Raw genomic sequence first — 144,179 nt, forward strand, 5'->3', positions numbered from 1 at the left:
CGTGTGAGCCTTGGGGGATACCATGAAGTAGCCAACAAGTTTAAAGTACTTTCAAAACAGAAATTAAATAAATTAAATCATTACAGTATCAGGGTTTGCTTGGGGTTTTGGTTTTGGTTTTTTTTTTGTTTGTTTGTCTGTTGGGTTTTTTTTTGTTTTCTTTTTTTGCTTCTGACCTGCAGCACTGCAGGTCAATAGTAGCAAAACAGAATACTGACATGTGGAAAACTGGCTGTAGTGCTAAATAGGGTTAATAAAGCTGTATGTTGTACTGGGGTGAATGCTGTGCCACAGAAGTCAGCCATCTGCTGCTGCAGTTTCACGTGAGAGGGTCAAACCCTATCACTTCTAGTCTGGAGAGAACCCTTCTCTTTTAAGCATCTTGGAAATTACTGCATGGCACACTGGTACAGGTACGTGTTTTTTTTGTTTTTTTTCCTTTTTTTAGTTGAATGCAGACATTACTCTTGCTACACAAAGCACAGCTTTGCCCATTAAAATAAATCCTCTATGTGAGAGAAGTCATGAATACAGCGTGCTGTATTATATTTTGCACTGGTTTTCATGAAATCAAAGGGCTTTTGGAAAGGTTCTGCTTGCCCTGGGGAGGGGAAGGAGACAGGCAGCAAGCCACATGCTGAGACACCCTTCTGATGTTTAACATCCTGAGTGGATTAATCTCTTATGGACATCCAGATCTTGCCATCTATTGAATTGCCCATCCGTCACCAAATTTGGATGCTCCAGGCATCCAAAAGAAAGAGCCTCTTGGCTTTTCTCTGCAAATCAGAGAACTGAAAAAGAAGAAACAGAACCAATGGCATCCTATGGATGTACTGATCAGATGAAGTTAACTTTCTTTCTCTTCTAAACTGAAACTGTTTCATACCCACTCTGCACCTTCTCTGCCTACTGGGCTGGGACTTAACAGTGGTGACACCTTGCAGAGTCATCTTTCAGGTGATGGCAGGAAAGACAACGACCACAGTGAGGCAAAAACACAAAATTAAGTGGGGGCTCTCTAGGGTTGTGCAGTAAGCTTTATTTAGGAAAATTAGTCAAACAATGTTTGCTACACCTGAAAGCTCTCATTCTCATTAAAAAACCCCACAACAAAATGCAACCTTCAGAGCTCTAGCTTTTTAATAATTTCAATGATTGTGCAGAGTTCATAATGCATATTTTTAAAAATGAGATAACTTTTTTTAATCACAACTCCCTCAATGGAGCATTTTACATAGGGGTAGGCATTTGCATATGACTGATTATGGAAAATAAAGCAGAACTGAGCTCTCGAAATCAGTGTTAAACATCTGTCCTGACATTACATTTTTAGGGAATTTTACAAAGTTTTTCAATAATGCTGGAGAACAAGAGTAGGAAAATACTTGTGAAAAATGAAACCTACAATGAGAAGTCTCTCAGGTACTGGCAGGCTTTGGTGAGACGATTAACTCGTTCACTGAGGTAGCTCCTATGTTTAGCAGCTTCACTGTCCTCCTGAAGGAGATGGCTTAACTTGTCTTTTTCTTGCAAAAGATGCAACATTGTGGTCTGTAAGTTTTCCCCAAAGTCGTGAAGGGCAAAAGACAGTATGATCAGAGGTATCTGATTGGAGAGGCGTTTACTTGCTCCCTGCAAGAATGGGGGAAAAAAAAGGCAGAAGACTTACTTCCCAAAAAGAACTAAAAAAGGAAGAGGCTCTAGGTAATTTGGTAAGACTTTAAAATGTATTGAGTTACTGTTCAAGAAGTGAGTGCTCCTATGAACCAAAAAAATGTTTACCATTCATCTCTTGTGTCTAAAGATCTAAAAATTAAGAGTTACAGGAGAGTCAGCTGTTGCTTTTTTCCCCCAGCAAACTAAACCCGAGGCAGGCTGTTCCCTGCTTAGCTGTGCCAGCTGTCATTGGCAAGAGTTACATAAGGACATAACTGATGAATAGTATTTGCGAACCATTTCTGACGTCAAACCTGTCTTCTCTGAACACTACCAATCCGTTCTGGTAGAGGCAATGAAACAGTGATTTTTCCCAAAGGTGGTAAAATCCTGTATTCAGGTAGTGTTTCTGACATGGTTGTCCTTTTAAGACAGCTTTGAAGTAAGCTTTAGCCTTAAGGGAAAATTCAGCAATAGTGAGGCTAGACTGTGTCTACTTTACATCTATTGATAGCTCAATGAGATAATTTACTGTTTAACATGACAGACTGTCTGGTCTAGTTATTTATGCAAATCTAAACATTGACCTAGAAGACCTTTTGGGCCCCTTTCCCCAGAGACATCCACAGGGCTTGGGGGCTTAGCTGGTGCTTTTGGTGATGGGAGGTTCAAAACTTCTCCAGTGCCAGAGGGGAGCTGCCTCCAGCCCTCTTGGTGCCAGGTAAGCACTTAATTTCAGTGGCTGGCTGCAACTGAGTGGTGCCATCTTCTTTTCTTCTTGTGGCACCTGGCTTGAAAATGGGAAAATCAGGTAAAGTACATCCAATTTGTAGGCAGCCAGTTTCCAGAGAAGTCTAAGGTGTTTCTGGCTTTAGATACCTTTGGAGCTCAGTGGCTGCAAATCTGTTGTGTACAAGGATGGGGTTGAACTCGAGCTGAAAAACACCTGAGACTAGGTGTTTAGTTTTGCTTTCTAGCTTGCAGAGATCTAGTCAATAGCAAGCAATATGGCTGAGTCAGCTAATGCACTTACTGAGCTTATGTATTCTCTAGGCACTACTGACTGTGGTGGGAGGGAGCCCAGGTGCTTTAAACGCAGGTGTTTTTCTAGAGCCAAACAAACTCTACCCAGAATCTTGACAGTCTTGCCATAGGTGACACAGATTCATGCATGCCATTTTCAAAGGCCATGTACACCTAAGGTCTTCCATCTCAGTCAAAGTGTATTTGGCCTCGCATAAGTTATGTGGAGATATGATGCCCTGGCATTTGCTTTTGTTGACAGTGGTGCTTAGGGCATTTACAAAAATTTATAACTAGTATCAAAGACATTTGTGTTATAGCAGAGTATAGTGAAGTAGGAAGGAAGAGGTTACACAATTCTGCCTTTGTCTTTTGTTCTCTGAAAGCCTGTGTTTTTCTCTCAATCAGCCTGAGCAGCTCGAACATTTAATTGCAGGAATTTGTCAAAACCTTGCTATTGAAATTCAAGGTGAGCTGCTACTTACCTTACTGCATTATTAATATTGAACTTGTTGCTTTCTGAGGAGGTTTTACGAAACAAAGATCAAAAGCAAATCCTGATACTGTGTGTTCTCTTTTCTGTCTGTCTTTAATGTGATCCTTTGTTAAAACATCCCGTTTGTCTTCAGAGACTTAACTTCTATGGAGCTGTCTGCAATACAGCACACACGCTCTGATCTCTACAGGTAGCTGAATCTATTTTAATGTAGCATTTTATTATCACTCCTCCTGCTGCATTAGTTTGAGGTCTGACTGCAAGCCACTGACACCACTTTCTGCTGGCAGCAGGAACATGCAGGGAGGCTTGAGGCTGACCTGAGCTCTCAGGTGCTGTGCGAGATACCAAAGTGCTGTACATAATGTTGTTAAGCTTCTGGAAATTAGTGTTATTTGAAAACCATACGACAAACTTGCAGTGGGGAAAGCAATCTGAGGACTGTTGCTTCCTTTGGTGGAGAGGGGGGCTTGCCATCAACTGAATATGAATAATTTCTAATTACAGGGCAAAGGGCTCCTCCCCATCCTGCCCGCTCTTCCATGCTGGGAAGTGACTGTCCTTTCCTCCCTCTGACACCTGTCCCATAGGAAAGCCAGCAAGAGAGCACTGTACTGGCATGGGGCTGTACAGGTGGCAGGGAGTCATCCTCTCCTCCATGAAAGGCTGGAGGGGGGTGAGACGAGGACCCTCTGATGGCATATTCCCCGAGCGAGGGGCAGCCATGGCAGGGAGCCATGCCAGGCTGGGGGGTAGCTAATAAGTGGTTTAGGAGCCAGCTGTCATTTCAACAACCTGCAGGCTTCTCTAATCACCATATCCCACAGTGTCTAACTACTTCTCCCCAGCAACTGTGCTGACACTGCCCGTCAGACCAGCTTTGCCCTGGCATTTTCATCACTGGTTGGAAGCTCCGATTAATTCCTGCAGAAGCTGTGCATGTACCTGGATGAGATGCTTATACCCTCTGGGTACTGTTCCCTGCATAGTAGTAGTATTGTGTGAAAGACTCGTACTGACTACAGCAAGATCTGGGTGAGGGGTGTGCTGTAGCATTCAGGGTGCAGAAGAACTGCTGTATTCATAGTCTGTAAACTCACACTGAAATAGGCCTTCGTGCGAGAAACCATTTCCTGCACCAAGGAGGGCTGTTGATTCAGAACAGATCCAATCTGCAGCTCTTTCCTGTTGCCAGCTTTGGGAATGTCTTCTGCCTCAACAGATTTTAAATCACTAATGTAAAGGTCATCCTGGCTGTATACAATTCTCTCCATTTTAAACTGGGTGCAGATATGTCTTTCAGCCTCCGCTGCTTGTTTCTCTCTAATGTCTTCAATTCTGGTCTAGGAAAGAAAAGAACAAGTTCTCAGACATTTGCTTCTTTTGCAAAGGTGCCGGTGCCTAGCAGTTTCCCCAGGGAATGGCAAAGTGGGCACAGTGTCCAACAGTCCTTGCTGCAGCACTGTCTAATCCCAGACTGGCTCTTGGGAACATGGCATAATGCTTTAGATTCTGGTTCTGCTGTTGTGAAAGGGCAGGAAAATGTGGCAGTTTTGTCCCCTCCTTAAATATGAGTGAAGTCAGTCAAAACCTGGTGCTTGGACCCCAAAAGAAAATACAAGGTCAATGTGAACAAGCAGCAATGGCCAGCCATGAGTTCAGCCTGCGGCCTGTCGTTGGTTTTTGCATGCATTTTGTTTGTGTCTCCCTCTTGCAGCGGGCAGTGACGGCAGGCACTGATGTGAACTCTGTTGCCCCTGTGCCCTTCTCAAAAACTGCAGTCTCCTATCTGTTGTCAGCAAACCAACCCCATCTAACCCCCTCTGTCTGGTGCTTTTTGCTTTTATTGGAGTACTGTGATGCTTTCTGGCCTTTTTGATACTTCCACCTAAAAGTCTGCGGGGGCAGCAAAGTTCTTTCAATCATCCTCAAATACCCTAAAAATGCTTTCCTAGCATCCCTAAGAAAGCGTCCCATCTTGTTTCTCATCTTCAGGGTCTACCAGAACTTCCTCCCTTTCGTTGTGTTATACCTGAAGACCCTCCATAAACACCTCTGCGTTTGGCTGAAATAGCTTAGTTGCTTGTTGCCTGGTTGGCCTGGGAGCTCAGTAGGGTTTGGCCATGCAAGTCAAATAGGAAACCATCTATTCACTCACATTTGCCTTTGAGTTCCCTTGATAAGCAGTACCCTGTGAGTAGGCTCTGCTTCCTGGCTGTCCAGCATTGCTTCTCATCTCTTCTTCAAAGCTCTTTCTGAGAAAAAGCCTTCAGTGACATCCGTATAATTTAACTCCACCCCAAAACACGCAATCCCCCAAACTGTGAACAATCATCTTCTAACTCTCTCATAGTTCTATTATTTTTGGCTTGTCTGCTGCTGCTCCTTTTTATCAAAGATGAGATTCCTGCACTGGCTAACACCCTGGCTCGCCTTTCAGAGAAGGAAAAACACTGTTTAGCATTCTGAGGCTACCCACACACTTGCAAATCATTGCAGAACTTAAATTTAAAATTAATTATAAACTCCTCAAGGTAGCCATACCAGATTTTCTTTGCATTGAGTTGTGCATACATCAAGAATGTGACCAGAATGAATGAGGAACGTTATGTTTTAGATCTTACCAAAGTTGTACCAAAAGGAAAAATGCACTTTCATTAGTGCCTTTATAAACATACTATTATTTTCATACTCTTGTTTATTTTACGAAAAACATAGGCCTGCAGGTAATTTCGTGCTTGCATAAGGGTAATGCAATAGGATAGATACTATAAGCATGACAGTATTTACAAATGTCATTCTGTCTTGCTCTTGTCTTATCTCAGGTTATATATAGTGTCTTACCTTAATAGCTCTGTTTAGGTTTTGAAAATTTTCAAAATGCCTTTTAGTGAGTTCCATAAATTTCTCTTCAACCAGTCCTAAGGGAAGAACAGACAGACAAAATAGAGTCAGGTAAACAAGTGACTTTTTTAAGCTATTTTCAATGTGGGACTTGGGAAAAGTATTCATTTTCTGTATTCATTCAAAAGTAGCTAGGCAGCTGTAGTGATGCACTATGCTATTATGACCAATACAAACAAATAAAAGTTGAGATTTCTAGGTCCGAGAGTGTGAGCCATCAAAGACCTCCTGTAACCACTTAACACCAGAGAGACTGAATATCGCTGAGATTTCTTCGATAAAGCAATTTCTGTGCTTACAGTTGTGTCTGACCACATGTGTCATCACTCAGCCATGTAAGTACATCTGCATCTCACCTGGAGCACCCTTTCCAGGTGGAGGGGCTTGTGTATATAGTAGAGAGTACCGAGTCTGGCACAGATGCCATAGCTGCCTTGTAAGGCAAAAATAGGAGGGATAGGATCACAGCATACTTTTTCCTTGGGTGATTTTTCCTGGGTGAACTGTGTACCCTTTTCCCTAGCCCCAGAAGTCACTGTGTAATACATACAACCTCATGCAAAGAATTGGCAAAGAAGCTGCGTTCCCAGTTCAGATTTGTGAATGCCACTCTCCCAGGGTTGGGAATACCAAGCTGCTTGGCTGGCACCAGGTACTTCTACTATGCTTTCTTTACGGTGTTATTTTTTATAGCTACTTTCTACCACCACCTACCTTCCACCAGCCACTGGGAAAAGTATTAACAAATACTGGAGACCACATGCAGAAACTGGAGGCTCTACAGAAGAAGCAAGCCTCTAGGCTGAATCAGATTTAACTTCCCCACACTGAGGTACCCTGGCTAGAGCTCTTCCTTCAGCAGTGAGAATGTTGGCCTATCCTGGAAAAAAAGTTATGAGGCACACCAGTGTCTCCCATGCAACAGCCTCATGTGGCCTGCAGGACGTACCGATCACGCTGTTCAGTATCCCAACAGCCAGCTCCTCCAGGCCTATGATTTGCTCTTTTATAATATCCTCAAACGTCCCATAATTGGTAAAGCCTGGGAACTCGCGTCCACGATACTGGTCTTCATATTTCCACACTTTCATGGGTACACTTTCTTTAACTGTAATATTAAAGTAACATTGGTTTACTACCAAATCACTCAATTTATAAATTTAAGGTTTAAGAAGGAAATCTATTTCTCCTTTTTGAAATAGGAGAACTCCTGAGAAAACTACTGAGATGATGTTTCAAGCAATACAGTTACTACAGAACTGAGCTAACACACATCATTTATTGCTCATCTTACATACTAGATCAAGCATCTAACTGGCAGAAAGCAATCCAGAAACTATGATGGAGCTCAAAAATACTGGTTCTGCTTGGATTGCTTTGCTCACAGAAGTAGCCATTAGCAGTCACTTCCGAGTTTTAAAAAAACCCAGAATAAAACAAAACCCCAAAGTCATTAAACAGTCTTATTCCGGGGAGTCTGCTGTTAACTAGCTATTTTTATTTAAGTTACCACAGTCAATATTTCTTTGTTGACATTACACAAATTTGCCATCTTAAATGAGATATATTCCTTTGAATTGGTTTACATATTCAGGCAAAGATGTCTATATAAGTGTTTTGAAAGGTTTTGATATTGCCCTGTTTTGTGGTCAAATTTGTGGATCATGGATCAAATACATGTGTGGAAGTAGAAGGCTACAAATGCATTCAATTCTATCATTCAGGTATGTGAGTCCATGGTTGGATAGTAACAAAAACAATAAAAAGACTAAAAAAAAGAAGACCAAAGTAGAGTTGGAGTATCTGGTTCAGAGTCTAAAAACACATCTGTACAGTTAAGGTAGTACAAAGCTGTAAAATGGCTGCAAGAATATCTATTGGCTTTGCAACAGAAAATTCAAGGCTTCACGTATCCAAAATATCTGCTTTTTTAATACTTTCATTCATCATAAGAAAGCTGAGGTTAAACAGAGTCATCTGATATGCAATGATGTACCTAGTGGTGGCTGATAACAACACTTTTTGTTGAGGAAACTAGGTAAAGGTGGCTAAAGCCACCTCTGGCTTTCAATCTATATAAGTGAACTTGCTCTCTACACATGTAAACACTTCACCTGAGCATATGTACACATGATTTTGGGGTAGCATGTTGTCAGCAAGAGCTGTGCTGTAAGAGCTGCTGTGCGCTGCTACCATGATCCTATTGTGAAGCTGGATGTATTAGTTTAAATCAATGGTGATAACCTGAAAGTGCCCAGAGGATTCCCCACTGTGATTCAGCTGCCATGTGATGCCTTGTGTATCTTCTGCAACTCCATTGCGCTTTGTCCTCTGAAGAAGCTGCATCCTTCTGCTAGTGCTTTCTGCCATTTTTACATCTATTTCTTCATGCCTTCATTGTCTTATCCTTCTATTCCTTTCCATAAAATCATGTTGATTGGCTTGGTACTTCATGGATGGGACACGAGACATTGACATACACCGATGTCTGTCTCTTCACGTGCATGCACGTATATTTGTCTCTGACTGACTGTACCTTTGCAGCCTATTTGTACCTATCACTTTAGAGTCACTAGTGATGTTGACATAGATGTACATCAAAGACTAAAAGAACTTCTTTCAAGCACTACTGCTCGACTGGCAGTTGATACTATTTCATCTCTAACAGTGGGGTCTCTGAAAGATGTGAAAAAAGATGCTGCAAGAGACGTGGAGTGTACAGCGAGTTCAGTCTGCGTGTATCACCCTATGCTGCAGTTTAGAAGTGAGTTCAGTTAAGCAATTAGCCAGGTGGGTGATGCACAGAAAGGGGCAGCCTTTACAAGGCTGTGGTTATTTCAGACTCAGAATTGCTTTCTCCACACATTAAAGCAGAGCTGAAGTAGAACAGAGAAGGCCAAAATCCCAAAGCATTCCTAATAATAATAATAGTAACAGAATTATAACTACTATTATTATGTTATTATCATTATTGTTGTTGTTGTGATGATGATGAGTTGGTTTTGTTGCTGTTATTTAGAAGAATGGTTCAGAGAATCACCAACTAATTCTGTGCCAGGGTGCAGATTTTATTGCTTTGCTGGGAGAACAGAGACATTCACTGATCTCTCTGTTATGACAGCATTTAACACAAGCTGGGTCTTTGTCCCCAAGGACCAAAGCATCACTTGCCTAATATCTACAGCAGATGAATGCTCCTAGCTTCTTATTTTTCATTTTCTTGAAAACAACCTGTTGGTGATGCTGTGTCTTGATCTAAAAGTGAGGGAATGGAATCTCAGGTCAGCTGAAAGTGATGGTTTTCTATGCTTACCCTTTGCAGCATGCTCTAGGAGAATAATTTCCCATGTTCGAAACTCTTTGCGGATTTTTGTAAACAGTCTGATTTCATTTCCAAACAACTGTTCCTCTCCACGCATTGTCTGAGAGATGTCTTGATTAAAGAGTTTGATCAACTGTAATGAATCAAAGAACAATCAAGCAATGTAGTAAAGTTTCATTTCTTCAGACTAACTTGCATATGTTAAGTAAATTTGCAGTAATTTGATATTAAAGCAGAGACATGGTTCGTTGAAAACACCCCTTTCTTACATCTTTTATGCTCTTAGCTCCTAGTTTTAGTGGTTTTTTTTTTTCAAAACCAGCATAGCTAGAGGAGAACAACTGCGATACTCTTTTTTTTTTTTTTTTTTTTTTTTTTTTTGGGGTGTGTGTGTGGGGGGGTTGGTTTTTTTTGTTTGTTTTCCTGTGGACTCTTAGAACCATTTACTAAATTCTAATTGACCAGATTTGTATGAAGACTTTGAAGGCTGATGAATCTTCATAAGCACCTCTGCTGGCCTGCCAAAAGCTTACTTAGAGGGATTAGCTCCCCAAGATGAGACATTTAGATGGACTTGCAAAACATATTTTTAGTATCAGGAATACATTTGATCTTATGATCTTACGCTGTAAACAATGGAAACCCTTCAAAATTTTGGGTAGGCAGGAGTCTAAGTTTTCCCTCTCTGAGATGCTTGTTCTTAACCAATCAACTGAGTTGTTGTTCAGTTCTCTTGTCACATAATCACAAGAAAAAAATTGCTGGAAGTGGCCATGAGCTCTTGTGAACTGTTGTATGATGTATTCCTGCCAGAGGTTTGTCTATATTAGTCTCAAAACACTTCAGTGACAGATACCACAAGCTTCCTGGTGGTCCATGCTGATGGTTTTCTAACTTTTGGTAGGTTTTTTCTTCCATGCTTACCACCTCACTCTACTTCTTGACCAAACCAAAATGGATACTTACATCTGTAAGGAAAATCAGCTTCTCAGACTCTGTTTTTGGTGTGCCTCTTCTGTACTTTTGTAGATCCTGCAGCGTCTTTTGGAGCACCTCACGTATTTGGTTCTCTAGTGTTGGCAAAGTTTTCTGGGGGGTAAACAGTAAAGGAGGACGTTTAGGTGGGTTGAACATCTTTGGTTTTGGAAGGAAAACAAAGTCCCTCTAAGAGTGACCCACACCTGCATATGATCTTTGCTGCTTTTAGGAGTCCAAGAGCTTGCTGCTTGTGCATCCCACGTGTGACAGTGGGATAGCATGGAAATGCAAATGTGGCCCTCATTGAGAGAAGGCAGGGGGGTAGGATCTCCCTGAGAAATCAGTCTGGACCTCTCTGCAAGGTGGGCAGAGTAGCTGAAGTTTGGGGCAACATTTCACCTACAGTGATCCAAAACCTGCGTCTTCACAGGCCATTCCAGGGAGGTGGTGATGCAGGGATGTACTGACCTCTCCATTCCCAATAAATACCTGATTGAACACGGCTGCTGAGTTGCTTATTTTATGTAATGTTACATAAATATGTATTTTTTTTCTTCAGGACTGAATTTAGAGGTTCCTTGTATTTTAGAATTTTCCCTTAATGGAATAAGATATATTACTTACAAGTATACGTACATAAAATTAAAACCCCAATATTTACTATTTACTGTGCTATTTACATTAGCATAGTAATATAAAAAAATCTTACTTGGTATTTTTAAGACATTTTCATTGAATAGAAATTACTGTGTTTTAGCAAGCTCATAGCAGTAACTTGTCACCCAGCTGATCAACACTCTCCACAAACAAAAAGAAGTATCATGGCTGCCATTGAAAAGGCAGGAGTTATGAGTCACAAGTAGATGAAATGGTTTTCCTGTTGTCAATCTTTATCTTAAAGACAAATCTGAGGACAGAGCATGGGTGCCTTTACCTCTAACTCTCAGGCCAATTTGTTCTCAGATTGCCAGACTGAGGGATAATTAAGTGCCATCAATTGCAATCCAAGCTTGAAGGGCTGAACTTAGTTTTACATAGTAACTGATACAAACAGCTTAGTATGGCACCTCTGTTACTTACAATAATATGTCGCACAAGTTCATTTGTGAGCTTCTCTGCCAGATGAGGGATAGTAGCCCTTCCTTCATCCAAAAGGATGCTGAAAAAAAAACCAAACCAAAAAAAAAAAAAAAAAAAAGAAAAAAAGAAAGAGGAAAAGGTGGTTTTGGATAGACTGCATGTGCAGGGCAAGGAAGCAGCACTGATGCTCTGCTCTGTTTTTACTACTTCTACTGCACAAATTGAGTAAAGAAAGGGGCCTCCTGGGAGCGCTAGTACAGATGTGGCAGCAGCCCAGCACTTTGGGCACCATGGCTTTTGTGCAAGAGTTGTTTGACAGCTGCTGCTACTGGCTAAGCTAAGGGAAACAGAGAAGTATTGGAAAATAGCAAATTCTAACAGCAAATTAATGTGCTACTGTATTATTTCAGCATGTGTGAAGTATACTGATTTAAAACCCTTTTCACCTGCCATTCTCTGTGTTATCATTTATTTGCTGCCGAGTCATTTTCTGGGGAAATCTGTGCCCTCAGCACAGGCAGTATCCTTTATCATGCTGAGTTTTCCAGCAAATAGAAATACTTCAATGCTTGTCTTGAAGTTCTCAGATGCTTCACTTGAATTCTTTGGGACTATTCTGAACTTCTGAAGTTCACTGCACTTCTCCCAAGATTAGGGAGAGATATGTATTGAACATCCAAAATACATTTTAGAAGTTAATTTGGCAGGTAAAATTCTTCTGGCTTACTGGAATGCAACACTGTATGGGCAATGAGAAATAGTGAGTATAATTAATACCTGTTTGTAACCCTAATTTAAAATCTCAGCAGGTCAACAGGAAGCTTTCAAGTTATTTTAATATGTTTTTGATTAGGTCCTTTCTGTGAGAAATACCTGAAATATTTGTGAGTCTTGAAGAATATTCTCTCCTGCTGGATTGCAGTGGCCAAGGCCAGTTTGTTATGGATATCCTGCTGCCCACGACACTTCACAATCATGTAACCTTTTTTGAGGGGGATGACCTTGTTTTGTATTATGTTGATGATAGACTCTTCAGTCCCTTTGTCAACCAGGTCCGGTTTTGTAAGGATGCCTGTGAAGTTACCCAAAGAGAAACTTAGTTGAGCACAGAAGTTAATGGTGGGAGAGGAGCAGTGGGACACCCCACCACCAGAGCGGGAACACTCTGTATCATGTTTTATAAAGCAACTTCTCTCTGGATTTTTTTTTTTTTTTTTGTCTTCTCTCCTAGAAAGCTCTCAGCTCCTGGGCTTTGCACTGTAAATCTTGCCCTAGAGTTGGCCTCCCACCACGCTTTTTGCCTTGCAAACCTTTTTTGACAGGCAGCAGCAAAGCTTTCCTGCCATTAACTGAGATTTTCAATTTCCAATTATTCATAGCATGAATGCAAGCAAGACTCAAAATTGAGGGATTCTTAGAGCTGATGGATCATCTCACGCTTTGTAAATGGTTTATTTAGGCTAATTTCTTCCCCTTCCCCCTTCTTCTAGTAGCTAATTTCACAGATCTGGCATGGAGTACAGAATATCAGACCTTCGTGGAAAAAAAGATTTGCACTTCTCAACTTGTAGCTGAAAAATTGCCTCACCTAGTGTCCTTTCTCCACTGGGGTCCACCTCTTGGGCCATTTTCAGTGCTTCTGTTGTTGCGATATCCACATTACATGGCACCACTACCAAATTGAGTGTCTCTTTGCAGCCAATAATTCTTTTCAGTAGCATTTTGATCTGCAATGCAATAGAGCAGTAACGTAGTTCAGTGAAATCAGATGCTTGCATGTAGGATGTGACCATTTATAGCAATATGAGCCACTTTCTGATAACATTAAATGTCACATGTACCCAGGATAGTATTACATGCTAAAGGACGGCATAGAAATGAGTCAGCAGAAGAATGAAGCCTCTTTTCTTATGTCAAGATTAATCCAAACATCTAGCATGGATGAGACCAGTTTGTTGTTACACCTGTCCTGAAAGCTATGTAAAATTTAACCTCTCATTTGTATAAGCTTTCATTATGGAAATATTAAAGATACTTCATAAATAATCACACGTAAGAAAACCAAGTTCTGTTATCTAGGTACACACTTCTAGAAAGCAAGCAAGCTAGGTTAGGCTGATAAATCTCAAATTTGCATCTCTGAAAGGAGAGCAGATGTTTTTGGCTTATATTTCAGCGGAGCGTTTGTAGGGAAGAAAAGCCCCAAACCAAATAAAAAACAACTAACAAAACCTAAGTTGTACGTGACATCTAGCTGGCATTGTTTCTATGTTTCAGCACCAAATAAAAAGGTTTCTCATAGTTTGTGTTGTATTGCAAAAAGCTCTATTTTTACAGAGCTTTATTGTGCTTATACTGAAGATAACTTTTTTCCCCTGAGTTTTGGTAAAGGTGCCTCTCTTTTCTACTTCCCATCCATCCCAATTTCTGATGTGCTACAATACTATAGCCGCCATCTCTGAAGCATGCAGATGGCTGGGTGTCACAGCACAAGCAAGCTGCAACAACAAGGCTTTTACCTTCAGTCAGGTTCTACTGTCTGTGCTGTTTCTTCTTCCTCCAGAGGCCAGACCACACTGCTCCTGCTTCTCCATCCAACCTCCTCTCCCACACTCCTCAGAGATATTTAACCACTTAGAGGGAACGAGCTACAGCTGCACATCATCCATGTCAATCAACCCACTGCCTTCGAGGCAAGGCCACAGCTGCATATTATCAATGTTCATCAGCCCACTGCCTTCATTCCTCTACAGTTGGGGACAATGGAAATGTGTGGATCATGTCACACCTACTGCTTTCTTTTGAATACAATAGAAAGATTACTATCTAACTGTGGAATGAAATTGGTTTTCTCCCAGAGTGTAAAGCCCGGACAACTCAATCTTGTCTCATTTTTGCTGAAATGTCTGGTTTAGTTTGGGCTACTCCTGATTCCAAGTTCCTATTTAAAGGTATTTTAGGAGAAACAATACACCCAGATCCTGCACATCACCCTCACAGCTGGCCTTGTCCAAGAGTTTTATTTGCATTCCCCAGCATTTCTTCTAAAAACAGCCAAAGGAAGAGTAGAGATCCCCTCTACTTTAATGCTTATTCTGTTTACTTCAAAAAGGGTCTGCTGGGATCCCTTAAGGGATGAAAAAATAACAGGATGGGTTTGGTTCTGACGCACTCTGTAAGTAAGGGATGACAGGGCAATGAACCTGTAAGAGGGCCAGTTTGCCACCTTGCTCCAGAAGAGCTTACAAGAGCTCAGACCTATTTATCTTTGCCAAATACATACACAGAGCGGTAAGAGACAACTCATTTTGGAATGTGTCTTATCTTCCAGACCGCAGTCTAGCCAAGGGGCATGGGGGAAGCCCTGTATTCAGGGTCCACACGGCTGGGTTATTCCGTGCTGCCGCGGGTAGGCTGTGTCGCGGCACTGGAGGTGTGCAGGCAGGAGATCCTGGACTTCACTGTTCCTATTGGCAATTCCTTGCCTGAAAAATAGGCCTGTTTGTTGCAGCAGCTCTATTGCAGGCTCAGAAGCCCAACATAATAACTCCAGCATCCTACAGCAAAGGCTCGCATATGGGGTAGGTTACAGCCGTGACCCTGTGCACAGTCTGGCATGAGGCTGAGTTTTACCTGTTCCCCAATATCTTTTGGCTGATCCCCCACAGCCACTCTGGCAATTCCAGGAAGATCAATTAGCGTCAGATCTGGAACACCCGGAGACTGAATTTCTAGGGAAATTAATTCTCCACTGATGGCACCTCTAGTACCCGCCACAACATCCTGGGCTGCAAGAAGAAAACAGCAAGGCAATGAATACAAGCTTTAAAAAAATGCATCTAAGTGAAGCTGAACGCAATGACTTCGAAAGTACCTACTACCACTGCAGGTTCTTTTGGGCTTGGCTTTTTTCAGATCCAGTCATGTGTGTAAATCCATTTATGCAAAAATCTAAGGAAATTACTATGCAATACAAGGATACATGGAGTCCTTTTGGAATGTGAACTGTAATATTTTACAGAGCATATACTTATGAACTTTCACATATGCAGACAAAATACATGCAAATAAACCACAATTAAAGTGATTGGATAAAATACTCGTCAGTTGTAGAAAATCTTCCTCAACATCAAGACACTTTGTAGGCATTAATTAATCCTTAGCTGCCTTGAAAGATAAATAGGTGTTATTCTATATTCTTCACATTTTGATAGGGAGGTTGATAGATCAAGTAATTTGTCCCAGATCTTATAAGGCAATAATATTTGAACTGCGAGCAGCACAGAGAAGCAAGGAAACCCTGTCGTCTCATGAGAGATTTTCAGCTCTGTAATTAGCTTAATCAATTCATACCACTTGTGTTGCCAGTTTTGGAAGGATGTATTAAATATATCCAAATAATATACTGAAAAGCTAAAGAAAAATTGTTAGGACAGGTAACAATGTTGCAGAATGGTCCTAGTTGAGGAAAGAAGGATAATCCAGCCTTCACATTTAGGGCAAGTGCTTGCTGCCCCTTGGGTAAGGAAAGTGTTTCCTGACACAGCACGAAATACCATAAAAGTGAAACTGTGACATGGGAAAGGCAATGACTGAGGCTGTGGTCCCACTAGCTGGCAGAAGCTCTATATGCCCTCCACTCTGCCTTGCAATTGTCTCCAAAATCATAAGACTTCCAGCCACAACACCTCAAGCATTCTCTGAGTTTTTGAACTGATGACAGGAACCATTTAGGGCTTTGCATGTTTACAGTTTGACAGACAACCTCCCCAAACCAGGCAGGCAGCATCCAGCTGAGGATGCAGTCTGAGCCTTTATCGGACATCGGGGATCATCTTCACTACTGAAGTAGCAAGTAGTACAACTCTCTTGAAAGAGTTGCATTATGCTGCCCCACTTTCTTCTGCTCTGAATTCAGCTCTTGTGTTACTCATGGCTACAATCATTCTGTTAGTCTGGGGACTTCTGCTCAGATTCTTCTCAGGGGAGAAAGGATTCAGAGGAGACTAAGCAAGTCAAATCAGATGGGAATATGTTACAACTCACCTTCTCTTATTGCTTTCTCCACCTCAGAGGCATTCTGGAGCTCGCTGATGATGTTGCGATAACAAATTTTCCCTTTCCACGCCTGGGTGGCAGGTATTCTTTTCAGTTTAAGTTCCAGAGGACATCGAGTAACAATACCTGCAGCAGTTCCGAAAACAGAGGTAACTCTCTCAGCAGTTGTTATGCATGATGCACAGCCACAGACTGCGTGGCGAACACAGGGTTGCCTGGTACTTCACACAGAGATACAGAAGTGTTCCCAGAGACATTGCCAAAGGGCTCTTGCCTGACATCCTACTCAGAGTAGGACTATTAATCAGCACTATATATGGTTCTGCCCAGCCAAGTCTTGTCTTTGCAAACTTCCAAGGAAGCAGATTTACACTCTTTGGATAACATGTTTCAGTGCTGCACTTACATCCTAAGGAAACCTCTTCCTCAAGTCCAGCCTGACAGACTAGATGGTATTGTCAACTCATACAGAACTTGTAGAACTTATGTGTGTATATACACAGATACACAGAGCTGGAAGGTGAATCTTCTTGAGCTGCTAAGTCTCTCAACCGTCTTCTATGACTTACATAATATCCAAGGCAAACATTTATAAGTAAAAATCTTTGTCCTTTTTTTTTTTTTTTTTTGCCAAAAAATGGTATCTATAAGAAAATCTTGTTAAAAAAAACCTCAAACCAACCTCAACAGCAAATTTCAAATCTAGTCTTCCATGTGAAACTGATACTTTACTGCCCTACTCTTTGCTGGAAAACGCACAGAGTCAGCTGATGCTACCTTTCATTCTGCCCACGGTTTGGGGCAAGTACGCTTCACTGCACTCTTCTTACTCCCGGTCTCTTGACCACCCAGAATGTGCCTTTTTGGAGTGCCCCACCTGCACATCCATTTTTTTCTACTGGAAACCAGAGCTAAGCAGCCCTCTGGAGTCTATTTGGATATAGTCTTAGTCATGCAGTTATCCTATTCAAGACCAAATAAATAAATAAATAAAATAATTCCTTCCACCTCATCGAAGTGAAGTTCAAGTGAAAACCTGAGAAGGTGAATTCTTACCATTGCCCCTAGGAAGAGCAATACCAGACAGGGCTTCTAGGACAGAGCTTTTCCCAGAGCTCTGGTCTCCGATCACTGCGATCGCGGGCAAAGCCAGCTCTTTTTCTACTCCGAGAGCTCTTAGGCTGTCAATGAGATCAATGCAGGGTCGGATCCTTTTCTCATATTGGTTGTGCAAGGTATGTTCCGTTGCCTGCTGGAGTTAAACATATAATGAATTTCCCATAATTTCAAAATAAGCTATTTTCACAAAAAAACACCCCTTTTAGGCATCTTTTCCAGCTCATCATTTTCTAATAAACCTTATGTACTGGCACCAAGCTGTACTTCATATCACTGCACCTTCTTGCACTTCCACGTTATGAACAGGTGCCTGTAAAAATGACAAAATCAGTTGAGGCTGGCTCAGTGATCATCCTTAGTAAAAATACTAAACTTTGTAAGCTCTCCTGAGAAGGTAAAGAGCAAAAGGAGACCTCATTACTAAGTGTGCTTTGTTAATTTTTTTTATAATAACTGCCATTTTCTTCCAGTCATCTACAGATGTACTGAATTATGTGTATGCATATGAACACTAGTCCCAGTAATAAGAGAATTTATTACAGAATACCTTATTAAATATTTGCTTTGAAGTTTGAACATTTAGTCTGTGTAGACACCAAAAGTGTTCTGCTGTAGCATCCTTAGGTGGCTAAGATCTTTTAGATTGTCATGGCTCTTCTTTCTTTCCCTCATTTTAGGCTAGGGTAAGGGATGAATACGAGCAATTTGTTTTAAATGATGGATTATTATTATTTTATGGTTTTCGATACATTTTCATGAAAAGAAACTGAGTGATTTCCAGCCCTTTACAAAACTGGGCCACCTGCTGTTAAATATGCTCAGCTAAAGTCTATAAAGATCAGCTTGTTCTCTTCAACCTGTTCCTCTCTCCACGTTCCAGTCTGACTGCTACATTTAGAAATTTATTTTGAAAACATGAATATTTTGCAGACACTAACGGGCCAGGGACATTCATACCTGATTTTTTGAAAAGAAAAAATTGAAGTTTCCCACATCACCTTTGTCTAAGAAAGCCACCTCTGAAAATACATCTATCAATCAGATATAGTCAAACAGAGCAGATACTTCTTTCAAGATGAAAAAGACAATACAGATTACTGGAGGCAGGTATTTAAAACCTTATTGGTAACCCCTCCCCACGATCTTCATTACATTGTTTACTAGCTAGTAAATCCTAACCATTCTCAAGGAACTTTATTAGCTATGACACAGACTTCAAAACAATCTGTTTTCAGTGTCAAATATCCAACACAGGTTATTATTAAACTTTCTTTGAATTTCTGTTGAAGGTAGCACAGCCTCAAGTGAAAAATAACTCAGATTTTAGGATTTCTGTTCAGCATTTGCTAGTTGTTACCAATGAAACAGATACACGTTGCACCTTAAATTGGCTGCTAGACTGCTGCCATCCTATTTTTTATACCTACATTTTTTATGCCTGCAGATTAATTGCAGGTATCTATCTATCTTCCTAGTAACACAAATGACTGCTTGGCCCTGATCCCAGTACTCCTCTGCTTAGACCTACTAAGTACAGACTGCCCAAAGAGACAGGGGAATTTGTTTTGGGGCACAAAGTGAAGCACAGGAGTAAGAGTGGGGTGGATCTATGCCCTCTTCTGGTATCTGCCTTACCTTGTCCTGTTCTCCATAATCCTGTTCCTTCCACTCCTCCTCCTCATAGTTAGGCTTTCTCTCAATCATGTTCTCCGAAAGATCTTCATCTTCAAAGTCTGGTGGGAGAGGTACTGCAAAAGCTTCTGAAGATGGTTGTGAGAAAGGTGATGCATGATCTTTCTTCAGGATGGATTTGTTTTTTTGAGAAGGTTGTTTGACTGCTACACCCTTATTACCCATGGCCTTCTGATTTTTTGGGCTACTGTGTAGGTTGTCCATAATTGCTTCACTAAGTAGTGATTACTGTCTGGCCTCACCACTCTTCTGTACAGCTTCTGAAATCAAACATGGGGCACTGAGTGATGCCAGCTTGCAACAGTGATCATAGCAGAGAAAACTAAACACCACTTTTATTTGCTGATTCAAACCCTCCATAGATATCAAATGCCACTGCTTTTTTCAGATCACTAAAATTGCTCTCCAGAGGATAAACTTGAAACAGTTCTTCCTACCTCTTACATTTTCTTTGTTTTCAGAAAACAGTTGTTGTCACAGAGTAAAGAATAATATTTTTTTGGAGGAAAAAAGTTACACCAATTTTTGCAAAAAGACAGTTTTCCTCAATGAAATGTTTTGCTGAAAGGTGTTTCAAGAAGCTCAGTCAGTATGGCAGGTCTGGGCACGGTTGGAGAGAGTGTGCAAATGCTTAATCGGAGTCACCTGGGGTCAGGAGTGTAGGGCTGCATGGCTGTGCAATGCCACTGGCATCAGAATAAGGCAAACCAAGCCAGTCTGCTGTGCAACTGGCTCACCTCTTTTGTGGTGGAAATTCTTGTCAGAGTCAAGTCTTACACCTATTTTAGTAGCTCAGCATCTCAGTCCCTGCCTCTATAGCTTAAAACTCTCCCCCAAAAGCAAATTTTCCTTGTCGTGATTTTAGAGAAGGGAGAACAAGGAGACATTTTTTTTTCTTGTTCAGGTTTTCTTTATGTAAAAGTTTTATTAAGATATTTTCTATGGGTGACTGAAAAAACTGGAGGTGTTTGATGTGACGTTTTCCAGGGAAGGTGATTAACAGAGAGAATGATTTAAAGAAACTAAACCCAACAGTATTTTTTCAAAGCTAGATATTTTTTAACCTCCCCCTGCCAAAACCAAGATATATTTAACCAAACACTTGGGTAAATGAACTGGGAGAAACACATTTTTGCTTGAAATAATTTCCTGTTATTTTAATTTTCTGGTTGAATTAAGTTTACAGGTCTTCTAATTTGAGCAGATGTCAAAATAGGATGATCAGACACAACAAGTTGTATTTTCAATGTGTAAAACAAGTTTAGAAAAAACCAGATTATTTCCACATTAGTATTCATTCTTTCTTTTTAATAAAGCAATACAATTTTTTATAACAGATATTCCTATCTCCTTTTATCAAAATAAAGAATAAATTACTCTGGGGAAATTCCTCAGTTTTGACCAGCAATAAAAGATGACTGAACTACTTTAACTTCTTTATAAGTATTCATTTTTCAGTTCCCTCATCTTTTCCCATGTCTTCTTTCTTCAATATTTCAGTATGAACTTTTTTCTCTTGCTGTTAATGAATTATAAGATTTCACTTCCTTGAATGAGGGCTCAGTGCTTTGTCTGCAACAAACATACATTCCCCATTCACTGGCCACCAGTTTCTTTTGTGATTTTTCTATTGCTACAAAAAACCAATGTTCTGATAATAATGTTTCTAAACATGAATTCCTTTCATTGCTTCTCCCATTCTCTACCTGCCTTTCGTTTAGTGGAACAAACACTTCCTATAAATTTTTAATTTGATGTGAATATTACACAGGAACAATTTTGTCCCTTTTACATTATTATTTATATTAATTGGGCTACGTTCCGATTATTAATGTACTGGTTTTAGCATATGGCCTCCTAAACATGGATGTGTTTCCTTCAGAAAGAGGTTATACACCAAGCTTTAGCCACCCTTATAATGAATAGGATGAAATGCAAAAATAGTGTAGTAGGGCCACCAGGAACAAGAAAAAGAAAAAGAAGGATCTTGCAGAGACTTGCGGAGTCTGACAAAAAAGTGACAACTTAGAAATATTTTAGTGCATGGGCTATATCTCACCAAATACACAGAAGCATTTTTTAGCTAGGTCCAGAGTGTAAACTGCAGCATGCACACACAGATACACAGGCTAACAAATATACTTGCAGTAAGCAGTGGAGTAAATCGGCACACGTGGATGTCTAGGGCTACCCTGCTGCTCTCCACCTAGACCTGAAAAAGTTAGATAGGTCAGTGCAACCCTCCACTGTGCCATGCAGGCATAATGATTTCTTTGTGTTCCGAGCCTTGACAACATCAGATGCAAGAAAGAAAGGAGAGGGGAAAGAAAAAAAAAGAGCTGCAATTTTTAAGTGCCTTTCTGAAACTGGCCAGAATCCACATGTGAGACGTGACATCTGGATGGCATGCTGATACTGGAATCTGGTAACACACCCTCTCACCAGACCTGCCCCTGCCTCTGTCATCGTCATCAGGACAATATTGGGTTCCTTGAACTTTACCTTTTGAGGTTTGCCTGCCTGCATGCTGGAAACCTCCCCCGGCACAACACAAAGCGCTGTGACACACAGCCACATCTGCATGAAGCACTGACCTGCTGACTGTCCCGAAGAGGAGTTGCCTTGCTTTTCTCTAGCAATCCTGGCTTTGCATCCCCAGGGGTAATAACAAAATCTGCTATCAAACCCAAAGTGCAAAGCTGCGGTGCTGAACCCACACAGTTCTTGCATTTATTCACTCCTTGTCCAGCCAGAGGAGCCCACAGACTTCTGCCTGATGCATCTTGTGAATTCAGGATATTTGGGTAAACTACACAGTCTCTGGGCTGTATGTTTATTAATTCTAGCTGTCTTCTCAGAAAAAAAAAATGAAGCAATGCAAAGTTTATGATGCAAGATATTAATATTGCCAGCTAGACTATGTTGCTGAACACTGCCCCTCCCACACACACCCACACCCCCCACTGCCCTTCAAAGAATGTATTCCAATTTAAATACCATCTCCCAGCCATTTCCCTTTAAAGTGGAAACAACAGTAGTATCTTTTCTTTTCCCCCACCCTAGAAAACAAAAAATTCTACTCCTGGCAACCTTGTTTAACTGCAGTTTCTTTAGACTCCTATGCAGCTTTCTCACATGCAGCTATTAAAAGGAATGAAGATAACAGTCAAAAAATGAGTGATTATATTTATACGAAGGAAAAGAGAAACTCCTACCTGTGTAGTGTCCTGTAGCAAGGAGAAGCAGGAACTTCTTTTCAACTTCTGGTTCCTTTTTATTCACAGGCTCCACCTACACACTCTGACAAGATTCAGGAGAAATGAAACCAATCTCAACATGAAAAGAGTATTGCTTCATGATGGCTCTGGAAATAATAATGCAATGCGTTGGTGGTTTTACTTTCATTTCCTTACACACAGCCAACTGTCCTATTGTCTAGTGGATGGCAGAAATGAATCTCCTTACGAGCACAGCTAGGTGCCTCCTCACTTGGCTGTGCTGTGCAGCAGGGTGACAGGGGCAAATGGCAGAGGTGCCTGGAGATATTGCTCATGAGCACCAACCCCTCTTTCCTCCCCCCGCAAAAGTCAGCTCGCTTGTACATGGGGCAAAACCAGCTGGGTGAAGTGGAAACCGGGCAAGCTGCTGTGCCCTGCTCCCACTGGAGCTGCCCACTGGGGATGCTGGCCCCATGCTATCCAAGGGACCCTTTCAGCCTCCTCAGCCCTTCATGCATAAGGCAAGTGGGTGAGGGTCCCCTCCACCTCACAGTGAGGCTTCCCAGTCCAGCCATGGTGGCAAGCTGTGCCACTGCTCACCCAGGCTGTGCCTTCGCCGTCAGAGGCTGCAGGGTGTGATTGAGGTTGCTGAACATGGGCAACAAGAAAACAGAGTGACACACGGTGTGATTTATCAGTGTTATGCACTGCTTTTAGGGCAGTCGAAGCCTAGAGCTGTTTCTCAGGTCCTTGTGCTGTTTTCTCAACATTACTGAGTCTGGATGGTCCCTCTCCTGCCCTCATTTTTTTGACGTTTTTATAAGGCTCTAAAGCTGTTAGGTAAAACCAGCTTGCTTTGTCCAGTCAGAGGCTTTGCAAGTCTGGTGCAGGATCACCCTTAATTTCTCACTCTCTGTTTTTGAATGCCGCCTCGCTCAGCTGCTTTCTGTTCCTGACCATTTGGGGGGGGTTCAAACTGCCTTAGAGCAGTCAGTGTTCAGAGCCAGCCCTTCTTGCTGCTGCCTCATCCACCAGTAACTCAGAGGGCTTGTTCCTGAGCTCTGGCCACAGGCACATGGTGAGGAGTAACACGGAGCTAGCGCTGCATGGGCAGCACCACAGCTTGGTATGGCCTGTGGCAGGTGACTCACAGCACTATCCAAACTAGCCAGCTGCAACAAGGCTTTTACCATCCCATACCAGGTTAACTTCAATAAGTAGCTCCCACACCTTGCCCCAGCACAGCCACCAGTCCCCCACAAGGTTTCAACAGTTCATCTACTGTCTGCCCTGTTTCTTCATCCTCTCCAGGCCAGTCCACCCTGCTTCTTGCCTCTGCTGCATCCAGAGTCTTTCTTCTCTGGGCTCCTCTTCCAGACAGCCTCTCCTCATCCAGGTCCCCTTCCTCTCTCTGGTTCTTCTTGTCTCTCCTACATCTAGGGTACATTCCACTCTCTGTTTCTTCTAGGCCTCTCTCCATCCAAGCCTCCTCTTCCATCCCCCTTAAGAGCTATTTAACTACTTGGCAGGAACCAGCCACAGCTGCACCTTACCCACATCAGCCAACCCACTGCCCCTGAAGCCAGCCCACAGCTGTATATTATCAATGTTAATTAACCTGCCTTCATTCCTCTACAGGTGACTACAGCTACAAGTTCTCCTGGCCTTCTTTACCATCCCTTTTCTTGTTCTCAAGCGTATAGGAAACCTATCTGAGTGGGAATGGGCTTCTAAGCCATACTACCAATTAACTTATTCATTTTCAGCCATGTCTTTGTTACATGATTGATTCAGTTACAGGGTTTTGTTTAATCACAGGACTGTGTTTCAAAGACAAAGGGAAGCTCTGGGCTCACCTTGTTATGAAGGCAGAAATCAGGGTTCTCCTACTTCCTCCTGAATCAGCAAAAGAAAATCTTTCTCCATTACTGGGCAATGTTTTAGTGTAATACTTCCAAAAAAAAATCTTGTTTGTTGTGGTTTAACCCCAGTCAGCAACTAAGGACTACATAGCTGCTTGCTCACTCCCCATGCTTGGGTTGGGGAAGAGAATCAGAAGAGTAAAAGTGAGAAAACTTATGTTTTGAGATAGACACTTCAGTAGATAGAGCAACATCTGCATGCACAAGCAAAGCAAAACAAAGAATTTTTTCACCACTTCCCATCAGCAGGCACGTGTTCAGCCATCCTCAGGACAGCAGGGCCTAGCTCCATCACATGTAATGGTTCCTTCAGAAGACAAACACCATCACTCCAAACCTCCCCCCCTTCCTTCTTCTTCCACCAGCTTTATATGCTGAGCATGATGTCACATGATATGGAATGTCCCTTTGGTCAGTTGGGGTCAGCTGTCCCACCTGTGTCCCCTCCCCTGTCCCTTCTCGTACCCCCCAGCCTGCTCGCTGGTGGGGTGAGGAGCAGAAAAGCCCTTGGCTCTGTGTAAGCGCTGCTCAGCAGGAACTAAAACATCCCTGTATTATCAACGCCGTTTCCAGCACAAATCCAAAACACAGCCCCATGCCAGCTACTATCAAGAAAATTAACTCTCTCCCAGCCAAAGCCAGCATGTTCTTTATGTAATGATTTATAACAGCATGCTTCCCTAGTAGTACAGTTCTATAGATTAGGACAACACAATAAGGATGTTTAAAAATAGATTTCATTCAAATCTCAGAAGTGTTTTGAAATAATTTTAATGAACAGAAAAAGCAGACACAGTGCAAAAGATGAAAGACCAAGCGTTTGTCCAAGCAAATTCAGATTATACTTTAAAAAAGGAATATCAAAATGTAATGTAAATGCAGTAGTTGGCAGGATCATTAAGTGACATAAACCATTAGGCAAAACCCTTATCAGGTGGGAAAGGACTGCCAGATATCATCTAGTCAAATCTTATAACTCAAAGTTGCTCAGACCGTGTTGTCTAAGGCTTTATCCCATTGAGCCTTGAAAGCCCCCAGGGATGGAGATTCCACAGCCTCACTGCGAAATTAATTCAAATGATTGAATAGCCTTAGAATGTTTTTTTTATTCTTCATATCCAGCTGTATATATCCCCCCTGTTTCGGATCATGCCCCCATCGTGCATCTCTGCAAAGAGCCCAGTGCCATCCTCTCAGACGTAGGTGCTGGGGGGCTGCTACAAGCCCAGCCCCACAGCCACCCCTTCCCCAGGCTCAGCAAGCCCCAGGGCCACTGCTTGTGCCCTGACTTCACTCAGACTTACCATTCTGTCCACGTCTTTCCCAAACTGGAGCCTCTAAACAGGAGGCTGTATCCAGGTGAGGTCTAAGAAGTGCTGAGCGGAGGGGGACAGTCACACCCCTCCATCTCCCACCTGCCCCTGCTCACACGGTGCAGCATGCTGCCAGCATCCATTGCTGCCGGAGCGTGCCGCTGGCTCACGTTTAGCCTAATGTCCGTTCCAGCGGAGGTGCTCCCCAGCTGGCCAGTCCTCAGTTCATGGCACTGCAGGGATTTATTCTGTCCCAGGAGCAGGACCTTGAAAAAACAAACAAACCCAAATAAATTAACATCCTTAGACAACTGTTAAGAAAAACACTGCTAAAAAACAGAGCCAAAAATCCCTGCAAAAGCAACCCCTGCCTAAATAAATAAATAAAGGTCACGCAAACAAGCCAGAACAAACCCAAAGCCAGCAGTAAAGAAACAAATCCTACATACTACTACTAGGTAAAAGAACACACCACCCCAACCCCCCCCCCCCCAACAAAACATCCTACCAAAATAAATGAAATAAGCCCAAACATATGGAAGCTACCCAAAAATAAGGGGAAAGAGGAAAAAGTGAAGAAAAAATGTCCAAAGTGGTGTAAACCAAAAAGGAAACCCAAACCCTTAAACTGCTTAAAAATTGCTTGACTCAGGGAGTTAATCAAACCGGCAAGGGGAGGGTGCTTATATCAAGTGTCTTCTGCTGTCTTGAGCTCCAGCCATGCCGAAGCAGGGCAGCACAAGTAGTAACAGCATTTTTATATGAAAAAAAGAAGTTGACTGGGATGGTATCGTCTCAGTGTTACACAAGAGCGAGTAGGAAAGTGAGCACTTTCATCCCACAAGCCCGCCCAGTAGCTCCTGTAAAGCTGTGTAGCTGCCTGTAGTTCTGCTGCTGCAAGAGCAAAGTTCTGGTAGTTGCAGGTGAGTTGGCTGTACATCCACAGCAAGGGCGACAGCATGGGTATGTGCTGTCGAGAGAGAAGGGTATGGTTTTGGGGTTCACTCTTCCATGCATCCCTGTTCTGAGCAGTGTCAGCCTAGAGTAGGACACTGTCACTCCCCACGGATTGACATGAGCAGTGACAGAATGATGTACATTCAAATTTTTTGGAATTACGTATCAAGCATAGGGAAACATATTTTAGGTTATGTAAATGCCTTCAAAGACGGGGACCATTTCCTCAATTAATATAAGGCAGTGTGTCTAAGAATTGAAACTGTGTTAACTAGAGTATTAAAGCTATTTGTTCAAAGGATGTTGGAACCTGTTAATGATCATTACAATGATGTACAACTGTCACCAGGAGAGAATGCATCCTGACATCTGGATATTTACAAGTGGTAGCATTTTTCCCTAACCTTCTTTCTACTTTCTTAGCTTCTGACAATAAGAAAGGAATAGAAAAGCATCATCTGTTACAGAGGAGGCAAATAAAGTCAGTTCCTCATAGCTGTTTAGCACTTTAGTGTTACAGTTTGGGGGGTGTGTGTGTGTGTGAATCTGAAGCCTAAAATACTGCATGTAGTATATATGATTGCCCATGAACTGTTTAGGTGCATGTGCTTACTCTGCTTCTGTTCCTTTGATCTTGTTACATTAAAAATTACTGAGATGAGCTCCTCAATTCATGTAAATTAGCACTGTCAACAGGAAACTAAATGGGGATCTGGCAGAATAGTACTGGGGAATTTTAATTGTACCCCTGGAGGCAATTCAAAGACATGTTTGTGCTTAAATACAAAAAGATTTAATGAACAATGTATTGAGAAAAGTCCTACTGCCATAAATAGACTATGCAAAGATGTGGCACGGGCCGATTGCTTACACTTGCACCTGTACTCATCACATGGGCATCGGCTTGGGACACCTCAGCCCCATGGTCCATTCCCCAGCACCAGCTCTGCTGCCCAGCGGTGGCCCCTGAGCGCTCCTGCTGCACCACTGCTACAAGGCAGTGCTTCGACATTTCTTATCACCCAGTGAAACTTCACTCCCTTACAGGGAGCAGTCCTGTTTTTGGCATCCCTCCTTCCAGCCGGGGTAACCCCTTCTTGCCTTACATGCCAGATCATTCCTTGGTCACAAATGACCATTGCTGAGCAGTTACAGTTTGAATTTCCCTTTCTATGGCATACTAGCAAACCAGGCTATGAACTAAATCAGTGCTGTCTCTTTGCTATGAAATATGTCTGTAGCTCAAGCGGTTGAGTTTCACTCCAGCAAAACAAACAGAGGTGCAGACACCAAGCAGTGGGCTAGGAAAGGAGAATGCCTTCACCAGATCTTGGGGGGAATAAATACAGGGACAATTGCTTAAGGAAATCCACTGGGCCAGTTTCATATCTGAATTGCATCCCTTATGCCTTACAAATGCTCAAGTACTTTAGAAACAGGTTTTTTTGTAAGGAATGATGTGATCCCTGATGTATGTATGTTTCACGGATGTTTTGTGGCTAAATTATACATATGTGAAAAAATACCTTACCTTATATATTTCTAAATGCAGATTCCTCTGTGAGAAATCCCTGGGACATTACACACTGGTTTCAGCAGCATTAGAAAATGACTATTGTAGTGATATACGGATAAACAACGAGTCTCTTATGCTCTGCTGAGCTGGGTGAGGAAGCCTCCCTTTCCTTAGTTTTACTGCATCCCTAATGGAGCTACAGCCAGTCCTGACAGCTAAGGGATGTGTTGCATCCCTGCCAAGGTGCCCTGCAAGAAAAAAATGTGGGAAATGGTATCACAGAAAACCCTTGAGCCCTCATTTTTAGTACAGTGCTAAAAAAGTGTTAAGAGAATGACAAAATATAACCTCCCTTTTTAGTCCATGAGGTTGTTAGCCAAGGGAGGAGAGGAGCACGGTGCACAGTGTGGTGCTGGGCTGGGCTCCCATGGGGGGAATGTTACACATTGATCCTAGAACTGCTGTGAGCAGCAGCAGGGAAGTTTTCTTTCACTTCTTTGTTGAAGTACCCCTGGTGTTTGGGGAAGTACAGTCTCCCGGAACAGGGTTATTCTGCATCAAAGTCTCACCAGCCCTCAGCCCCTCCTCTCAAGGGGGTTCTCCACAGCATCAGCTGGAGCTGTACATGGACATGGGTTTTGTGATAGGCAAGGCCATCGGGACCTGCACTTTCTGCGCTCCTGGCCCATTTCTCTGAAACGAAAGAAACAGGGCCTCAGGACCATAGAGAAAAGGGATGAAAAAGCCCGTACAGTTTGTTCATATGAGCCATCAGAGGTGGGACTGTCAGTAAAGAAGAAAGGATCACTCTAATGCAGTTGCTGGGTACATGCAGAGGCACCCTCAGGCAAGCACTGTAGTCATGACCCGGGATTTGTGGAGTCCTGGTAAATTTTGAGGTCCAGACACTTTTATGTGTCTCTCTAAATCATCACTTGTTTATTTGTGCAGAAGAAGCTTTGAGTCTAAAGGATTTTTCAGCCAATGAAATCACCATGCATGCCTAGCCGAGCCTTTGCAACTCTCTTGTGATGACTAGAAAACAGTATAGCTTGGGATATAGAAAGTTAAAGAGTAACTAACAACAACCACTCCGGAGGAACGCCTTGTTCAGCATAGGTATGACCCCTGCATGAGGTCCTTTTTTCTCCTGCAACAGGGAGCCTTTCAACATACCCAAAAGGTCAATACATTTGCCCTCATTTTAGATCAAATGTGCGTAGTGCCCGGAGAAGTGGCCCTCAGAAAAAGCCCTGCAGCCTCACCCTTCTCTGCCCCAGCTGGAGGCACCTGCTGCTTCTACACATCTGAGCCATCACTTTTTGCACTGTGCATTGAATATCCTGATCTCCTATATGACATACTGGAGTGTCTCTGAGAGCAAGTGCCACTGCAAGTGATGCTCTACTGGGACAGAATTACAAACGTTGTATTGGGCTGTAATAGCCGTTTGCTAACCAGTGCTGTGTACTCTGGTGGTAGTCCTGTACACAGGGAGACTAGCTACCGAAAGCAGCAGTTAAACTCCTGTTTTTACCAATGGGAGATTATTTTTCTTTTGGACAGCAGAAAGCAGACGTTACCTTGGATAGTGAATGAGAGGAAAAGACCTGGCCCTGCACTGAACTCATCAACAGCTTGAGAGCCCTCAGAGCAGAGGAGAACTTGGCTTTGCCAGCAGCTGCACAGACTGGAGATGGTTGTTGGGTGAAAGCTCAGTCCTAAAAGCCCTGTCTGTATTGCTTTTGCTAAAGGCTGCAGTTAATATCAGCTTTCCACCTCAAGTCTCCTGCAGTACCGAGGCATGCAGACACAGCACTGTTTTGACCAAGGGTGCATTTTGCTTCAGCTCCATGACTTGCTTTTAAAGCAAATCTTGGGATCGTCCCCAGCTGCAGCATTTTGCCTCGTGTCACAGGGGAGACTCAGCACATCCAAGCTGGATTGCCTTTGGATGAGAGCAAGCCAGCAGATGTACTCCAGGAGTGCACTTCAATGCACTTCAGTCACTCTCAGGTGTACAATCCCTGAGAGCAAACAAAAAGTTGTCCAAAGTCCCCTCCTTCTCTCCCAGGAGCTGTGTACAGTGAGGCCATGGGGGCCTGGGCAGGGAGTAATTTGCCCCACAGAGCTGCCCCTGTTTGTCTGTGCTGTGGCAGCCCCGCAGGACCTGGGCGAGCTGGGGGGGAGCTGGGGCAGGACCTGCCCTCCCAGGGGCAGGCAAGCCCCTGAGGGGGGTCTCAGTTGTGCCAGCCTGTGGGTAGCTTTGCCCCCTAGTCCTGATGTCAAACTGAGCTACCAGTTCATGAAACAGGTCTAACTGCAATGTACTTGCACATGCACATATATGATGGCTAAAGAGCACTGTGCATTTTAAGCAAAGGGGATTAAAAGCCTGAACAGAAAATCCTCTGTGTCAGGAGAAAGCACTTACCACAATAGATGTTAGATTCCTTCATCTTTAATACTAGGCAATTCCAGAGAAATTACAGGTGGTGTCTTTGGTTATAAAAGACGGACCCATGAGGAGCCACACAGCAGTGGCCTTCAAAGAGAAGGCGAACATTTGTTTTTCATTCTTTCTGTGGAAGGGGGTTGCTTTTGTTTTGCTTTGAACACATCAGCTACAGCAGCAAAGTGCGTGAGAGGTTATATTCTGTTCTGATTTTTTTTCCCTAGCTCATCTGGATAAATACCCCTGTAGATACACTGAGTATTGGGTCTCCTGTACCTAGACCAGGAATTAATGGCTGCTAGTGGAAAGTGTATTTAGCCAAGCATGAATAGCCATCAAAATCAGGTCTCCCACCTCCCAGATGCCAGGTACCGGGAGATCAGCTGTGGGAGATCAGCTGCAAGATGCTGAACCCAGAGAGAGCCAAAAAGGGCTCTGGCTGAGAAGCTGGTGTATTTATAAAATTTAAAGTGTCTGTTCTTTGAAGAGATTTTCTGTGCATGGAGGTAGTCCCTGCAGAGCTGCAATTTGTTCCCCAGAGAACAGTGGAGAGCCAGCAAAATGAGGACTGTGACGTGAGCATGGAGAAAGACCGCTGTGTGCCGTCATCTCTGAGTGAAGGGAAACAACTTAATTCTGTAGACAGGACTGTTATTCTGGGAACAAGGAGGCTTTGATTAGGACTGTGTGAAAGGATTTTCTTCTGAACACAGGCTTGGGTTTTGTAGTTCCAGGAGGCTCTTATTTTAGGGCTTGCTCTTTGCTTTTTCTTCCTAGGCTCCATTTAACCTCTCAAACTTTTCTCATCCTCTTTCCCTCCTTTACTGTGGAAAGAAAGAGCAGGGGAGATTGCTTTCTTGCCTATAGTACCGCAGGGATGCTGCCATCATCAGGTGAAAGCCTTTGATCACTGAAAGCACCCCAAATTCCCACGCGTGTGTGTGACAGAGTGAGCAGGGAGCCTGGCTGCCCTGACAGTGAGCAACAGTTTACACCAAAGCTGCACTCTGGGCAAACACAGAATCACAGAATCATAGAATCGTTTAGGTTGGAAAAGACCTTCAAGATCATTGAGTCCAACCATTAACAGCACTGCCAAGTCCACCACAAGGCCTGCCCATTCTCTCTCTTCCTCCTACCACTTCTCTGTCTCCTGCTCAGTGGAGTTCCTTTTCCTCAACATTGCTTCCGCATTGCTGCTTCAAAAAACCCTATGGCAATTAGCTCGTTCTTCCATGCAAATATGGATCAGTGAAGTTTAGTTGTCTGTGAAACCCTGTAATGCCATTTGCTGTTCTTAAATGAGTCACACCTTGGAAAATGTTGGAAATCCCCTGCCGTTGCTGGCTATCCTTGCAGAACAAAAGAATTCAGTCAAAGAGGGTTACAGACCATCCCTCCGTATTAAGAGGAGGAGTGAGGAAGAAGCTAGACTGCTATAGATTGGAAACTGTAAAGGATGGTCTCTGGGCTGCCAAAATTACTCTCATGGCCTTGTTGTCAGTATTTTCTCCAAGAAAGGAGAGGGTTGTGAGGGGGGTGAGGAGTGAAGGGATTCCCAAACAGCCTCTCAGCGGAACTTGCCAAGTCGTATCTCTGAACAAATGAGAGGGTCACGTCTCCATCTGAACATGGAGAAGATGCATACTCAGGGCATGCATATATACCCGTAATCCTGACAGTAATAACTTTATACAGACAGAGACACCCTGTATAAGTATTTTATACTTATGTATAAAATAAGAGTGCTTCCAAGTCTGTAAAAAATCAGTTTATCTGGCTCCAGCTTTGAAGGAAGGCAAATATCTCTAGGGCTATTTTGTACATCCTCATGTTCTGCTCCTATAGCTTACCTGGAGAACAGGCACGATTCTGTTGTAGGCAAGAGGCTTGGTTCACTCAAAGAGCAGGGGAAGGGATGCATCAGTCAGGAAGGGGAAAGGGAGATGCAATGACGACGCTGTCTTTTGCATCTCTTGCATCTCTTAGCTGGCAGTAGAAGAGGCACAAATTTCTACTCCTGCTGGGTCACCTGGGAGAAAGTGCACTGCAAACAGGAGCTGGAGCACCCACGTTCACACTCTTGTTTATGGGCAAAAAGGAAGCACACCATATATATGTATGTATGTATGTATGTATAAAGGCATCAATTGATTGTCAGTATAAGAGAAATCTTAGCAGACTGACTCAAGAATCATTACTACATGATCTAACAATTACAGAGAAACAAAGAACAGTAATGCAGGTAGTGTGCTTATATACAGAAAAGTCACATAATAACAATAATACAACAAAAATTGTAACGCACCATTCTTAGTTCACTCCTCCACTGTCTCTCTGGGTTCTAAGGTCAGTGGTTTCATGCTAGTGGTGGTGGTGGTGGAATAATACAGTGAGTTGTTACTGGAGGACCTGGAGTCCTTCACAGGAAGGAATATGATACCCGTGCTGATGTTTTTTTCTTCCTCTTTTCTTTCTTTTCTTTCTTGTTTGTTTTCCTCTCTTCTTCCTTCCACTTAGGGTCATGCATACATGTTTGCTAACATATATTTACATCTTTCTCTTCGTTGGTCTGCAGTTCCAGGTTACATCTGAATTTTCTATATACAGTGCCATTTGATATCATTTCCTTGCACCCTTTGTTTACCCTAAAACCAGTTCTGTCCAGCTCCTGGTCTGCAGGTCCGGATTTTTGGTTTGTGGTCTTTTGTTTTTTGTTTAAACTGACCACTGTTGAGTTGGCTGGGGCTAGCTTAGAGCTGAAACTAAATGGATAGCAGTACTTTATCTTTGTTAACTATGCTTTTATATCCCACCCAATGGTTTGAAAAATTTCTAAGTGGAAATTAATTTGTGACTTTTATCTTATATGTGCCTTTCCTTTTACTTGAAAATTATCTATTGTGTTTCTAGATTTCCTTCTCAAGGAAATTACAGAGGCCCCAGCAGAGCAGGCAATAATTGACTGCAGAAGAGACTTACCCTTAGGGCTGAAGGTTTCTTGTGGAAGGACCAAATCCATTTTAGCTGCTTTGTGTCTGCAGCAGGCAGGAATACCTCACATTGCACAGAAATCTCCCTCATGAACGTGGGGGAGGTGAGGATGGAGGAAGAGTGGTCTTTCTCTTCCATTTTTGTTACAATTGGGATTTTCAACAATCAGCAGTCAAAAGGCTGCTGATTTAGGACTGCTGAGCTCCTGTTCATCTGCCACAAGGAATGCCTGCTTAGCTGGAGTGTCAATGTGGCAAGTAGAGACTTCAGCAATTAAGTAAACATCCAGAGATGTGGATCACTGTGATGGACACAAGTCTCACAGAAAGCAGATATTTGCTACTGGCCTCCAGTTCTATCCTGTAAGTTATCAGAAGAAAAATCAGAAACTGGAGTTTTCTGTTCTGGCTGGAAAATCCAGAGATAATTAAGGTCTAATTCTTCCACCTTCAGTCCTTGCAGGCAGTAAAATTGATCAGGTAGGACAATGCTATTCAGTGAACCAGGATGGGAGCAAACCTGGAATTTACAGTCTGATGTGACCTTTAAGTACTAATAACCCTTTGGAAAGTCTTACTTCAAGACCTCATTCTTCTTTTCCAAGTTCAGGTTGTCACAGACCTCCTGGCCCTGGAGTAGAAGACAGAAGTTCAGTCTCATTCCTTAGAACTCTAGTAGGGAATGCCCAGGAGATAGAAAGCAGCTATATAAAGCATAACCACATAAGATTTATAGAAGCACAAGGTTGAAATGCGTGTTGCTTTTGACTGAAACATAGGTATTAATTAATTAATTGATTTATTTTTAATGAGTCCTGCAGTGGAGACTGGGACAGGCTAAAGCATCTATCTCTATGCTCTCTCAGCTTTGGAAGAGGGAAAAAGTCACGTTAGAGCTACTAGTGTAAAGTTTGCATTTGCAGGGATAATCTGTATTTCCTATGCTCCTGAAAATCTCCCCTGTAAAGAAAAAAGCACGCGCACGCACCCCCCCCCCCCACACACACACCCACACCCACCCACACAAAACGCAGCAGAGAAGTGAAATAAAAATTTCAGGGTCCCAGGAAATGAGGAATTGCTGTTGCTCAAATATTATTAAAACTACCCATCTTAATCCCCTGAATTCTACTAATCATTCAGCATTCCTTTTGCAGCTAAGAAGAGATCAGCGATATGACACTCATATATTACTTCCCACCAGGCATTATGTATAAGTAAAAGCATCAGCTTCTCTTTGCTCTTCCGAGTGGATTGCAGTCAGTGGGAGTTTTGCTTTAAGCACAGCCTGCCTGCGACAGGGCATCTTTCACTGAAGAACTTTTCCTTTCTTGTATTTTTCTTTTAAATACAGTGGAAACTTCCCACTTTGGTGTAAGTCACATTGCCCTAAGAACCTAAAGAAACAGTTACCACCGAGAAACTGAAAATGCTACCTATTATTTGATCAATATTTCCTACTGCTGCCATAAAGTTGGACTTCCAGGGATCCAAGGATTTTTAAGAGACATGTCAAGACCCTGAAATGTTTCTTATTCTCTTAAATGAAGAGATAAAAAAGGGCCCTTGCCCAGGTACTTTGTTCTTTATGGGATTGGCTGTCATGTTCACACTGGAGGGAAAAACGGGAACGATAGCTACTTTTTCCAATTGCTTCTATCTAAAATGTCTACCTAAATGGTCAGGGGATACTGATACAAGGACCTCCTTGTGAGGAATGCCCACCAGCACGCTGGTGCTGGTTGCAGATACTTGAAACGGGAGCCTGCCACTGGCAAAGCGCAGAAAAGGAAGGTCTGGCACACGAGAAGCAAAGCTGCTGGCTTCCCTCCCAGGCGCAAGCGAAAGGCAGCGACCTCCGCTCGCGTCTGGGGCTTGCAGGGTCTGTCCGGGACAGGTAACCGCAGCGATGTTCCCCGCCTCTACAAACAGATGCAGCTCTGGAAAGACACTGCTGCCACCTGCTGCGCCATTTTGCTTTTAAAGGCACAAACCCAAGCCCCGAGTAATGCTGCTGCCTACGGCTCATGTTTTCCCATTGGCTTTGTCTGCTAGGGTTAGGAAAGGATTAATTGCTCTGCAGGTTTTAAACTTACTTCGTGGTGGCGATCGCGTGCTGTGCTAACCCCCCGGTATTTCACAAGGCACGGTGAAGGCCACAGTTCCTACCCTGTCCAGGAGAGCACAGCAAGTCACTCGCTACCCACTGCTGCCGGTTGGCAGTGTCACCTGGCATCAACAGCATTGGCCTCCACCGCTGGAATCTGTCTGTGATCTAGACTGCAGGACAGAGAAGGTAATGAAGATCTGCGTTAGGGATCCTACACCCTATGGCCTTGCCCGCAAATAAAATTAAATGTTCAACTTCACAATCTTTTGACTATTTCAAAATCAGTATCTATTCAACATTTCCCCAGATTAATTTTTCAGAATTACAGTTCCATGAAAAAGCTTTTCACGCCTCCTTAGAAGGCAGTTCATATGTGTTCAAGTTGTGTGTGCAAACTCCCACTTTCAAACCAACTCTCTGTAAGACTGCTTCTAATCTGAAAAGTGATTAAAAAAGTGGCACCTTTTCTGCTCAAGTGACCACTTTTCTGTGATTTTTTGACATCAGAGAGTTATCAAAGTCCTTGAGGCTCCTCTGCCTACCATATTTAAACACTCTGGCATGAGCAAAGAAATGATAGCTATTCAGCACTGCTGATTATTAACACTCCTGCCTAGATGACTCCACTGCATCTCTGAAAAAGTGGTGACACAATGGAGTTAAAGAACATTTTGCAGGGACTTCTGCTGTGAAAAATTCTCGGGTGGTTTGGTCTTTGATCCAGATTATGGGTATGCACCTTCTACTGTTGTGAGTCTGCCAAAGTCAAATTGAGTCAAACCAATTTAACTGCTTTCTTTGGCAGTGTACCTGGGCTACAGGGCAGTTCGCAAACTAGTTGCAGGAAATGTAGCTTTCAGCGACTGGTAGGGGGTGCAGTACCGAAAAGCTGCTGGGAACACAGCAGTGACTTCAAGTAGGTAGTGGCAGCTGCAACAAGTAGGTATTTGAAGCACCATTGAAGACTTCAATGAGGCAACACAGAGAGCAAGAGCAGACTGAATCTGGCTCTTGGCAGACACCCTCTCAGGTCACCACTTCCGATTTTCTCCTGCCCAAAGGCTAGAGCGCGGGACACTTGTAAGTAGCTGCATAGAGTGCTGCGGTCCGTCTGAAGCTCTGCACGCAAAGAAACTTGCTGCTAAATGAATGTTTCACTGTTGAGAAAAATGTAAAGAAAGATTAAAATACACCAGGTAGGTTTAGTCGAGGGATGTCAGCATTGATAAGGACAGCCTTCAGATGCATAACCGACTGGTGCAAAAAGAATGGTGATCAATTATTCTCTGTGTAATTGGCCTGGTCCTTTTATGTTCATTTAGCATGTCTGAGGAATAACTAGAGTAACAGTGAAATGCTACAGGAAACAACTTAAGCTGTGGAATCTGCCATATGAGAGGCTTCTGAACAACAGGGGGACAAACACCAGTTCAAGAAACAGCCAGACACACTTGATGCGCTTCAGAAAAAGGAAAAGTGAATAAATGACTTCTACAGTTTCCTTACAATCATGTGTTTGATTCTATAGTTAGCACGAATAACACTTAAGCTTGCATGAAGTCACTACATTTTTTAAAGCTAAAACTCCAGGAAGAAAAAATAATTGAAACAAACATGTAGATTTGCAGCTTAAATTTGGTACAATAATTCAAGTAACTTGATCTTTACACGTTGACATTGTTATTCCATGTTGTCAACATCACTAAAACCACCTCAACAAATGCAACTGTTATTTCCATACTTTCTCCAAAGAGAACTGACGTTACCAATAAACTAACATCAAAATAATTTGCCTTCTTGCTAGTGATTTTATATTACAATTTAGACTAAGTTGTATTTGCATATTAGTCTTTAAAGGGAACAAAAGAAAACATACTAAAAACAAACCAACCCCAAACCCTATAATTACTAATGACAATGTATACTCACTTTCAAAATTCCTGGTATTTCATGACTAACTTCCTGAACACTGTAATTCCAAACCAGAGTATTTTATCTCCACTTGTCATGAAAATACCTATTTTTTTTCAAACTACAGTAAAACCTCATAGAGGAAAGAAAGGTTAAAAACTGTGCATACAACCTATTGTACAAGAAGTGTTCAGGTTTTTATTGGGTTCTAGAGTCAAAGATCTAAAAATATAGAATCATCTTTATTAATGAGGTATGCGTTTGTTCAGATCAGGCTTCTTGGGATACAGCCTTCTATTTGGATTTCAGCTGGCCAGCCACCGTATCTGTTCCTCTTCTTGTCAGAGTGGTTTATCTGTTAAAAGAAAAAAAAGTAATTTTTAAAATCTGTATTTGGCTCTCCATTTACAAACTAGTTTGTCAAACCTCGTACAACAGAAGTAGGTAAGACTGGGAAGCTAAGTAACACGTTGCACATCTTGCTGGACATAATGGGTAAAGATTCCACCAGTTTCTCTCTTACACGGAGTGCTTTATTTATTTCCCAGATGGCTTTCATAATATACACTAAATTGAATAGCTTTTTCCTGCAGAAGCTCTGTAATGCAAAGAAGATTGCAACAATATTCTGGGGAAAAGACCTATGGAAGTTTCACATGCCTTTGGAGGGAGTCAGTATCATCAAGGGAACTGACCTCCGTATTGGGTTTTCTCATTTCTGCCTCTGTCATACAGAGGAGCACAGCTGGGCTTACAGCAAGTGAATACAACAAGGTCACACAGGCAAACAGAAATCTGATAGGAAAATGGTATCTTTAGTCCTCCTGAAGCCTGAGGGCAAGTTTTTCAGAAAAGGTTTGTGATGCAAGCTTGCTGTATTTGCACGGCCAATCTGAGACAGCCCAATTTTCATATAAAACCAGTGTTTTATTTTCAGGAAGTCCTTGGAATTTGTCCTTCCAGAAGAACATGTAAGTCTCTGTACAGCATGTCAGGTTGGACATTTCAAAACTGAGACTCTCTAGAATGGCTGATCACTTCTGAAACTTGTCTACGGATGATTTAGTGCCGGTGTGGTAGAAGTCACTACTGTACATGGCCCAGATCCAAAGCAAAGAATGATGACACATTAGAGAACTTGGTTTGTGCAACTAAGGCTTACTGAACAGACTACAGTTATTACAGCTAACACACAAAATCTGCACCTGAAGGTTACACCTGATATACAGACAAATATAAAGTGAAAGTAAAATGAAGCTGACCTTTTCTTTTTGGATATTATCTGGCAGCTTGAAGCCTTTGGCAGCTATAAAAGCCCAGCTTGACCTGAACTTCATATTCCATATTTCTTTACTTCCCAGCTCTTCTACTAATTTTTTGGCATCATTTTTCAACCTAGGAAAACGTAGTGAAAAAAAATGTCAAAAATTCAGGACGTGAAAAATGCTGAAAAAGAACACAGCTGATTCATGCTTTACATTAGTAAGTCAGCAGAAGCAAAAATGAGAAGTTTAAAAAATCCTGAGAGCTGTTGTAGTAGCATGCCATTAAACTCCAGAGCAAAATTATTTTTCTTCCTCTTCTCTACTAAGTTCCTGATATAAACAACCTGTTTATAACTGCATAGCAGGAAGAAAAATGTATCTCAAATACTATTTGATGATTCTTAAATAAGGGCAAGTGCATCAAATGTTTATCAACCAAATGATTCTTTCCCTGTATAATTACCGTATCATGAATTCAGCTCAAAAAACCTTAAGATTTGAAAGCACTTGAAGAATCAGGTTAAGATGTAAGAAGGAATAACCACTGGATACATTATAATTGGAGGTGTGGACACCTTCCTAATAGAAGGTTGTAACCCAGAGGTAACACCAGTGCCCTTTAAGAGGACAAGTGGTGCTTTTAAACAAATATAGCACTATCTAGCCATCTTTGGAAGCATCAACATACATGAAATGGGCAAGCACTGAATGGACATGGAATCAAAGCATTTTAGACAGGAAAGGAGAGGACAACCCTGACTACAGAGTGAAATTCACCATTCCTTTACACTGCTACGCAACAGTTATTTTCGAGCTATTCGTTGTTCTGTTCCTCAGCTTCTTGTGAATAACTTGCTTACCGGGTGCTTCCATCATCATGAGTCACCATCAAAAGGAGGGACCCTTCTGGTGCATTTTTAATGAAAGTCATCATCTCTCCTGAGTGGTCTGTTGAATCAATTACACAACTGATTATTCATTACACACATATTACATTCCATATACTTTCAGCTTACTTTAACTTTTTGGCCTTGTCTATTCAAAGGGACACCTAATTAGGCGATTTTTCTGTTTATAGGCAGAGGGCCTAATCCTGAAAGGGGCAGAAAGCTGCTGGCTCTCACTGAAGGCGAAGAAAGCATGGACTGATCTGCATTTCCCAGTAGTAAAAAAGATACTTCTGAACTTCTACAAAAAACATTTACGCCCAGGGTAAGTATATAGATGGTTTATTATGTTTACCTCACATAATATTATACATGTAAGCAAAGCAAAGAATAGGCCAGGAGAAGTCATTGCTATTCTGCAAGCTTCCTACTACCATGATAACTGCAGAGCTGAGTTTCACACCCCATTGTCCACCCACTTACATTAAGTGGCAGCATGTTTGCCGCACTAAGCTATTTATTGGTTTTGCAATTGCTAAACATACACAAGACACTTGTTTTCCATACAAAAAAATGTAACAGGCACCCTGGAGACATTAAAGTCTATATACTGTATATAACATTGTAGCCCCATGATTAGTCTCAGTGTGATTTCTATTCATGCATGTATGGTCAGAAGCATTCTTAAGTGGTCAGAGAATCAGCTTCCAGTGCCTCATAGCATTGTTTCTCCTCACTAATAGGCAAGGAAACTGTTACCATTTGAAGTTTGGAAAATGTCTTAAAAGCTATTCTAAAAGTATATAATCTTTCTGGCTACCTGGAAGGATGTTAAGAGACAGACTAGTGTATTTTCTGTGATGATTTTGCAACCAAGATAGAAAAAAATGTCAGGAAAAGGAATTTTGCTGAGTGAAGTATTTGAATGTGGTACCTAGCTCAATGCTGTTCCTACAAGACTGAAATAATAGGGTGGTGGGTGGGGGGGGGTGGTGTAAGATGATTAAAAAATGACAATTTGACAATTTAAGGAAAGGCAAGAAAATTAAAAAAAAAAGACAATTAACTATCTCAACCAACAGAAGAAATCCAGCTTTTCAGGCAAAATCTGTCATCAGATCTGGCCAGACCACATTTTATGAAGACAACAGCTGTTTGTTTCTAGCTGATCCCCGTCGATAATACAATCATAGGCATTTGAAAGAGCAGGATAGTTATATAAGTCTTTTCTTAACACTGAAACACTTACAAAAGCACTCTTTTCCCTACCTCCTTCCCACATGTCAAAAAATTCTGCTGATGTAACTTTTCCTGTTTTATCTGTAATTAAAAAAAGTTGTGTAAATATCAGCAAAATTTATTAAGTTAAATCTGCATATACAGCATTTTCAGCTAAAGCTAGGCATCTCAAAATTAGTGTATTACTGGCCTTCTGAGTTTTGCTTAAGTTTTAAATTGGAAAGAGTATGGAATAACGTTAAGATTTGGGGAGAATATTTTGTTTCATGTAGTCTCTGAATCATCAGATTGTGACCAAAAAATTTTTATTCCTTTTTATTTCAGAGAAGGAATTCAGTGTGCTGTGTGCTTCTATGTTTTTATATATACTATACCAGGTCACAACCATAAATAGGAAAATTGGTTAAGCCTAAGACTATATGAATGAGCTTAACAACACTATTCTGTTCAGTGTCTCAGATCTGCAAGCTTTCATACCACTTGGATCTCAGTGGACAGAAACACAACACTTATTACTGTATCAAAAATTAGGCATGCAAACAATTAGTAATTCTAAAACATTTTTGTTAATATTCATCATTAATTATACTGCTGTTTAGATGGCTATCTTTGTTTAAACAAGACATGTACACTTGGAAATACTTTCCAAATTTCTAAATCCATGCCAACTGAGTTAACTGAATTTTGTTATCCAAGACCCTGCTTAAATCCCTGCTACGTGAGAGGGTCTTTTCCATTTAGAATGCATCAATTCATTTTTAGTGAGAAGATCCAGCAGTTCCCGATTCCTTTCTGGCTTATCTTTGATCCATATACAGTAAAATCATGAAGGCAGATTGTTCCGAACAGAGGACTCTACATGGTAAGTTGTCCTGGTTTCAGCTAGGATAGAGTTAATTTTCTTCCTAGTAGCTGATGCAGTGTTGTGCTTTGGATTTAGTGTGAGAGCAATGTTGACAACACACTAATATTTTTAGTTGTTGCTGGGTAATGTTTATAGTAAATCAAGGACTTCTGGGTTTCCTGGGCCTTGCCAGCAAGAGGGCTGGAGGGGCAAGGGCAATTGGGAGGGGACACAGCCAGGACAGGTGACCCAAATTAGCCAAAGGGATATTCCATGCCATGTGATGTCATGCTGAGTATATAAACTGGGGGAAGAAGGAGGAAGGGGGGGACATTGGGCATTATGGCATTTATCTTCCTGACTAACCATTACGCATGATAGAGCTCTGCTTTCCTGGGAATGGCTGAACACCTGCCTGCCCATGGGAAGCAGTGAATGAATTCCTTGCTTTGCTTTGCCTGTGTGTGTGGCTTTTGCTCTACCTATTAAATTGTTCTTATCTCAACCCCTGAGTTTTACATTCCTTTTTGATTCTTCTACCCATCCCTCTGGGTGAGGGGGAGTGAGCGAGCAGCTGCGTGGTGCTTGGTGGCTGGCCGGGGTTAAACCATGACACAAGTTTAGCACACTGATGAGGGGAAAAGGTGGCAAGTATCTGTCCGTGGTGAGAGAGCATACTGGAACTGGGCTTCAGAGCAGAGATCACAAAAAAATGGAGAAGGCTGTAGTGAGGACAGCAGAAATCCACAAAATTCTTTCCTCCCTCTGTGTTAGCTTGGGCTTAATAGTTCTGTCTTCCTTCTTAGAAAAGACAATATTCATTCAGAGAAGAAAGAGTTATCATTATGGAATAAAATACAAGCATGATGCCATAGGAAACTTATTGAGCACAGTCATTAGCTTGACTGATATAATTAGAGGACATGTAGAAAATACATCTCTTTACAAATTGCTTCGAGATAACGGATAGATTTACCTGCAGATGGAGATGAAAGTGTAGCTAAAACAACTATATGTGCAATGAAGGAAATGACTGTTTAAAAATGTGAAAATCTGATATATCACTTCTTTTTCCCCTCACTAATGTTAGATGCAAAGACAACGCTAATTCCCTACTCCTATTTGCTATAAACTTGCTTATGCATTCAAGATGTGCATTTTCCCTCTTACTCTACAGCTGTGTGCTGAAAACTAATTTTTAACTGTATGCCTATCATAAACAGTATACTTTTTGTGATTCCTTATTGGAAAAAAGAAATGCAGCAGTTCATTGGAAAAAAAAATTTGGATCAGATTCTTGTCTACGGTCATTTAACTCAGTGAATTCAATAAAGTCATGCAAGTTTAGGCAAGGTCAAGAACTTGTTTAGCAGTATTGAAACAAAAAAACCTGGAAGATAAGTGTTTTGTGATTAAAACCAACATGATTGTGCATCTGAACTCCCTTTTTCTACCCCCTTCGCAACATTTAGGTATTCACTTTTCTCAGGATCCATTATTGAAGACACTGTGCTTCATCACCATTTCCATTCATCTAAAGTAAAATGGTGCTTCCAGATCTGGAATAAACTGCACCTCCTGCCTTCCAACAGCTCCTACTATAAGTAAAGACATATAATGGCAGTTTAATATTAATCAAACTTTGAGTTTGTCTTTCTGTCCACTGACCAAGTCTGGAAAAGGAATTTGTACTTTGGTTGTACCTTGGAGCAGACCTGCAATTCTCAGTTACTGCTCACCCCTTTTCAGTGGAGAAGCAGATCTCTTTTATCAAGGACTGAACCTGAAAGTTGAGTCTTACTGCTGGAGATCACGGGTATTTTTGCTATCTTACATAAGAAGCAGGTTTTTTTATCTAATAAAACACACATATACCACTTCTACATACACATTTTCTATTTTCTTATACTGATTATGAACATTTCTTTTGTTTATCCAGTAGACCACTTCTCTCACACAGATTTGTTTTTCCTACATTTAACATGAATCAAGTTTGCAATTTTTTCCTTTCGCTTTTCTTCCATACTAGCTAGTAAAAAATACCCCCCCCAAACAAACCCCCAAATCTGCCCAAGAAGCTTTGTAAATTATTGCAGCACAAATGTGTGTGTCTAACTTTTTTTCTTTTACTTACAATCGACAATGGCAATGTTTATACCTCTTCCAACATTACCCTTCTCTTTGCTTATAAGCCTGGAATCGAAATAAATACAGTATCAGCAGAATGCATCTGATCCAAAGCTATACTTACCAACGGTAAGTAATTTTCTGATGTTCATGTTTTCTTCAGTTATTTACTTCAAGACTTTGTAGTAAGAAAGAGCTATGGCTTAAAAATCTTGCACATTGTATCAGTCAGTTTCCTTCAACAATACACAATGAGTTTTTCAAATTGAGCCAGATCAAGAAAAGTACTTCATACAAATGCAGCCAGAAATGTAAAGGAAGAAAAAAACAAGATAAAATGTGTTTCTGTGGCAGCATTCTGTGTGGACTATTTCTACATAAAAGATCATTGCAAGGTTTTGAAATCATTCTACCTTCCAGTTTGAAAAGCTTTTTGAAAAGCAGTTTGAAAGAATTTCAGAAGGTATTGATAATTCAACATACTGTAAACAACTGGCCATTCAACACCATGAAAATTAAAAATCGTACTTGAAACTAACATTGGAATACAGCTTACATAGCAGATCAAAGAAAATAACCTCAGATTAGGTATTTATTAAAAAAAAAAAAAGAAAATAAAGAGTTAAATATTGTCAGATATATTCTGAAGTTTAAAGCCCCTGGTAGGAGCTTACTTTCTACTACTGAACCAAAAGGAAGTAACCTTCTCCACAATGCAAAGCACTTGCTTAGATTTAAAGTTAGATTTGGTACTCACAACTCATCATCAAAACAAATCTTAGCTAGCTTTCCCGTGCCGCCACCACTAAGAATCCGATAGGCATAATCCCCAGGTGAGCAGGGAGACCAGTGATCACACTTCTGCCTTTTTGGGACTGGAGCTACAACAGCAAAGATGAGAAAATGTTTTCTTGGATGCTAGATAAACAGTTTTTACATAGAAGGAATTACTTAATGTCAACATGGTAAGCTCAAACATACATACACAGAACCCAATCCTGCCAGTTTTCCAGTATCATGGCAACATTATACAGATTTGCCTGGGCTTTAAGTTACCATTGACTTCCAAACAGCTGTGGGGACCAATAGCAAGCTTATCTAGGGAAAAATGCCCACAGAGTATGATCTTATTTGAACCTAGAGTAATTATTAAGTGCTATTTCACAGAATAGGAATCAAGGGCTAGACAGATGAAGGTTTCCTACCAATAGCTTGAAGTTAATAGTTATCATTTTCATTTTAAGCCTTTTTCACATGATAACATAGTCATAGAATGAGAAAAATGTACACATTAAGCGACCCAGTCAGATTAGAGAGAAAAGATAATGAGAATTTAATCACAAAGCTTGGTTAGTGATTCAACAGTTTAACATAACTGTAAAATACATGTGATATAACCAAAGCTGCAGCTGCGGCTTTGTGCTTATATGCCAGCAAACAAATAAGATGTTCTTACGTTACTATTCAATTAATTATATTTGCATAGTGACAAATATAGGCTGACATTGTGTTTCTTCAAAGATAATGTCTAAGAAATAGTTCAGACTTGCACTAATTACACACCCAACTTCATTTTTACAATTGCACGTACCACATGATTTATTAGCTAGCAAGCCATTTATCATTTAGCATGTTAATATACAACATTAGATATAGTATAAAGAAAAAAAATTAAAAGGAATACAACTACACACCCCTCAATACTGGTTTCTTTCCAATGTCTTGAAGATTAGCAATGGATGCTGTTATGGTGGTTTTGGATACAAAAGCACAGAGTAAGTATCCCAAGTACCAACCAGCCAACGCTGTCAACAGGACTCCTACTAATTTCAACAGATCTGCCAATGGAAAAAAAAAAAAAAAAGAAAGAAAAGAAAAGAAAGAAAACCACAGAGGCATAAAGATTTTTTCATAGCAACACACAAAATCTTGTATTTTCTCTGGCACTGCTACGCAAACTGGCTATTTTACTTCTGGTACACTGCATTAACCACAACCTTCAGAGATGTGGCAATAGAGTATTCATTGCATTCCCATCTCTGACAACCCTTTTCATTTCTAAAACTTGATCTTCAAACAGAAAACTCCCCTCAACACTCCCCTTAATCCAAACCCATAATACTCCAAAGAAACATGAAGTTCAACTTAACCCTAGTAGGATTTTGACTCTGAAAAACAAGTACCAGATACTACACATGGCTATACAGGTAGTATGCAAATAGTATTGATTTTCTGTGATAGGCGGACACTACAGAAATGGTTTAAAGCGCTGACCGTACAGGGAACTCCCTCCATCCACCCTTTTGAGGCGCTAGGTAAAAATAACTAGAGAAGGCCCAAATAATCTTGTTCACACCATGAGCTCTGGCTGCATTCAAACATGACTGGAGTGGCTGTTTCAGTTATGCCAGTTTCCATGGACCATATTAGCAGTGCATCTACACACTACAACAACAGGGCTCACAATTTTCTTGACTATGAAGAAATATAAATAAATTGCATATCGATATACCCTCTTCCTCATCATCACAAATGATAACATGCATTCCTGATCTAGAACCACACCACCTAATTTATGACACTAACTAAACAAGGAAGTATCACACTGCAACTGTGGAACACTGATGTTTTGATGCCATGAGATACTTCCTGGTCTGTAAAGAAACCTGTCCTTGAATGCAATGGTCCATTAAAGTGAAAAGGAAGAATTTTTAGTTTCATAGTCCTGAAAATCAAGTTCAACAGAACCAATGTCCAAAATAATTAGTATGCTCACTTTGCCAACCTGCTAGAAAATAGTGTATTATCTAACCTAAATCTTCCTTACAACAGTTTACTTTCATGAAGATGTTCCTTTCCTTCTTGGAACTGCCTTTTATAAATATTATGATTTCTGCCCTACCTCTTCTCCAGAATAAGGCCAAATTGTTCACTTGTTCTCCTCAAGTCCTGTTTTGCACAGACTAGACACACTAGTTCAACATACACATTATGGACACTCTACTTCTGGTTATTTGTACCAGAAGGAAGTTTGATATTTTTTTTTTTTTCAGAAGAGTAGACTTTATTCACTCAGGTTCTTTTTATAATCCATCATCAAGACTAGAATATTTTTTCCTGCAAAGATTTTACCTCTCTAGCTACTCCGTATCCTGTATTTGCGCAGTGGTTATTCCTGTGTATTACCTAGCTTTAAAAATCAAAACCCTAACAGAACACTGCAGAAAATGCAGACTGGTAAAGCTAACACTGAACAGTACTACCACCTAAACTCCCCGTTCTTTATAATAGCAACAGAAGTAGCAAGTGGCCCTCTCTGACCCAATCATCCCCTAAAAATGAAGCACTGCTGTACTCCAGCTTGAACCTCAGCGAGGAAGAATGCAGATCATTATGAACATTGAAGGTACTTCTGTAAATAATCCCAGTTTCTCATTCCTTGCCTCAGAAAAAAGGAAGGGGGGGGGTGGTGTGTGAAGACAGTAAACCCTTTTAAGATACTGATCTGTGCTCCTAAAATGTTCTGTGTCATTGTATTTAGGAGTTTTAAGTGCGTGCATTTGTGTGACTGTAAGGAAGATAACTGTGAGAAACTTACTATATTTTCATCAAAGGATTAAGATTGAGAAAGTAATACAATGAATCTTCAGAGAAAGGACACATTTCCCAATTATTACCTCAGTCTACGAGAAATCCGTCTCACTCTACCACTAGTAGTGGTGCAAACCTGCACTAAAATAATACTGAAAATTACCCTAACATTTCGTTCATACAGTGAATGTGAACATTGACAAAGTTCATGTGCACAAACAAGGAAGCTACAGGAACCCAGCAAAATAAAACATACTCACTTTTTCTCTTTCTGAATATTAAAAAAAATCAGTTTTATACACAAAATATATTTGTAAAGAAGACCAAATCAGAAGTTTCAAAGACAAAACTCAGGAAGAATTAAGTGAAAACTAAAAGTTTATTTAAATATGTCAGCAATTATTTTTTCGGGGGGTGGGGGGCATTGTAAAGATCTGTGACACCATCAGTCAGGTTTGGTTTTGCTTTTTCTGTTGCTGGCTTAGCAGCTTTATCTTTACAACGATTTTGCACTGGTTTTCATTGAAAATATGGAGCAACTCTGTTGCAAAACAGGCTCAACAGCACAACTCAACACCTTTTTACCTAAGGAGAAGAGGTAGTACATAACATCCAACTTCTTGTTACTGTGTTCCATATTTTACTTGAACTGCAAGCTTCTTAATGGTTTCTAAAATGTGCCTTTTAAGGTTTAAGGAATACATTACCAACTTCCTGCACAGTTTGTACTTAATTCTCAAAACAAAATATTTCCACTATCAGAAAACTTTTGGTTTTGCTTTCTTGGATTCAGAAGGCTCTGGGGGACCTCACTGACCCTATCTGCTGGGCCCACTTGGATCTCAAAGATTTACTGAGGCTACGTATCCGGCACACATACACTCTTTTTTGAGTTCCTGCATAGACACGCATAAAACCCTACACAACAGCAGCCAAGTCATCAACTCAGACAAACTTGAAATGGTTAAGAGACTTAAGATTTGCTGTCCGCCGCAGTTAGGAATTACAAACGCGAAGTCCAGCCTACACGCAGGACAGCCAGGCTACGCTTTTGCTGATTTCAGAGGCAGTGGCTCCTCAGCCCCCTCCTTGGCTTAGCGTGGGGCCGGGCAGTGCGGCAGGGGCCCTCGCTGCGCTCAGACGTGGCACAAACCCGCCTCGCTCCGTCGGTGCCGCAGCGAGGTCTCGGCAGGGGTGCCCAGCAGCACTCCGGCCGGCCGGTCAGCCTGTGGGCAGCCCGGGACCCGGGCAGGCCGGCTGGCGGTCCCACCTCACCGCAACTCCCCGTCTCCTTTCTCCCTCAGGTGCTGCCGGCCTCTTGGCAGCAACCAAAGCACTACACACGAGCAACAACGTGAGCGTTTTTCGTGCTTAGAGAGTCCCCACGCTGCCATACCTTGCTATGCACGCCTGTCCGTACGCAGCAGGGCTTTAACAAGAGAAAACAAAAGTAATAAAAATAAAAGGATCGATCCAAGACTCCAGCTCAAATTCGTCCAACCTAGGAAGCGGGGAGTCCACCCGTTTCCTGATGTTGGCCAGGGGCCCAGGGGCGAGGCCAGACACCGGCCCCTCCGCCCCCGCTCGCCTCAGGGGCGCCGCCAGGAACAGCCCCCCGCCCCCTCCCCGCGGCGAGAGGCGCCTCGGCGGGAGCACGGGGCAGCGGCACCCCCACCGCCGCCCCCCTCCCTCGGGGGGCTGCTACTCACAGTGCCGGTTCAGCCACATTATTCAGGACGGGGGCAGGCTGCCTGCCCTTCCTCCGCCTCCTCCTCCCTCGTCGCTCTCCCCCGCCTCGTCCTGCAGCCACCGGGACGGCGCGGGAAGGGGAACGGCCACCTGTCAGCGCCGCACCGCCCCGGCGCCGCCGGCGGCACGGCCAGGCAGGGCACCGCCGGCCGAGCACCGCACCCCGCTGCCCTGGGCGATTTCGCCAGACGGGAAGCCACGGAGGGCCGCCGGGGGAGGTGGCAGCGGCGGCTGCTGCCACCCCGGCGGGCGAGGCTGTGCTTGCCGGGCGCCGGAGGCGGCCCTGCCACCCCATTGCCCGGGGAGCCGCGGGGCACCTCTGGGGAGCGGAGCTGGGGGCCGGGGCCGGCGAGACCCACAGCGCCGGGTGCGGCCGAGGGGGCCTGCCAGGCCGCGTTGCCGTTTGCTTTGTCGAGGAGGGCCGGGCAGCACCGAGCTCCCACGGCGTCTCCTTGGCAAGGGCGATGAGGGGAAGGCCTGGTACTCCCAACGGCCATGGCTTCGCCGGAGGAGGAGGAGGAGAGGGTATGCGGGATGAGGGGAAGGAGGACTCATCCCCAAACCAAGCCCCTTCTGAGCCACGGAGACACAACAGGAGACACCACCTAAAAACTCAAACATGCAGCGCTAAAAGTTACTTTCTGCAGAAAGAAACCAACTGGCTGGACAGATCAAAAGGAAGGCTCACATGCCATCTGGCAGCCCATTCAAAAAGCTGTTTTCCCCCAAATCTCAAAATGAACCCGTTATTTTTAAGTCTGTTTAACCCAACCCAGAAAGCAAGCGAGCAAGGGCTTTTTCCTGGTGATGGCCAGGGTCTGCCTGGTGTTCCAGCTGTCGAGGCCACGGGGCAGGGCCCTGCCGGACCCCCCCTCCTCCTTCCTCCTCCCACTGCCATAGCACTGGAGTGACACAAGTCCTACCATGGGCACCAGCCCGCAGGGCCGAGCCCTTGGGTTATCTTTTTTTGCCGTGGCTGCTGCCAGTGCGGCGAGCAAGGTGTCGTGCACCCTCGCCTGCATGTGTCCTTCCCGGTGGGGTAGCTTCGTCAGTCCTTGGCTCCTCTTGCCCCACCAAAAAACCCGGCACTGCTCACACTCTGGATGTGGGGCAGCACCCCTGCTTCTCCCCCACTCCTTCCCGGCTCCCCAGCCTCCCAGGCCAGACCTAGGAAGTGTGAAACTACAGCACGGTGCTGGCAGGGCACGTTTTCCAGCCTGTGGCTGACAACATGATAGATAAAGGCATTGCCATCAGGAGCCCCACATCATGGGCTTGCTTTGCTGGTTTTAAAACTTCCAGTTTCCAACATGCTTTGGTTGATAGGTGTTTGTTGGCCTGCATGGGCACTGAGCTCTGCCAGCACCAGGCAGCCCTGACCCTGAACCAAGGAAGTTACAGCTCACATCAAAGACAGCTTCTAAGGACTGAAGTAGCCAAGCCACTCAGGCACATTCAGGAAACTGAGCTGAAGACCTCCAAGTCCAGCAACACCCGAGAAAGGAAGCTAGTGGTTTCATTTCGAGAACTGCTCAAACTACACTGTGAATTAGTATTTGCCCTTAAAACTCTCTGATTTAGTTTGCCTTAAGCTGCTTCTTTCCCCTCGGCCTCTAATGATGCATAGAAATTATGTTTAGCTCAGCAAACAGATGAAAAAAATTCTGCAGAAGGGTACACACAGGACCACAGCCAGACTGGGGCTTTTGCCTTCCTCCCAGGACACCCATGAAAGTTATAAATATTTCTAGTCCCTGGAGAAGAGGCATTTCTTGTCCTCGTCTGCGAGTGGGATATTATAATATCCTATAAATTGCAGGTAAAACCTGAGGGAGTAATTGCTGCTGGTTATTTTCAAATGTACTGGAGCTTGCAAATGAAAAGCAACATCCAATAAAACCTAGGTGTGTGAATAATTAAATTTAGCATGGGACAAATAAACTTAAGAAATGAAAAGCACAGGACAAAAGGAAAAGGAATTATGCGTGGGCAAAAGAAGTTAAGGACAACACTGGTCTGGGTTGCTTTTCCAAATATACAGTTATTTCTGCAGGAACTGTTATGCTGCAAGATGGCACATCAGAAAATGATGTCTCTGCTAATAAATGATTGAAACTATTGCGGAATGCATTTCTAGCCTTTAAAGTAAAAATGGTAGTCTTTAAACCCCAAATGCTACAGTTTATGGTAGCCAAATGAAAAATTCTGCTACTTTTATTAAAGCAAGGAAAAGTAACTAGAACTCGGGTAATTTAATTTTGAAATAAATTTATTGTGTGAACATTGGTGGGTCACAGACTCCATGGATAAAAGGAGCCTTGTCACCACCTCAACACCTTACTGTGAAAAAAACCCCAATCATTAGCAATCGGTGTCTATTGGATAACTGCCAATTTACCTGCTTTTAACCACAAGAAAAACGTAGCAGGTTACTTCATTACCACCTAAACTACATTGAACTACACACAACCAGGCATTTGGTACAAAAGCAGGCAACTAACTGGTTTGCTTGCCTGCCAAAGCCCAGGGATCCAGTGATCTATAGCTGAGGGGATTTTAAATACCAAAGGACTAGGGAACCTTAAAATGTTTTACTTCAGGTATCTCGGTTTTGTGTCTGCTAAAAGAAAAGTGTAATGGTTCCTTCTTGAGTAATTCATCAAAGTTGTAGGATGCAGAACACTTCTGAAGTATCATTTCTGTTCTTATGCTGTAACCATTCATTCTAATTTGAAAGCTTAGATAAGCAGCACAGGAAATCTACTCAGGAAACAAATGACTTGCACACACACTACTAAATGGAACAGGTGAATATACATATACAGTGCTTACGTGTTAGTCATGTCTTATCACAATAGCCACAGTCCTTGCAGAAAGTTTATGGCTGTTTGCTAACACTGTAAATTACAACACAGCAAGTTTCTGCTTGCCCTTTGAGCCACTGTACCTCCAGAGGTATTTTCTGCATCCACCCTACTAGGCTAACAAATCAGCAAAAGTGTCATTCCAGTCCTCACAGCTATTTAATTTACATGTTTTCTGCTCATCCACAAATGGCCAACAATGTATGTTTAATCCTGCTAGGTTCAGTTAAAATAATTTAATAATTTAAAACGGAGGCAGAATTTGTAAGGCAGAGAAAGAATATTGTACCAAACCTTTGTTTGTAGAGGTCATGATGACTTCAAGGGCTACTAGAAAAACTAGTAGCCACCTACATAAAATATGCAACTGATGTTTAAGTTAACTAATTTAACTAAGACCTGGGACAGATAAGAACATACATGGCCAATGGGGATGGCAATATGGAAGACCAGTTCTTTAACCTGACATAACTTCACCATACTTTACTGTGTGTCTGTGCCCACAATTCAGGTAGAACCTCAGCATCCTGAATTGTGGCAGCATGAAGAGTAACGCAGAGAAACAGGGATTTAAATGCATATTTTAATACAATGACTTTTTTATTTTTTTCTGGTATACCTTGAACACCTTTATGAAACCCAGGAGCAAATACTTAGAACAAGATAACAGCTTTTAGATACTTCTTTTGTGGATATATTAAAATCTTAACATATCCTACCCAGATGTGCAAAAATAGATCATAGACCAAAAGGAAAAAAGCAAGCAATGATTACTTTCAGTTGATAACCTAGAAAACCTGTAAAGCTAGGGAGTCTGGCTGCCAGGATGTTGCTGGCCTGTTAAACAACATGAAGGCAGGGCAAATATGTGTGCTTTTCTTATGCTTTGTTAATCCAGAGGTACACAAGGAAAATATATTCAATTGCACTTCATCCAGATAGAAGGTGTTGACCAGCAAGGTTTCCTCAGTATTAGCAGTAATAGCTTAATACATTCTGGGGCCAAATCTAGTCATTAATACATTGCAGCCGAGTTTTCAGAAGAGGAAGGCAAAGGTAGGGAGAAAGGCAAAACGAGAGGGAGAGTAAAATCCTTCTTTTAAATGCTGGATACTTTGATATGACTTTGCACAATCCTACTGGATCTCTGTTATCTGCTTTCTTGAAATGCTGCTGTCAGCACAGTCATTAGGCCTTCAGCTCCCTATCAGCACAGACCCTATGCAATCCCACATGGTCTACAGCCAACCTGGATGTAAACAATTCTGCAAGCCTGCTCAATCAAGTAGAGATTTACCAGAGGGAGCTGGATTGGTAAAGTCCCTGCTGTCAGCAGTCCCAAAGCACTTGTAGCTTGATGACATCTTGCGGTCCTGAAGCTCTTCCCTGATCCATTCTGCCAACAGCAGGTTTTACAACAGGGACCCAGGCTGGACGCCACTGTGATGGGCTCAGGTCACCTGAATGTGACGCTGGAGTTCTAGAAGAGCAAAAGACCACAGTAAATCCACTTTTGAAGCCCAATCCGCACACACAGTGCGAGACCTGGATTTCTTTAAGACCTGTCTTTTAGAGAGGGGGAAGAGAGAAAAAAGTTATCACCTTACCTGCAGGCCAGGATGGCAACAGATATGCGCAGTCACAGCACAGCGGGCTGGTATTTCAGGACAATGTAGGAAAAAGGTGGCTATAAGTTAGTCAATGAAAGGGAATATACATGCAAACCAGAAGACTGTAAAAATACATCAGCAGTTAAAGATCAGCATAAAACACCAGCCTAGAGAATGTTCAGGATACACAACAATTAAAAAAATTTCATACAGTAAGAACAGGGGAAGCTGAAGTTAATGTTAAGCTTACAAGTAAAGAAACCTCAACTAAAGGAAAAGTATTATGCAGAGTACTTCAGAACAATGCTGAGTGCATGAAAAGAAGGAATTTGAAGAATCACAATCCTTGTTTATTTAAAAAGTAGGTTTATGTAGCTAACAACTATGAAAATCGAATATACTAATATTTGCGTATACACTGGCAGTGTTGATTCTTGTAGTCTTTACAATAACCTGTGTTTCTTAAGAAATACTATTGAATTTCCTAGAAAAACAAATGATGAGTCAAGGTATAGGCAGTTATTATTTGTAAGCCTCCAGAAAGAAAAAAAAACCCCAAACCAAAACAAAATAAAACAAACCAAACCCCAAACCATTTACTTTTTTAAAAGAGTTTGTTTTGATGCAGAAACGGAGGAATAGTTAGTGTTTACAGTTTAAGTGGCCTTCAGAATTACATGTTGTCCTGAAAAATTACATTGATCGCTTATATTGTAAACCTTCACATATTTGTCTACACTGCTGTGTTGTTACCAAAAAAAGCAGTATTCTTGCAATAAATTCTTAATTTCATGTTTCATACACAAACTTGAAAGGTGTTTTGTCTAGATAGGCCAGCCTTAATGGGGAAAGATAAGCAAGAGAATTGTGAATGAACAAGACAGTTTTGCAGTTTTGGATTCAGTAAGCCTGAAGCACAGAAGGTGCTCTGAAGATGAGGGCAATTTCCAAGCACAAGAGAAACTTAAGCACAAGAAAAAAATGGAAAACTTGTACAGTACTCCTGCAAGCAGAGCTGTGTAATAATAAGTAGGCTTCACTGAGTATTAGGACAGTAATAAGCAAAAGCAGCCAGCTTTCCAAAGCCTGACATAAACCCACCATATTAAACAGTTGGTGCTAATCTGTCTTGCTTGACCAATCTACTAAGTTTATCAACATGCATAATATACCGTACTACCTTCAAAGATAAAAGCTCAGGGCTTAAAAATAACAGAATTTTCAAAAAAAGGCTTTTAGGGGGAGGGAAGAGGGCTATTACTACATGATCAGGACACCCCAAACTAAGGGCCTTTTTAGATAGGATATTTAAAAAAGAGAAAAACGGAAAGTACTTTTAATAGAATTCAAGCAAGAGAACACAATTTGCTGTGAAAGGGCTCAAAACTCTCCTATTTGAAAAACAAACCATGTGCGCCACCTCCCGGGGTACAAAACAGAGAGCACGGTAACCACCCTTGTCCGATGGGAAACCAACACTCTCAGGGTGGCTAGCTGTCTTAGCAACAGGGACATTCAATCTGTATGCCTTCTAAATCCATAGTTTAGGGCAGTTGACAGCAACAGTCCAATATGTTACTTGAATCCACTCCAGATGATCACAAGCTTCATCTTCTCAAGTTAATGTTTTCTGTGCCCAATTTCTGTCCAATACTGAAATGAACTGACAAAAAGTTGAAGCGAGAACATCTCAGTTATTTGGGCAAAAGCACCTTGGGGCTAAACTTGCCTGCCTCTTCCCCTCCCTGCAAGATTCAGATGAGAACTAAAGCTGTTCTGCTTTTTTTCCAGAGCTAAAGCCAGAAGTTAGAATTGAAAGTCACAAAGAGCTAGGAAGAATTTGGACGGATATGATTTATCAGCTTTGAAGTTCATCTTAACAGGATTTAAAAAGACACACAGAATAGGTTGAAAGAATTAATCATTTATTTTAAGCAGCACAAAATTTGATTTTTTACATAGTGTTTATCTGAAAATGGCAAGACCTGAAAGTACAAAGTATCAATTCTTGGAAAATTCAGTAATGAGGCTTGACAGTTAAGTGGGATAGATTCCTAACATCACCTGAAGACTGAGTTAAAAAGACTATACCCCTTTTTTTCAAAGTTTTGATCCCATTTTCCTCTCAGTCAATGTTAAAAACATTGTCTATTAAAAAACCCATAAAAATCAGGTGAAGAAATGCCTCTACAAGATGGACTTACTTCCTTAAAGGTGAAATCCTTTCCACGCTTCCTAAATAACTATCAAATAACAGCTGATGTAGTGTTAAAAGATTTCTGCATCTCCATATAAAATTTTCAATAAAAAATGTGAACGGCTTGTTTCAGACATATCTTATTTAAACAGTCAGTCTTGTATAGCTTATGCACACACAGAGTATTGGCTAGCAAAGCCATTTTGCCCAGGATATATTGCAGTAATCCATGCCTTGGTGCTATCAAGAAACTGCCAGTTGTCTTTTCAGTACCACTTCAACGTGACTTTGAGTTCATTTCTTCCCTCCAGAATTTTCCAAAGGACAGCTACGTTGCAAATACGGCCATTTAAACATTCAGCTATATAATTCCTCTCTAACAACACAGAAAATAAACATACCCTTCACAGGTTTGACACGGCCCTATGAAAATTTCCTTCCTCAAAGAGGGATGTGATGAGAGGATGGTTACAAACAATGCAGTTTATTCAACTATTTTGCCTAAGTATGTATCACTGTAAAATCAGAGCAGGCTGCATTGCTCAACTGTTAAAAGCAGAAGTGTCTCACTCACCAAGAAGAGCCAACAGACAGTAAGGGTCCACTGCAGTTGGCGGTAGGACAAAAAACAGCAAGGCCTTCAAGGAGGGGGCTATCATCTGCCTTGGGAATGGCACTAAGTTTCACAGCACCTTGTGGTCCTCCTCTCCACCCCTGTATTTCATAAGGACAGACAAAGGAGAATGTACAGGACCAGTGGGGAAGACCAAGCAGTTAAGTATTTCCAAGTGTGAAGAAAAAGAGGTCTAGGAAATGTAGTCAAATGCACAAAGGAGTTCTTTGCACACAAATTTGGGGACCACTGATATAGATGAAGTTTTGGCTTTAATTCTCCTCCTAATAATAACACAAGTATTTTCAATCTAGACTTAATTTCTAAAGCCTTACAAGCTACTTTAAAACAGGTTTGTGAATGGTCACCAAGAAGAACATATCTTTTGTTAGAAGGCTGAATTTTGCGTACAGGGGTCTTCAGCTTTTAGGAACTTTTTTTGGGGGAGGGAATAAGGAGGCCAGAAGACAATAAGAAAAAAAAGACTTGAAGCCAGTGAATTAGTAGGACAGCAGCTATACTCAAATACATCGGTTGCAAGTGATTATCATCAGTCAAAAGGAGAGAACACTTACTGAGGGCTACTTTCTTTTAAATGCTGACAATTACCTTCTGTGTTTTACTTTTTGGCTAGCTTAAAAGAATTCTGTATGTGCCTTCATAGTCTAATCTAAACCTCCCAGTATTTAAAATGTTACCTGACCACAAAGATCCAGCTAAAGCCTAGCTACAATGAAAAGGAGAACCCTTCACGACTACTGTACAGTCACCAATGTCAACATGTTTTAAAATAGCCTGTTTTGTTGCTTACAAATATACTATTGCTCAGGGTAAGACATATCACTATGCTCTTTGCAATATGGAGAGGCCAATAATTCTACTTGAAGATGACTGTGCCCCTTACTCACTTGTGTGTGTGTGGATAATTCCCAGTAACTGCAACAGGCACCTTAAAGTACACTAGCTTTCAAAATATTCAGACAATTGAACCCTTACCCAAGAAGCCAGGTGACTGACTGATGTTACACTTACAGCAGCTTGTCAGCACCTGTAGTCGCTCTCCCATTTTCCTCTACCAAGAACCCTCAGCCTTGATCTGGAAGCCTGGTAGAAGACTCAATTATTTAGCATCTCCACATTTGACAACCATCAGCCAGTTTCAGCTCACTGTAGCCCCTCTGTCAGTTAGTGCTGTGGTACAGACCCATCTTATCCATGGGTTCAGCTGAAGCCAACGATTATATTTCAGGTAACGTTCCTGAGGAGCCGTTACCAGGACTCTGGATTACTCACAAGCCTGGCCTAGCATCTAATTAGGCCCCAGAAGCCAGAAAATCTGACTGGCTCAGAAGATTGCTTGTACCCCATTACCAATCTGTCTTTGCTTCTCTGAACAGCAGCAAGAACTTCAGCAGCCAGAAATGAACAATTTATCAATCAAAGAGTCAAGTTTGACAGGAACTAATGTCTTGGTAAATTTTACAGACCTTTCTTAAAAGGATCAATCCTTTATGCTCTTACAATTTTTAATGAAGTGAAATTAAGGGTAGCTTACTTCTCTTTCCATAATTTCCTTTACTTTTACCTCCATAGGTCATTGTACCAGTGCCCTTCATTATGCAACTCATATTACTGCTTATATATATGAGGCTCACATCTGAGATCAGGATATGACAATCAACCAGTCCAGTTGTTGGAAACCTCTACAGAGATCAAAGAAGCTTTCAGCAGCACAATCATTTTGGATTATCAGAAAATTTAAGGACCACTCTCTCTGGAAACGTGCCGTGTCAAGCAAGTCTCATAAGCTTTTTCATATTTAAAAGGAAAAGGTTAGTATACAAATGGCTCATCCTTCAATGAAACATAGCCAGCCAACACATAGCAAGTAACTGGGTGGAATACCTAAAGGTCAACTTTAGCTGATAAAGAGTTAACTGTAATTAAGCAACTGATGTGAAAAAGGTATCAAAACCGATAGCTCTGAGATTACCACTAGTTAACCTGCACAGCCTCAGAGCTGAGAACTGGAATGGTACACTGCCTTGGTATATTGCGTTCAGGTTGATCCGACATACAAATCCTAAATGCAAGCTTTTTCACCTTAAAAACACAATACCCTCTACCTAACTACTTTTACAGAACCTGAAAAAAAGGCTTATTAAAATTCTTTATCTATTTTCTTTAGCATTTAAATTAAGCCAAAAAGCCCATGATAATATTTCTAAAACTCGGGAAGGCAGTGGGATAGAACTAACATATTCCCATGCCTGAACTCAGGTTTAACTACTTGAACTGAAATGACACATCTTCAAATCCCTAATGATTGCATTGATAGCATCAATTATCTAAAAGGCTGCATCCAATAGAACACGGCTTTCTGACATTTTCATAGTACATGATGTTACATTCACATTAGGAGAACACTGCAAGAAATATTGATACATGTACAAAGAATGATTTAAGAGTGCTGTGATTTGGAGCATCCTGTCTTCCACAATAAATAGAGAATATTTTCCAGCACCATCTTTACTCAACACTCTGGTTGTTCACTCCCCCCCCCCCCCTTTTTTTTTTAAATCTTATCACTGAAGTTAGTTAAGAGAGCATAAAATACCTCACAGCACTCTCCCTTAAAAAGAAATCAGGGAAAGAGATCACCAGTAAGATACACTTGGTAACACTGCAGTCTGTCATGGTATTTCATCTTTCATAAAAAAATGCTCAAGAACATTATTTTTCTTAATGTGCTGTAGGCTAAAAATGAATCCTCAAGGGTTTCTATTGCTCTTCTTGTTGCCAGAGCAACAAAGCAATACTCACCTGAATATCTGCCAGTCTAAGTATCAATTTACAAGCTGAGATGAAGTTTGTGCCGCTAGCAGATGTCGCTAACAGCATTTTTACTATAAGCCAAATTTTAGTGGCAAGGGATGCCATGAAAACTCAAGAATATATTACTATTTCATTTGTGCTACTTGATTATTGCTCCTATAATTCAAGTCTTTCTATTAAAATGTCTTGACCAATGACATTCAAAGTGATAAGGTAAAACTGAAAGGCTTTTATATGAAATCTAGCGTACTAAAAAGACTTTGTTAAATGACTCAGAAGAAATCTTGCTTGTCATTAGAAAGCATACTAGGAACCTTTCCCAATAAATTCCTTCCTAATACTCTTTATGGTATGGAGATAGGAGGGGCTGGGGAGAGGGAAGCAGTTAAAAAGTAATTTTAAGAGCATACAAGGGTTACTACGTTCTGAATTGAAAAAGGGCTCATTGTTTACACTGTATCAATCCAAATATTCACACTGTGTTTCTGTTTGAAACAGGTGACAGAAGCATTATTTATATTACCACACTGTAGAAAAAAGGAATACAATTTTGAAATTATTTTTTATGTGTAAAACCAAACCCAGGAGGATGGTACAGAACTACATCACGGAATTGGAAACATTGCTATCTTCAGAGCAAAGTCTATTGCCTTAAGAAAAACTCAAGGGAATTTCTTCTTGTTATAATGTGTACTAAAAATTCTAATTCTAAGACATAAAGAAAGATATATATGGAAAATAGAATATGGAGAAAACACCTAAGCTCTATAGTTTCTTACATTTCTTATGATTCATCATTTTCCTCCTCTAAAAAACTAAGAGGCAGAGGATAAAGAAGGCAAACTATTTCCTCCTATTTCCAACATCCTAATTCCAAGAGAAATAATTTTCAGATGTTTTATCACATCATTAATTGTTTTACTCTATTCAGCCAGGTAATCTGAAAGCGCAAGAATTAAAAAGGAAAGAAAACCATAGGCGCTTCCAGTTATGAAGTGAAATACACAAGTTAGTTAAAAAAAAGAAACACAAACCAACAGTGCTTTATTTTCACGCACATTATGTGCACCTCTGTAAAAGCACTATTCCTGAGAAAAAGAAATCTTTGCTCATTCCATGCAGAGGCAGATGCAGAGGCAGTGTGAATCTGAAAGCTGTAGGAAAGGATTACAGGCAAAAAATTTTCTAGGCAAGGAATTGGGAGATTCAGAGCTAAGCTTCCTTTTTTTTTTTTTTCCTTGTTTCCCACACAAATATGCAAACTGCTGTGCTATCAAAATGCAAAGGAATTTTTCCTTTTTTTAAAAAAAAAACAACCCCAAAACAACACCACCCACCCAGATAACTAACAGTTATCCCTGGACTCCTCAACCTTGCATTGTTTATCTTTCAAACTCACTATGCCAGTGTTGTAGAAAAGCAATGGAGGTGCTGCAGTGCTCACTGCCTAGATACAAGAAAAATTGTCCTATTTGCAAAGAAAATACCATGTTCCGACCTCAGCATTAAGATCTTCGCTTGCACAATGGAGGTCTGGTCAAATATATTCTTCTCTGCTCTCTCCCACTATTGTTTTCAAGTCTTACGACATGTTTGTTTTCAGCCAGTCGGTACACACTTCATTTGATTGACAAACCGTTGAAGCTAAACTAAACACTTCCAACTGCTGTTCAAGTTGAAAACCAAGCCAGATTACCAGCATTACAGCATTAAGACTTTCACTTCACAATCTGTCCATAAAGACAGATACTTTTCCTTGAACTTCCAGGCTGCTGAGCTCATACAACAACAACAAAAAAAAAAAAGGTTGACTTTCTTACTTTGTTTTTTCCTTTTTGTTACGCACACAATAGAAACACCAAAAAACCATGGTAGAACCTGGACCTTAGCTTTATTATCTGTCCATACATATGCAGACTAGTCTTTTCTAAATATCAGTCATCCTTAACTCAAAAAAACCCAACAAACTCCCAGAACAACCCACATCAGGGGGAAAAGTGAAAGGCTTTTTTTTTGTGCACCAAAGTGGAAAGTCATGAAGTGCTAATATTTATAAGATCCACTACTTTGAAGCCAAGGAGTTGCATTCAGTTGTATGGAGTGTCCTGTGCTTCAAGACCAGTTCTAAGCCAAATGCTTACCAGTGGTAGCATCCCTGTAAATTAAGAGAGGTAGTCTTGTTTTACACTAAGGCTGAACAAGTTTCCCAGTTTTCACCTCCTCAAACTATTTTGTAATACTCTCAGGAAGGGTGACCCTCTCAAGTGGCAGCAGTGATCTTGAGGAAAAAAAAAACAAACCCAACACAAACCAAAATGTCTTCTTGACCTCATTTGCTTTTCTCTGCTGCTTGTCTGACCTGTCTCCCTCCCCCACACCATAAGGACAGTTTCAAAATGAATTGATGTAAACAGAAAGCAGTATTCATTTAATGCAATTAATAAGAAAGATTGTCAAGGTGGTTTTTTTTCTACAGTCAGGGCTTGATTAGTTAGAAAATACTGACAGCTCCTTTTTTTGTGAAAGGGGGACAGACAATTTTGTTCAGACACTTTTTTTTTCCTTTTTTTTTTTTTTTAAAGAAGGTACTATTGAGAGCATAAAGGCTCATTGTACTGCAGTAGCAAATCCAGTACCATAGCACTTAAGAGGTGGTTAACAGTGCTTTGGTCCAGAATCAGTGTTAGAAAATAAAGCTTAAAAAGTTATGATCCAGGATATTTGGTGGGATTTCAACAGCAATTTGTAATGAACGTAAAAAGGACTGAGGCATTGGCTTCTTCCCCTTGTATTGTTCTTCATTCTGTTTAAGTCCCAGGTTTCACAATCAAGTTTCTCATTTCCATCGATGACGCACTAAGGAGGATTCGTCATTGACCACGTCATTGTCGGTGTAGCGATGCTGACACCGTGGTGGAATAAGCAGCAGGATGATCAGTACAAGGAGGATAATTCCACATAGGCTCATAAGAGCATAGGAGGCAATCCACAACACTGGTTCATGGAAAGAAACGCTAGAAACACAGTTGCTTGCAACATCTGCTGTTGTGAAAGGGCCTTCAATCTCAGATACTGGAAAGCCATCAACTTCTGAGAAATTACAAAAAGAAACACATTAAGTCTGTAGACATCATTTAAAAGCAAATAACAAAAGATCTAGTCTACATGCCTATATATCCTTTTCCCTCATCATCATCATACATCTCAGCATACTCATGTTTTATTGTATTTCTCATTACAATAAAAATGCTAGTATCCTGTATTTATAAACTGGGAATCTGAAGCATAAGGCAACCATGACTCCCACATCTACACAAGGCTGTCAATGAAAGAACAGACATTCAAAGCAAGTCTAACATAGCGCAAATTAAAGCCCAAGCCACTGGATCAACCCTTCTCTCTGGACTAACCTTTCAGAAATGTCAATTTATCAAAGCTTAAAAATCCCACAACACCTACACTGGAGCAGGTCAGGGCCTGGGTAGCTTTTTTTTCTGGCATTTCAACAACAGGAAGAGTACCTCAAACAATTCTTACATCTGTTTGCTGCACTCCAGGGTCTTAAGGAGCAGCAGGCAGGTTCATTAGCTTCACAGGCACCTTAAAGGACTGTGTCTTAAACACAAGGTGCAGGGTGGAGGGCAGTGCAGATACTCTTGCGAGTGGGAGTGAAAATTCAGAAGGAAGAAGTGAGGCAGGAGAGCTGGGTGACAGCCATCCAGAAAACGGCAATAGTGGAGAGGAAGGTCAATGTCAGGAGTGAGAAGCTGGGACATGAAGGAGCAGTGCTGTTGGGCAAGGAGGGAGAAGCTAACCAAGCAGCTCAAAAAATGCAGATGACAAAGCTAAGGCAAGAAGCATGAAGGGGTGCATTGGCAGCTCTGTTTTCAAACAGCTATCCATCTTGGTAACATCAGGGACTGCGTGAGTCTTGTTTCATTACCATCACAAACCCCTACTTGTTAAACCAGTATTTGCTAAAAAGGGTTATGCTGCCCATGGTTGTCACAGTAACGGTGCAAGTGAGGCAAAGTTCCCTTGAGTTGTGGACAGGGCTACATGTATTGTAAAAGGCAGAGCAAGTGAGTTGCCTAGGGCAACAAAGTATTCAGAGCAGTTCCTATCTGCAGGTGCATGGCCAGGGAAGGATGGAAACTTTTCAGCTTGCTTGGGGCAACTAGAAGCCTACAGTTAGTACTGTTTGTGTATTATAACAGCAGTTGTAATTCACTTCTCTAGTCAGATTGTCGTGGTTTAACCAGGACTCAGTTTTAACATTCCTGCTTAATTTCTTGTTTTACACAGACACACTCTTGCCAAATTGTGATTGATCCCACCTACTGAAAACAGTATCTCTTACACATATCTTAACATGACTCCTGAAAGCACGGTTAAAGAGATTTGCATAAAACACCCTTTGGAAAGAAGAGGGGAGCCTGGGTTTTGGAGAAGCAGGAAGGTGGCCTTTAAGGTTCTTTGTGGAGAAACAAATGCAAATAGGTAGGCTGCTTTATCTGCAATTTATTGGGAGAGATTTTAGTTGATATTGAGTTCCTGGCCTCCCAACACCTTTTAAGGTTTAAGTCTTGTCAGACAATTCAACTTAATTGCGGGCTGCTGTTGAAAGAGACAGTCCTGCTCATCCTCACTCCTGTCCCTTGCTGCATCTTTTGTACTGGCGCTAGCGACTGGTAGGCTGCAAGGAAAGTCAGGGCAACTCACTGATCTGATGGAAAACCAACCTGTCATAACAAACAAAATGCCCAAACCAGGAATTTTCTGGAAGATCACTCAACTGAACCAACCTCTTCTCCAGCTGCAAGTGTGGCAAGACTCCTTTAGCAGCAATATGCTGCAGGGTGGACTGGGTGGAACCTGGGGCTGCACCCACAAGCACCCTAACACTGATAAATACCAAACACATACTCTCTCAACTCAGCAGGTGGCAATAAACCGGCCCGTGCAGCCTGTATCATCAGCATATCTTTGCCAAGATGCTGCCGTTACACAGATATGGTAAGGGTGCTGCACAGTAGTGGACAGACTTGTAAAAAACTGCCTACAAGGTCTGTGGCAGAAATCCGTTTTGCTCAGAGTCCCAGTATTGCACTTTGTCTACCATGTAATTGTTTCTTCCGGACATCTCACCCCTTCAAACCATTTCATCTGTCTCTATGAAGTCCTGCAGCAAAACCAAACTAAACTACATTTAATACTAATGTGAAATGCAAAGCGTAAGTATTACTACTTTGGAATTTAGTATTTGTAGAAGTGAGGGGGGAAAAAAAAAAGGCAGCACAATAGCACAATTTTCCACCTTGGAGATAGCTTTGAAAATAAACAGTCCCTAATTATTCGTTATTTGGCTTGAGTACAATTATTACTGCTATTAAAAAAGGCAATACAAAACTGTTGCCATAGTGGTCGACATTTTAAATTACATTTTGAGAATGCTTGATAGCAGCACAGCCTCTGCTTTCTTCCCTCCAAAAAGAAAAGTTTTCCCTCACCCTCTTACACCCCCGGAGAAACTGAGAGAAAATAAAAAAGGAAATTTACCTAAATTTTTCAAACAAGCCCTTAATATGAACTTTCACACACGCTTAGCATATTACACATTAGCTGAAACAGGATATTTTGGCATATTTTTTTCAGAACATCTGGTTGTAGCTACCTGCAATAAATTCTTGACCTTGAATAAATGAGGTTTTCTTCATTATTGGTGATTACAGGACAAAAATGGCACCTCTGAAAAAAAGCTATTTTGTAACATTTGTGTAGAACTCACACTCACTCACTCACCATCTTGGCTGGTTTGGAAAGGAACCAAACCTGAAGTTAGATCAAATTTATCATAAAATTGTAAAGTGTGGCTTCAAAGGGGCCCCTGGAAGTCACCTAGTTCAGCCTCCTACTTGGAGCCGGACTGTCAGCATCAATAGATCAGGTCAGCTGCACTGTATCCAGCCAGGTCTTGAAAACACTGAGGATGGAGACCCCCTGATCCCTCTGAGCAGCCTGTTTCAGTGCTGTGCCACCCTCCTGGTGAAGAAGAAATTCCTCATGTCGAACTTGAGCCTTCCAGAATGTAACTAGTAAATATTGCTCCTTGTTAATATAGTTTCACTTACATTCACCCTTGGCTTGCATTCAACTTCAGGCCCACCATAATCCCCAGTTCTTTTTCTGCAGGGCTGCTATTCAGCCAGTTCGTTCCCAGACTGTACCCATGCATGGTGGTTTTCTGCTTGATGCACACAACTTTGCAATTCTGTTCACTAAAACTCCTCAGCTTTCTGCTGCCCAGTTCTCCAGGTTACTGAGGTCCTTCTGGACCAGAGCGCTGCTATTCATCATGCCATCCATTCTCCTAGGTTTTGTGCCCATGAATTTGGATGCATTATGTCTCATCACAACTCAGTGTAAAGTCATTTATGATTAATGACTGGTACATTTCTTCCCCCCAAAATACCCAAGTGTTGCCCCTATGACCTTCCCACTTACTACACAAATACTAGGAGTTTAATGCTGCTCAATGCCAAGGTACCATTAGGTTACTTCACTAATACTAACCAGTTGATCTGAACATCTTGTCTTAAGAAGGGACCTAATCCAAAACCTCTCCTAGTCATCCCATAAACAGTAGGTTACCCCTGAAATTATCAACAGGCAATGTAGAGGAATTATAGAGGAATGAAGGCAGGTTAATTAACATTGATAATATAGAGCTGTGGGCTGGCTTCAGGGGCGGTGGGTTGGCTGATGTGGGTAAGGTGCAGCTGTGGCTGGTTTTAACTTTAACTTAACTTTAACTTTAACTTAACTACTTTAACTTAAGTAGTTAAATAGCTCTAAGGGATATGGAAGATGAGCCCTGGATGAAGGGAGACCCAGAAGAAGCAGAGGGAGGAGAGAGAGCGTCCTGGATGTAGAAGAGACAAGGAGAGGCCCTGGGAGAAGCAGAGAGAGGAAGGGGACCTGGATGAGGAGAGGCTGGCTGGAAGAGGAGCCCAGAGAAGAAAGACTCTGGATGCAGCAGAGGCAAGAAGCAGGGTGGACTGGCCTGAAGAGGATGAAGAAACAGGGCAGACAGTAGATGAACTGTTGAAACCTTGTGGGGGACTGGTGGCTGTGCTGGGGCAAGGTGTGGGAGCTACTTATTGAAGTTAACCTGGTATGGGATGGTAAAAGCCTTGTTGCAGCTGGCTAGTTTGGATAGTGCTGTGACAAGGCAACTTGAAAAAAATTTAATTTAGTAAAAGGCACAATAAGTCTTAAAGGGTTTCACATATTGAGGAAAAAGGAAATTCCTTTTCCCGCTACAATGGAATAGCTTCCTGCAGCCATCTATCTATCTCTCCTCAGTCTTGATATATCATGAAGAATGGAAATGGTACAAGGAGTACTGTGGGATAAGCCAGTTCTCATCTCTATCCAAGTCTCAGTAGAAACTGGGGAGTTCAATAAAGTTAAGGCTTTCAGTCTGTTCTCATTTTTGTACTTGGCACATACCCACTTAACGTCTTATAAAAAGATGGGCTTAAATTTAGTGTTAACACTATTGTAAACAAGAAACTATAGGTCATTGTAAAGCCACCCCAAATGGTCTTTTATATTTTTCTGTTTCTGAAGATTCTTGCCAACAGTAATTCAATTTAATTTATGCCCACAAACAGACTAAAAAGCTCCAAATAAATTACATTAATATAGTTGCTATGGAGGACGTGGCTGGCCTCCACAGAAAGCCAGTTAGGCAGCTTAATCCCTCACACTGCACTGACTGCTAACCACTCACAGTTGTAGTTTTTCTGATGAAAGTAGTGTTAAATATGGAAACAACAAGCTGTGAAGAAGTGAATTCAGCATAACTGGCACATCCAGCAAAATGTCATCTGCCCCGTGTGAGTGGAGTCTGAAAAATCAGTATATCTTGTCTCAGTCAGTGGCTTGTGTCATCTGATTTCTCAAGAAGCTACGTTCCCGTAGCTAGGTTAGACATACGCATGAAACTGTGACAAAGAATCAAGAAGGAAATGCCTTCTAGCACCAGCTGGGTATCATCATGTGTCCAAGCTCATGTAAATTCAGATTTCTTTTCTATTCAGCACGCTCAGTTCCTCCTCTCTAGATGAGGTTGGCAGAACTGCATGAAGTGGCCAAACTCTATGCTTCTACGTAGCAATATTAACATTAAGGTGCTATTATGGTTCCCTGATTCTTTTTCTGAACAAAGATGTGCTGTCAAAGCCATTCTTAAAGAGTACCAGCTGGCTCATGCCCCCTGCTGACCACATGTCGGTCAATATGTTCTGTCAAAATGCCCCCTCCTCTCTCCATTAACAGTTGCAGTGTGACAGGGACAGGAGACAGCTTTATGCTTGCTAAAATTGCAGTTAGGAAGCACAAGGAAGAATGAAAGGCAGGAAAACCTGGTCTGCAGTATTTTTCTAGTTACACTCTCCTTCCAGATGCATTCAAAATGTGTCTTTCATCGCTGCATGGTACCTCACAGAGGTCTTCATTAAGCAACCCACATCAATACCCAGATTTTCTTTCGTGGCAAGCTCAAAGATGACAGTTTCTAACACATTAACAATGGAGAGATTAAAAAAAAAAAAAGCAGCTTGTAAAATGCCCTGGAGCTACAACTCAGCTAGCTAGTATTTCTCTTTTCCCCCTCAATTACCTGGCTGCATGCCCCTACCCTCTTTAACATAAATACCAGGGATTAAAGCAGCAGTCAGTTTCAGTCCTTTCCTCATGCAAATCTCAGGATACAGTGTTTTTCAGAGCATAGACCACTTCTGTTTGGGACAGAGACCTGCATATGGGTGTACATCCTTTCCCTCCTTTCCCACTTGTATGTTCTTGTGGTACCAAAGCAATGTCTCAACAACGGGAAGAAAGCCCGGAACTTAATTTTAGCTACCCTTGGTGAGAGAAACCATGAAAAAGCAAGAAAGTTAACCAGCGCTGTAAAACCAACCAAGAATTACAAGCTTTTTCACATTTCCTCAGCAGCTAATTAAAAAATTAATGGCTTTCTACTTACACCAAGAACACTATTTGTTTAGAACCAACACAAACACCACATGTCTTAATTTGAGTCCCATTTTCATCTTAGCTCGCTCTTTGAGTATTTCTGAGAGGCTGAAAAGGCACAATTTACATTAAGAGAAAAGCATGAGTAAGGTACTTCGCTGCGCATTGCAAAGGTTAGTCGAAGAATTAATTTATCTGCAAATTAGAACAGGAATTACAAAAAAATGAAGCTGCATTAAAAAAAGGGACTTGTCTCATGTTAACTGTTGGGGAAATAGACACAGACAGATGTCTCAGGAAGATCCCTGAGGGAAGAACACAGCTAAGATACCCTGAGCTGAGGCTGATTTACTTCATGCCAAAAGACTGTTCTGTGCAATGCAGCTTTTCTTTTTTTTTTTTTCCTTAAAATCGGAATAGCTTGGAATTGCTCAAAAATACCACTTCATGAGTAACCACACTTTTCCCCATCAGGTAAATGGCAAAGGTGTTTCTCTGAGAGAGCAGATGTTTCCTCACTCACCAAGTCCTGAATAATATTTCTCTTACCTGCACATGGACTCACTGCAAAGCCCACTCTCCTCTGGGCTCTGTCAAATATTACATAGAAGCCTTCCATGACTGTAGCGCCAATAACTAGAGCATTAGTGGAAGAAGAGATGCCAAATCGGTAGCACTGTAAATTCTCTCCTATTCCAAGGATGGGTTGAATATAAAGCTATTAAAAAAAAAAAAAAAAAAAAAAAAAGTCAGAGTGTAAGAAGCAACACCACAAAGTACTTAGAAGTTCAGACCTTTTGATTTTTATATTCAAGCACTCAAACTCCACTGGAAATAGAGAATGAATAGGGGCAAACAGATTTCTGTACACGATTTAAAACTAGTCAAAGCTTACATGCAGGTAAGAGGTAAAGCTCTCTGACTCTAAGCTTAAATTTGAACACAGTCAGTTGCTATGTGAAGGTCAACAGCAAATTCATGACAGCCACTTCCATAAGGGAAGGACAGCTGAGAAAGAACTTGGGATATGAACTCAAACTACAGAATAATTTTATTATTTTAAAAATTATCAGGATGGAATTGATTCAGAGAGCAACCAGTGTCAGCTTCAAAGCTCTAGATTCATAAATTCAAGTCACATTTCACCCTTTGTCTCCTCAGGGAAGACGACAGATAGCCAAGACTCATGATCAATACAGAAAAAGCTCATCATAAGGGTTTACTGTATTTCAAGTTAAAATGTACTTAGTAGGTTCATTCTTCCCTTTACTTTTGACCATCCCCTGAGGTAAAAGACTGTATTAGTACTGACAGAGGATACCAGCCTGTATTGCAACCTATACTAGAAGGGAAGCCAGAGAGGAAAAATAAAAGCTGGAATGGAATAATAATAAAAGATAAAACAACCAAGTTACAGAAACTGATGAAGAGATTACATAGGCTCATTGCCAAGACTGTCATATTCAGAAGTGCTCCAACTCAGAACACCATGAAAACAGAAGAAAAAGTTGCCTATTTTTCCTGACAATACGAAATAATAATTCCCAACTACATGGACTGCATTCGGAAGGAAACCGTGTTTTTCTTTTTTGGTTTTGAGTTTGACAAGTTTGTTATTTTCCCTATTTAAAATCTGATTTTTAAAATTCCATATAAAAATATTTCCCTTGTATGCAATAAGGTAGTTCTCTATTACTGCTAAAAATAGCCCCTGTTTTTAAAAGCATGTGCTTTTAGTAGTAAAAATAAACACATAACTGAATAGACAAAGAAAGTTGAGACCTGTGGTAGGATAGAGATCCGGAACGACCTACTGGAGTTTTCATCCCTCAGGTAAATGGAGAGTTTGGGAAATAAGGACCAGGGTCTTTCAGTTTTATCCCAGCATGCAAGCTGTGAACCAGTCCAGAAACCAGAAGAGAATTCTTGTATCTATTAAAAAAAAAAAGTGATACATACAGATTACATACATTTTGATATATTTTTCGTAAATCATCACTACCACTATTTGATACTTCTTCCACTCCCATGGAGAAATTCAAGCATGAACACAAGTCTGACAAAGTGCTCTTTTTTTTTAAGGTTCAAAGCCTAACGCACAAATTGAGGTGCATTATGACCCATTATGACTTGGAAGAAGCAGAAAGAGGAAACAGTCAGTTTAGCTCTCCCTTCCCTACCCATTGGTGTCTCACTACTTCCACTTCTGCAGTGAACATGTACGGCCTCCCAGAGCAATCAGGACCACAAAGCAGCAAAGCATCAATTATCTACCTCTTCTCTGAACAGCTCTGACCAAATGCCAATGCTTTGAAGCAACAGATATTTTTTTAAAAACAAATCAAAATACAAACCACATGAATATATAATGCAGTCATCTCCCTTCCTTACATACCTATAACTACTTATTCACTTTTAGGGTTCTGAAGCCAAGGGCTAAGGCAAAATCTCCTAGCATCTAAAGGAATCAAGGTCTGCTACAGTCAATGGGAAGAAACATGTCCCTCTATCTCAGGGGTCCTCAAACTATGGCCCACGGGACGGATACGGCCCCCCAGGTTCCTCAATCCGGCCCCCGGTATTTACAGAACCCCCCTGCCCCCCCCCCACCGGGGGTTGGGGGGGGAAACCAAGCAGCCGCAGATGAATTCCTGCCACTTAATCCATGCGCCAGCCCCCTGTTTAAAAAGTTTGAGGACCCCTGCTCTATCTCTTTTGCTGCCTTGCCACTCACTACCAATACAATATGTTGTATTGTATTGGTAGTGATATAATACAAATAGATATGATTTTGAAATAAGGTTGATTAACAGTACTCCTTAATACATCCATGGCACTAACAAAGCAAAAAGCAAAACCCTGCAGAGGTCGTTTGCCTAAGACAAACATCTTGTCTAATGTTCATGTTCCCTGAAGCTGATAGGCTGCCAGATGAGGGGAAAAACCTTCCCTAGTGCATTACTTTGTGCTGATTCTTTTTCTTATGTGAAGCAACATTCAAGGCAGTATCTTGTTCTGATGCTGCACAGCCAAAGTCTCCCATTTGGGAGAAGACAAAAGATGGAACCCAGCCTCGCCACTCCTCTCCTTTGTATTTATCTGTGGTATCGATTATTTTGCAAACACCAGCTCATACATTAGTTGTATGGCATTTTACAGGTGACAAGTATTCACCTCATACCACATACTCCTGTCAACGAAACAGTTGTTAGGGCTGCACAGTATTAATTCTTCCAGGTGCTCATCTCTATTCTTGGGCCAACAAGCTTACGGTCACGTAAACACACAATGGGACTTACCATGACAAACAGACTGCTTTTACCCATAACTCTCCATGTATGCTTAAGTGTATCTCTTGGCATAGGACAGAATCCTCTGCCCCTCACAGCCAAGGCCCAGGCCAGACCTGCTGAAAAAAATAGTTCTCCTCTCTTTCCATTTTCTCTTGGAAAGCAGAGCTTGTGATCTGAGAAAAACTGCAAGATAGCATCCTGACTGGACAGAACAAGTCTATAAAGTGCTCTCATTTAAGTGCCTACTTTCATTTCCCAGAAAGATGGTTTATTACGTTTCACTACTTTGTCTTACTTCTGTATGCTGAAGAAATACATTAGGGGAGATTTGGCTGTATGACACCTAAAACGTTGTTACAACAAAGACTTCAGGTTTATTTGAGCCTTCCTTCCTTTCTTCAACTTATTAACTTAACATTACATTAATGCCATGAGTAGACATGCTGTTCTGACTTCAGCTCAGTGAGGTGCAGATAGCTGCCACCCCTCTGTGTCTACACATCTGCCAAAACCACCACCCTCCAAACCTGCCAACATCAAACTGCACCTATAGCTCCTCCCTAAAAGACTTTAGTCCAAATAAGTAAGGTTTAAAAAACAATCTGCACCAATGAAGAGCATAAAGCTCACAGCCTTGGTTTTTAATGGAGCTAAATAAAGGAATCCTTCACATGCAGTTATCCCAGCGTACCTGAGGGGGCAATAACATCTTGCTGGGAAGCTCATAACAAGCTGCTAGGAGCAGGAGCTTGTTAACCTGGTTCATCTGTCGTCAGAGAAGTATGTCTGACTATAGCAGATACATAAAATCATCTGCAGTACGTAGCCTGCCAGAAGCACAGAGCGCTAAGAGTACGGTTGTGGTGCCATGGTAGAATTACTGAAAATACCCATTTTCCTGACGTTGCTCCTACACAGCTGGAATCTGCTCTGTACATTTTGTAACTACTTTCTTATTTAATAGACTACCTCCTTTGTTTAGAGCTGTGAAAGCAATTTTTTGTGTGTGTGCAGGGAAAGGGGTACAGCAGGAAGGTCTTTGAGATTAACAAGAAACCCTAGAACAGATAGTTTATGCATTTTTAATAGGAAGAACATAAACCATTAAGCACAGTGAGTGAGTGGTTCCTCTTTAATACCTTATTGATCAGTTGACTATTTACTTGTCCTGTGGAAGGCCCCAGTTCAAATGCCCTGACCAACATTGGAGAGGAGTGTGGACCACCGTGACGCACTTCACAGGAGGGTGCCCTATCCACCAGGTACCATTACAAGAGCTCTTGGGTAGGCTTCTTTCAATTCCCCCCTCATTGACTGAAATTGTTTGTCAATACTTCAGTGCTTTGGCAAAGAGAAGAACTTTTCAACCAGGGAAGCTGAGCCACATAAGGCAACTGCTACATTTATTTCAGACACTGAACACCTGCAGGCAATGAAGAATACTTCACGTCAAATCTCTGCTCTCCATCAGGTAGGAAAAGGATCTCAATCTTGAATTATCAGCATACAGGCAAATACTCTTGTCTTTTGGGCAGCCAGCCAATAGTATGGTTATTGTATTTCCTGTGATTTGCAATAACTACTGCTGTCTGTGAATCCATGACAAAAATATTAAGATTGTTCACATTGAAATATCTGGGATTTATTCTTCATCTAACTTTCTTGGCACTGCTCACTGTATTAAACCAACATTTATGATTAGTTTTTATTAATCAGAGAATGCTGCTTCAGCTACTCCACACTCAGATAAATTCACCATCCCCATGCCCTGTTTCTAAAGCCCACTCTATTTTCAAAGAAAGATTCTTTTAAACATAAATAAGTCAATAATGAAGGTCAAAGCAGCTTTATTGATACAAATAACCCTAATGAATGGTATCATTCTGTACAATAAGCATTACATTTGGAAAGGAACTGCTTGCAGTAGCAGGTTCTTCTACTTTTATAAACACTCCATTTTGAATGAAAGGACTGATTTTTGCACTCAGTACTTTGAATCAGAGCAACAGGGATTATGTCCATGTTTCTGAAATCCTTAGAACAAAATATTCCGCCTCTGCACTATTTCTGATGCATTTCCATACACACGTGTCTTGTTTGTACTTGGACCATCCCTCTTCCCTCCTCCCCTTCCCTTTTCACCTCTTCTTTTCCCTTTTCCATTTCCATCAAAGACTATCAGTCATTTCTCATTTATTAACAGGAGCAGACCAGGAATAATTCTGTTCCACTCAGATTAAAACCCTATGACTTACAAGGTAGATAGCAAAGATGACATTCCTTTCAAAGATCATGTGATCATGTAATAGGAATTTAACATTTCAAGCAGATTTAATAACATTAGCTTACCAGGGATGTGCGAGCTATTGCTTGCACAACAGCACTGAAGACTTTCTCGGGCAGACGGAGGAGCGTGGTTCCACTGTCTACAATCGCTTTATCGGCATTATACTATGGAGGGGGGAAAAAAAAGGAGAGAAATTACACACTGTAGTTAATGTAATGCAGGTTCCACTGTTTCATAACAATGACAAAGCTGTTCCTTTTTGGTAGCTGTCTTCCCAAACCTACATGTCATACCTGTCAGCAGCTCTCTTTAGTTGATAGCTTGAATTCAAATGAAGTCTGAGAGCAAAAGCAAGATATGGTCAGCCTAGACACAAGAGTGAGTTTATCTGTGCCACTCAGGAAATTAATGTATGTCACCACAGCTGGTGTAAATGGCCAAACCACTGTAAAAAGAAGAAAAGCCCGGCCCCTCTCAGGGGTGTCAGCTAATTCACTTTACCTCCCATGCACTTTGGGCAAAAGCACTCTTGTGGTCAATACAGACAGATGCTAAGCATGCTGACGTAGCTTAACATATATGTCCAAGCCCTGAGTCAAGGTGTCTGCCATCATGGAAAGTACTCACATAGTTTAAAAACAATACAGCAGCCTATTTTTAATGGCTGGCTTATCTAATTTAAGAATAGTCAGGGAACATTAGGTCTCATTACATGTCATGTTTGGTACTGGCTCAAAGAGTACAAATGCCAAATGCCGCACCTTACTCTCCTCAACTGCTGAAAACCACTAAAATACAGACAAAAAGCAAGTACAAAGAAACTTGAGATTTCAATCTTGCTGCCTCAAAATCTGCACTAAAAAACCTAAGCAAACATTTATCTTCATTATTAAAACCCCAACCCTCAGACTAAGAGATTTCAACAAACTTCAGATACAGTAAACAAAGAATAAACATTTTAAAAGGTACATCTTTTTTCATTAACTCCTTAAAAACTATAATTAATTGTAGAGAAAAAAAAAGCAAGTAGCAGTGGCAGCTGTTTTATTAATACTTTTGTTGCCATCTTAGGCAGCAAGATCAATATTACTGAACAATGACATGTTTACGGGATAATCATAAGACACAAGGTAATATACAGCATAAGTTTTTAGGAAGAGGTCAAACAGCAAGCAGATTTAAAATACACTGGTTTAGAAGTTACCAAGTCACATGGAATGTCTTTAGCACAGTGACAAAAATAAAACCCACCAAAAAGTAAAAAAGTAACTCTGACTTAGTTATTTTCGTTTTGAAATAAGAGCTGCTATAGGTTGCCAAGCAGAGCTTAAAGCAAAGCAAATGAGAAACCATGTATTATGCACTCAAAAATAATTCTAAAGAGTGGAGAGAAATATCAAGGCATTGTGGAATCCACTTTAACAGATTTGTACCACAAATACATAGTCACCAGCATCCTGGAAAGCCACCCTTGGAAAGAAGTAGGTAGAAGGCACAGCCAAGAGGGTCAACCACTGACATAAACCCATGCAAAATGCCTGGAGCAGCAGGGACTAGACACCTGGATTTTCATGCTGCGTACAGCATACTTGCAGCAGGCAGTAACTTGCCTTCTTAGTCTTCCTGCTTAATATTTAACAGTGCATCCTGTGCAATGTGGGCTGCTGGCAGCTCAGTACTTCTGTTGGGCCTGGTCGGCCAGGCTCAAGGCCACAGCTGCAGCCTAACACTGGACAGATTCCCAGCATTGAAGCGAGGGGACTACTTTTCCCTGGCAAGGAAAGGAGTAGTCGCTGGTGATCGTTACAAAAAATGTTCCATTTCCTAGAAAACAACTAAGAGGAGAGAGGGCACATAGTACATCATCCCATACAGTGAATTATGCATCCTCTGCCAGCCCCTAAGCTAGCCAAACTTTAATCATACTGGCTCTAATTTACTGTTCTTCCTCTAGATTTTTGCAGGAAGATCTCCTCTGATCAAGAAAGAATGATGCCTTCTGAACCAGTGAGTAGCATACTGTGCTAATACATACAACATGAAAGCAAATCCTGGCTCAGAAAAGAGCAACAATAACAGGAAACTTCCATAACACTGCTAGATTTTTAAGTGAGTTGTTTTCTGGAAACATCATGTATTAAACCATCAGTAGAAGGGCTTTTCTTCAAAAACATGTTGTCTGTTTTTTAAGGCAAGAAAGAAAAGCAAACACAAACATTTACATTAAAGGACAAGCAGTTTTGCTTTCCTAACAGTATAATAGAGGCAAGGATTTAAACAGAGCTTGTTTTGCTTGTTAAGTTGAAAGATGGTATGACTCATTTTAAATATTTTATATGGGAATAAAATTTACATATTTTGTAAGGAAATATAATATTTATGCACATGTAAGTTTTTTATCATGAATTTCACTTAATTTCTATAAACTATAAAAACTTTAGAATTATCATATTCCAATGATTTCCAACTAAGAGAACAAACATAAGATAAAATGAAGATGTGTGATAGAAACAGGGCATGAAAATTACAGAACTAAAATCAAAACATGAATAGCAACAAGCAACAATAAGAAACAAATAAAACACTGGCATACACACATATCTGCCAGAAAAAAATTAAACAGCTTTGGAATAAAAATTGCTACAACACAGCCTTACTAGACTGATCCAGAGACAGCAGAACATTATTCCTAATAAAAACAGAAAACATATCCATCAGGAATAATAACTGGCAAGGCTGAAGCAAGTAAAAGTCGATTACAAAACAGTAACAAAAAAAACCCCAAAAAATAAGAGGCATAGGATGCAATACTTTGGGAAGCAGCCCAGGACAACACCTGCTCAGTAGCATCGTGAACTACACGCTTAGACATCTCTACAGGGGTCAGTCAAAAATCTTCCCTTTTCTTTGACCAGAATTGCTTTAAAACTCTTTGGTTTGGCTTTACTGTATAACAGAAACCCATAAACTGTAGCTGTTTAAAGACAGTTGTCTCCTTGAATCAATGCACCATCTTCAGTCTTTAGACATCTTTGTTACAACTGAAACTAGACCAGATGCTGAGCCCTTCCAAACCACAGCAGCCTTGATTTTCAGTGGACCATTCACTTAACAATTGTAGCTTAGTTTCAAATTTACCAAAAATACTATCAATGACTTTAAAGTCCTCTGAAGCAATTTTAGCCTGCTTGATGTACACACTGCATTTCACATGGCTCATTCATCTCTTTCCAAAGTTACCATGTAGCCTTAATGCTCAGAAAAGACTGCAATACACATCTGCTTGCAAAGACAAAACCGAGCAGTTCAGTATTTCTCTTAACCAAACTTGTATTTTATATGGACAGAAAGACATAATTGCAAATACCTCTCTGCAGTCCAGTTTGAGGTTCTGTCCTCCAACCTCCAGTTTGAGAATTTCAACCTGATAATACCACTCCTCTTTGATTGGTGTGTACCAAATATCACCCTTGTACAGACTTGGTTCAATTCCACCCAGAACCTAAGGGAAAGGAGAAAGGAATTCATATGCTTTAAAAGCCCAGATGGTTAGTTTTGGGCCAAGTACAGGAAAAAATGATAATATTTAATTGTGATACACAGGACATCAATATTCTAATTTAGCACTATTTGTAAGGATTTTACTGACAAGTCCTTTGCCAATAATGAAGCAGTATGAAACATATAGTCATTAAATAGATTGTACTTCAGTCAAACAGAATTCCCATGATGGGTGAAATTATCAGCAAGCTCACACCGATTCCATTATGAAAGCTCCACTGTTTAAAATCAAAATATTATGTTCAGTGGTTTAATCTAGACATTGTATAAAAATAGGACAAAATATTAAACTTGCACATCATAAATTCACTTTATCAGATCAGAAAAGCCTTAATGTTGTTCAAGAACATTTCATTTTTCTTACATCCAAAATGGAATATGACCATCCTATCATTGCTATCACTATTACCTTCCACCAAAACTTATGCTGAAGCTGACTGGGAGCATACAAGATCATTAGACTTTGAACTAATGCAAGTGAGTTCTCTCTTGGGCTTCATTTATTTCAAGTGCGTTAACACTTACAGCATGTGAATTCACAGGAAAATAACTATTTGTGATCAGCTCCTGTGCTGACATGCTTATTTCAACATAATTCAAGAATAGTCATTCCAATTCCCAATCCCAGATAAATAATGGCCAATTCTTTGTCCCACTAAAACCGAAAGGACTTTCCAAAGTAACAACAAGCAGAAGATCTGGTCATCAGATTTTTTCCTTTAATATGCTGTCTACAAAAAAGGACAAGAGCCTTGAATCCTCTCCCCCTTTTGACATCATATTCAACCTCATCAAAATGCTACCGTAATTTTTTTTATAAGCTTAGCAGCTGAGTAAGGGACTACTCAGTTTGAGAAAGGTAGGGAATTGCCCTGAGGAAACACCAAAACATTTATGTTTCTCTTCATTAAAATTACACTTGAGTTTTGAGAAGTTTACTCAAACTTGAGAGAGAAAAAAAGAATGGAGAATGAAAATAAGGACACATTTGAGTTTTGCCCCAGTGCTTACCTTTTCTTTAAAATAATCTAAAACATTTAATATTCTTAAACACTAGATTTGGAAGAAGTAGGATAGTCATAGAAAAGAGGGAGAGAGATTAACAAAGGTACATCTTCCCTCTCAGATTGACAGATACCCACAAGACTACCTCCGTTGGTACCACTTCCAGAAACGGGCAGCCCAGCACCACACATCTGCAAGGAGAAAATGTTGGGGATCTTTGCCTGCCTCACAAGAGAATCAAAGAACGTCTCCACAGAACTCGAAGGCTTGAAGGTGTTGAAATACAAAACAAAAAAAAGAATTGCAGAAGTATTAATTAAAAAGTTTCTTTGCAGAAATGAGCAGATCATTCAAGCAAAACCACTTTTCACAAGTAAATTGAATTTGTGACAACCAGGTGATGAAAATTCTAGATATAATAAGTCATTAAATAAACATCTGTCATTTTTCTGTTTCTGTTGTTTTTAGAAACATTTTTACTCTTGACCACTGTCACAGAAATCCCTAAAGCACAGGAGTATTTTTCAATTGCAGTTTTCAAACTCAAATACTAGTTTCTGTTTCAGGCAGAAACTCTCACCAATGCTTTCTTTTTGGAAAAGGTTTTGGGATATTAGAACAGTGAAATGTAACTTGCCCTTGGCAACTGTCCACAACAAAAAGGCAGAGTTTTAAAGTGAGGATTTTGATTTTTTAAATATTGTTTAATTCTAATTAACTGAATTCAGTGGCCCTCATATCTTCTTCTTTCTTTTAAAGAACTTCATATCCAAGCACACTCACTTCAACTGATTACTGGCCAACAAGTTCTTTCCTATGCTGCATGGCATGCTTTCCTTTGCTGTTATTAGAGTACTGCAATTTCATTGTAATTCAGATTTCTGTGCAGATACATCTCATGACAAGCAGACCTTAGCTAACTTGCACGGTGTCAAGTGCTCTTACTACACAAAGCACAGAGCAGCCTCAAAAGCCAACAACACTTAAGTCTTTGGAAGAAAGGAAAATAAATGCCCTGAATACACCATTTGCCCAAACCAGAGTCTGAGAAGCAGCTCTTCTCTGTCTGTTGACAGTGTATGACAGCAAGTACGACAGAAGTCAATACAATGATCACACAACTCTGAATAAAGCATTTTAATTCCAGAATTGGCAGGCAGTATTGAATCATTTGTTCTACGAGATATATATCAGTTTGTGATCTCAGACAGTCATGTGTAGGTTGAAAACTATGACTATGTAGTATTCCAATCACATTTTCTGTTTTAGATTATAAGGTTATAAATTTTAGGTTTTAATTTAAACTTCTACCTGAATTTTCTACCTGCACAAGAACAGGATATGCTTGGTTCTATGTTCATGAAAACACCATAGCTAATACTTCTTCTGAAATAATCTCTATATGCCCTGCATCTCAGCTTTTGCTTGATGAATGGAGAATGTATTAGAATAAACTGTCGAAGGTTTTGACAAGTAAGTTCATCTGTCCATTGACAAGTCTTGAGGGAGATCATCAGAGCCCTAATACATGCCCTCTATACATGTATCAGAAGCCTTTACTCCCATGCTGTAGTACTACAAGCTCTGTAAAAACTTGTTAATTCCAGAGAAGCTAAAATTGGTATCTTCATCACCAGAAAAGTCAAAATCCTCACATGGGACTGTGATACCATCACAACCCAATTTATTCTTTCTGGAACAGACACAAAGGATCCACAGGAAGAAGTGGTTGGAAGGGAGGAATCTAATGCTGACAGATCATCTGCTCACTTTATTTTAGTAGTCAGACTTCCATTTATTGTCATTGTGAAAGACAACAGCTGGGGAAAGGGTGATTTACCTTGGCTAAAGCATCGTAGGCAAGACCAAGAATCCCATGCCATTTAACCCCTGGTAAGAAGAAATTTTCTGATTCAAGAATGGTAGCAATGTTGATGGTGTAGCTGCCATAGATTCCTTTTGGGATAGTAACGACATCTGTACCCAGCACTCCACTCCAGCTTCCTTGACTGTACTTAACTGTAACATCAATCCCTTGAGATTTGTACGTACTTGACCTTTAAAAGGAAAAGATAGGCTTATGCATGAGATGTTCATTTACAATGCAAGACAACAGAATATATTCAAACTCAATTTTTCCCAGAGAGGAAAAAAGCAAAGTCTGCAAAGTCAATCACATATACTCACAAAAGGAGGAGGATGGATTGTAAAAGCAGTAAAAAGCAGAAATAAAATTAACCTCAAGGCCCTGTTTTTATCCTGAAGCCATTGATTACTCAGGCCTTCACAATGGGGGTGGAAGGGTTTGGTGTTTGGTGTTTTTTTGTGTGTTTTTTAGTTTTTTTTTAATCTTAGTTACTATGCCACGTAGTGCAATGTGTCCCTGACTCAGACTGGTCCATCACAATAGGAGCAATACTCTTAACTATAGATAAAATGTATTAAGTGGTGCTAGGAAATGAAAAGCCTCTGAATTCAAATCTAAAACCAAAATGCCAAGCTAACTGAATAGCTGTAGACTAATATCTCATTAATATTATTTAAAAATCCATTTTGAGTAAATTGGAATATTATTATGTGTATCAACAGTAAGACACAGGTTTTCTAAATCTGGAGTTTGGTCTATGTATCAGGAAGTAAGTGAACTTGGATATTATTAACAAATGATTCACTGACTTGGAGGAAGAAGATAAGGAGGTTCTAGACCAGGGCAGCAAAGGCAAAGGAGCAGTTAAGTATGGCAACCGAAGGAAAAGAATCCCGTTTAGAAGGCTCAACAAGAACATTAGGAAAAACTTCAACAGCTTTTTCATTTTAAAATCCTGTAGTATAAATACAGTAATCATCTTCCACCCACATAATTACTGAAGAGCCACAAAAGTTCTAAATCCCTTACAATTTATTTTGGTCCCATTCTTTGGTGTACAGCTTCCCCTTCTGAAGAGACAGATGACCATGCTCAGTTCATCCGAACAGACTTTTCACTTGACAGCTTTTTTAAAAGTAAATTGTGGGGGGCGGGGAAAGCAAGTGTAAAATAATTTCATAACACCACTTTACATGTGTCGGAAACAATAGAAAATGCAGGTGATTTATCAGGTAAGGACAGTTTTATCAACCGAGCTTTAGTCTAACAGTTGCTCTGACAGAAATAGACACATAAAGTGGCTTCAGAGCCCTCTGTACCTGAGCTTACCTGAATGAAGTCAGTGTGATTTTGCCTATTATGGGGAAAAACCTTTAGATGGTAACACAGAGAACTCTCATCTATTCAGACACTATCTTGAGGGATGATTAGGCCATATGGCCCATGCAACCAATCTTCCTCCCAGCTAAGGGAGGGAGGGAGTTAGTGAGTAGTAAGAGGCCAGGTTCTATCCCTAAGCAGTTCATGATACTCCCAACACCTAACCCTTCAAGGGTCTTCAGGGCTCAGTGGTTTGTAATATCCAAAACAGCAGAAATACATAATAGGCATACAAATAGAAACACAAAATGTACAGACTTCAGAGATACTATTAGTACCTGTACGTGGTTACTTCTACTGCTACTGCTGTTTTACCTTTCTGCATAACTCTGCATTTGTATGACACTTAGACAAAGGAACATCTCTGCTCAGGCAGGGTCTTCAGACCACCACTGTGATACTGGCAGTACATTTTATAAATCAAAATAAAATCTGAATAATTAGTCATATAAAAGAAACGAGAGGTGGGCAGGAAAAGGAATGGAAAATACAGGTTTCTTCATGTAGAAAAGCGTCTGGCTGTGCAACAGAAGAGGAAACATCTGAAACCAGAAAGAAAATGGAGTGCTGGGAGAATAAAGCAAAAAGAATCTGCAGATACAGATGCTGCATGACTAGCAACAGCAGCAGCACACAGCTCTTCTTCCATAAGTGGTAACAGCCTGATAGATTGAGCTGTGGGTCAGGAACACAGAAAGACTTGGTTCATTTTCCAGTACGGCTGGTGAACTTTCCTGTGGAAAGGCAGGGCAAATGACTTCCTTGCCCTCTGTGTCTCAGCTTTGCCACCTGAAGAAATGGGTATAAGGATACTCCTCTCATTTGTAAAGCACACAAATGTGTTGATGAAAAGGCGTTATTTTTTCCTTCAAGGAGCAAAATTCCTAATGTGGGAAGGGGTCTCACATAATCCTTGTGGCAGCAAACTATATTCTGTTCTGCAAAACCACTTTCTGGTCCATCTTCTTGACAGGAATCAGCCTGTGGTTTTCCACCTCACTGATCTAAAGGAAGAAAACTTCTTTAGAGGTCAAAACTAGAGACTTGTTCTAATTCATAGGCCGAGTGTTGTAAAATAAACAAAAGGCACAAAAAATTCCAAACCAGCTGTTCTGGCTGTGGTGAGAAAATAAGAAATTCACCTCGCTCATGGGAGGGAGTGCATCTTAGCCAGAGGCAAGGAAAAAGGCCTCCTAGATTATGGTGCTGTAGTGACACTATTCCTTTCTCCCTCTCCCTCCTGGTTACTATTTTCTCTCCAAAGCAGCCAACAGAAAGAAACATGGTCCTCAAACCTCAAATGGATCTCAAGCCTCATCTGAGAAAATTAGCAATGGGTTCATTTTCTCGTGCACAGTTACTCCTTATTACCAGTGTACAGCACTGAACAAAACATAACCAAAACATTTCTCATGTCATGCTTCATTTGAAGGAAGCTCAACATGGCAACAGCAAATCCACCACAGAAAAAGCCCTGCTTAACCACAACCTCGCCAAACACATGCAATTCCTTCTTAATTCCATGCTCTCTTGCTGCTCTGCAACAAGACAGGTCTTCAGATTTTCCTGCTTATCCACTCACCTTCTTCTAAGCACCAAACCAATGTCTCCACAGAGAGCAATGGCAAAGAAGGGACAGAAAATAGCAATGAGCAAAAAAATCTGAACAGAAGTTTTGATCACCTCTCTAGTGATAGAGAGCACGAGATAAATGATTCAGGGCCAATGACTTTAAGAGACAAAGCAAACATGAAAACCCAACATAAATTATTTATTTTTAACCAAGATGTCCCATCTAATTTGCAGGGTTTACAATTTATCACAAACTCTACACAACCAAAATTGCAAGATTTTATCACAAAGCAAGTATGGAGCAGATCCTCCTGGAAATTATGCTAAGGCACATGGAAAATAAGGAGATAATTGGTGATAACTGACAAGTCTTCACCAAGGGTAAATCATGCCTGACAAAGTTGGTGGCCTTCTACAACTGGCTTACAGCATTGGTAGATGAGGGAAGAGCAACTGGTGTCACCTACTTGGACTTGTGCAAACCATTTCACACTGTCCCACATGATAAATTGGAGAGACCCATATTTGACAGATGGGCCACTCGGTGGTTAAGGAACTGGCTGGATGGTCTCACTCAAAGTGTTGCGGTCAATGGCTTGATCAGAGATGAGTGGTGTTCCTCAGGGGTCAGTATTGGGACTGGCACTGTTTAACATCTTTGTCAGCAACACAGTGGGATTGAGTGCACCTCAGCAAGTCTGCCAACAAGACCAAACTGTGTGGTTCGGTTGACAAGCTGGAGGGAAGGGATACCATCCAAAGGGATCGTGACAGGCTTGAGAGGTGAGCTTATGCAAACCTCATGAAATTCAACAAAGCCAAGGGCAAGGTTCTGTACATGGGTTGGGGCAATCCGAAGCGCAGACACAGGCTAGGTGGAGAATGGATTGAGAGCAGCCCTGAGGAGAAAGACTTGGGGGTGCTGGTTGAGAAGAAGCTCAACATGACCTGGCAATGTGCGCTTACAGCCCAGAAAGCCAACTGTATCCTGGGCTGCATCAAAAAAAGCATGGCCAGCAGGTTGAGGGAGGCGATTCTTTGCCCCTACTCCACTCTCATGAGACCCCAACTGGAGTGCCGCATTCAGCTCTGGAGCCCTCGATACAAAAAGGACATGGACCTGTTGGGGTGAATCCAGAGGAGGGCCACAAAGATGATTAGAGGGCTAGACAACTTCTCCTATGAAGACACAGGCTGGGAGATTTGGGGTTGTTCAACCTGGAGAGGAGAAGGCTCTGGGGAGACCTTATTGCAGCCTTCCAGTACCTAAAGAGCGCCTGCAAGCCAGCTGGAGAGGGACTTTTTACAAGGGCATGTAAGGACAAGGGGTAACAGCTTTAAACTGAAGAAGAGTAGATTTAGATTACACATAAGGAAGAAATTCTTTACTGTGAGGGTGGTGAGACACTGGAACAGGTTGCCCAAAAATATCTGTGTATGCCGCACCCTTGGAAGTGTTCAAGGCCAGGTTGGATGGGGCTTTGAGCAACCTGAAGTGGAAGGTGCCCCTGCCCAAGGCAGTGATGTTGGAACTAGATGATCTTTAAGGTCCCTTCCAACCCAAACCATTCTATGATAGCTGATTACTTTCGCTTGCTGATATATAATTTATTACCTCAATTTACTGCCCATAATTTTCTTACCTCCCTGTCTCTTGGAATGATCAACTCTTGAGCAGTTTACTCTTGAAACTTTACCTGGTAGAGGCAGTAGTACTCACAGAAGTAAAACTGAATACTGTTGCTGAATACTGACAGCCCTGAGTATGTCACACTTTCACATACTGCTACAGAGCCATCGCTGATAATTTAGTTTCAAGTGTAAAAATCCCTTTATTCACCTGTTTAAATAGCTCTTTTATCATAAGTAGCATACCCAAAAACACCTACTTGTTATTTTGAACAGCATGAGAAACAAACACTGTGATTTCTTTTCAGTTCAGGACAAATTAGGCCATTTTCCAAAACCTTATACATCATGGTGACCTACACAGCATGATCATCCCAGCAAACTCAGAACTTTTCACAGCAAAGTCTTCTCAGAGCTGCTCAGAAGCTCAAGTTGTGAAAGAGTTCATGATAATAGCTTTATTCGTTTTGTACAGAAAGACCTAGATAATTAAACAGCAGAGTTATATGACACACAACAATATTTAACAAGCCAGTTTTAAAATTGTTCAAGGAGGGCTCTTCCTGAACACACACTGAGTCCTTTAAATTAAGATAATGCCTTTCCTGTGCACCCTCCTCAATTTCAGTCAAAAAACAATCATGCATTTAATTTCAGATTTTGATAATTTGAATAAAATTAAACTGAGAGCATGGCAATCAGGAAATTCAGACCCATCACTCACTCTCTCCAAGACATTATTAATATTCTAATAAGCACACATCTCTAACTCAGTCCCATTAACTTAACAAATTACTAATCCTTCTTTCCCACCGTCTTGAATTTGCAGTTTATGACTTTCATATGGAAGCACTTCACGACAATATGGGAAAAAAACACAGGAATGATTATCAGATGACAGGAATGCCCCTTACCTAATTTTGAAGTGTTCCACATTGTGTGGAGGAAAAGTGCCCATAGGTCATTTGTCTCATTTACACATAGGTAAAGGTCACTCTTAGGTAACTTTACAGATCCAGCTGATGTGATATCAAGGCCCCTGCCTACCATCTATGCAAAATCATGACAACGAGAAGGTAGCCTGAGTACTGGGAAAAGGCTATAATAAGACCTCACAAAAAGAGACAAGCAGCAGGGCCCAAGGAACTATAGGCCACTGGGCTTTACCTCACGTTGGGAAAACTCTCAAGAGAACAACCTCCTGGAATCTTTTCCCAAGAACATGAAGGACAAGAAGGTAATCACGGACACTCAACGAGAAATTTCATAGGCATATCATACCTGAACAACCTCATTGCCTTCTACAACAAGATGACTGCCTACATGGACAAGGAAAGCACAGTGGCTGTAGCACATCTTGACTATAGTCAGGCTTTTGGCACCATTTCCCATGGCATTCCCCACATCCCAAGCGGAGGATGTGGGGCTGACCACTGTGTGGGTTGAAGAGGGCTAAGTCACTGGGCCCTATGGGCAAAGACCATTGGCTCAACATCAGGCTTGTGACAAGCATAGTGACCCAGGGGTCATGAGTGGAGGAAGAACTGTTCAACATTTTCATCAAGAACCTACACGATGGACAGACTGCACTCTCAGCAGATTTGTACAGGGCATTACATTAAAGGGAGTAGCTGACATGCTGAATGTCAGAGCTCGAATCCAAAGGAACCTTGTAGAACAGGAGGGCTGGGCCAACAGAAATGTCATGGCATCCAACAAGGAGAAGCCCAAAGTTTTGTAGCCAAAACAAAACAACTCCATGCATCAGGACAGACTCAGAAGCAACCAAAAGGACTCAAAAGGACTTGGCGTGATGGTGGACACTGGGCTGAATAAGAGCCAACAGCATACAGGGGCCCTGTGCATACAGCAGACTCCACACCAGGCCACATTTGGAGGGCCATAGACAACATATCCAAGGAAGATGCTCTCAACCTCTTGTCATCACTGGTGAGACCACACCTGGAATAGACTGTGGCCAGCTGTGGAAACCCAGTGCAACAGGGATCTGGAGAAAGAGAAGAGGGACTGCCAGAGGGTTAACAGATAGGTCACATTCCACAAACACAGGACCTGTGATGAGCAGCTGAGGGGATCTGGGCTTTGGTTTTGCAAACAAGAGGCCAAGGGGAGATCTTGCAGCAGTTTACAAGTTGTAATACAGTTACAAAGATGACACGGCCAAACCTTTCTCTGCAGTGCTGGACAATAACACAAGAGGCAACATCCATGACTTATATTTTTATGTGAGGTTCAGGTTGGACAACAGGAAATACTTTCTCCCCAGGAAGGAGTGTGGTGCAGCCACAGTATGGCACAGCAATGAAACACACTGCCCAGAGAGATCATGGACTCTCCACCCTTACAGATTTACAGGACATGGCTGGACTCAGCTATGGCTAACCTGACCTGGTGATAGCCTTGCCTCATTCGTGCTATGTACTAGGTGACCTACAGAGGTTTCTTGCAAACAATATTTTTGAAACATCTAACTGATTTCAGTGGGGCCAGGCTCCCTCCCAGATGACATTTATTTAAATGTATTTAAAATATTTAACATGGAAGGAGCATGGTGCAGTGAGGTTCAAGCCTGCTAAGGGTTGTACTTTACTCTGAGCATACTGCAGTACTCCATCAATCCAACCCAAACCAGAAAGTGCTATTGCAATTGCTCTGGACTGTAATGACTTCAGTTAGAATCATTTTACAAAGCACTCTTTATGCTTCAGGGCCTAAATTTCGAAGTTTCCTTATTAATTTTATATCAAAGTTCTCAAAAGGCAGTGTACACTGAGAACACTGATAACAGGCTGTAACCTTCAAGTGATTTCCCAGCCTTTCTCAACACACATTCTCTGCCATTGTTGCTAATGGTTTATGGTTCTTATAAGAGGCCTTGTCCTTTCACACAAAATAACATCACTTAAGAGAAAAGGGAGAAGCTTGTGCTTTTAATTCCTTGTAATTTTTTCCTCTAGTCACTACCTATGGAAGGGGATAGCTGGCATGTAAAACTCTGCGGTAGTGTGGAAATAGCTTTCAGGTGCAAATTCTGGACATTCCAGACCTGTGCTATATCAGAATGAGATGTGAAATATCTCCATTAACACCTGATTATGTGACAGGGAGTAAGGCTATTCTAGTAGGCAGCACGGAAATACTGGCTTTCCCTCCATTACCAATGCATCTCATTTGAATAAAAGTGCGAATCCTCATGTTAAAATACATGAAGAGGTAATGGTGATACTCTCCAGCCTCCTGGTCCTCTAAATACCATATACTTCAGCTAAAGATAGACACTGTGTTTTGGAGAAGTTTACCTGAAATAATTGAAACTAGAGAAGGGCAGAAAGGAAGGAAGAAAGGAGGGATAGTGATTCAGACAGACAAAGCTGTGCTTGGATGTGACTGATGTCAGCTCATGCTAAGCACAGCAAATCTAGTCCATAACAAGCACCAAAACCACCAAGTAGTATCTCACAAACAAACAGATTCAGCAGGGTCTGTCAAGATTACTAACTGACTGAGGCCCTTGGCAAAACTAAACAACAAATTTGATTTGATTAACTAATTTTGGGTTTGGATGAAATGTCAAGAAACATACAATTACAGGTTTTAATTTTTGCTTTTAAACAAAGGGAAAGTATATTTAAACTTTAAATTTTTTCCAAGACTATTTGGGTAAGAAATTGGCTGAAATTGGTGTGATTTTGCAAATGATTTTTACCCTGTAATTCCCTTTCCTCCAGCTCTAATCAGCACAGCCCTCAGAGCTCAGTTGCACTGACATTAGTGGGACTGTTCATAGTGCGTCAGGCAGGTCTTTCCATCAGGCAAGACCAATCTTCCCATTGATGCAACAAACATCCCACCCTTAGGAGTTGTCATAGGAGTCCCACAAACTGCATTATCATCCTCCTTCACATGGAAGAGCCAGAATCTAAATGACATCCTAACCCATCACAGCATGCAGAATAGGTACTCACAGCTCGGTATTGAAGTAGGAGGTGACATCAGCATCAGGCACACCTGCTACAGCAAAATTACTGCTCCCAGTGTCAACCAGAATATTTAACTGTTGAAACAGAAGAAAGGAGAGGTGGTTTTCATATCCAACTACGACAAACAAACACACTCATTAAAGCTTTCACTTAAATTACCTTCAGTTTAAAAATTATGATGAAAGTTGCCCTGAAAAATAAATACAAAGTGTCACTTTTGGGAAAGATAAGCTGCTGCAGCCCCTTCAGAATAGCTGATCATGCTGAAGTGCTTTAAAATAGTCATGTTCCTGGAAGGGGGAACACCCGCCAAGTCCATATTCACACAGCAGATGAATTCACGACCATCTCAAATTTCTTTTTGGCCCAACTCATGTGTCTCAGCAGCCTGGCTCATCCAGGATATAGGCTGAATTTCATACTGTTTAAAGCACTGTTTGCCTTAGAGCTTATGAGGTTTCAAGGCAGCAGCTGAGTACAAGTCTGAGCAGAAATAAGCAGAAGCACAAAGCTGCCTTGTGGCTTGGAGAGCATGGGAACAATGCCCGGTTCATCCTGAGCAGCAGCAACCTACCACCTTTAGGCATTTAAGAGACTTCACCACCTTTAGGCATTGAAGAGGATGCCAGGTTTATAAACACTGTGAAAAGCACTGATTGAAAGGTGGCCAAAGAGTGGGCCATTTGTTTGGTTCATTGGGAGGACAATTCAAGCGGAAAACTGCTTAAGTTTTAAACCCCACAGACAAAACGAGATGTCTCCTTTCCCCATTTGGCACAGGTAACCAGGCTAGTTCAGCACAGCTGTGTGATAACTTGTGCTAACACAGAGCACAAGAGCAAGCAGCTGGATGCAGGACCATCTCTTTCAGTGAGACCTTGAAACTACATTAAATGTAGTGTCATTAAATGATAATTTAAGTCACTCAGGACTGTACTCCTACCAAAAGCAGTGGTCAGACTTTTTTCCTGCTCTTGGTTGGATGCTTCCTAGGGCTTCTTGGCTTAAGCACTCATACCCATGGGGCCGTGATGCAAATCAGATCAGGTTTCTCACCTACAGTTGCCAGAAAGGAAAAAAATAAATGGCAATCTGCCATATCAGACAGCTACTTGAAAAGAGATGGTAGGAGCAGATACAAAGGGTGGTGACTCCTTTGGTGACAGTGTGGTCTCAGATTGGCTTAAAACGATCGTGAAATTATGCTCTAGGCAGTAAGGACACCTGCTCCCTAGAAAAATATTAAGGAATTAAGAATTTTCCTTGCAGAAGGAAGTGAGACATGAGCACTGGGCTGTGCATGGTTTAAACCTAGCTTGAAGCAGCCACTTTGGTAGTGCTTATGACTCCTTAAGATGTGAGGTAGCTAGGGATCTAGCACTGAAAGTGGATGTGGGAAGCGTAAGAGAGAACGACAGGGGGAATGAGTTTAGTATTGGCAAAAGAAGTGGAGAAACAGGGCTGACCTCAGAAAGGAGATTAAATACAGAGGTGGATAAAGCATTCTGAGAAGAAAAGCAGAATCCTCCTTTAATAAGTTTAAGACTGAGCATAGACAAAAAATTGTGAGTTGATGTTCAAAAACTTCTTTGGTTTGCTCATGGAGGGGGAGGGAGGAGACCGTTACCTTTGTTTTACCTCAATATAGTATGGGACTGAGGAGCTCTGAAATTAAAACATGAACACAAAATCAACTAGTAATCTGTGGGACTCTTCTGAACAACACGCATGCTCTGTCATCAGTATTCCCAGTCCTAATCATGCAAAGACTAAAAAGAAACAAATCCACAACCTCAGCCAAGTACCTCACTGCATCTCAGATTTTAGATTAAGCAGAGACAATACATTAGAATTTATTTTGCAACCACATGAGCTAGTCACAGATGTTTAAAAAAAAAAAGGACATCTACAAGTTCACCTGGCTCCAGGAGCTGAGGCTTTAAAAGAAAATATGAACCTCTGAGGCATGGCTTGCAATGAAATCCAAAGTTTGCTACATATTTTTTTTCAATTATATCAAAAGTCTAACATTTTTTCAACTACCTAACAAAGGAAGAACTATCCATTTTTTCCACCTCTGGGATAGAAATCATATTAAAAATAAATATCAAAGAGCAGCTACAGTGTGTGCATCTATCAGGACCAACAAAAGTTGCCTCAAAGGGGTGCTGCAGGGCTTAAATTAATTAGCCTTTCTGAGGCAGTCTGTGATGCTTCAGTAATGGGCAGTACACATCAGCTGCATAAAAACATGTAGGTGTTGCCCTAGCTTCAGTAATATGCATGACACCACACACAGAGGAGGACTTGGGAAAAAAACAAAACAAAAAAACACCAAACAAACCCCCAATCACTAGATATGACATATATGAAAGCTATTTTACCCCCACACCTTAAATACAATGTTATCATCACAGAGTTCACAAATTTACTACCCACAGCATGGCACAAATCAACATTTCCAAAAGAAAATAGCAATCCCCCACCCTACTCCCCCCCCTCCAAAAAAAAAAAAAAAAAAAAAAAAAGACAAAACTACCAAAACCTAAAACAAAAACCCAAAGCTGGCTAACCATGCAAGTGCCAGCCCACTCGAACACAGCAGCATTCACATGACAGATCGCTATTGAGGCTGACATTCTCTATCCGCATGTTTATGCATAATGAGATGCAGGCGGCCAGGGCAGACACTGATTTATTGTAGTCCTCACAATAGCACCAGTGATTAGCTGCTCATTTTAGGGTGGGTATAACTTACTGAGTTCTCTTTCTCTCCTGGCTACCCTTTGGGTCTGAATTTTCTTTAGTGCCTTCACATCTCATTAAGAACCACGTTCATGTTGCCACCACTGGAGCCTACTTTATTCCATACTGCCTGATGCGGGTTTAATGGTGCTGCTGGGGGAGCTTCAGGCAAGCCCTGGTGAGTCACAGGGTGGCAACCAAAGGAGCTATGGTCCAGGGATGCCCATCCTGCCCCATCTCCAGAGGTCAGCCCTGCCCTCTCTCAAAAGATGAAGCCAAACACACTGTGCGCTCACTCCCCAGCCACTGCATTTCACCACCCAGCTTACTAAAGAAAATTTAAATCAAAGGCACCTCAGCTTGATTCACTGAGCTATGCACTGTGACAGCGGGATACTCTGTCATAACTTCTATGTGCCTCCACCTTTCTGCCACAGGGATAGAAGATCCTGATGCCAAGGCAGAGACAACAGTGGTGCCAGCACCCTCTCCAGCTGCCTCCTTGTGAAGTCCGAGATGGTGAATCATAGCTCTCATGGGCAGGCAGGGCAGGTTCCTTGGGGTTTTTTATGGCCATCTCAGGTGAATCATTTCCTGTCACTGAGATCTGATTATTTAGTGATCACCCTGTTTTGTCAGAGATTGTCAGATGAAGTCAAATTTTGCAAACAGCCAAGGTTGGAGACACACGGCTGAACAAGGCTATGAAGGCAAAACTGCCCAAAGACTGCTGACTGATCACGTGCCCAGCATTGAAAACAATGAAAACCTACTTTCCCTTTGTTTTTAGAGGCACTGAAGGAAAGCCTTAAAGTTGTTTTTTTTTTTTTTATTGTGGTTTCCAAGTTCAATTTCAGACCTACATAGCAGAAAGCAGACAGCAAATGCAAAAGGCTGTTTCTTCCCCTTGAAGGTCACCTTTACCACAGCCACGGAACATAAAATCTGCACCTAGTATCATACCCAGAGATTATTTTGCTGGGTGCACTTCCTATATGGAAACAGCATTGTTATTACTAATAAGAGGTTCATAAAGATCCCTAGCTATAGAGTAATCAAAGTAAAGCAAGTAAAATCCATCTCTGTCATGACAAACTTACAACGGAAATCTGACACTCCATGACATTAAGTTGTGCTTACAAAAAGAAACAAATCCAAACCTGTTTACTGAAAGTCAGAAACACTGAAAGTGAAGCCTCCTTTGGCCATGCATTTTGTATTTTTTCTACCCCGAAGGGGTAGAGACACTGAAAAAACCCAGTCGTAATGACTTCTTTCAACTGGAAGTCAAACCCATTGTCAATATTTAAAGGATCCCTCAAACTTCCCAGTGCCTGACTTAGTGCCAAGACCAAATAGCATTTACTGTATGCTATACTGCTTCAATAATTTAAATTACTACTATGTCTTTAATATTTTTAAGCTTTCCACTGCTGAATATTATTGTATTTTGACATCAGCAAGAAAAAAAACCAAAACCAACCCTATTGATCTGTCATTTTTTTTTTCATTCAGCAAATCTTCCCCTGTCTGCAGTTCAGGCACCTGCCCTATCTGTTACAGCAAGTGGCGTCAATACCACGTCATCAACACTAGGTATTATCTACGCCTCATTTAACTGCCCGGTGAACAGCAATTTGCAGTTACCCATCAGGCATTCAGAAAGTTACTTCCTTCACATTTTCAAGGAAAAGTCATAAAATGTAGCAATCGTTCAATTTTTGTTGCATAGAGGTTGCTAGCATCCTCTAGCAGGGACAGACGTTGTCTCTGTTCTGACCCACAACCTTTCTCTTTCCTGTTTTAGTCTGAGGTTGGGAGTTTTTGGTAACTTTAAGAAAAATACACAAAACAAGTCCCACAAGCTACAAGTGCATAATGCATTTCTTTGAAGCAGCTCTCTGCATGAGTGATTTAGCATACACAGCCTTTTCCAGGTATGGAATCCTAAGGCTTGCATGCAACCCTGTCGTGCTGTTGCTTTTGGTATGATTCCCTAGGTAACCCACACTGAGCTAGTGACAATCTTCACCCCCGTTAAAAGACTGGCCCATGGAAAAATCCACTGTAGGTTTTTCAAGTTAATGGGTCCGATCCTTTTAATATCAAGCAATAGTTTCACCACTGGACAGAAGAAACCAGACTGCAAGATGTATTTGGCTTTTCATCCTTGCTTCAGCTGAAGCATGAGAGGGACGGGGGAAAAGGATTAAGATTCGCACAGATACACCCATAAATATAACAATCAATCTCATTCAGCCTTATGTTTACTCTGGGGTTCAGTCAAAATCTTAACGATAGGCAATTGATAGTTTCCACCACAGAAACCTGCAAACCAAAGAAGCTGACTCCATAAGAGTTCATGATGAAAACTACAAGCAACAATGCCTTCTCTGGGATTTTAACTTGATTCAAGGGCACCCCTTTCTTTTCCCTTCTCTCCTGCTCCCAATAAAGAAAGCGACCATTCCACACTAGTAACATTCATATGCCATTCAAAATCTTGAACTGTTGTGCTTTCACAATTTCTCGCAGGCACACACTTAAAATAGGCCTTACAGTCCTACTCTGCTTGATGGAATATGCCACACAGTGAACTATCACAGAGTAAAAATGTTTTTTTGTCCACATGTAGAGACTATAAATAGGAAGCATCCCCCATTACCAGCTCACGAGCTGTTACCACACATCAGGATGTACTGACTTTTGTAAAGTCCACCCTATCTAACAACTCCTGAACTTGTAACATCTCTTAATCCTCTCTCTCTCTTATTTTGTCCCACACATAATAAACCCTACAGAAAATAATTTGCTAGACAGTGCCTAAAAAAAAGGTGTGAAGAAGTGCTATGTTTCTTGTTAAGGATTAGCAGCTAGAAATGGTTTGGGTAACAGCTCTTCTATTTCAAGCTGGTTAACAGATAAGAAAATTAGTTGCCAATTTAAATACTGCCTCATTTAGCACAACGATTCCTAATTACAATATCAGCCCATCTGGCAAGAATTGCTTACAACCGTCATGTGAAATAGAAAACACACTAGCAACTATGCGCTGTTTGCCCATAGTTATCACATGTTATTATTGGCACAGACTGTCAGTCAGGTTATTTCAGCAATTTGTTTCTACAAATTAATGATGTTATAATATACAGCACCATTTTAAGCACAGAGATACATTATGCTTTTTTCCCTGTATTACTTGAAATTAGCATTTACAGTCTACTTTCTAATAAACAAATTCAGAAGACTAGGCTTTAATATAGATGTCATCTGTTCCTCTTGAGATACAGAAATAAAACCTAATTATAAGATGAGTTAGAGGAATCTTTGGAAGCATTTCTAGATGTAGGGGCCTGCAAAGTTAGACATAAACTGAAACAGTCTCCACAATGACGCATTTCTGCTTGCAGTATACTACGTATTTTGCTGAACAGGTATGACTAAAACCAAAAAAGGGTGTGTTTGTTGGTCTGTACAACAGACTGGCTGGCACACTGCCCCTGAACACTGGGGCAGGGATGGGACGCTCCCATTTTTCATTCCTTGTAAGCACTCTGGACTGGAGCAGCCTAGTCCTCATTGCTCTGCAGCACTTTACAGAATGGTTGAGGTTGGAAGTGACCTCTGGAGGTCATCTGGTCCAATACCCTGCTCAAGCAGGGCCACCTAGAGCAGCTGCCCAGGATCATGCCCAGACAGCTTTTGAGTATCTCCAAGGATGGAGATTCCACAGCCTCCCTGGGCAGCACGTGCCAGTGCTTGGTCACCCTTACAGTAAAAAAGTGGGTTTCCTTACATTTAGAGGTTATCTCCTGTGTTTGTGCCCACTGACTCCAGTCTTGTCACTGAGCACCTCTGACAAGAGCCTGGCTCTCTGCTCTTTGCACCCTCCCTTCAGGTATTTAAGCACGTTGACGAGACACCCCACCCCCCTGAGCCTTCTCTTCTCTGGGCTGAACAGTCCCAGCTCCCTCAGCCTTCCCTCATGTGAGACATGCTCCAATCCCTCAAATGTCTTCATGACCCTTCACTGGACTCTCCCCAGTCTGTCTGTATCTCTCTTGTACTGGGGAGCCCAGAACCGGACACAGCACTCCAGGTGTGGCCTCACCAGTGCTGAGTAGAGGAATCCAGAAAACAACTTAGCTTTTTGACTGAAAACTGCACGGCCACTGATGATGGAGAAACAGCCCATCCAGAGCCAAATGACCCTCTGCAGCTTGGATGGTATCACACTTGACCTCTGAGGAGGAGGAGGAGGAGGAAGGGGGCAGAGGGGGCTGGCCCACGTGTTAGGATGAGCCCAGGATAAGTGTTTCCTGTGGTGCCCTGAGGGAGGTCACCTCACCACAGAAAACAGACCTGTCTGCTACTACCTTAAAAAAAAATCCTCCCATAGTCATAAGAAGGGCTTAACCATGCAGCCAAGATAAAACAGGCATTGTGAGAAAGAAAACTGTAACGGGAACGCAGATTAATGATTTTCTAATGCCATTTGTTCAGCAGGTGGTGCCCACGTTTCACTGCAACGTCACCCTGGGGACGCAGAGGAAGGTGATTTATTGCAGCATGAAAACTTACCAGGAGGTAAAAGTATATCACCAAAGTTAATTCCTGGTTTCACAAGAGAAATTTGTCACTTCTGTGGTGTGTTTGTAGGCTGAGGAGCAAGCAGGAGAACAAGTGGAAATGGAGGCTCTCTTCGGGGCAGAAGCAGATCAAGCCCACCAGACCATGTTTGGCATTCGCTGTCATTTGCCTCACCACATTCCCAGCTGTTATCAGGACCTGGGATCTGACCCCATATTTATGCTACCTTTTCATTCACTTTCTCCCCCAGCCACCTAAAATGCTCAGCTGTCCCTGGACACTCTCCCACCTGCACTGGGCCCAGCAGAATACTCAGTCTTTGCTCTCTATTTTTTTCATGATCTGCACTGCTAGTCTGGGAGGAATACTTTATTTATTCTTTTTTTTTCTCTCTGAAAAGCAATAATCTCTTCCTTTGCCAGAAGATTACAAAGTACTATCTGGATTAGCCAATCTATCCGTGCTTAAGAGCACTGTGTGCTTCTGTAGTTGAGATTTGTATTAAAAACACAAATGCTAAAATGACTGATTGCTCTGAAGTATAAACTTGCTGAACTAAATTGTGAGTTGAAATATGAGCATCTGACTCTGGGACTGATGAATAGTCATTTTGAAGAGAAATATTACAGGAAGTGCTTTATATATATTATCATTTTGACAATAAGGGAAGGCTATTATGGTTTAAAGACAAAAAAATAGTCAGCCAATCAATCCTAGTAACAAAACAAAATATCTATTCTTCATTTCTGTGCTCTCCTTTCTGCCAATGCCTTTGGTTCCCTAAACATTAGCATTCTCTCTGCACATGCCGTCTCATGTGGTATCTTATTTTTCAGGCTGAAATTTATTTGCTGTGTCTAGATTTATCATACAACACATTCATCCTATTCATGCTATATGAACATGCTTTGCTGTTGAACATGAGCTATTACTTGCTTATCTTAGAGCTGTGTGAATCGCAGCAATTTTGTCTCATTGCCTTTTCAGAAAAGATTAACCTTTTTTTCCTTTTTTTTTTCCAGACACAACTCCCCCTCTCCCATAGCACACCCTACAGATGACAAAAACCAAGGCGTGTGAAGCAACTCTCTAGTTCACATAAACCAGCTACAGCTGAAGTCATGCCATGCTGGAAGCATTGGGTTTTAAGGAAAATCTGGACTAGTTGAAGTCCAGTAACAGCAATAACCTAGAGGTCTAGAAAAATCTCACCTGTAAATAACCATTGAAAAGCCTGAAGTGGTTTGAGAAGACTGATGAAAACCACAATAGTCTTAATAGATGTAGGGTTGCTAAAGAGATCCCCCGGGAGCCACACCTTTCAGAAAAAAGGGGTCGCATGTGAGCTGACTGGAATCTTCATCAGCCTCTCCCAGTGTAGCCAATAATGCACGTTAACATCAAGTAGACTGTTAGTTCTTACTAAGAGCAGTAAGGCACCCAAGTGCTTACAAAATTGAGCAAGGAAAATGTATTTTCTACATTTATACTGAAAATATTCTTGAACCGAAAGGTTAGTGAGTGCCTAGATAAATGTAAGATTAAAGAACCCCACAAACACATCCTAAAATTAAAGAACGAATGCAGGTGACATTAGCTATTTACACTTAAGTACACACAGAGCTCTTGTAAAATCTGAAAGCACGTTTCCACCTGTTAGTAGGTGTATAGGAATTAAATTCATCAATTTCTGCTAATTGCAATAAAGCACTGATGAGACAGGGAGATTGTAAGCTGAATGCCACTGGGACCAACTCTCACATCTAACTGCAAGACTCATGAGGAATCCCAGTGCCCACGCAGTCTTGATTTAGAGACAAGCTACGTCTAAGCTCTCTGCCAGATCTAAATTAGTAAGCGTCTCGTCCAGAGCTCACCTCTCCCACCCCAGAGAACACGGTGGCCAAAGGTGTTGGAGAGACAGCTATTAATTCAATAGGTAAAAAGAAACAAAAGAAATGCCTTAAGTTCATCTCTACTACCAGCCTGACTCCTGCAGATAGGCCCGTGAATGCCATTGCCAAGTTCATAGTCACCTTCTCAACCTAAACCTTTCTCGCTTTGAAATCCCCAAGCATAGCCACCGCAGAGCAGACCTGCTGGGCACTGCTTGGCAAGATTTTGAACCCTTTAGAGCAATGGCCAGCCACATCAGATGGCGACTAGTCCATGGAGCTATGGGCGCTGTAGGAGTACCTGAGGAGAGGGACAGCTTCTAGCTCCATAGTAAACAGGGAAGTGGTGGAGGTGGGTGAAAGGCTGCACAACTGTGTTTCACAACAGAGGGGCGCAGACATCACTGGCCAGCAAAAAAGGGTTTCGCTATCCCCAGACAGCTCGCTCAACAAGCCTCTATGCACTTGTACCCTTGCGCTTAACCACAGCCTGTCTTGCTTCATTCCTGAAGAAAACCACTGTGAAATTACTTCAGTTGACCTGAAGCTAAACTTTCTCTGTAAAAAAAGACAACCACCTCACTGAAAAGCAACAAACCACCCACCTCAAGTGTCTCAGTGTTAATGTCTGCTACGTCTGTTCTGTTTACCACTACTACTTAAAGCATGATACTTCTAAAAAACATACGCTTATGTCAAATTATTTTAGAGAAGGTTATTTTGGTTTTTTTTTTTTTTTTTTTTTTTGGGGGGGGGGGAAGGGGAAGGAGAAAGGGACTTATCAGGCTAATATACTGCCTTTCAGAATATGATACCCAAGGAGGTCTTTTTGGTGGTTTTTGTTTTGTTTTGTTTAAGGAAATGAAATCAGCAACTCTATGTTCATGTATTATACCCAGGGAATGATTACAGTTAGGAGCTGCATACAGTTCAGAAATTCAATTTTCTGAGGCTTTTGCTCTCCAAAGTTAGCTTCCAATATATTTTGTCAGGTCACCCTTTTCTTTACCTCTATTGTTAATTAGACTGAGAAACTGCTGTCGAAAAAAAGAAAAAAAGGTATTTTTAGTTGTTCTTCTATACCTAGTTTCAGAAGTCCTACACTATAAAAAAAAGTTTGTTTTGAAATTAAAGCAACAACCCCTCCAACTGCAGTATCTCCAAGACTGAAACAGCTTTACACTTTTGCACAGAGCCAAGCCATACTAAGTAAACTCAAGAAGGCTTAAACTAATTTTTAAACCTTCCTCATGCTGTACAAGCTTCTACACCATCAGTCACTGCCCATGTTTACTGTTCCATGTGGAAATATTAGAATTAATCAAGGGCCATGTTGCAAACTTCAATACAGCTTATGAAGCCCATTCCTAATGTTCTTGAGCATAGGCTATGAGGTATCTCTAGTCTCACGAGCACTGTTATTTTTCTTGGTAATCTCCCTTTTGTCAAACACACCACAGTACCATTGCCTCTCAGGAGAGACTCAGTCTCACTCCTGTGCTTCTACCTCCATTATAAGGTCTCCCTTGCACCAAAGACCTGAACTTCCATCTCAAATTTAAATAAGTCCCTGGATTTCAAATTGCACTGAAGATGTGAAACAAAGTGCCAAAGCTGCTATTGCAATATTTAAGTAGCTTTTGAAGGCTGTGATTAACTTTGAAAAAGGCTACATTTCAGAGACGGGTAGGATGAAAAAGAAATTTGCAGGACAGCAGTGAGAAAAAACATAGTTTTGAGAAGGCTGCACACTGGGTCTGATCTCTTCCCTTTCCTCCCCCCATCAACTTGCTCTCGCAGCGACACGATTCTTTTCAGTTTTTTTCCCCTCCTCTGTCAAGATGTTAGTTTTGGAGACGGGTGTTTGTTAGCAAAGGTTTTTCAAAGCCTGGAGAGCTGAGAGAAAGAGGTGAAGGCAGGACACTCCTGACATATCAGGTCTATCTGTTCTCCCCAGAACAGGCTGTTCCCAGTAGCACTGCCATACCCACACAGTGGGGCTGCTCATTATAATGTCCTTCGAGCGGCACTTTCTGCCTGCTTTCAGGAAGGGCTTGCTTATTTTTTTTAGTGTTTTTCTTCAAGAAGGGCACTGAATGCTTATATGATACTTTCCAGTCATTCCCCTAAAACACTGCAACAAAACCAGAGTGTATGAGCATCCTATTTCTTGGCTTCTCTCTATTCAGCCACTGCAAGGTAAAACAACCAACCTTCCCAAAAATGAAAGCCAACAGACACGATTATATGGGATCCCCCACCTTGCTGCTTAAGTCAGGTTCACGGCTATGAAAGCAGCCTCTCCCTCCTGGAGGCCAGGAAACTACCAATCATCCCTCGTCCACATACTGGGATCCCTGGGTTAGCCAAGATTGTTGGACATGGAGAAGTAAATAAATTAGTGCACCACAGCTTATAAAACCAACTATGAACTCCCTGTACTTCAAGGCATGACCTCTGCTATAAAAATGCCACGACTTGTTCTTCAGGACTGGACTTGCAACATTGCCAGATTTTGTTTCAACATATGAGAGCTGCTACAGTATTACATACCGTCAAACTGTGATGTTTCAGCCTGTTTCAGATGCGGAGCTGAAAAGACTAGACCCATCCTCTACCTCCCTTGAACTACCTCTTCCTCACCAGCCACAGCAGCTCTCACCTCCATTCCTCCCTTTCTGCCCAGAAAGGACCATGATCCCAAACTTTCACACACCTGTTGGGCTGTTGCTACATGAACGGCAAAGGGGCAGGGCTGGATCTGGTGCAGGCAAAGGGAGGGAGGGAAGAGATCAGGCAAAAAAACCCCATCCAGCTACTGCAAGCACAAGGACTGGAATTTGGTAATTCCGATTGTATTCCCTGCTAGAAAAGCTGTGCCACATCTCTGGGGCAAGGCATAGGGTCAGGCAGCTGCCCGCTGGTCGGTGTCATCTCAAGTGGCTACAGGAACGTACACAGGCAGCCCCAGGTCTGGAACACAAACAAGGTGCTGCAACCCCAGTGTTTTTATTTCCCTGGTAATTAATAAAGGGAATACAACATACAGAAGGCTTTTGCTCCCCATTCCACCTGACCTATTTAGGATACTACCAAGGAACAGAACTTAATTGTCATCATGGGTATTTCTTGGAATTATACATGGGAGTTAAAAGGCACAAACAGAAAGCACTTTCCACTCCATAATATCAGGAAGGACTATCCAATCGGAGAGAGAATTAAAAAAAAAAGGAAAAAAAGGTGTTAAGCAATGTCACAATAACATGTTTGATCTATTAAAAATAACAACAATATTTTTATTCATATTTATTCTAACTTTTATGAAAAATTTGGTAGAGCAATCTAAAAGGCAGATTTGCTTCTCAAGTGAAATATTTTTTTTTCTTTTTTTAAATCAGTAGGTTCCTCCCCCTGCTACTGGACTCGTTTATTTCTCTCTTTCCTTTTCAAACATGCACACTTTAGTCTTTACCCTGGCTAATACTGTAGAGGCAGCAGCTTTGGGAAATGAAACAGCTTTGCCTGTGGCTCATACATCATTACAATTGTTAACCAAGTTCCACTATAAAAGTCTTTATTACACAGGAGAACAGAGAGGCATGCAGGAACACAGCTTTTTTTTTTTTTCAGCTACCGACTTGAGTTTGTAGGGCAGGAAGTTAAGACTTTGTTATGCTCCGAGGTCGATGAAGTCTGCTAGTACACACTGCGACAACACACAGAAGACAGCTTCCTACTATTCATTCCACCACTTATCAACCTGTATGTAGAACTAACCTACCTTCCACTTGGACCAGGGATTACAACCCACTGTGTGATGATGGTACCTCAGGTCCTGCAGCAGCCCAGGGCTCCAACATTTTACGCACCACTGGGAAGGCGACAAGTGTAGCTGCATTGCTGCCCACACACTGGAGCCGATGGTGCTCAGGCCACCAGAATTGTGGAAGTTCATCCCTTAGCAACAGTAAATGTCATGTACACCTGCTGTGGAGCAAGTTTTCGAACCTGAACACAAATGTGCAGGTAGTAACTCCAATATTTGGTCACTTGCCAAGAAAACGTTAACCTGAAGGCTCAGCAGAGTGCAAATGGAAGTTAACATTAGCTGGAACATTCGTAACTACAGCGACTGAGAAATTTTCTGGACACACCACACTGCCCCCCACAACGCTCCCCCTTATTTATCTCAGCAACCCTACAGCAAAAATCTGGCACTTGGGATCAAGCTAAATGTTTGTACTATTCCCTGAAGGACTTTGCAGCCATGAAGTAATAAGATTATTCTGTGGCAGATAACATCTGATGCAGTCACAGTGCTTCAGTTTATCTTGCTACAGCATTTCTCAGACTTTGGAAAGTGTGACCACCTTTGGACTCCTCTGTCTTATTTGCAACCTGAGAGTCACCAAGAAGAAAAATGAATGGATTAAATAAAAATCTCTTTAGTCACAGAGAAGTATCAGTAGGACTGATGAATCATTTTCTGACATGCTTCACATTTCACTCTTACTCGTAGCAGACATATACTAGACAGCACAGTGAATGAAAGCACAGGTCTCTCCATACCATGCTTAAGCAGCGTGGTAATACTGCCCTGAAGACCTTCCTAACTGGTATACCATGCTCTGTCTTGAAAAGACGCTATAATTGTTAATTTCTTATGCCACAAACTCTGATAGTCAAGGTTTCTGTATCAGCAGGTATCAGAACAGAATTTCGGAAGTAAAGTTGCCATTTATGTAGGAAGAAAAAAACCCCTGCAAGATTTCACATTTTCGAAAATAGATCTGAAGCCTGCAGTCAAAACAGATGCTCTAGTATATTATTTCCTATGCCAAAACTATTGCTGCCAAAGGCAATCTTCAAAATTTACCTTCTGCTGACCTGATGCATTTTTTTTCTTCCCTACTACCACAATAAAATTTTCCAGGGGGGACACACAGGATCCAGCGTTCCATACAATGGCTTCACAGGCAAACCTTTCGTTTCTACAGGAGCCCCAAATGGCTGATCTTCTCTGGTGAAGCTTCCTATGGCAGCAAAGTAAGAAACAGAAAGAGCCTGGGTGGGTGAGAAAATTCTCACATCTGGCCTTGACGTGAGCCTGAGCACAAGCCGCAGCGGGCTCCAAGGCACTCTTCTATGGACCACTCTTGCAGGCAGATCCACAAACAAATGTCAAGGAATTATCTGAGAGATGGCCACCAAAAGGATCCAACTACTTTCTCCCTGCCAAATGGCAGGAGCTGGCCTTTAATGAGAGAAGACTTACGCTCCCTCCCTCAAGTGGAGAGGTGACTCTCAGTTCTTGAGTTGCTGTCTGTTTTTCTTTAAAACAAAAATACCAATGGGAAAAAGTAGTGCTATCAAACAGTTGCAGATCCCCAAGAATGGATTCATTTGTGTCCTTAAGGAGGAAAAGTTTACCAAGTGTTACTGCAACATTAATACCTTTCCTCTTTTAAAATGAAACCAGACTAGCTATGACTTTGAGACAAGCATTTTCCCTGAACACATGCAGTCTAGCTTAACAGCAGTTTTTGCTGGTAGGTAGGTACAAAAATAAACCAACCATAAAGCTGAATAAAATCAACTAATTTTAGTACTCACAGGCTGAGCAAAGAGAACAAAATCTACAAGTAATTTATTTTTCACAATTTCAAATTATTAGTAAACAGTGGTGAGGGAAAAGAAGGATTGTAAAGTGCAATTACTGTCTTAACAGATTCCCTCCAAAAGAGCATTTTAATTATGACACATTAATTGTATTCAATGAATTATAATTTTCATTCCAGTAAGATTTTTTTCTCCATCCACCTTATTTTCCTCAAATTCCCTCTCCACCATACCCCACAGGTTTCATCTATTTGAGGAGAACTCTTCAAAAAACCTGAAACAAAGGTCTAGAACATCTGTCCCCTGCTGCCCTCCCCTTAAAATACTCTTAGACATAAAAAGGCAGCGAGAGCAGAAGGAGAGACAGGCAAAAGGAAGAATGAGGGAAGAACTCTGAGGCAGGAGAGAGGAGGGGGTGTGTGGGGGGGTGGAAGGTATTATTTTATCAACCTTTGGCAAAACAGGAAGCAAACATTGGCTCAAGGCTTTCTGAAGGCATGAGAGCTAACTTTGCTATGTGACTGCTCTCGGAGCGTGGCCGAAAGCCCATCAGCCACGCCTGGAGGAAGCTCGTGGAAAAGGCCAGGCCCGTGGGCAGTAGCAGGTTCAGCTGCCAAACTTCCATCCCAAGAGAAGTTTACCCAGCTCCTTGGCAAGGATCTTGGGTGGTTCTGGGCTGCTGCTGCCTTTGCTGCACAGAGCATGCAGCTGCTGCCATAGCAAAACCAAAACACGCAGCTGATGCAGACATGCTCGTGCTACCTCAGGTACTGCCAGCGGTAATGGAGCTCACTGCGTGTTGCAGAGCCACCTGGAAAAGCACAGTAGATTGCTTTGCAGAGGACCCTGTTGTCACAACTAGACTGTTAAGATCCACGAGTTAGCTGGTTTCTGCTAGCTCAGTTCTATAATGCCGTAATCCAATTGCATGGGTGGCTGCAATGTAGACATATGCAGAGAAGCGGAGACAGATAGTCAGCTAACTTGTTATTTTAAAACTAAGGGAGTTCATGTGCAAAAATTTGCAAATAAAATCTATTTCAGTCCTGAGCTATTTCAAGTGCTTTGAAGGACACTGAAGTAACAGATAAAAATTAAAATGTAAAACTTTCAATTTTAACAGCACTCTGCTATCCGCAGAACATGTACTGCATTTACTTCATGAGCTCAGATCTACATAGCAAAACCAGACTGAAAAGCAGCAAGATGTATGACAGTCCCATCAATGGCAGGAAAAAACCACTTCCTTTCCTTTTCTTTGAAGATCAGATCTCAAGTCCTAATCTGGTCAGAAATAGGAGCAACAAGTTCCTTCACTTATTTAAAGAAATTATGATGAAATCTGTATTTTCCAGTAAGGGAGAGAGGTATGTCTGATTCATAGTGGAGATGCACATGAGCAAGGGTATGCCACTGTATCAGCTTCTTTTTTAAAACATAGTTATACTTGACAATGGCCAGATAACATTTCAGGTCAGACTTGCTTCACCTACAATAAGTGAGAAATTTTCAAAGATAATAAACTGTGGAGGCAATGTAACAGCTAACGTTACTAACAGACTCGAAGTCTTAAGTGCCCTTCATGAAAATGAAGGCCTTGCAGGGTGTAGTAGTTTTTAAATATGTCTTGCCAGACACTATCACTAGAGCTCACAGACCTCTGGTTAAAGCGGGGGGGGGGGGGGCGGGGGGGGGGCGGAAGCAAAAACAAAAACCTAAACAAACCCCAAGAAAAAAAAGATTCCTTCTTTCATAATCACAAACACTCAAACATTTGGGAATTCCACATGGGTCTTCTTTTGCTCACTGGTTTGGTTTCATCTCATTTTTGCTCCAAATCCCAACTAACTTACTCCTTAATAATAGTAAAAATAGTTATTACCTCTCCCTCTGCTTTTCTCTTTCCTAATCTAATACTTTTGTCTTGATAGGGAATGAAATGCAAGGAGCAGCAAAAGGTGTGAACCTGAAAACTATTGTCACCACACCTGCTCCTCACAACAGATCTTCTGCACCAACTGACCAGGATCTGAATGCACGATTGCTACAACTGGCAACCCTGGGTAACAAAACTTCCACCACTTCTCCGAAAGAGAAAAAGCACCTTTAAAGGAGCAGTTAGTGGGTCTCTAATCCAACTGTCCCCGGGAAAGGAGCACATCCTGGGGAACGATCATGATCAGCCTCATTCATTCATGTCACTCTGTGTACAGACACGGCAGACCATTGCAGCCCACCTACAAACAGCAAGGCAAAGACTTGCTATAAAACACTAACTGTGCTATACTCTAATCAGGGCACCTGCATTGTAATTAATACTCGCATTTTGGGTTATTTTTATAGTACAGGCTCCACTACCTCCATGCATTCCCTTTGGTGAGGGCTACTTTTGTATGAAAGGAGGTGCCAGAATGCGAATTTGTAAAGGCAGGGACCTTTCTGTCAACTGCTATGGTTGTTTGCTTTGTCTTTGGTCAAAAATAGATTACACCCCACTGGAAGACAGTACATCACTGTATTAGTCCTGTCTTATAACTTTCAGGTCCTTGTCCTTTTTATTTTGCAGGCATCCAACAACAACCAAAATATACCCAACTCATCATTTAAGAACAGGAATATTTTGCATTTCAATAGTATTTCCATTAGAGGGATCTGGAGGGATTTTGACCCTGTCACCTCAAAATATCCAACTACACCACAGAACTCCTCTTTGCTCCTCAATCCTTTCTTCTTTCAGTTTTCATAAAGAGCTCAAAAATAAACACGAAAGACCCACATTATTTTTTAAAAAAAGGAAAGAAAGAGAGAAAGACTTGAGTTGGAGCTTGACTTCTGGTATTTGAACCTGGAAGCATGACATTTTCAAAACTTCTTGTATCTAGAAAGATGGTAAACTCCCTCTCAGCAAAATTAAGAAAGCAGAGCTTAGCTTCCTAGGGAACAGCACAGCTCCAGAAATCAGGCCCTTATCACCAAATATAGCAAGACTACTGAAGCAATGAAATTACAAGAGCAGTTGAATCTTTCCTCACAATCTTCATTCCTTCCAACACTCAGGAAATAAGAGCTATCAACAATTAAGGAAGAATGGCTCCATGTTCAGAACTTGCTGACGTGTCTGTTAATCACCTTCAAAATACCAAGCTATAAATGTTAAGAGTCCATGACACACTTGAGGTGTTTAATACATATCCTTCTTTTCTTTAATAGCTGGAAGAAATTGAAGGAAAAATAACCGCCCACCAATTACATGGAAACTGGAGTTTGTGTTTTGCAGTGAAGGTCATTAGACCCAACATTCACATTGACCTTAAAACTTCAGAGCAAGTTTACAGGACAGGTTTTTGCTCACAGGTCCCTGCACAGAACAAACTGCCATTAGGAAATAAAATAGACAAAACCTCTTCATGCATAGACTGAAAAATTGACATTGAAATTTCAAAAAGGAGCTGTGGCATTCAGAGCACAAGTCAAATCCTACCATGGTTTCAATATCTGCTAATCAGACCACAGCTACGTGACTCTGAGGAAGCATACGCCTGACCTCTCTTTGCAACGAACTTGCAGGAATAACATTTACCTGCTCTCAATAAAAACACAAGTTGGAAATGCAGTGGGACTGGTGGGAATACCACTACCTCATGCAATGAAGGCTAACACATGAGGCAACAGTACTTTCTTTGCAAATATTTAATGCAATCCAGATGGACTTCAAGAAAGCTGTGAAGAACGTGGGGTGCTTTAAGAGTTTGACTGTTCTATTGGTCAAAAGCTCACAGGAGAAACAAAATTAATATGAAGAGAACAGCAGTGAAGATTGCAAAAAAACCCCTAAATGATCTTTGATTCAATTTCTCACAGTGCTTGAAATCTCAGGGCAGGAAAAATAATAAAAGATAGAGCAAAGGAATTCCATCAGATTATTTAAAGAAATAAGAAGTAAGAACAGAGCACACAATTCATATTGGGCTCTTGCTACCTCTTATTTAAATTTGGAATTGGAAGACGTGTACCCACACAGACAGGTGTAAAGCACAATCCATCAGAAGCAGGACACATAAGAATACATCCACAAAATAAGAGACAAATATATCACACTCCTCAATACAATAGACCTTCTTTTTCACCTTTCACATAATTCTTAAGTAGATCTGCCTGTGAATGGATGAGAGTGGGGGTAATGACAATTGACACTGACCTGGTAGCTAGTCTAGAGACCCAATATGATTAGGAAGGATACTGTATTATAAAACTTAAAATTATAGAAACACTCTGGCTGCAAACACTTTGTAAAATTGGATTGACTGCACTGAAGTTTCCTCTCTTGAAAATAAAATAAATTTGACTTCACACAGCTGCTCTATTTTTATATCGTCAGAACGAGTATTTCAGAACTGCCATTGTGAAATGCAGTTCTGTGCTGTGTGTATCTGCTCTATGAAAAATCAGAATTGGAATGAAAGCCAAACAGTGTGCCTTAAATGACCTGAAAAACGTAATTCTTTCATAGTAGCTTCCTTCCAAGAACAGAAATTAAAAAAGGAAAATTTCTAAAAATGCAACTGAGCAGTAAAGCAAGCTCAGTAGTGCTGAAGTCTTTCACAAATGCTTACTCCCCATACTGGCACAGTAGCTTTCAACGCTTAACGTACACACTTTCAAAGTCACGAGGCACCAATGCTATCATAACCATGACATTAAGTCTTGTGCCTCTTCTCACAACCTGCTCTTTGGTCTTGGTCCATCCGCTACTGCCTTGTCTGCATTTACCCACCCCCTCTCTGTAACACTGTCTGGAGCAGCAGCTTTGCCATCCACCCTTCTGCTCCGACAGCATGGAAGCAAAGCCATGCTGCTCTGCAGCTCTTCGTTCTTCCTCCCTAGCAAAATGTCAGGGCATTGAGCTCAGCTGTCCTGGGAGAAGCCTAGGTGAGGAAGGGAGTTAGCCTGGGGGAAAGTCCCATGCAGGAGGGGTGCAAGAGTAAAGGAAGGTGTCCAAGCAGCTTTGTACTATTCTCCGCAAAGCAGAAAAACAAGTACATTTGTGATCTTTAAGCCTTCCAGTTTCAGGCAGGAAACGAGGTAACAAATTCATCTCCATCAACAGTAAAGAATAATTTTTAACTGCACTCTACTGAGTCACTACATGCCAAGATCTGATTTTGGAAACACAAGCGCATTTATAACCTTACTTAAAACCTCGGTGGGCCTACTTGTGAATAAATGTTCACATATGCTAAACACCAGTGGTGGTCTTTTAATTAATTAACTTAACGAGAACTCAGAACTAGCTCAAAATAGTAAAAGGTTTGCAACCAGATTCAGAGCTTTTTTTTCTTTTTCCAGATGGAAAAAAATCACTGAGACAAGTTTTTCTGAAACCTTGCATCACATGTAATACAAGTAATACTAGCTGTTAAGTGTTAAGTGAAGCCTCCAGGTGCACTGAGGGCAGCACATTTCTCCCTCTTAGATCTCCAGTCACATTATCAAAAGCTTGTCCTTTTTCCTTCTCCATTTCTTCCAATTTCAGAATCCCTCTAGACACGTAAGGGGATGTTACGCTTGATAGTCACTTTTTCGACCTAAAATTATTTTCCTCATTTAAGACATACTGAATTAGATTATTAGTCCAATCAAATCTGGTATCTTGATTCTGGCAGAAACCAATAGTGAATGTTCCCTGGAGTAATGAAGCACACACAACACCACACTAATAGAACTAGTCAAATATGCAGCGCGCAACACGGAGGAAAAATTATTTCATGGCCTCTACGCCCATCAGGCTACACCTTAATGCCTCACACTTAGTTAGCTTTTTTTTAAAAAAAACCTCCCTTTATTGATCATAAATAAGCCACCCTTTCTCAATACATGCATTGATCCTACCGTCATACATTTCAATTAGAACAACGATGTGGCCAATCCTCTTACATTCAAGGTGTAAACCAGAAAGAGCTCACAGCAGCCTAAAAATGTAACACAGCTGAACACTCCCTGTTGGCTTAGCAGTTTCACATTCATCAGCAGTTTATTAAGTAGAGGAGCTAAAGCAGCAGAATAAGAATTCTTTTGTGCACACGGGGAAGCAAGGATCTAAACTCCCGAAGTAAACACGAAGTTCTGAGGGAAAGCCCCGAGGGCCTTCAGGAAATTAATCCCCACTCAGCTGACTAGTCATCCCCACCAGCAGCCCAGCACCGCTCCTCCGGGGATCTCATGACACAGATGAAAGAGCAACTACATGGCAAAAAACTTGAGCAATGCTGGTAAAGGCAGATGGGGGAGATTCAAGGAAACATGGTCTGTTTGAACGCAGTATTAAACCCACGCACGTTCTTTGTGTTATTAATGAGTAACATACGAATTCCCGAAAAAGGGGGCTGGTTTCGCTTTGCTATCACTTACTTTAGCAGGAAGATTTCGAGTGATTCTCGCTGAGGCACCGGGAGGATCTATGAAAGCACCCAATCACAATGCAAAACAGCTTAAAAAATAAAAGAACAAAAAAGCACCCTCTCACTCTAAACCACAGTCATTTCGACTGACAAAACAACTCGCTTCCAACGAAAATGAGACAGCCTGACACCAGGGACCAGCTCCGCAGGATCTCCGGAGCAGTCGCCGGGCCGCGGCAGAACCGCCTCCCTCCGGCAGCCGCTGCCCTTCGCCACTCCCCGCACCGCACTGCCCCGCTCCGCACCGCACCGCCCCGCTCCGCACCGCACCGCTGGCGCCCGGGGACGCGCCTCCCGCCCGGCCCGTGGAAACTCGCTGCTGCCGCCGCCGTCGCTCCCCCGCGCCGGGCACCGGCAGCGTCTTTCGGGGCGGGGGGGGGGGCGGGGAGGCTCCGGCACTGATCATCGGGAGAAAGTTGTGTTTGGACCCGGAGGCGGCTAACTCCAGACCCCCGAGAAGTTCCCCCCCCCCCCCCCCCCCCCCGAGAAGTTGGCCCTCCCCCCCTCCGAGCCCGCAGTCCACGGCCCGCTCCTACCGCCTGCGGCGGGGTCCCGATCAGCATCTCCAGGTAGTAGCCGCGGCCAGAGTCCCCCTGAAGATTCTCCACCATAGCTAAAAAGTTGAGGGTGCCGCCGGGATCCGAGGCCAAGGCCAAGCCGTCCGCGCCACCAAGGGAGTCCTGCTGCCGGCTGCCGCTCCCCGGCCGCAACACCACCGGGGCTGGCGGAGACCCGCCGGGGACGGCCGGATGGGACACACGGAGCGGGAGGAAGAAGAAAGCCCGGCAGAGCCCCGTGGCGCCGGCCAGGAGGAGCAGGAGACTGGGAGCCGGCGGCAGCGTCCCCATCCCGGCGGCAGCGCGGGGGCCGGGGGCGCTTCCGAACTGCAGCGGCTCCGGCCGGAGGCAGCGGCCGCCTGGCTGCCAGACTGGAGCAGCCGGGGCGGGGAGGGGGAGGGGAGGAGGAGGAGGAGGAAGAAGAAGAAGAAGAAGAAGAAGGGAGCGGCTTACCCACGCCCCGGCTTCATCCCCCCCTCCCCCGAACCGAGCTCCTCCTCGCGTTTCTCCCGTACGGCCCCCGGGCAGCGGGGGGCTGCGGCCGCCCCGGGACCTTGCGGGAAAGTTGCTCCGGGCCAGCGCCCGCGGGGAGAAACTTCCTGGCTCGGCTCAGCCCAGCGCAGCCCCGCTAACGGACCGTGACGGCACGGCGGGGGAAAAGTTTCCGTACGAGTGGCGGGGCGGGCGAGGAACGGCCGGGGGGGGGCGGGCGCGGCCGGTCCCCGCCCGGTGCGGCGGCAGCGGCTCGACCCTCACCGCCGGGGGGAGAGCGGGCGCCTCAGGGCCCCGCGGGCGTGGAGGCTGTGGCCAGGCAGGGGGTGGAGGAGGAGGAGGAGGAGGAGGAGGTGGTGGCGGTGGCGGGTAGGTCGGAGCCGGGTGCGGGGCTGTGGATGCGTGTCCCGCACGGGTGGCCGTGGCTGCGTGTGCCTGTGGTGCGGGTGGCAGCAGCCACGTTTCACAGCGGCGGCGTGTGTGCCAATTCATCTGCTGCAATAATAAGAGCGAGGCATGAAAGACGTCTGCTTGTGAGAAAGCCTGCGAGGCTTTAAATGTCTTCATCATGCACGGAATTAATAACCGGAGTCAAGTGTGGCCTTTCAAAAGATGGGAACACTTAGGATGGAATTACTCTCTGCACCTCTGGAGTAATGGCAGTGCCAGATGACTGGATGGAGCAGACAGTCCAAAAGCCTTGAAAAACAGCACTGGGCAAGTTTAAGAAGATTCACTTTGGGTTTGTTTCTGACCCTTCCCCCCATCCTCTGTAGTAGATAGGGTTGAAAAATAGCCAGCCCAAGTCATGCATACTCTCAGTATCCCCCAACCAATTTGCTGGTGACCACCTGGTCTGTCCATGTGTGTGTAAATCTGCTCCAGGCTGCGTGGACTGAGATCCCTCCCCTGCCACAGGAAAGAAGGAGGGCTCCCTCCCTTATTTGAGGTGGAATAATCATCTGTAAGATTTCCAAGTGTTTCAAAGGTATTAAATGAAGTTTCACTAGGAGGTAGACAGTAGCAACATTAATTCCCAGGAAGGCTAAGCAAACTATTTGCTGGGAGGGTATTCAGGTGCAACTTACTCCTAGCCGTTGCCAGAGCTGCTTGAAGATGGTACTAAAAGAAAATTAAAGCCCACCTGCCCTTGCTGAAGGAAAAAAGCTGTCTTCCCTGATGTTTTCAGTACTCTGGTTCTCTGTCGCTTAAAATCTGGAGCCCTTGCTCACACTTTGTAGTTCCTGTCATAGATCATTTCAGTGCCTCTGGTGCAGTTGGGTGCTTTCCTCTGCATCCACAGCTGGAGTGGGATGCAGCCCCTGTCCCTTTGGCTACAGAGGTCTCTGCAGGAGGAGGAAAATGCTTTAGTGCTCTTAACCTCGCCTAGCTGCAGCTGGGAAGGTGGGAAAGCCTGCAAGGAGCTTGGCCTCGCTGGGGTCTTGGGTGGGGGGCATAGACAAAGCTCGTGTTCAGGAGGTCATTTTGCTTGTGGGAAACTACACATCTTAGTAAAAGGTGAAATTGCGCAAACTTCCCCTGCTGTAGGAAGCTTTCTATGTGCCTCACAAGTAGGAATGTGAAATATTGCGGTCATGGTATGTCTAGTCTCACCTGCTCTAGGCTGATGGCAGTGGGAACACCTGAGGGAGTGGTGTCGTGGCACGCACAAAGGGGTTATCTCCGGAGTGCTACAGTAATGGCTTTCTCTAATATAGCTGGGGTGGTGACAGGTTGTTCTGCAAGGCCTATCTAGTCAGAGCTGAAGGGGAATTAAAATGCTTCAGGCTCTTCAGGGGTGAGCTGAAAACTGCAGAAATGCCCCCCCTTTGAAAAAGGAAATGTGAAACGTATTCAGGAGTATAATTGAACACCCCCTCAGAGTGGTAGGGATGTATTTATAACAGTCAGCAGCTATATACATTTTGTTTTAATTCTTTTACAGTACAGTAAGTCTTCCCCCTTGCCACTGTTGCTAAGATACGTTACCGTACTTCTGGCTAAAGCAATTCCAGTCAAAAGAAGTGTATAGTTTTCGAACTATGGAACGTATAGCATAGCCTTCAAGTATTGAAGAGAAAACTTGTCTTTTTCCATACTGTTTGTTAAAAGTTCTTGTCCTGTTTTCCACAGACCTAGATAAGTCTTATAGCAAATGCATATCAGGCAGCTACTGCATATGAAATGGTGTATGAGCACAGCAGGGCTCGTGTTCACACAATAGCATGTTGTGAGGTTTCAGCCTTGCCTCATCTGTTCCTTTATTTACCTAAGTATCTGATAAGGCTTAGGCTGTGCTATGGACAGGTGAGCAGTTCCAGTGCATTTATGAACAATGGAAGGAATGGGCCTTAAAAGAGCAGTGTAAACAACTGCTTTTGAAAGACGACATTATAAAGTCCTCCTGAGAGCTGAACAGCTGAATGTAACTATATCAAAACATTCCTTGGAGGGGAAATCATCTGTATGCCTTGAATGCCACTACAATCAATATACACATTTATTTCTTTGTGTATCACATACAGAAAAGAAATGAAATGCTAGAAATAGACACAAGTTTAAGTGGCTGTACTCCTTGTTTTCTAGAATATATTGAGAATCTTGTTTTCTGTATTTTTGTTATTCCAAATAAATATTCTTTGAGTAAATATTTTTTTAAAATCTTTGAATATCAGTCCCTGTGAATAGGTCTTTTTAAAAAGTCATTTATTTGTCCACATATAAATTTGCAGATATATCTTGACTTTGATCCAATTCTGCATTAATTTAATTTGATGGTATTGTGGTGCTTTAGACCTTGAGCCACTTGACAGGGAATTAACATATGTCTCTCTAACATAACCTTCCACCAATTTTTACAGAATACAGCACATCATAAAAATCCAGCTGCGCGGTGTTCTGGACAAGGTGTATTAACCAAGTCAGGAGGACAGCTGCTGTACAGAGATGTTAAATCAGAACCACTGAGAAAACAAGCAGGAACGGAGAAGGTGGCTCAAGCTGCAGAAGTGCTGGACCTGATCCCAGTGGAGGGACTCAGGATGGCTAAAAAGACATCCTTTCCTTCCAAAAGAGGAAGCTATTAGGGAACTGCTCAGACTGAAGTGATTCTCTGCTGTGCATCTGAAGAAGTCGGGCTGACCTATGCTACCGTTGTGCACTAACAAGGGCAGATGGACATAAAGACTTCTGTTCTAAAACTGCTTTGTCTTCTTTCTGTGTTCCTACAGTTAGCATAATCAATACTACAATTTTAAGACTGATCGCTCTTTACGGCTAATTGCACCCTGGTACTGAAAGAAACCTAGCTGGACCTGCAGTGTACAAATGGTTAATTTGCAGAATGTGGTAGCCTTAGGAGAGGGGAGATTTTTTCTTCCTGGACCTGACTGGGAAATGGTCTTCTCTGTCTGTGGTCATTTTGCAATCAGCTTTTGCATATTTTGGACCTAATTCAATGAAACGTTGCTGGTAAATTACAGAACAGTAAACAATCAAGTGGCAGCAGAGACCACAAGATTTGGCTCTTGTGTGTGTCTGCCAAGGCAGTGTGTCTTCAAAGGCAAAACCAAACCAGCTACCCCATGTGATGAGGTGTGCCACCCAGAAGAGCTATTTTCTGTGGTGCTGAAGTGACGACATGGACAGTTCTGGGGCTTGTTTAAGGACTGAGCATATGCACTGTGTATAGAGCTCATCCAAAATGAACCTTGTGGCTGGGGATGTAGGTGCAAATGTTTAGCGCCCTTCATCTCTTTACTGTGGGTAGAGAATCTGTGGGTGAAAGTGTTGTCTTTGATCACTGCCTGTTCAATTAGTTTTCTGAGTGATGATAGATCCCTTTGGCTACAGTTGAACATGTAAGATGTTGAAGATCCAGCTGTCTTTTGTAAAAGTTTCATTAAAAAACAAGGAAAAGATCATCCTTGGTTGCTGCTGAAGGCCTCTAATCACTTGTAGAGCTTGGCTGAGCTGATCTAGAAAATCATCCCAAGACTTTGTTTTGTGGTAGAGGCTGTCATCCAGTTGTGTGCTGAGGTCCCTATTTTGCATCTTCTTCACTGGAGCAAGGTCCTCTACCCCAGCAAGATGTCACAGGATGTGAACTCTCCATTTGGAGCAAGAGGTCTTTTCTTCTGTAGAAATCTTCATGCCCCAAAATGTTTTCTTTCTCCCCTGGGTCTTCAAGTCCACATACACAACACCCTTTTCTCTGTCCCACCTCATCCCTTTTTCTCTGACAAAGTGGTGTGTCATTCAAAGAGAAGAGATGCAAAAAACCAGCTTGTTTTCTGCTTCTCCCTGTGCTAGAACAGAGGGGCTGTGCAGAAGCTACCATGTCTCTTTTGTGGAAAGAAGTGAGAGCAAAGGAAGGGGAGGCAGAAATGCACTTCCAAGTGGCTCAAAGTAAGGCTCACTTAGGCCCCTTAGGCTCAAAGGACAGCACAGAGCTGAAGTCAAGAGTAGGGTCCTGGACATCCTGGTGCTACAGTGCTGCTAATAAGTTTAGTATTGCATTTGTTTTGAATCTTGCTAGCGATGGGCCTGGTGTAGCTCATTGCTACCTGGGAGAGTGGCTGTCAGACCTTCTACCCCACATCTGAGGCAGCCTGCAGAATTCTTCATGAGTACATTGAGCACTCTCAGAAAAGCGTTATTTCTCCTCAGGAAGCTCTGCAGGCTTTCTCAAGCTTATTCTCTAGTGTGCACCATGGAAGAAATAATTTGTGGGTTAAACCTTAAAATGATCCAATATCGACCTTCTGATTCCAGACCTTCCTACACCACAAACAGCAATGGTTATAAATTTATAAACTATGAAAAATTAAACATGCAGTGAACTATAACAGCACTTTAAAAACAGCACATTGAGAGTTGGCACATACTGCTAAGATTACTCAGATGCTTTCACAAATGTGCAGGGCTGCAATCCACTTGCCTGGCACTGGTAGACCATTCATTTATTGTTTATAGTAAGAGTAGTAGGAATTGCTTGTTAGTGGGTGTTCAGGAAACTGGTCAGCTTGGTCAAGACTTCAGAAGCGCTTAGACCTCCACAATGTTTACTGGGAAGTGGAGGACATGGGATACAGAGCCCTCCTGGAAGTTTAGGCACCAGTTGCTTTGGGGAAGTAAATGCATGGAGTACAGTTTTATTCCAATCCACCTGTGTGCCAGATGTTCATCAAGATTACAAGCATGCTCCTGTCTGCACCTCACTTAAAAACTGCCATGAGGAATGCTATTTAAATAAGTTTACAATTTAATAATGCTGTGGGTCTATATTTATGCCCATTCTTGGAGAGGAATTTTGTGACGGACTACATTGTTTTAGCAGCCAGTCTTAACTTGAGAAGTTGCTGGCTGTTTACTGTAGTCTGCATAACCATTTCAGTGCGGAAAGTTCAAGAAACAAAGGATTTCATGCATGGCAAAATTAGTTCCTACAGCCTGTCTTTATAACTTGTGCTTTTCCCCCAACCCCCTTTCTTTATCACCCTGATGCTGACTGTGGCAGAGCCTCTGAAGACTGAATGTAGCAAGTATGTTTTGCTATAATCTATAAAGATCTCTAGTTTCCTTAACTTGGGTTCCTCAACTCAGTGACTGTCACCTGGACATAGAGCTTCCTTCCTTCCTTCCTTTCCTCTCCTCCTGGGCCAGTAGATTTCTGGATTCTAGTTTAGATATGCTGCTGTAGTAAATAAAATCAGAAATGCTGAAGGATGAGCATGAACCACAGACTTCAGACCAAGTGTTTGAGTGACACTTGGATGAAGGATAATTTGGAATGACAACCTAGGTACATGTAATTAGTAGAATTAATTAAAGATATTTTTTAAATCATTTTTTTGTTTTGATAGAAGATTATTTGCAGTCTGACAATGACTCTTTATTTTTTATTTTTGGCTTTTTAGTCTTGAAATGATACTTTTATTTGTAGATATATATATTATTTTTTGTCTGAAATAGTGACAGGGATGTGGATCAAGTCTTCATCCCAGTGGTAACAAAATTATTACACTTGTCACAGTGACCTTGATCTACATAATCTATTCTGTATCCCATTTCATACCCCAAACTCAAGCTCTGTTTTCCCAAAATTCTTAGAAAGAGTGAAGTTTTTCTGTTTGTGCACGTAAAGGTAAACGTGCATGAAAAATGAATATGTTACTAGCAAAGTAGTCCACAAGCACTGAAATATTCTTGGCATCTAAGCCATGGGGAAAACCCAGTGCATCTAAAAAGAGGTTTGCAGCTATCAGCTTTGTCAAATAAGGTCTTGCTGTTATCCTTCTGGGCCTCTGGAGAGCCCTGAAATGCTTTATTGGGGCTAGAGAAAGGTGAAATGGAATTGTGTTTTACAGAATGAACTCCAGTGGCAACTGTAATGCTAGTTCATGATGTACCAGGGTGTATTTAGCCTTTTGTGTGTTTGTGCTAATGATAAGCCCCAAATGCTACTTAAAACTCACACATACTTTAAAAAACTGATAATGAACTGTTTTCAGCTGTGAATGTTAGATTTTCTGCAGGATAGAGCTCAAAAATGGTTTAGGTGTTTTAAGGTTAAATAAGTCAATTAGTAAAAGGACTGTTACCCTACAGGTAATGACAGTAGATTAAATGGTCCAGATAAAACATGTCCTAAGGCAAAACGCTTTGATCCCTTTCAGAAAAAATGAGAAAGATCTGTGATCTTATAAGGTTTGATTACATTATTAATGTGTAAAGTGTTACATGCCTTTGCACTTCAGTTTTTCTCTGTCTTTACAATAGTTCATTATTCCTCACCAGATATAGGCTTACAGGTCTTCTCATAATCTATGTCTCCTGCTGTTTGTTTCAGGTATCCAACAATGAGAATAATTATGCTTGCCTGTTGGTATTCTTTGTTTTCAGGAAACAGTGCATCAGGGAGGCTGTTTCAGAGATGCAGACTCTTGCAGGCAGCCAGCCAAAAGATGCAGAGTCTGAAAACGGAGCTTAAAAAACTTCAGGTGATTCTTCCCTCATTTGTGATTGTAGAGCCCACTGAGGTAAGCTAGATTGATTTTCTGCTTACATGGGCAAGATCTAGCCATTTAACTTCAATTTTTCTTTCCTTCTTAATAGTTTATACTATTTCTTTTGTTGGGCATCAGAAATACATTACTTGGAGCTGGTTGCATGTCTTCTGGTCGATAATGCCTAGAACCTCAAATTAGAGAAGCTTATAACTGTTCTAAATTTAGAGGCTGAAGTTTTTTGGGCTGTAGGTCTGCCAGAGACTCACCTTATTTTCTGCAAGTTTGTTCCTGGCCTTTCTGAGAAATGCACTGGCCACAAGCCTATTGTTCTGCAGCTTAAAAAAAAATCAGTCCGTTTTGTTTTTGGTTTTTTTTTTTTTTGGTGTGTGAGAAGCAGATATGGAATGTCCAGGCATTAGAAAAAAAGACTCAAAGGAAAGTTGCCTATCTATGAAGTGTATCTTCTATTGTTTTTATAAAAACAAGTCTGAGTACAGTCATAGTTATTATCCTATTAAAAAAATCAGTTTACATGTGCTCAGTAGCAACTCATCTAACAGCTAATTTTTTCCAAAGGCCCCTTATACACTGAATACGTTGCATCTCTTTGCTGGTTTTTACCTTCAGGTTGGAGAGCACTGTTTGGTCCTGATGTGGGGCTCGGTAAGACTTGCTTTGGAGTTACTGCATTTGGGCACTGCAGTGCTGGATACAGGGACAGGGATCGCAGAAGTGGCAATTGACCTCTCAGGAGAGCGCAGGAGGAGAAGACAGCTCCCACACTGAAATGGAGCAGGACTTGGCCTGGCATGCACAAAGGTGCAGACAGAAGAGCTGTGTCAGCGCAAAGAGAAATGGACCTGCACAGTGGCATGACTTGAAGGGGGGCAAACCAGGGAAGTATGTTGGAATGACAGCAGCAGGTTATTGGCACAGAGCAGAATAGCCCATGGTAATTTTAAAACACTTCTTATCAAATAAGGATATGAGTGCATGAATCCAGTATGCCTCAGATAAAGTAGTTTGTTAACTAATTAAGATTTCCCATAAAGGAATCTGTTCTGTCTTTTTTTGAAAGCAACTAGACCTTCTGGATTCTTACAGGCATGCATTGCTTTTTCCTTCATATGAGTTTATTGACTGCATTTTAATACCTTCTGAAGGACCACACAAAGAAACCTTCATGGTTTCACATTCCACTCTGGTCTCCATGGCAAAGGTTCAGCTGCTATTGCTTTTGAATATGAATTTCAGGATGTAGGACTGATAATCCTATTAGTCTGTCTAGGAAACAACAACAACGAAAAAGAAATAGAAGTTGACTCAATGTTGGAGGTAATCTCCTTTATCAGACTTGTATGAGAATACATGTTTCAAAGAGGAAAAGCATTCAAGAATGGCTGTTTCATCTTTCTAGGGTCTCATGTAGGCTGAAGTGGTGCATATTTTGGCCATATAGAAGGACTGAGTAAGTTTCTGGTTACCTTGTATTAGCAATACCCTTATCACCTGTGCTCTATTAAAATCTGGGTAATCGTACCCATTTCTAACAAAAGAGAGCTGTAATATGCAGTTTGGGTTCACTGTACCATGTATAAGCAGACTCAGCTTTAAATAGTTCAGAATAACTGCTTGGATTTGAAGAATAGTTGGCAGGAATGCCTTCTGCTAGGTGACCTTTGCAAATGAGTCTGCTGCTGCTACATGTAGTACCTAAGAAGCTGGTGTTTACTGTATTGGTTCTCTCCTGGGAGCTGGGAAAGAGGACACAGCAGCTCTTTGAGGCTTGGCAGAAGATATTCAGAGATGTCACTCCCCAACCCATTCCTGCCAAATACAATTAGAACTTTTGCTGGAGAGAAAATCATTTAGGGGTTGCACTTAAATCTTGGAAGGGCATTTAAGACACATCTAAAATTCTTCATTTTCAGCAGCTGATGCTGCAAACACAATGTAGATACTAGTGATAGCATAGAATTTGTTTTTCTTGCAATGAATACAAGGTATAAAGTGTTTATTGACTTAAAAAGAAAAAACTGAACAAACAGAATAAAGAAGAAAGCATTCGTGGCTGCTTTGAAGAAAAGAATGTTTTTATTTCATACTTTGAAGAAATTGTTCAAGTAGTTCAGCCGTGTAAAAATGTGACCACTCTAATGCTGCCAAGGGCAGTGAGATCAGGGATAATCTGCTGAGGAAATGCAGCTCACGCCAGCCAAAAGGAGAGTTTAAAACTTGCAACACCAATTTTTCCAAGAGTGAAGCATGTGCAGAAGGGGAGATTTGTACTGTTCTTTGCTTGGTGAAGAATCCCCTTACCTGTTTTGAGGAACGTTCTGTCTGGTTTGTGCTGTAGATGCACGTGGATGTGAGGGACAATCTTATGCATCTTCTCCCTCCATACTGCCTTTTCTTCCCAGTTAAAAGCTCCATCTAAGAACAAAGCAGCTGTAGGAAAACTATATAAAAGTTATGTTTCATCTTGCATTATGCTTCTTCCAAAAGAATTGCAGGATAACTGCCAGAAAAGGTGTAGACCAAATTGGGTACATTGCAGTATCATTACATGGTAATACAGAAATCAATGCTGTCACCATTGCTGTGGTAATGGGTGATGTGTACCTGCCAGCCTTATCATGATTTTGAGGATGTACAAGTTACTACTGATAGTAGTGTGGCACTGTAGTGCCCTTGTACACTGTTGCATACACTCTCTGACGTCCCAGTTTCTGCTGTAAAATTTAGGCAGTGCTTCCTCAACGTAATGGAAGTGGGGAGGAAGAAGAATGGATGGAGACCATTTCCTCCTTACCTGTCCCTTGCAGGTAAGTGTTGCTAGGTCTGTGTGGTTCTCTGAATACCAAAGGCTAGTGTCTGAAAAAAGGGTTCTGTTGCGTAGGTAGTCCTAGGGTCCTTGTATCAACTTGAGATAGGTGAAGTCTCATAGAGCAAGTCTTTCTAATTAGAGGGAGAGTGATATATACCCCCTCCAACACACTGCTTCTCCTAAAATGTCATTGACTTCTTGTCCTTGGAAGATTATAATCTATCTTTTTTGGTGTTCCTGTTGTGAGAAACTCCAGTGAAATTGCTCAGTAGTCCCTCACAGTTGCAAATATAAGGTCCTATTTAAAAGTCTGTTTCAGAGGGTCCTAACCTCTGGGTGGTTTTCTGTGCAATGTGGAGGAGGTACCCTCTGGCTGTGCCTGGGTTTGTGCTTCCAGGCTGTCTGGATGGATGGACAGTGAACCTCATCTTCAGGATGACTTTTCCCAGGACAGTGTGTGCATACATAGTAAGTGGTATACACGATTAAATGACTGTTTAAGCTCTTCAAGTGATAAGGTACAATACCAGTTAGTCACCTGAGGAGCTTGATGAAAATGTATTTACTGCTGTTTCTGAAGAACTAGTACACTACAGTAAGGGCAGCGTAGAAAACCTCAAAGGCAGGATTTGGGTGACGTGATAAAATTAACTCATGGAGCACCCACTGAAGAGGGAGGGTAAAAGGTAATTTTGGATAGCTGTCCATTTATGATTGCTGCCCACCTTGTGAGCTCAGTGAGGAAGAGGTCTTGCAGAAAAAAAAAGAGAATGTGATAATGTTGCTAAATAATAATTAGTAAAAAGGGAGGGGGCCTGAGCGAAAGCTGTACTGACAACTTTAATTCTGACTCCAGCTTAGTGCTTGACTATGTATGCTTAATGTTCTTTTGAAGTAGTTCTGGTATACACGTGCCCACACACCCCCTTTGCAAACCGCTGTAGTCTGAAGAATAATTCTCAAGTTTTAGAGGGGGCGGGGGAGAAGCTTCCTTTTTGTTTAGCAACATGAAATGATTCTGTCATTTTTTTTCCCCTGGGGAGGTCTGAGTCAGCGGAAACATGGGATTATAGTGGAGTGTCTCTTCCATATACTTTTGACTCTTACAAGTATTGCCATACTAATGACTAAAGAGCAACTACTTCTGAGTGACTGCTGAACATTGTCCAGGGGCTCTATAGGTCAACTTAAAACGGAAATAAAGAATGCTTCATTTATTTGAAAATGCAGCAAAACCAGATTTAGATATGCTGCTACTGCAACTACCAAAGTACCTATGATGCACTTACCTATTGTTTTCATTGATCTTCAGGAATTATTTCTCTAAAACATGTGCAAGGACATAAATAATGTTACTTTAACACTTTCAAGTTCATTTGATGAGGTTTTTTGTCTTATGCTTTCTTCAGTCACACATAAAATTTATCAGTGCCTTCTCTTCCTTAGCTTTAATTCCTCTTATATTTATTCCTCTATATTTCTTTGTAAGCTTAAAATGGTTTCCTACCATATGAGCTGGCATCAACATTTTTTCTGTAAAGGCAATAATATTGCTTTCTAAAGCATCTTTCTATTCTATGGGCAACAGACTAGAGGAGACTTTATGTCTTGTTCTCATCCTTGCCCTGTAATGTGCTTTGGCTGTAGTCGCTCAGCACTTCCATCCCCTTGTTTTTGAAGTCTTTCCTAGAGCTCTTTGTGCTACAGCTGAAGTCTGTAAGGTCAAAATATCAATTTTCTTGAGTGGGCAGTGGTGGTGTACTTACTGTGGCAGAGAAAAAACAGTGATGCTATACTTCTCTGCACCTCAGGCATTGTTCCTTCACCCTGCTGTATGACTGCTTTGCTTCTTCTGGAAAGAGAAACTCCAGACCCAAGTTAGTGTAATTCACCAAGTTTGGAATGCACCGAGGTAGAAAGGGATTCTGGAGGAAAGAAATATAACCTTAATGGTAATCTTCAAGCATTAAGGGATGAGCCACTGGTAGCACTTTGCCCTTCAATGTTCTTGCTCCATGTCGTTCTACTACCAGACATCCTTGCTTTGCTTAGGAATCAAATTGCCAGCACTATGTTTGACACAGTGGTTTGCTTCTTTCTTCTTCATTATCATGGTACTGGGGTTTCAGTTCACCTTTCTTCCAACCTGACTGACTGACTCTGCTCAAGTTTTTAGCAGTTTTGAGGTGCTTCTCTTAGTAACGTGCCCAGGGTATTGTTTTTGGTCTCTATATTATCTTTATATTTACCCTATCAGCAGCACTTTTGCTCCTGGCCAGTGATATTGGTATGCTCATAGCACCCAGGTATGTTCCTTCTTTCTTGTCTGCTCACATTCTCATCAATAATTCTGTTTCTACCTCCGTATCTCCCTCTTGGAGAGATACAACTACTTTAAAGATAACAAAAACAGAAATTCTTTTCCTCCCCTCTGATTCTCACTATTCATCTTCCTTTTCTCACTAGCAATGTTTGTGTCATTTTTGTTGTTATTTCCAAGAAAACACCTTTTTAAAAAAACAGCAGTGCTCTGCTGTGGACCCTTCTCTCCCACGCTATCAAAACAGGCACATATATTTTTAAGCACAGTGCACTGCGATTCTTAATTTTGGTTCAGTGGATAAGCCTTTCCATGTATCTCTTGTTTTGTGCCTCAACATCAACCATATTTCTACGCCTATTTCTTCATTTCCCTACCTGCTCTCTGTAGTCTTCTAAAGTTTATGCAAATCAGACTGATTTTACACTCTTCTCTGTTCCTCATGATCACCATCTTTTCTGAAGACTACCTATTGTTAGTCTAATATTCTTACCTTATCCTTATTATGGCAGTTCTGTTTATTCTCCTTAGCTTCCTCACTGCCTGCCAATTCAAAGTTTTCCTGTTAGCACACTCTTCTTATTCCTTGCTCTTTGTACATCATGCCTTTCTCATCTTGCCTTTGGAATTTTTTCACTAATTCCTTTCACTTCTTATTTATTTCCATAGTTTAAATCTCTTCTTAAAAGGAGTGTCAGTGTTTTGCTACTTAATCCCAAGCATACTGTCTCTCATCGAGCAGCATTGCTTGTTTTCTTTACTAGGCTGTATTACTCGAAGGTATTGAGCCTGCCTGACGTTTTTATGGTTTTGTTGTTTGTTTTTTTTATATAACCCTCCTCCAAGTGTCATATTGCAAACTGTTAAAAGGGGTATGGTCCTTTTATTTCCAGATTCATCATTATTTTGTTTCTGCTCAGAACTAGGGTAATTTTAGAATTGTGTCTGCCAGAAAGACAACACTATAAGAAGACTTCTTATGCAGGGGATCAAAGATGTAAGAGCTCACAAGCATTTTCTTTAGTGCCTGAAAAAAATATTGCATTGGGCAATCCAACCATGGAAGGGAGAGAAAAACTTTGGAGAGGGTTCAAGGCCCAGCTAAATGTAACACCTTGGGCTGCAGACAGTTTCTTGACCTTTTTTTATCCTATGCATTTTCATCCTGTGTGCCAAACACAGTTGGTCACAGATTTCAGAAGTGCTGAAAGAGCCACAAGGAGAAAGAAAGAGACTACAAAACCATGCCTCATGGGTGCCTGGAAGCCTGGAGGCAGAACCCAGCTGTGCAGGTCAAAGTAAGATACTTCTGGTTGGTGATTCACCATGTTGTTTAGGGTCCTGGTTTCATCTTGAGTCTTTCTGTATTTGATGTAACACTCAGCTCCTGCAGACAGATACTTTTGGTGCAAGTCTCCCCTTCCACTAACCCCCTCATTTTTCTATCCTTTAACATCTCTAGAGGAAAGAACATTTGATGTGACTATGTCTGAAAGGTTCATAAGCCAGAATCTGGTTGTTTTATGAAGTTTTTTAAAATTTTTAAAATGTTTTTTTAAAAACATATTATGATTTTTAAATCCATCTTCTTGATTTGGGGGATAGGCCATCACAATGAGAGTTTGAAAGTACTGAATGCAAATACCTCTCATGCCTGCCGGGGGAAGGGGGAGATGTGGAAGGATCACTTCTTTTGCTAGGCCTTTGTAATAGGAGGGACAATGAGGGAGAGGATTATTTCCATGGGAAAAGCTCTGAAGAAGCTGGATTTATGTGATATAGTTACTGGGGGAAAGGCCCCATCATGTACAAACTGAGGAAACTGGGAGAGAGTTACGAGAAGCTGTTTCATGTGGAGGCATGCCTGAGAGGATAAAGATCTTTTAAAATACTCTTAGTTGTAGCTAAGTCTGGAGTGGGTTTATGAAGCTTGGAGACCTGTAATAAAGCATGCAGGCTCTTTAAAGACTTGGAAGGATGGCTGGCTCCCCTGTGCAGTGATGCACAGCTGCAGGGATTTAGACCAAGCATTTGATTTCCTCTCTGGCTTATAGGAACCAGCATAGAAAGAGGGGGGGGGGAGGGGAGAGTGATAGTGCTTCTCAGAAAGGGAAAGGATATGTTTCAGATAAGGGAAGCATGAGGGATCCCTATCTTCATTGTATAGAGCTGCCCTGGGCTTTTTATGGGGGGAGGAAGGGACAGAGAGGGTAGTCAGATAGTAAGGGCTAGTCATGAGATTTCTCACTAGGGTGTCATGACGCTCATTATCCTGGAAGGTGAGACCAACTTGTGACCCCTTTCAATATGTTATTAAAACAATGGGCCTAGTTCAGTGGCCTTGATGGCCAATTTATTGCTGCTTCCTTGATTCCTCAGGAGGCTGCCTACATGCAGAAGTAGTTCAGCCCATGTAGGGGAATTCTTTAGTTTGAATGACAGATTGCACAACACAGCTATAGTGCTTTTGGACCTCGACCAGTATGTGTGGGTGCTGCTACACTGATGCAGGCAGATTTGTTGGCGTGGGGAACATCTGTTCTGTGGTGCCCCTGAAAGATGTAGACAGACCTGAGACTATGAGATGGATGTAGACTCATGAAACTGGTCTGTGTGCTGGACTCAACATGTGAACATTTTTCCGTCTCCTGCACTGTAGGGTGTTGTATTGTCTGCACTCCCAAAATAGCTCTGGAAGGAATTGTTCTCTAGGAGAAAAACATTTGAATTATAGTTTCTTCCATGCTTTGAAAGAATGTTAATGCAGACTCTCTGCTGGGCTATATTAGCAGTAAATTATAGGAATTGGCAGGTAGTCTAGCTCGGCTAATTTGGGATTGAGGGGTAGGAGGGAAGAGATTTACATGTTTCCCACCAACCTGCAATAGCAAGGGATATTTGTGTTGGAGTGCCTGCACACCTCTTTAGGCAAAAGTCACAATGTGGCATTCTGTCATGTCAGCAGTGGATTCTTATTTTCCATGTTGCCTTCTTTCACAGATGTATTCAAAAGCCGTGAAATCCTTATGTGGATTTTAGGCATTTCAGTCCAAACTATGGTCCTGAGGACCTTGTGCTTGTTGCCATCTAAACTTGGAGACTGCTGAGTTTTTTTGTCTTCCTTTCTGCTGGCATTTTTCTTCCCTGAGATATACCTGAATGCATGTCTCTGCATACATGGAGACACAATCACTTCAACATCATAGTATTGTGGAAAAATCTGGTTGGAAAGGATTTCTGGAGGTTACAGAGATCAGGCTCCCACTTGCAGACATAATATTCCTGACACTAGGTCAACTGTGGCTCTGCTCACCCAGCTCCTTCTGTAAACCTCAGAGGATGGGAGAATCCATGATCTCTCTGGGCAGTGTGTTTCATTGCTGTGCCACACTCTCCTGTGGAGGAAATATTTCCTATTGTCCAACCTGAACCTCACAAAATGTAACCTTGTTGTCTGGCACTGCAGAGAAAGGTTTGGCCGTGTCATCTTTGTAACTGTATTACAAGTTGTAAACTGCTGCAAGATCTCCCCTTGGCCTCTTGTTTGCAAAACCAAAGCCCAGATCCCCTCAGCTGCTCATCACAGGTCCTGTGTTTGTGGAACGTGACCTATCTGTTAACCCTCTGGCAGTCCCTCTTCTCTTTCTCCAGATCCCTGTTGCACTGGGTTTCCACAGCTGGCCACAGTCTATTCCAGGTGTGGTCTCACCAGTGATGACAAGAGGTTGAGAGCATCTTCCTTGGATATGTTGTCTATGGCCCTCCAAATGTGGCCTGGTGTGGAGTCTGCTGTATGCACAGGGCCCCTGTATGCTGTTGGCTCTTATTCAGCCCAGTGTCCACCATCACGCCAAGTCCTTTTGAGTCCTTTTTGGTTGCTTCTGAGTCTGTCCTGATGCATGGAGTTGTTTTGTTTTGGCTACAAAACTTTGGGCTTCTCCTTGTTGGATGCCATGACATTTCTGTTGGCCCAGCCCTCCTGTTCTACAAGGTTCCTTTGGATTTGAGCTCTGACATTCAGCATGTCAGCTACTCCCCTTTTCAGTGTAATCTGCCTATGGCGATTTAAAAAATAATAGCTTTGCATTGCGGCAAATTGGCCCTGTTTGTCGTATGTAAAACTGTGTTTTAGCTGAGGTGCAGTGTGTTCTGTCTGAAAATGTTGAAAATGTCTCGGGCAACCTTCATTTTGATGAAACACTCATGCTCTACAACTGCATCTAATGCAAAAGAATGTGCATTCGTGTTAAAATGTTTTTCTTGAGGTTTTGTATAGTTTCAGAGGACAGTAATGCTGATACAATGACCATGGCTCAGTTGGTATGTGGTAATTTGTTAGGCTGCATTGTGATGTAATCCTCAGATTGCTTTGGAGGGGGCTGCACAAAAGTAATGTGGAGGGAGACAGACTAGTCTTCATGCTCAGGACATTTGTTATGTTTAAGGTATTTGTGTTCTCACAAGAGCAAGGGCAACAGAACCGTGTAAGACCGACATTCTCCCTTCTTTTACTTCTACTGATAGGTAATGATCCAAACGAGTTGACTGGGCCAGTCTTCTATCATTTGAGATAAGAGATAATAAAATTATCTGAGAGATCAGAAGAGTTTGATTAAGGTGGACCAGAACTGCAGGATGGAGACAAGCTTCTGCCCAATGAGAACCTTAAACATAGTGCATGCATAATTTGGTAAAAAGTTCAGATTAAAAGATTATTTAAAAAGCCTTTTTTTTTCCCCTGAAACTCTTTCCCACTTCAAAGAACAAGAAGTTTCCTTACAAGATTGAAAGGCGGTGAATTCCTAACAGACAAGCCAAACTACAAGTGCTTTGTGTATTAGCGACCTGCTGCAGGCAACAGAGATGAAGGGCTCATTTCCTTTCAGCATAGGGACTGAGGACCATGGGGGAAGCCACAATAGACCATGTGCCGTCTGAGCTCAGAGCCTGGGAAACATCTGCGCAATGCCTGGTGTAAGTTGGAGCCATTTCAGGGAAACTTTAGTTACCTGCTAGGTCCCTGGGCCCTTTGTAGTTGCATAAAGGAGAAAAAGGCTGGATCTACAAGCCATTCTGCTCCCTTTTGTGTCCCATGTGCCAGCATCATCTCAATGGACCCTCCTTCAGCAGGAATTGGGAGAAATGCCAACAAAAGGCCATTGTGTTAGCTTTTCCTGGTGGAAAACGAACCTTGTGTAAAGCCTTATGTTGCAATGTACTATTTCTGCCCTTCCGCAACATCAAAAGTTAAGGTTTGTATCCATGCTAAAAATGCAGCTGGGAATATAGCTAATGTTTCAGGACACAAATTCAACATGCAGAATTAAGCTCACAAGGAGCACTTTTAGTCACAGAACTATACTAACAGTTGGGTACGCTATGGATTTAATTTTTTCCTCAGGAATATCTGAAGCTTAGTAGTTGTCATAAATGCTGGACCTTGAGTCACAACTCTTCTCTTTTTGTTTATGTACGACTAGTGTGTGAAGATTGCAAAACACTTCCGTCTAATAATTAAAACTTCCCTGACTAAATAAATGTCCAGCAAGTCCTACGTGAAGCAATTAGTGTGCTGGGGTATTTGCTCCAAGGCAATGTTGTGATGATTTGCTGTACCGAACTATCTCATCTGCAGGTGTGAAATGCAGCAGACTCTCATTATTCATTTGTCATTAATGCACATAAAAAAAAATAAAAATTGCTCTTCAGTATCTGGTAGTTTTCATACCTTTAAGCAAGAGGTAATAAGGAATAATGGTTCAAAAATTGAAAATACTGATTACTGGGAAAATACTTTTTGCTGTTCATGAACTGTTTATAGACTATCTATATTCTGCAGATTCTTACAGTGGATCATATAGATGAACAATTTTCAATTTACATGTACGAACTATTTAGTTTGACTATTTGCCTGCTCTGTATCGTGGCTGGTTGCGTGGCTACATAGTTGTTCCTGGACTGAAGGACAGATTTTTAGGCAGTGGAATACGGAATAGTAAATATTTGTGCTGCTGCATTGAAAAACTCAATTATGTGCATGCATTTTGCAGAGAATAGGTATTTTTCAAGCATTCACATAAATCAAAAAGCTATTCACTGGAATGTTTATGAACTTCAAAGCAGGGGTACATGAACAGAAAAGAGCATAAGAGCGCTTCGGAATTCAAAGAGACGTTCTTAAACATCACTTGGCTGTGCCAGCCTTAGGCCAAGTGTCAATGCTGTCTCTCTGCTTACTGTTTAATATTCTGTTGATATATGCACTGAACATTTGGGATGGCAAAGTGTTCTAACGTTCTGTTTTTCTTAAAATATTTATGTCAGCTAGGGGTCATAATCGGGGGGACTGCTCAGAACTGCAGACAACTGCAAAAAGGAATCAAGGTATTAAAAATGACTGCCATCCTTCATAAAAGCCAAAACTTTTTTCTTATTCTCTCTTCATGAAAGCTATCTTGAAACTGTTTGACTGGAAGAATGATCCTGGGATCAGGGAGAGTTGGAGTAAATTGTCACTTGTTGACTGTTGAGAGACTCCAAAAGAAGGCTGGGGAGAAGTATGTGCTGATTTTTGGTTTGTTTATGTGGAATTTCACAAGTTGCACCAGACTGCCATGGAGAGACTGAGAACAATAGAAAGTAACTTGAGGCTGGCCACTAGCCAAACCAGGTAGTCTGGCTGCAGATGTCATACTTGGAGCATGGTGTTTGATTAATTACATGCAGACTTATCAGTCATCTCATGATTTTTTGGCAAAGAAGGAAATAATGGAAATGGGAAGGAATATCCTATGCAGGAGAGTGGTTCAGTACTGGAACAGGTGCCCAGAGAGGGTTGTGATGTCTCCATCCTCAGAGATTTCTAAAACTTTTGGATGAGTCCTGGAGCAACTTGAACTCACTGTGAAGTTGGTCATGCCCTGAGGAGTAGTGTGAACCAGAAGTCCCATCAAATCCTAATCTTTCTGTGATTCTAGGTGCTGAAAGGGGTGTCTCCAGGGAAAAAGCAGAAGGCATAAGGCATGAGATTAGTATCTCTTTCCTATTTGGGCTGCAGGGTAGAATTTCAAAGAGCGTAATAGCTGGAGTCTCATCTCTGTGCTGGGAGCCTTGCACAGCTTCTTTATTGAGCCCTGATTTTTCTCTTGTGGACTTTATCTCATCTCTGAAGTCATGGGAACTGAAATTTTCTGCTACATTTTTTCTCCTCTTATCAGAGAAACATTGCTTTGTATTATGTTATCTGTCTTGTCTAAAAACACTTTTAGCATGTTTTTAAGTAACACAAATATCAGGCTAGGAAGAGAATTATTGTGTAATTAGATGTAACAGTATGAAACGAAGAGGAAAGTTTAGGACAGATACCAGGGAAGCCTTTCATTGCAAGACTTCAAGGGAAGTAGCAGAATCAAGTGATTTAAAACTAGTCAGAACAACTTCTGGAGACTAACACTGTACAGAAATACCCTAGACCTCTTGTTCGCAAAGTACTGAGCTCTTCTTGTTAAGTCCAGTCAGAGAGGGCAGAGCATATATTAGACTCTAGCCTTTTTACATCTCAACAATTCCATAGTAACACACCAAAATTACTTTAAAAATACTATTTCATTTTGCATGTGCTGACCTAAACTGTAAGCTTTCTTAGCAGAAGGGACTTATGGATGTCTAAAAACCTGGCAGAGTGTTATGTCTACATACAAAGGGGGAAAAGTTTGGTAGTCTTTTTTTCTGTTTAAGTACAAAATAGGCAAATGAGTAAAAACCTTTCTTTTCTTGGGTTAGACTGCAATGGCTAGATTGAAGCTGAAATATGTTTAGTGTATTTAAAATACATGGTTGACTACATTCTTATGTAAGTAAAAGAAGTTACTAGGCAGAAAGCCCAATCAGGTTACCTAAGCAGTGATTGGACAGCAGTAACTGTTACAGAGAAAGAAATATGGGCTGGTGGAGTCTGAGTTGCTTCAGCTGCTGTAAAAGTGAAGCTATGAGAGAAGGACCTTAGTGTAACCTCTAATCACCCTGGGGTAGTGCAGCCATCAGACCACAGGGTGGTCAGTCCCATGTGCAGTGGGATATTCGTTTGGGTGATGGTGGCTCGTGACTCTCCAGATCATGTGCTTGCTGGGCTTTATAAGTTCTCTGCTGTGACAGGGCAGATGTCACCAGGTCTGTCTGAAAGCTGCAAGGGTTGTATTTAGATTCTTGGTCGGAGCAAGTGCATAAAGACTTAACATTACTTTGTAGAGCCATTACCATTAAAGAATGTGTTACCATTAAAGGTAGTGTTATCTCTCACTTCAGACTTGAAAAATTTTATCAACATGTTTAGAGAACAACTTGGAACACTAAGAAACTTTGTTTTGCAAAATACACAACTTCATTCTTGACCATGGAAAGAAATGAATAAATAATTAACCACTTGCATGGATCACAACAGGTTTAAAGTGAGGAGGATCTGCTTTGAGAGGACGATCATAAATTTTAGAGCTAGGGCAGCTGAAAGCCATTGAGAACTGGGCTTGAACTTGTGCAGGGGTAACTGTGATCTATGAGAGTCCCTCAGTCTGACAGTTTCTCCATGCTTGTGCCATGTATGCTAATGAAATTTCAAGGGGTTACCAGTCATGTATGATGCATAGTTTACAGATATTTGTGTTACTGAGTGAATCAGATCTGAGAACAAGGTGAAAGATAGTTGTTGTAGTCAATGAAATAACTAATGATGAAGATTATTAAGGACTTAGCATTTTAAAGCATTCTTTGGTGTAGATGTACAAAAAATGGTAGAGTTTTTTTGCATGCTGATAATATATCACCCACCTCAGTCTCTCATTCAAGTCATGAAACTACGTAAAACAATACTTTTCCTTTGGTGAAGGTAATTTATGTGTATGGGGCAAGATTTAATTTCTGTACTATCTGGAATATTTTCCTGTTAGCATTTTATTGTATTCTGCAATTTGCAGAGAAAGATTTTGTGAAGTCTGCTGAGGTATCAATGTGTTGATACAGAACCTCATGAAAATGCAGTTGTAGCAGAAGGCGAGGAGTCTGGGCTGTTGTCTGACCATAAAACTTTCAGATCAGCAACAGTATCAGATCTAGTAGCACCCGTATAGAACAACTGATCACATACCCTCTTTGCTTTTGAAGAGAGAAGAGCTTTCATTTTTCTTTTGAGGCTAGTGAATCCTTGGAGGTCTAGCGAAACTGAAGATGTTATTGGTACCTGGTCAAGGGAGGAACCTGATATACTCGTTATTGTCTGCTGTTAGCAATTCAAACAAGATGGTGAAGTGTCTGTGATACTGAATGTGGGCACCCTACTGTCAAACACCTTAAATACAAGACCTTTCACTTTGGAATAGTTACTGTGCTGTTGTTAATTGAGAAGATTATATCTCTGATCTTGACTTCAGTTACATTCAGTTGCATAGGAGTTTGCTCTGTAAATGCAGAGAGCTCTCTTCTCCCTGGGAATGTTAACTCCTCCAAGTCCTGGTCTGTCTGATGACTAATTAACTTTCTAATTGAACAACATTGTCCTGAGACATGTAAATACCAGAGCAGCTGATAAAGAGCTCAGACACTCACTGTATAATCTTGTCCTTGTAACCTGAATGCTTTCTCTTTCAGGAGAGGATACTTTAAAGTACTGTAAATTTTTGTGGTTATACTTTGCATAGTATATGAAAGAAAAATAATGTTTATCTGTACAGCAATTTAATTCTGTTTACATATTGGAACAAACCAACAAGGTAGGAATGCCTTTTGTTAAGCTTATTGCCAATCTTTGATTTTGCAAAGATGGGAGCATCAGCTTCTGTATGGAAAAGTGTTTGTATTTTGGCATTGATTAATCATAAAAAGCAGTAGTAAATATAATGAAAAATTATATTTGAGTAATAACCACATATTCTACGTCAACTTGTGTGCATTAAATTTTTAGCTACACCTATTTTATCACCAAAAAAAGAGGAAAACTGTTAAGAAGTATTTCATAGATTTCCCTAAGGAAGCTGCATTTAAAGGTCTTTAAATTGTTAAAAAGAAGTCTAATTATAAATAATTTTCGCTTTCTGCTCACATGACTTGTTCACATTTCAGGATGCGTTCTCTCTGCCATTACATTAAAGCAGGAACATCCAAGCCCTCTCACGTCGGTCAATGCGTGCCCAGGCCCACCAGATGTCACTGTGATATAGATAAAAACAGAGGCACCAGTGCAAGAAGAAATATTCCAGCTCTGCGAGGCTTTTCTGACAGAATTTATAAGCCATGGCAGTCTTGCAAGGCACGTTCAACTCGTCAGGACCAGGATAATGGAGTCTATAAGGAACAGCCTGGTACTCACCCGAGTTGCCAAAATGCCAAGTCTGAGTCTCTGGTTTTGAATGCAGGGCAGAGTCTGGAGTGTAGAGATGTTCAGTAATTAGGGCAAGGAGCAGGAAGGAGGTTGCATTTGTTCATGAGCATCTTGAGGTTTCTGGTTTTACTGTTTTTCATGATACATTCCTGTGGCCAAAATGTGAGAAAAAAAAAACCCTTACTGCCTCATCTCTCTAGCACTCTCCTAAAATTTATGTCCCCAGAGCAGTAATGACAGTTAACTGGTACCTTTTGTCCTTGCAATGTTCACAAGTTTTTCCTGTATTTTCCAACATCTCTTCCCCTTGCCTCACCTCTAAAATTGGCCCTAAAATAATCGAAAATGAAGATATGTCTATGTGAAAGGCATTCATTCCATGTGGTAACTGTGCTGTTTTGAACACTGGGAGAAGGAAATAGGAAGTCTTCTTGTGGAATCACTTGTTTCTTCGTTTGTTTTTCAGCCACCTTGTCTCATTCTTGGCAAATTGAGTCACTGAAGATGCCTGAATTCTGTCTGCATGGGTGACAGCAATGCAATTAAAGGAAAGTGCTGCTAAAAATAACAGGCCTATTCTTTTCTGCATGGGACAAGATTCCTGTCCAGAGGTGACTGCACCTGGGATTGGTGGATGGACATTTACTGTGGGAGATAAGGGAACTTTATTGCTTTCCTTACCATTTGTTTGTTTCTCATGCTATCTGGGAGTATGTATCTTCTATTCCCCAGCCTCTTTGGTTTTTCCCACAGCTTCATGCTTGGGGCTCCTCCTTGTCCTGTGACAGGTCATGGATGGAGGTGGAGATTGGTCACCTCCTTCACACCAAGCACCATTTGTCCCTGTTTTAGCAAGGTGGGGTTGGAAAGGACCAGGGAGGATCTCAAGGCCGCCATCTCAAACAACTGACTAACAGCAAACAATACAAAACCTTTGAGACTCCACAAAAAAAATTAGCAAAAGCGATAACTGCCTATCTCCTGATCCTAGGGAAGAGTTCAGGACATATTTTCCATCAGCAGGGAGTTTGTTCCAGCTTTCATAGCCAGACTGAGTAAGGCAAGAACAGGATGGTATCTCTTGTATTGTGCAAACTCTGACATTCATTTTTCAAAATTACCAAGGAGTGTTGTGCAGCAGACTTTTTTTATATGCCTCATTATACTTTTTTGGCTAGTGTATTGCAGGCTGCCATACGGCTCAATATAAAAATCTTTATGGGTATCTGCTGTCTCTCATAATACATAAAGATATGTTAATTAACAATAATTAAATCAATCTAAAACATATATGAAACATAGCCCTACAAATTAGGTAATTGAGGTATGTTAGCCAAGTCCTTAGCTTTTAGCTAAATGCTAACTGCTAAAAGTTGGTGCCTCATGAAAGCACCAGTAACACTCTCCTACTCTGTGTGTGCTTATGCTGTGCAGACATTCCTGGTGAGTTTTCTTGTTTATTGAAGGTACAGGAACAGGAATGCAAGTGCATGTTGTCATTCTGAGCACAGCTGGAAAAGGTAGTTGCAACACAACAGCATTTTTTGCTGATGCTCTCATTGGGCTAATATTTTCTCGAGCATCCTTCTGACATCAGTAGCCAATCTGGATTCACAGGTCAAACCTGGTCTATGCCATAGCAGGTCTGAATTTAAAACCTGACTTAGGAAGTAAGAAACAGAAGGTGGATTTGCTTACCTGACTGCATCTGGAAAGTAGTTGTTCAGAATACTGAAAAAACACAAAAGTATTGTCACAGGTGAAATGTCTCTACTCAAGGAATTTCACTTAATTTATTGCCATTTAATGTAGGCCACTAATTACCAATCCAGACATTGAGAAAAGATGGGAAGACAAACAATTAACCAAACACTTAGGGAAACATATTTTCTCCTCTTCGCCGGGATAAACTTCAGTCTGGCACCTGTCCTCCCTTCTTCCTAGTCTCCATGTCCCTTGTCCCTGCATGCTACAGTAGGTCCCCACTGACTGACTCCTTTGGGCACACAGTAGGCAGCACAGGAGGCTGAGTCACAGCACAGTGGTTTCTTTCTGCTAATACTTGATTCTTTTTTTTTTTCTCTACTGCTCCTTGCTTCTCTCTGCTCTGGCCTGGGATCCTCCATGACTCACCATTCCTTCGGAGATGCCCCTGGTCTGGCATGACTTATCTGCAAGCGGTCACACATTGGGGCTGTCTCTGCCACAGTGTGTCGCCCATGGACTGCAGTCCCCGAGGGTTGTTCCTACCCTGGTATAGGTCACCCACAGCTGCAGGCTGTCTTCTCTGTCCTTACTGTAGTGTGAGTTGCCCACAGCCACAGTCTCTTTGAGGTGTCAGTGTTCCAGCATTGCTCACCCTTAGCCACAGTCTCTCCAGGGTGTCCCTGCCCCACTGTGGGTTGCCCGTGGGCTGCAGTACTTCAGAGGGAAACTTCTGGCAGGGATTGCCTCCTACCAGGATCGCATCTCCAGCTGTGTCTCCAGGAGCATCTTCCGTGTGCCCTCTCCCTTCCATTCCTCCAAATCTGTCTCTTTACTTTCTTTTCATAGGTCTCTGGTGTGTGCTCCTGTGGCTCCTGTTCTCAGTGGTTGTCACCATTTCTTAAATATGTCTGAGCAGAGGAGCCATGTGATCCTTTCACCGATTGAAGTTTTGCATTATGGGTTGCTTTCATGTTTCAGAGCAGTTTGGACGTGGCTATGATCAACCCAGGGCAGTCCTTGGCCTCTTCCCACACAGGTCAGCCCTGCAGTCCTCTGCTACCCAAACCCCACCAGCTATGCCCAGTACAAGTATTCCCAGGGGGCCATGAAGAATGTCCTAGCTTACCCTCCAGGTGCCTATGAAACACAGAAAGCTTTACACAGCTCTGTTATCCAAAAAGAGTCAATGCAGCACTTCAACAACAAAAACAAACAAAAAACAACAACAAAGAAAAAGAAAGTTTTCTCCGAAAGATTTCCCCAGCTTGTGTATTTTCTTTCAGATTACTTATTTATTTTAACGAGCCAAAGTGGTCTTATACCTGACAGCAGCATAAGACCTTTTATAGGCTAAAATAACAGCAATCTATCTCCTGCTGTAACTTTCTGGCGTCTACTAAATCAATGACAATAAAACATCAATGGTTAACATTGTACAGTTTATTGTGAAAAAAACCAAAAACAAACTATGGGGCTGCTCATTGTGGTCCTGTAGTTATGCACAAAAGGGGGCTTGGTCTAAAACTGGGCATTTGGCCTCTGCATTATGTAGAAAAACATGGCATCACACACCAATAGTGTTAGAGCCAGACCCATAAATACGTATAGGGGCTGAAGGGCAAAACTCCAAACTTTGGCACTGAGTTCCTGTTTGACCTTGAGAAATCACTTTAATCTTTGATGAAGGCAGGGCTGCTGCTATTTTCCCACTGGTGAAATGAGAACAGTATCAGTTTTTGATCAGTTATTTGAGGGTCCCTGATGGAAGGCACTAAGCAAGTATTGATTATAACAGTTGTGTTAGAAATGTTGGCTGGAACAGAATTCAGTTCATAGTTTTCCCACAGGAGCAGGAGAGTTGACATTGTGAGAGAACTTGCACATCATGTAAAGTAACTTGGTTTTCTAGTTTGATTGATACAGGTTGCTTACAGATAAATCCTTGTTTGAAATGAAATGATACAGCATTTGCTTGGTTGTTTTTTTTTGCTGTTAAAAGTCACTTAGTAGTAGATGTTAATCTTTGTGGTTTTCCTTAAAAGGACAGAAAGTACTAGTAAAATATTACACCTGTTTGGAACGCATTTTAAATAAAGGATTATTTATTGTTGAAGAGAGAAGTATGTATACATTTTCTGAAACAAGACTATTTAAACACAGGATAGAGTTTTGCCAACAATGGAAGGAGAAGTGATAAAAAATGTCTCAGAATTAAAGTTCAGCAGTGTTGCTTATTTAGAAGAGGGAACTGTAATGTGCTGCAGAATTTATTTATGTTCAGAGAACACATTCATGGTGCGATGCAGTGAAGTACAGTAGGCAATGCGACTGTAGGAGCAAGTTCACTCATTAAAATTAGGGTTCATTTGCCATAGCCAGCTTCTACAATCTAAATGACATAGGTTTCAACTGCAGGATAGTCATAGAGTCAAGGGACCTCCAGAGGTTATCTAGTCCATTCCCCTAAAGAGAATCAAGTAGATCTATATGATTTCTGACAGACATTTCTCTAACATATTACTAGACCTGTAGTGATGGAGAGACAGCCTCAGTAGGAAATCTACTTCACTGCTTCACTAGGCTTTCCAGTAAAATATTTTTCCTAATGTTTAATCTGCCTTGCTGCAAATTAAACCTTCTCTCCTAGCTACTATTTTCAAGAAGAACAGATTATTCCCTTCCTCTTTGTGATAGTTTCTATTTATTTGAAGAAGGCTGCCCTGTACGTTTTACTCTACTTTCAGCTGAATATCCCAGTTCTTTTCTCCCCTCTGGACTCTTTTCTTCTAGTCCACACTTCCCTGGAGTGCAGTGCCCGAGCCCAGCTGTGTTCTTGCCAGTGCTGAGCAGAAGAGAGGATCAATTCATGTCTCAAAAACCTTATTTCTGTTTTTGTATCTCAGTATGACACTTGCCATTTTCACAACAATGTGATGCTGCTGACTCACGCTCAGTTTGTCATTGACTGTAACACCTACATCCTTCTTTGCAGAGCTGTTACCTAACCTGTTTCTCCCCATACTGTATGTTCACAGTCTGTTGAGTGTAGGATATTGCAATTGCGTCTGTTGAACTTCATTTCCTCCCCCCCTATTTTGCTAGTTTGCAAATATAATTTTGCATTCTATTCCCATATGCCTCTAGTTTCTTCTAGCCTTATTACATGGTCATAGCTATTAATGAAAATACTGAACAGGACTGAATCTAGGGTATACATATGTAGACAGTTCCTTCTAGACTGGGTTTTACAAATTGCTTGTGTAAATAGTATGTCAGACCATATAAAAATTCTTATTAAAGTCACAATAGCGGACATGAACTGCCTATCCTAAATTTAAAAGGCCCTTTATCCTTTTATAGATAAAAATTAAACTGATTTGAAGTAAAAACCTTCAGAAGCTTCCAAGTATGTTCATTTGCTCTAGAATGTTTATAGGGATGGCACTTACAAAGACCAGTTTGCAGTTCCCTGTTTATTCAGGTTTTGCCTTTTAAATGACGTGCACTGTTTTGCACCATTGCAATCTTCTACCACAACCTCACCTGTCCTCCTCCTGTCCCGAGACATGACTGCTAGTGCTTTTGAGTTGGTTGTGACAGTTCCTTAAAAATCCTAGGACAAAGTTCATCATGCCAAGCCAGTTACTGTATTCTTTCCTTCATAAGAGAAGGATTCTTGGTTCTCTCTTTTACTATGTCCTTTTTTTACTGATAGTAACAGAGTAGTTTACAGGGTACACTTTTTTAGGGAAGAATTGATGCAAAAAGGGCATTAACCATCATGGTCTTCTCAGCGCCATCTGTCAGCAGAGTAACACTTTCCTTGTTTTTAGTGAACAAAGCTTTCTGTCTTTTTCTTACTATTAATGTACTTATGGAATGATTCTTGTTACCATCTATGTCTCCTGCTCATTGCTTTCTCCTTTGTCCTTATCTGCTTACGTTATTCTTTTATACTTGTCCTCGGCAATTCGTTTCCATCTACTGTGTTCCTACATCTTACGGATAACATCAATAAGCAGCTCATGATATATCTGAATTGGTCTATTATGCATGGTAGAAAAAGGAAGGATAAACAGTTTCAGCTCTTGATAATTTTTGCCTAAATTGCTGCTGTGCAGTAAGTGTCAGTTACTGAGAATCTTTATCATTCATCATTTGGGGAGATTTGACAAATTGGATGTATGGAACTCACTTTTCTCCCCTCACATGCCTTCTCACTGCAGAATAATAAAAAAGCCTACCAAAAAGTTCTATGGTATCTTTAGAAGTAGGGTTACCTATGGTTTAGTCTACTATTCTGCAGAGATAGACCCCTGCTAGAGCTCTGTGTCCAGAGAGACCAAATGTGCTATTTGTACCATATATCTTACTATCCAGTGGTTCATAATTAAGACAATACAAATGATGAATAACAATACTAACACAATCCAAGAAGTGACTTCGGTTTGTAAGTTTTAGATCCATATTTGAACTGCCAGGGTTCAGTGTGGTAAGATGAGCTGCAATAGTTTTATGCTGATGATGATCATCTGCAACTCCCACTGAGGTGAGCATGGTGGCTTCTAGTAACTGATGTAATTCAGTATCTCATTGTATAGGAAAATGAAAGAGAATAATGCATTTGTGCTGAACATGCTGCGCATCAGTGAAGTGAAAGTGCAGTGACAAGGCAACTCTCTAAACCCAATTAGCTGAAGCAAATCCCAAAGATCTAGTCCTGTCCTAACTTGTAACATGTGTTACCAGGAAACACACTGATCATGTCAAGAGCCTTCAAGGAATGAATGCTTGGATAACCTGGAGGTACTCTGCCAGAAGACATGTGAAGGGAAGTGCAAGGCAAGTTAGGAGAACTCATTTGTAGAGTTTTAAATTAATGCAACTCATCAAAATCATCTAAGAAAAATTCCTTTAAAATGAAAGAAAAAAAAATATGACCTTAGATGACTAATTTCAATAGTTTGACTAATGTTCGTTGAGGATTTTTAAGATTTAAAGCACCATATGAGGCTAAGTATTCTTTTAGACTGCTGCAGGGTTGGGTAAATGATCTCACATTTCTCACCTGCCTACACTCTCTGTTTCCACCCCCTCTGCTCACAATCTGGGTTTCGCTACTCTCCCTGGCCTAATGTCTCAGTATGTTCTGACTCCACCTTCTTAGTGCCAAGACGTACTGAGGAACAGGCTAGAAATAAAGGCAGAGGCAGATTCATGTTTACTTTGTACACATACTCAGACATTATGTAATTTATGTGGATCCTTATATATACATGAAAAGACACATTTATGGGGAAATGGAAACACATATTAATTTTTAAGGTCAGTTTGCATGATACTGAGCTGGAACCTGTGGTTGAATATTGTCTTGGAAGATGATTAATGCCCAAAGCAAAGACTGAAACAGTAATTTGTACAGAAGGGGAAGTTTGTAGCAGGGGTTTCCAGGCATTCTTGCACATTGTTAAATGAACAGGAGTATGCAGCCTGGTACCTCTTAAGTAAGTCCTCATTCTTGCAGGAAAACAAAATCCTGCAAGGCCCCATAATTTGGCTAACTACTCAAGCCTAACATTCAATCCTTGGAGACACCATGAAGAGGCCTTCATTCTGCAGCAAACAGACTGGCACTGCAGTGATGATAATTGTAATTATCATGAGCAAAATAAATAAATGGCAATGCATTTTGCTAGCTTTAGGAGCTTGAGTAATCTGGCAAACAGCTTGCTGCACTCTATCACACAATAATGATATTCACTGCCAGCCCTGGAAGTTTACCTAGGGGCTGTGACTCATGTTTGTTTTGAAAGGCACAGCATTAAAGGCCTGTGAATTATGTCTGTTGTGAAGAACATTGCATTTAAGTAATTACAAATGCAAAACTAAAACAAATCCAGAAGGCAAAAAAAATGCTAATTGATCACACTGTTTTACACACTTTAAATCTTTACTTTTCTTTATAAAAGTTTTGGCCATTAGGATGGATTTCTTGGGAATGTTTAATTTCTGGTGCCTCAGCACTGTACATCTACTGGCACATGTGTGTGACCTCCTGCCCTTCCTAGAGCAGCTGGATATCTCCCCTTTCACTGCCCTTCCCGTTGGAACAGGGTGGGGAATGGAAGTGCTCAGGGAACCCAGGGAAAGGTGGGACACTGGGTGGAAAAGTCCTGGTCAACCGGGAGCACATCTCTCAGATCTCTTCTCTTGCCATTCGTAAAAAAATATGTGTTTAACAGTCCTCGGGGTTCATACTGGATCATGCAAGAGTGGGGCTGGAGGACTAGCCCAGAGGCTCAGCTAGAGTATTGCTCCAGATGCAGAGCCCTGCCATAGACCCCGTGCCCCGAGCCCTCACTCCAGTCACAGCTGAGTGGTGGGTCACAGATTAGGTAGGCCAGCTGCTGTGCCTGCGTGTGACACAGGAAAGGACTTCATCTTTGCTTTGGAAATACGTGAAATGCCAGCTGGGCCACAAAGGAGTGTATGGGAAGTATTGCATGTCTTTATTAAATGCATGATGCTCAAAGTATCCTTAGAAGCATTTTTGGGGGGCCAGTATAAAGCCATTGCCTACCAACAAAGGGCTTCTGTTATGAAAATAGTTTTTATCAACAGAACTCTGGATCACTTCCTACGATGTATCCTCAGCCCAATCCCTGCTTCCCTCCAGGGGCCTTTATTTCCAAGAAACACAACGATGACAGTTTAATTGTGACAGCCTCCGTGGCTTCGGTCACAGTCACAAGTCAATATTCATTGTCTCCTCACCAGTGGTTGCACCAGTGTGGTTGCAGCAGCAGCCATCTTACAGCATGGCACAAATGACTTTCTTCAAAATCACGTGGTTTTTTGCTATAAGAGAAATTCAGTTTGCCAGGTCTGATCACAGCTCATCAGCCTCAGATGTGAGGCTTTCAGAAGTTTCCAAAGTGCAGACCTCTCACTGCTGTGGACAGTTTACAAAACATCTGGGCTTACCTGCTCAGCATAAAGGATCTTACGTACCAAACCCTGTAGTTTTAAAAATATGCAGCATTTTATCTGTGAAGTCCTAATACTTTAAAATGAACAATAAAAGGAAAATAGTCAAGGGACTAGAGCAACAAAAGAGGAGGTTTGAGGGGGATCTTAACAATCAGTAAACACCTGATGGGAGGCAATGCAGAAGATGGAGTCAGGCACTTCTCAGTGCTGCCCAGTGACCAGACAAGAGGCAACGGGTGCAAATGGAAACACATGAAATTCTGAACACAATAAAACACTTTTTACTGTGAGGGCAGTCAAACAGTGGCACAAGTTGCCCAGAGGGGCTGTGGAGTGTCCTTAGAGATATTAAAAAACTGACTGGACATGGTTCTGAGCAATCTTGTGTAGTTGGCTGTTCTTGCACAGGGAGCTTGGGCTAGGTGATCTCAAGAGGTCCCTTCCAACATAAACGATCTGTGAAAATAGGAATAATTGCCTAAAATCATCTGGAATGACTCATACTTCTGAGAGTGTTTTCTTGAGTAACTCAAGCCAACGTAAGTCCAGTCTGCTAACGGTCCTGTCTCACTCCCTGGCACTGGGTGTGTGTTTCTAGCAGTCTTTAAAGGCCATGAGAATTAACACTGATTCTAAGGCTTTTCAGCCTTTTCGGAGAATGGTGCACTGGCTTGATTTCACTGTAGCATCATGGTTGCTCTGACTGTGGATCTGGGGAATGCTGAGGTTTGGCCCTGACCTGCTACTTGGGCAGATGAAATATGTCATGGGAGGTAAGCTAATTTCTGGGGGTATAGCAGGGAGAAGGTGCTAGGGAGACATTAAACATACATTTGTTCTTGTCTGAGAAATTACAGATGTTTATGTTTTCCTTTAAAGAGATATGTTATTATAGAAATGTTTCTCCTGATATCTCACCTGTAGGCAAATTCATCAGCTACTAACAAAAGGTCACCTTTGTACTCAGATGACTTCCAGTGCCAGCATTCTGCTATTTTCATGCTGTAACAATTACATGAAGAGCCCTTAAAACAAGGTGCAAAACCTGAAAACACATTGATATCACAGAGGCTTAGTTAGCCAAATATTATGAATGGTGCCTTAAGAGGAATGCTTTACAATAGGCTCTGATAACCAAAGGAGAAAATATCATGTTGAGTCTTTTTCTTTTTCTTTAAGAATGGCTCCCTGTAAGATGTAGTATATAGGCCACTGAAAAATTAAATTTTGCTTTTGCTTCTGATCCTGCAAACAGCTGGGCAGGTGCTTAGCAGCTTTGCTAAACTGGGACCAGAGCAAAGAATAGATTATAGCTCCAATCATTTATTGTTTGCTGAACTGCAGGTTTCAGTGTTGTGCTCCCTGGAGCTGTGGCAGGTGAGCTGTCATGGTAGCATGATGCCTCACGCATGGGCT

General features: G+C 41.7%; 3 protein-coding genes and 1 long non-coding RNA gene across 5 annotated transcripts; 1 reads left to right on the top strand and 3 right to left on the bottom strand.

The window, feature by feature from the left end:
* Positions 1-1,022: 1,022 nt before the first annotated feature.
* LOC101919282 (interferon-induced GTP-binding protein Mx-like) lies at positions 1,023-22,632 on the bottom strand. Of its 2 annotated transcripts, none has more exons than XM_055801886.1 (15): positions 22,547-22,632; positions 21,474-21,543; positions 19,275-19,591; positions 17,577-17,772; positions 16,509-16,646; positions 15,096-15,250; positions 13,051-13,189; positions 12,336-12,534; positions 11,463-11,541; positions 10,371-10,493; positions 9,396-9,537; positions 7,032-7,190; positions 6,023-6,099; positions 4,279-4,521; positions 1,023-1,635 (listed from the first exon to the last, which is right to left on the bottom strand). In XM_055801886.1, exons 3-15 carry the CDS (start codon positions 19,533-19,535, stop codon positions 1,405-1,407), a joined length of 2,142 nt encoding a protein of 713 aa, XP_055657861.1. In that variant the 5' UTR covers positions 19,536-19,591; positions 21,474-21,543; positions 22,547-22,632; the 3' UTR covers positions 1,023-1,404. The 2 variants fall into 2 exon arrangements, with proteins under 2 accessions (XP_055657861.1, XP_055657862.1); XM_055801887.1 differs by having other exon boundaries at positions 17,577-17,769; positions 22,547-22,629.
* Positions 22,633-34,759: 12,127 nt separating this feature from the next.
* On the top strand, positions 34,760-44,085 carry LOC129784390 (uncharacterized). Its single transcript, XR_008747062.1, has 3 exons — positions 34,760-36,001; positions 40,070-40,203; positions 41,880-44,085. It is a non-coding gene; the product is annotated as an uncharacterized LOC129784390 (long non-coding RNA).
* FAM3B (FAM3 metabolism regulating signaling molecule B) lies at positions 37,950-49,610 on the bottom strand. The gene is made up of 8 exons (XM_055803131.1): positions 49,389-49,610; positions 45,783-45,926; positions 44,846-44,969; positions 44,096-44,154; positions 41,148-41,198; positions 39,852-39,939; positions 38,989-39,121; positions 37,950-38,081 (listed from the first exon to the last, which is right to left on the bottom strand). The coding sequence occupies exons 1-8, from the start codon at positions 49,405-49,407 to the stop codon at positions 37,992-37,994; spliced, it is 708 nt and encodes a 235-aa protein (XP_055659106.1). The 5' UTR covers positions 49,408-49,610; the 3' UTR covers positions 37,950-37,991.
* Positions 49,611-55,806: 6,196 nt separating this feature from the next.
* Positions 55,807-111,726, bottom strand: BACE2 (beta-secretase 2). The gene is made up of 9 exons (XM_055802770.1): positions 111,028-111,726; positions 89,170-89,258; positions 80,576-80,792; positions 78,873-79,001; positions 77,537-77,671; positions 74,232-74,333; positions 70,372-70,521; positions 69,139-69,307; positions 55,807-62,637 (listed from the first exon to the last, which is right to left on the bottom strand). Exons 1-9 carry the CDS (start codon positions 111,337-111,339, stop codon positions 62,384-62,386), a joined length of 1,557 nt encoding a protein of 518 aa, XP_055658745.1. The 5' UTR covers positions 111,340-111,726; the 3' UTR covers positions 55,807-62,383.
* Between the last annotated feature and the right edge of the window lie 32,453 nt (positions 111,727-144,179).

The sequence above is a fragment of the Falco peregrinus genome, chromosome 4 (assembly GCF_023634155.1).
Source record: "Falco peregrinus isolate bFalPer1 chromosome 4, bFalPer1.pri, whole genome shotgun sequence".
Classification (NCBI taxonomy): domain Eukaryota; kingdom Metazoa; phylum Chordata; class Aves; order Falconiformes; family Falconidae; genus Falco; species Falco peregrinus.

What these genes read in the sequence shown, in the direction of transcription:
- FAM3B (XM_055803131.1), bottom strand. An exon ending in TTTTGACATGTGGGAAGGAG is followed by an intron (nt 39,940 to 41,147) that starts GTAGGGAAAAGA and finishes TTGATTCAACAG; the next exon opens with ACCACTCAGGAGAGATGATG. An exon ending in ATAATATCCAAAAAGAAAAG is followed by an intron (nt 38,082 to 38,988) that starts GTCAGCTTCATT and finishes TTCTTTTAACAG; the next exon opens with ATAAACCACTCTGACAAGAA.
- BACE2 (XM_055802770.1), bottom strand. Translation starts at nt 111,339, where the DNA reads ATGGGGACGCTGCCGCCGGCTCCCAGTCTCCTGCTCCTCCTGGCCGGC. An exon ending in CCTACGATGCTTTAGCCAAG is followed by an intron (nt 79,002 to 80,575) that starts GTAAATCACCCT and finishes AACACCTTCAAG; the next exon opens with CCTTCGAGTTCTGTGGAGAC. An exon ending in GGATCTCTATCCTACCACAG is followed by an intron (nt 69,308 to 70,371) that starts GTCTCAACTTTC and finishes TTTTTTTAATAG; the next exon opens with CTTTATATTCAACCCATCCT.
- LOC101919282 (XM_055801886.1), bottom strand. Translation starts at nt 19,535, where the DNA reads ATGGACAACCTACACAGTAGCCCAAAAAATCAGAAGGCCATGGGTAAT. An exon ending in TGCTCTTCCTAGGGGCAATG is followed by an intron (nt 16,647 to 17,576) that starts GTAAGAATTCAC and finishes GAACTGCTGCAG; the next exon opens with GTATTGTTACTCGATGTCCT. An exon ending in AGCTGATTTTCCTTACAGAT is followed by an intron (nt 9,538 to 10,370) that starts GTAAGTATCCAT and finishes GATTCATTACAG; the next exon opens with TTGATCAAACTCTTTAATCA.